Below are 142,884 nucleotides of genomic sequence, written 5' to 3'. Positions count from 1 at the left end.
TGAATAGAGAGAGTTTAATACATGTTCGTGCATATAAAGATCTTAAGTAGATAACTATTAGGGATCTCCAGAGAAACGGAACTAAAATCTCTTAATGTATAAACAAAGTTTCATTCATTGTATTTATTTATTTTATTGAAGTATAGTTGATTTACAATGTAAATAAATTTACAATGCAAATGAGAAGCCCAGGCCCCACAACTAGAGAGCAGCCCCCCACGACTAGAGAAAGCCCATGCAGCAGCAAAGACCCAGCACAGCCAAAATAAAATAAAGTCAACAATAAAGATAAAGTCAACTGATTACAGATGTTCACCAAATCTACAATATATCCTCAACAACAGTGCCTAGATTCGTGTTTCATTAAATAACTGGCACTATAGCCAAGTTGACATATAAAACTAACCATCAAAGTAACTAAAAGGGTTCAAAGGGAACTGTAAAATCATCGAAGTTGCAACTGTTAAGATATAAGGATGCAAAGGGAAAAGGTTGGAATTATTAAAACTTAGTAGAGAGGTCCTGAGGAACTGAAACTCAGACCTCTTAGTAGGAAGCATTGCTCAGCCAGTGTTAAATGTCTGAGTTCAGAAAAGGGACACAGGGGACTGGGACCCAGATCTCTGTGGATGGGGCACGCACTAGCTATTGCTGGTATACCCAGGGAAGAGCAAAGAAGGCTGATTCTGCAGATGTTAGAAAAACCACCAACTGGATTCAGCTACTGCCACAAGAAGAAAATGCTTATGTTACGGTGAAGAAGTTTGCTGGGGTAATATTCATAAGAAATACAATCAGACAGGAAATCCTCAAGAATCACACAGCCAGGAAAAATCCATTTGTTCCTTCTCCAGCTTTGCAGTCTCCATCGAGTGTCCTTATCAGGTGATCCAACTGGAAAAGCAAATTGTGATGTTCAGAGTCTTAGTTCCAGGATCCTAGATGCTCAAGGTTACCAAGGCCAAGGCACCAAGAAGCAATGTTAGACACTCTGAGACTGGACACTTGCCCACTCTCCTGAACAAAATAAAGGTGTTTTCCCATTCAGAAAAAAAAGTTTGGGGTTGAGATACAATGGCCTAATAACTGATACAGGCCATATCTTCGACTATTCAGCATCCACAGCACTACAAATATTTGAACCTTGATATAACCACAAAAAACCTTTCTGTTTACTCCTCAAAATGTAACTTTTCTTCATATAAACCAAGACGGTGTTGTCTTCTCCCCAAATTTAGATTTTTTAAGTCCCGACTGTCATTACACCCGTCTCTGAGCAACATTCATTATTTCTCAAATTCAATCACAATCTCATCTGAATACATGCTTCTTAAAAGCCAAATTGTAAGCTTCCAACAAAACAAGTGAAAATAAAAAAATAAGAAAGACAGAGAAGAGTAAAATGGCTAGTGTACACAATTATATATACACGCATTCAAATAATAAGCAGGTCCATAACTGGTCATCAGGCCATATTGATATTTATAACTTCCTTCTTTCATATTGCATTTCATATTTCCTTTGTCTTCATCCAGTAGCTAAGATGGTTGAGGCTTTTCTTAATATGATGGAGTAATCAATCCTGCCTAAAAGGTCTGAATCATCACTGGTTATGGCTTTCACAGTGGAGCAGGAAAATGCTCATCTTCTATCAACTTTTACTATTGGAAGTGAAAGTTCAAAAAGGCACCCTGCATTTCAGATACAGTCTTCCCTGATCCCGCTGAGTGGCAGTAACCCAGTTTTCCTTTGGTAGTCAACGCCAATCACTCCATCCAGCAGGGTAACTCTTTCCTTTGCCTGTTGGTTAGGTAGCATAAGGAACCCAGAATGACCAGGTGGCCATCTCATCTTCCAAATCAGTGCAATAATGGGGCACGCCCTGGTAGAAGCATTTGTTTCTTGGGAATCAAGACTCCAAACCAGAAGAGCTCAAAGTCACAGGGACTGGAAGTAAAAAAAAAAAAAAAAAATCTGTGGGCAGACTATGAGATTTAAAATTGTGAGGAGCCATTATGCTTCCACCTCTAACTCCCAGTCCCATGTAGTCCGGCTGTGGGAAACACAGGACTATTTATCTGTCTCTGATTCAAAATGTCATCTCCATTGTTTGAGGAAGAACCTCTGTCCTTTCAGAGTGTAATTTCTCAACTGGTACCGTGACTGCAGTAGGTTATTGATCTTCTATCGGGCCAGCTGCTTCTGGGGGATGAGGTATGTATGTATGTGGTATAATCCCCAGAGCATGAACCCATTGCTGCAATTCTTTTGAAATGACTGTCTTGATCAGAAGTAACGTTGTGTATAGTACACCATATTTTGTAATCACAGATGGTGCTGGCAGAAGATTTTTGGGCAGAAAAGCAAATATGTACTCAGAATACATGTCTCCTCCAGGGAGGAAATTTTTTTCTCCTTTCCATGACAGAAGGGGTGCAATGTAGTCAACTTGCCCCTAGGGGCTGCCCCTTGGAAAATGGAGCCACTTCAGGGGCTTAGTTTAATTGGCAAGTTAGGCACTCCGCAGCATTGACAGAAGCCCTGATTAGGGTGAGTCTATGTTGTTGAGCCCACATAGAAGTCCCCATCCCTGCTACTGTGCTCACTTGCTACTCAGATCCATTAAGCCAGCACTAGAGTAGCTGGGTGGGGGGTAGGGTGGGGGGAGTCCTAACTGAAAGACACAGGGGGGGGGTCATTTTGTGCCCCTTCAATCAAGGGACTCTGAGTCTGGAACTGCCTGAGGTCTGTAAACTGAACGAGAGGCCATTCAAGTCAGGTTTTTGGTCACTAGGCCTTTGGGGGGCTTCCCTGGGGGCTCAGAGAGTAAAGAATCTGCCTGCAATGTGGGAGACCTGGGTTCTCTCCCTGGGTGAGGAAGATCCCTTGGAGGTGGGCATGGCAACCCACGCCAGTATTCTTGCCTGGAGAATCCCATGGACAGAGGAGGCTGGTGGGATGCAGTCCATGGGATCACAGAGAGTCAGACACGACTGAGCGACTAAGCACGCACACACACAGGCTTTTTGTATAGATCAAACAACATTTTAGTAGGCTGTCACCTTTTTCATTCCCAGATGTGTCATCAACTAGTCCCACTAAAAATCCCTCGGTTTCAAATACATGATTGCCACTATGCCCCTGCTGCTTGTCAGAATAAGTATGCTCTTGTCTCTGGTGGTTGAATTCTGTTATTTGGACTCTGCTATAAGGAAGCTCCATCCCTCCCAGTCAGAATGGAGCCTGAGTCAGTGGAGGCATCTTTCATCTCTACATCTGGCTTAGAAAAAGCAGCCACTGTGCAGTTTTTCAGAGATGCAAGTGTTACCATCAGCAATGTATTTTTCAGTGTCTTAATGAACTGTCCTCTGGGCCCTCAGGTTGATAGAGGTGGGGGGTAGATGTGTGGATAGCGTATGATAAAGTCACTTCATCATTCCTGTCTCTCTAAGCCTGGAATGTTTTTCTCTGCATCTTATCAGGGAAATCCTAGCATTCCAGCCTTATTAAGGATATGCCACTATTGAGTCTAAAAGGTTCAGTCAGCCAACCAAGAAAATTTTAGTGGTATTTCCAGTTGCAAGGGCTAATACATTAAATCCAGAATATTTAACAAATGTACCCAATAAATTTGATCTGGTAAAGTGCTGTATTCTATCATCCTTAGTCTAGCATCCTTAGGATATACTCCTACATATATTTTCCAGGTTTCTTCCAATATACATTACAAAATCTTGCCACTTCCTGTAGTATACCAACCATTTCTTCCTGAGTCAGGTTTTGTACTCATCTCCTCTAGGCAAAGCTGTGATCTGACTCTAATTCTGAGTCCAGGGGCCGTAAAGTGTGGTTGAGATGGGTCTTGAGAGGAATGGGCATCCCCTTGAAGGATATTGCTCTCAGATAAAATTGCAGTAAGGTTTCCAAAAGCACAGATGAGATGGTTGAGTCCATATATGGCGATTGCAGAGCTACAATTCACCGTTCACTGATTAATCTGAGGAAATTCCCGTCAATCTCATTAGATTTGAAGAAACGCATCTTATAAGTCACTTTAGTGGAAAGGCATCCTTCTCACCACCGCCAGCCCACTGCCACGGCTACTGGCTGTCTCTGGTCTGTGTGGGTCTCACGTCCTGTGCAGGGCCTGCTATGCTGCCATCTGGTGGCAAATGTTTTTACAACCCCATCTTCCCAGACTGCTGTAACTGGTGAAGAGGTCCCAGGTTCGCCTTTTCTGGTGAGTCTCCTAAAACTAGACAGATGCCCAGAAGTTGGCATGGGGGCGCTGCAGACTTTCTCAGAGGCAGGGTGACAAATGAAATCATCTTTAGAATTCCCTGCCAGAGCTGAAGACTGGACAGAGAAATGCCCTGCGTAGCTTAGCTTAGCACAGTCTTCCTTGGAGGCTGGACTGAACCGAGGACCGGGCAGGAAAAAAAGCCGCGGAGCCCAGGCCCACAGACGGCATCTCCAGAGACTGATGCCCACCTGCTATCCCCCCACCCAGGACCGAGCGTAACTGACATCACAGCTGACAAAGCCTACTACGGTGGGGATCACACAGGAGACTGTGGGGAACGTTATCTCGCCTTCCTTGCCAGGAGAGCCGTCCTAAGATGTGAACTAGCTGAAGTGACGGAGATAGGAAAGGGCCGAGGCAGGTGGGCCAGCCCCGAGGGTGCTCCAGGCCCTCTCTCCACTGTTCCTTCAGGTGCCCGGGGCTGCAGACGGCAGCACCCACGGGCTCGCCTCGAGGGACACACGCCGACACACAGAAAGGCTGCTGTCTGGGACGAGAGAGCAGCTTTGCTCGCTCGCTCTAGAAGACTGACTTCTGGGTTCGTGAGGACCTGTGCGAGTTTGCTTCCAGAGCCTTCTGCCTCCCCTCCTGTCTTCCGGGCTCCTCACGGCTCCTCATCTGCAACGCCCCCGCCCTCAGCCTTCCCTTGGGCAGCAGCCCCTCCCGCGTCTGCAGCCTCCCAGCCGCCTCGGCCCAGCCCTCGTTCCGGTCCTACAAGGCGTCCTCGTGTCCAGGGGCCAGAGGCCCCGGCTGCTGCAGGCGCTAGGCCGGACCACCGAGCCCCACCAGGGAAGCCGCTTTTGCCCTCGTCGCTGCAGCTTTTTATTTCCTGAGTTTTAACCCGCGCTGAGCGCTCTGGCGATGGAAGCCTCGCTGGACTCCTTGCCCGCTCCCCCGACGCTTGCTCATCTCAAGTGCAAAGCTCTGCTTGCTTAGTCTTTCACTAAGCACACACATGCACACAGTCACACACACTCACACATTCACAAGGAAGGGCCTTCTCACCTCTCCCTGACTTACTGAATCCTATCCTTCCCTCAAGGTCGCAAATACTGTGTGCGCAGCACCACATTAGTCTGTAACCACTTTTCTGGCCTGAAATCAGGAACAGAGGGCATTATATACTGAATTTGTTCATTTAATTCAGAACTTTAAAATCTGCCCCCAGCTCCATTTTTTTTTACATCATCTCCTTAAGAGGAAAAATGTTTGCAAATTACAATTAAATTGCCTACTTCAACATCTTTTTAGTATATAATTATTTCTATGTAGCTGCCTCATTTCGATGGTTCTTCTCTCCTGCCTCCTAAAATACATATATATTTTGCACCATTCCCATATCCCACAAAGTACTAAAACCTGTGAATTCTGTGGCACACAAAATAGGTCTCTGCCTTCATGGATTCAGGCTCCCAGAAAAGATAGATATAACTCAAGTAAACTCAAGTCAATGTATGATTGCAGACTGTGTTTAGTGGTTTGAGATAAGGATGCCGAGAAAAATAGAAGGAAGCCTATTTTTAGATTATGAGATCAGAAAACATCTGAGGAAGTGGTGTAAGTAAGTTAAAACACCATGAAAGAAGAGCCACCCAAGGAGAATGGAGAGAAGGAAAGGTCCAAGTAGAAGAAACAGCATGTGTGAAGGCCCTGCAGAGGAAGGAGTCTGGCACACTAGCAGAGAGGACAGCCAGGTGGTTATGTGTCTGCAGTGGGTTGGGGATAATACGTGGAGGCTGAGTCTGCACAGGCTAGTTCTCAAAAGCCATGGTGAGGAGCCTGAATGTATTCTACACACCACACAAAGCCATAAATTATTCTAAGCAAGGACATGTGATCTAATTTACTAGCAGACCATTGGGTAATATATAGGGAATGGCTTGGAAAGGTTGAGAGTGAAAGACAAAGGCAAGTTCACAGACTGGCGATGGTCCTGATGAGAAATGATAGTGACAGGTGATGGTGGAAAGGGAACCCATGTCAGAGGCGGAACTACAGGACTTGGTGATGATATGTACTTACTCTTAATTTATCCTTATTGTTCTGGAACACATTTTTACCAGTTTGTTCAAGGAGTGTCCTGCCACTAAGTTGCTTCAGTATTGTCCGACTCTGTGCGACCGCATAGATGGCAGCCCACCAGGCTCCCCCGTCCCTGGGATTCTCCAGGCAAGAACACTGGAGTGGGTTGCCGTTTCCTTCTCCAATGCAAGAACGTGAAAAGTGAAAGTGAAGTCACTCAGTCGCAACCCCATAGACTGCAGCCTTCCAAGCTCCTCCATCCATGGGATTTTCCAGGCAAGAGTACTGGAGTGGGGTGCCATTGCCTTCTCCAAGGCGTGTCCTGGGAACTTTAAGAGTACATATACTATGGGCATCAGTTTGCCCAAGAATTCTTGAGTCACACAACCTTTCCTCCACGATTCAAGGAAGGAAATCCCCCGTGTCATAGCATTTAGGGGCTTCCCAGGGTGGGGGGCTAGTGGTAGAGAACCCACCTGCCAACGCAGGAGACGTAAGAGACTTGAGTTCGATCCCTGGGTCAGGAAGATCCCCTGGAGGAGGGCATGGCAGCCCACTCCAGTATTCTTGCCTGGAGAATCCCATGGACAGGGGAGCCTGGCAGGCTACAGTCCATGGGGTCGCAGAGAGTCAGACACAACTGAAGCGACTTGGCACATGCAGCACATAGATCGGGTTTAGAGTTAGGAGTTAGAAGGAGAAATCTGAGGCATACTTATTTATAGGATTTTGGTAATCTTTTAGATTTAGATCAAAAGCAGTTCGTTTATTAATCTACCCCCCACCCCGATGATGTTATTTAGCTTGCCCAGCATGTGTTCCCCTCTCTTCTGGAATCCACAAGCACATTATCCTGTGGGAACCTGTCTCTCCCTCACTTGCAGTCCTTGCGGGCACTAGACAGATCGGAACATCCCCTCATTCTAGGGAGGAGAGTGTGCTGCCAATGAAACGAACGCAACAGCCCTTCTCAGACACCTGCATCGATTCAAGAGTGAGTACAAGACTCAAGCCAGACCAGAATCAGGGAGGATTAACCCAAGGTTAATGTCACAAGCATTAGAAACACACACCTTTTTCTTCCCGTTGGGCTTGGAAACCTAAAAGAACATACGAGCCAAAGGGAGCCACCCCATGGGAACAAAGTACCCAAGGATGAAGCTAACCTAGAGGAAAACCAGAGCTGGGGAGACACACTCCTGGTGAACCTGAGGGCTTCATTATATGAGCCAATAAAATCCCTTCTTTCATTTAAGCCAGTTTGAGCTGGGACCCTAACACAAAGCAAAGATTCTTAATTAATACCATAAGCAGGCTCAGTTTCAAAAACAAAATGTTACTGAAGGTTAATAATGTTCTACATATGGCTTCTGCTACAAGTTATTCTGTAAATTATTTTAGTAACTCCTGTTACTTGTGGGTTGGCTCTTTGATATCTGTCTTTCGCAATTATTCTATTCTTTCATTTTCATTTCTTTATCTTTTTCTTCTGTGTTCTAGGAAATTTATCTTGAGTTGATCTTTTACTCACTAACTTAGTTTCCTGCAGTGTCCATTTGTAACTCGTGGCTTCCATTTTACAGTTTAATTCAATAACCATGGTTTTCAGCCTAATAGTATTTTTTCCGCTTGGATTGTTTCCTTTTTGTAATGGTTTAATCTAGTCACAGAGACGTAAATTTTTTTAAAGCATCTAGCATATGATACTTTTGATAAGTAAACAAAAAATAGTGAAATTATCATTCATTTTCCTGATCAATTATTTCTTATCATATTATTTAACTTCCCTTAGACTCTTTGTCTTTATAGCACCTATCATCTGAAAAAATATATCTGTATATATATGTATGTATATATATATCTGAAAAATATATATGTATATTGCCCAGGACCTTGAACAATGGCTACCATAAACTGACACTCAACAATTCAACAGGTTATTTCAATGGAAATAAATTATGTACATGCATTAACTTGTTCACAGTATCCTTGAGAAAGTAAATGAGCATGAAAAGATACATAAAAATCCAAAATAGCTAATTGAGAACTATTAGAAAAGCACAAATGATTAAGAATTGTAAGAAGACAAGTGTACTCTAGAATCAGAACCAGGTGTGGGCAGGGACATCAGTTGGGGCTTGAATGATCGGAACAATGTTCACAGACAAGCTCAGGATTGAGTGCAGCTCTGAGGAAGGGGTGTGATGTGGAAAGGAAAGAGGCCAGTGGAGTCTTCTTCCCAAGAGCCTCCCCTGGGACTCAGATCACCCCACCCACAGCAGTCAGTGCCCATTCAGTACTTCAAGGGCACGGTTACTTTTCCTATGATATAACGGAATTTCAGGGCCCAAACAGAGAATTCTAGGTGGAAAAAATCCCAGCACATCTTCTCCTCCACCCCCCAGTGAAGATTCAGAAAGCAAACAAGGAGCCTGGTTGAGGGGGTTTCTTTGGCAGTTTGCTCTCTTATTTGATTCCTGAGTCATTGCATCAAGCATCTCTAATCAGGAACACCATTAAAAAAAAAAAACAGAGTATAATTGCTTTACAGTGTTGTGTTAGTTTCTGTTGAACGACAGCTATATGGATACATACATCCCCTCCCTCCTGGACCTCCCTCCCACTCAACCCCTAATCCCACCCCTTAGGTCGTCCCAGAGCCCCGAGCTGAGCTCTCTGTGCTATACAGCAGCTTCCCACTTGATACTGATTTTATACATGGTGGTGTATGTGTCCGTCCTAATTCATCCTACCCTCCCCTTCCCTCCTCCCTGTGACGACACGTCCGTTCTCTATGTCTGCATCTTTCTTCCTACCCTGAAAGTAGGTTTAGCTGTACCATTTTTCTAGATTCCAGATCTAGAAAAATATATGCACATGCATGCATTAATATGTATTTGTTTTCCTCTTTGTCTTACTTCACTCTGTATGACAGACTCTAAGGTCCATCCACGTCTCTACAGCCCGATTCCGTTCCTTCTCGTGGCTAAGCTATATTCCAGTGTGTATCGGCACTACATCTTTATCCATTCCTCTGTCAGTGGGCATTTAGGTCACCTGCGTAAATAGTATCACAACGAACACAGGTGCGTGTGCCTCTCTATGTTGTGACTTTCTCAAGGTACACCAAAGCTCTTCCTGGCTGAGTTGTCCCTGGAAAGATGATGACATCGGTAAGAGCTGGTTATTGAGATGAAAGATGCAGCATGTGATTCAAGTGATGCACCCTCGGGAGACTTCATACGCTCCAATTCCTTCCATCGCTAGTCACTCTCGGTTTCTCACTACCCTTTTGATTACGATGAACCCAACCTGGGGCTTATATCTGGGTAAAGAATCTATGGAGGTGTAGAAAACACGAAAGTCAAGAAAAGAACACTTGAAATGGTTGACACTGAAGCTGTGGGATGCCTGTGTTAGGAAGGACTTCAGGGTTCATTTGTCCAGCTCTTCCAGCACAGGTTCTCCAAACCATGGCTCAAACAGAAGTCGACCAACGTGGTTCTGTGACTTCCAGGGCCTGGGAGCCCACATCCTACAAAGTCATCCACGAAGTCAGCAGACCAGTGTTATTAGCAAGCAAGCCATGTTTAAACGTAATGAAAATTAATATATGTACAATATCCAAATGCATCAACCCCTTCTGGATTGTACACAGCTAGATAAATCCCTGTGTTGCCTTATAGGAGAAATGAGAGATGAGGCTTTTCTGAGCTTCCTGCCATGTAATGGTGGGGATGGAAAGGAAAAGACAAAGATGGGGCAAGGAAAGCACAGATGACTTGATATTGCAATATTCAAGCTGGACTGATTTTCTCTTTCACCTTTCTGGAGTGTATTCCAGTCCCTGGAGCAGTGACAGTCCAGCAGCTGCTCCAGAATCCAGGGAGCTTCACTCAGATTCCTAAGTACCAGCCCTGAAACCCTGAATTTAGTAGATCTGGGGTGAGGTCTGGACGGCTCCATGTTTTAAAGCTTCAGGTTGTTTGGAAGTGCATCCAGGTTGAAACTGACTTCCTTGGAGAGCTCTGACCTCTATTATCTCTGACAATAAAAAGTAAAACCCAAAATACTACAGTCCCTAAAATTCATGTAAGCAGATAGCTTTTATCTCCTCTGGCAGTGTTTTTTGAAGTCATACTTTTTAATCACCTAGAGCCAGGCGACTAATACTTTCCTGTTCCCCCCAGCCGCAGCCAAGCCCCGAAGCATCACCTGAAGCCTGTGTCTGGGCCCCTGCATCTCAGCTTGCCCTCCACTGCAGGCCAAGATGCTGACAGGAACAAAAATGACTTGTTTTTGAGAATAAAGCTGTGACTGAGATGACGCACATGGGCTCATGGAGGGAGACTCTCACATCCGACGCACCTTCCTCCATCCACAGAGTCACGTTGCTACTGTAACCACATCACTAATTCCGAAAGACTTGGACTCCTACACAAGCCTACAGGTCAATGCCTGTGACTGGGGAAGGAACCTGGAAGCCATCCAGCCCCAAGTTCCTGGCACCTCAAATTTTCTCCACACTAATGGCTAAAGCCCATGGGTGTAACCATGTCACTGAAGGCTGTGTTCTCTATTTATAAAATCTTTGGAGTGCTAGTTTAGAAAGACAGACTCTTGGGCTTCATCAAAAATAAAAAAATCTGAATATCTGGGATAGGGGCAGAAAACCTGCCTTCTGAACAACCAGGAGCAGGTAATTCTGACTGAAGCTGATTTTGAACTTCACCCATTCAGGACTAAATGCCTAAAAAGGAAATGTATATGAAAACAGTGACAATTTCCCCCGCCCTCCCAAAGCCATTTCTCCATCTCTTCTTGAGATCTGGGCCAGGTCCCCTATTTTTTCTTTACATTTTTCTCACCTTCCTGCCCATTCTCGTTCTCAAGAATAGTTCTAATCTGCCAGAAAATTGGTCTTTTTTTTAAAGCAAGCAGTTCACTTTGCCTGGAGTCCAGCTCTATCCATCTGGGCAGAGGGCACAGGGCAAGAAAATAGGCTTAGTGAGCAGAAACACACAGGAAGGAAAGGATGGTGTTGGAAGAAAAGCCTAGGTTTGGAACTTGCTTATGTAAAATTTAAAAAAAAAATCCATACCCCATTATATCATTCAGAATTGAAGTATTAAGTGATGATTCACTCGCTAAATTCTTTCGCAGTGAAGTGGGTTGTGGAATCGAAAGGTCCGAGTTTAGTCACTGGTCCAGCACGTATTGGCTGTCTGACCTTGGGCAAATTACTGAACCTCTCTGAGATCTAGTTCCCTTACCTGTAAGGTGGGCTTGATCACGTAATAGCACCGCTATTGTTTTCCTGCAATAACATGTTTAAAGTGCCTGACATAGGCTGTGGCACACGATAGGCAGCCCAACAACACGAGATACCGTTAGGAATGTAGCCCTGTAAGATGGTCCTTCCACGCTTCCCTCCTCTTGCCCCTCCTCACTGACTCCAGGCTGTAGCCAACCTGAGTGGCTTACTCTTCCCAAAGGCTCTGATCAGTCATGGGCTTCAGAGCCGAGCAGGTGTGATCCAATCCCATCTCCGTCCCCAGCCCGTGAGCTGACTGACCTTTCGATGGTTCAGTCTCCTCCCCTGGGAATCGCAGCCCCCTCGGACAAGACAACAATGCCCTGGTTCAGCAAGGCGTATGGAGCTTGGCCCTTGCCATTCTCCTCTCCTCTCCTTCCCTCCAGGCTCCCGTGTTTGCCTGTTTCCCTCCTTGGTGAGTTTGCTCATACTGCTTCTTCCACCTGTAATGCCCTTTCCTCATGTTCTGCTGTTGGAATTCTTCCCAAAGTCATCGTTATACTACCCAACCCTGATAGATGAGATGCTGAGATAAACCACCCCTCACGAACAAACACAGTAAGCCGCAAAGAGAAAGACAAATACCGTATATTAACGCGTCTGTATGGAACTTGGAAAGATGGTACCGAAGATCCTACCAGCAGGGCAGGAAAGGAGACACAGACGGAAGGAACAGACCTTTGCGCTCAGCGGGAGAAGGCGGGGGTGGGAAGACTTGAACGAATAGGACTGAAACATACGTAAGCGAGATGACCAGGGCAAGTTCGAGGCTTGAAGCAAGGCACCCAAAGCCGGGGCTCTGGGACAACCCAGGGGAATAGAGTGGGGAGGGATGTGGGAGGAGGTTCCGGAGGTGGGGACACATGTTTACCCATGGCCGATTCCTGTTGATGCTTTGCAAAAACCATCACAATATTGTAAAGTAATTATCCTCCAATTAAAATTAATTACTTTTTTTAAAAAAAACTATTTATTGAGAGCCTATTGGTTGTCAGGTACAGTTACTAGGGCCTAGGGATACAGCGATGACTGAGATTTCGTCAACAAATTCAGCTGATTTAACTTAAGAACAAAAGGCTGTAATATACGTAGTAAGAGGTAAGTCTAAACTGCTGAGAGAATACAGAAGGGGGAGCTCTTGGGTCAAATGGGCTGGGGAAGTCTCCACACTGACAAGGACCTTTGGGCTTGACCTGGAACAGGAGTATTTGACAGGAACAGGATATTTGACAGACAGAGACGAGGGGGAAAGTTGTCTACAAGTGTCCTGGAGACCCGAACATCGGAATTAGCTAGAGAGCCAACACGGCTGGAGGTTAACTTGGAGTTGGGAGGGGATGGAGGCAGAGCTGGAAAGGTGGAAGGGGCCCAGGGTGTGACTTTGACCATGGAACGGTCTCGAGAAGTTGGCCACGATCCGCCTCTGCCCGGTATCTTGGGATAAGGGAGAACACCCCTGAGGTCCCATGAGGAACAGCATCCCAGGACAGGAGCAGTTTCTACAGAACTTTTCGCCTTTTCGGATATTTTGGCTACCTGATGCGAAGAGGTAACTCATTGGAAAAGACCCTGATGCTGGGAAAGATTGAAGGCAGGAGGAGAAGGGGACGACAGAGGATGAGATGGTTGGATAGCATCACCGACTCAATGACATGAATTTAAGTAAGCTGTGGGAGCTGGTGATGGACAGGGAGGCCTGGCGTGCTGCAGTCCATGGGGTTGCAAAGAGTCAGACAGGACTTGGTGACTGGACTGAGCTGAGGGGTCATGGACTATAGGGTTATAAGACATGTGAGTATGGCAGCCCCCTGCTGGCTTTAAAAAAAAAAACTACAAATGAACAGCTTTTCTTTTGATCTCTTGAAATTCAATTGCAAGATTTAGAAAATCTCACTACATTCGTCAGGGAATAAATGTGGGAAAATTTAGTGCTTTCTGAGGAAGGTTGCAATTTGGGAGTGAAAACTTCTTCTCATCATCCAGCCTTCTTTCTCTGAGCCAGAGGTCAGCAACCCCAAGGCCAGTGTAATGCTTCATCCTGGGGCCTTCTAGAATATGTTCCTGGCCTGGAGTTATTGCTGGTCTCCAGGCTCTGCCAGGTCCCATGCCAGAATCAGCCAACATCCTTGCCCTCCAGTTGCCAGGGCAGCTGGCCGTTGATACATACCTGTCACCTCCTTGGTTCGGCATACAAGGCTAGGCAAGGTCTCTGGCTAACTGCCTCGTTCTCTTCCCCATGTTCCTTGTGCTCCATAAACACTGAACGTCTCACCATATTCCAGAAGCAGCAGCTCCTTCTTTTGTTTTTCAATTGAAGTATAGTTTATTTACAATGTTGTGTTCGTTTCAGGTGTACAGCAAAGTGATCCAGATACATATTCTTTTTCAGATTCTTTGCCCTTACAGGTTATTACATAATATTGAGTATAGTTCCCGGTGCTATACAGTAGGTCCTTGTTGGTTATCTATTTTATATATAGTAGTGTGTAGATGAGGGCTTCCCTGGTAAAGAATCTGCCTGCAATGCATGAGACCCCAGTTCGATTCCTGTGTTGGGAAGATCCCCTGGAGAAGGGATAGGCTGCCCACTCCAGTATTCATGGGCTTCCCTGGTGGCTTAGATAGTAAAGAATCTGCCTTCAAAGCAGGAGATGCTGGAGACATGGGTTCGACTCCTGGGTCTGGAAGATCCCCTGGAGAAAGGCTTGGCTGCCCCCTCCAGTACTCTTGCCTGGAGAACCCCATGGACAGAGGAGCCTGGCGGGCTGCAGCCCGTGGGGTCACAAGAGTCAGACAAGACTGAGAGACTGAGCGCTAAGCACCAGTGTGTATATGTTAATCCCAAATCCTAATTTATCCCTCTCCCCCCATTCCCCTTTTGTAATCGTAAGTTTGTTTTCTATGTCTGTGGGTCTATTTTTGTTTAGTAAAGAAGCTTATTTCTGCCATTTTTTTGGACTCCGCATATAAATGATAGCACATGATGTTTGTTTCCGCCTGGCTTCCTTCACTTAGTGGGATAGTCTCTGGGTCCATGCATGTTGCTGCAAATACATTATTTCACCCTGTCTGGGCTGAGCAATGCCCATTATACGCATACACACACGCCATGTCTTCTTTGCCCCTCACCTGTCCGTGGGCATCGCAGCCGCCCCCATGTCTTCGCTGTCGTGACCAGCGCTGCAGAGAGCACAGGACGCATGCGCCTTTTCAAACTGTAGCTGTCTCCGGAACAGCATCCCCATCCATTCCATAATGCTGAAAATCTGTTTTGCATCAGCCTATCTGGAAGGGTTTTATCACTGTCACTCTCCCTTCTTTTTCCCTGCCCCCAATCCCCTCAACACACACACACACACACACACACACACACACACCCCTCTCCCTGGCATACTCCTACTCACTCTGCATGTTCAGTCACGTGGCCCGCTTCTCAGTGAAACCTCCCTCAGTTCCCTCCTTCTATCCCGGGTGGTAAATCACTCTCTCTGTGAAGTCTGACAGCACTTCTCCTTCATCCTTTGACAGCCCTGTCCTGTCACCCAGGAACGTATCCGACGATCCGTCTGAGACCCCCGAGGAACGTGGGCTCCTCAAGGCAGTGCCAGAGAGTGGCACATCTCTGCCTGGGCACTGTGCATGGTCTAGTTTGCTGATGATCTCCACTCACTTGGAAGCTCAGTGGGGTGAGAACTCTCTCTGTCTTTTTCGCTCAATAAAATTTGGTTGTATGAGTTAATTGATTGAATGAATTGCATTGAATCAACTCAACACAGTGCAGCGAAATAAATGACTTGGCCAAGTTACTTCAGCCTCTTAAAAACTTTCTTTATTTCCGTACCTGCCCAGGTTTTCTGCACAAGCTGTGAGGTATATAAAGATAAGAGAGAAGCTTAGCGATACATGGGATGGGGGGATAAGACGTTTGTAAAAGCAATACTCACACAAGGTAGGAAACAAACGTGCCATAGAAGGGGGCAAGTAAAGTGTTATGGGAACTCAGGAGAGAGGAGCTTCTTCCGTCAGCTGGGCAGGGGTCTTCATGGAGGCCGAGCTGTTTGACTTGGGGAACCATTTGTAACGTCTTCCCAGTGTGTTGTGACCCTGGAAGCCACATGACCTGGGTCCCCTGGATGTAGCTGATCGGAGGGTGGCCACTTGCAGTATCTCCCAAAGCCAGGATGGAGCCTTCAGAGCACTGACCAGATACTAAAGGGCTGAGAACAAGTCGTCTGCAGAGCTGTGTCGCTGTAGCCTTTGCTCAGAGGCGCAGAGACAGCTGGTCTGGGGAGAGAGCAACATGCCTGGGCAGCAAGGAAAGCAGAAAGGCGTGGCCGGGTGACCTCGCCGAGCGAACGGCAGAGGCCTGCTTTCTGGCGGCTTCAGCTCCTGGTTTCCGCCCTTGGGGGCCAGCGGCCACTCCTGCCCTTGGGTATTCTGAGACACCCCAGGCACCCTACAGTAAACACCCCTCTTTTTTGTTTCAGCCAACCAGACTGTGCCACCGTGGCCAACACTTTTTGGAGATGTCTTTGTAGGTGTGCAGAAATGGGCCTCTGCCAGGGTGGGGCTACTGGAGAAGGGGTGTGAGTGGAGAGCTTACTGACCTTCACTTCACTCCACATTCCCTCACTTCCCTCAGCATGTCCCGTCCAGGGGTCCCCCCGGTTCTAAACCTAGCCAGCAGCCCAGCAGCCAGAGACTGGCGTGGCCCAGGCAAAGCCCTTCCTGGCGACGTACAGGTATCTGGACGCCCAGTCTTTCAAATCTCTAGAATAAACTTGGTATCCCATGTCCCTGACATTGACTCTACATCCAAGATCCCTATAACAGAAGTGACGCACCCCATGGAACAGAGTGCAGAAGTTTTTGCACACATGCAAGCTTACACACATCCACAGGTGTCCATGGTGAGGACATATAGACTCGTACATAAATGCTCCCTCTGTGTCTTCTTGGAATCCTATGAGAACACTCAAACATCTATCTATGGAGAAAAATCATAGAGAGTCATCATCACAAAGAAAGTAGACTCAGCTCCCAGCCTCTGGTGGCTTTGAGGTCTGCAAAAGTGTTCACACAGCAACCTCTTTACAAAAACTTAACCCAGCTACTCAGAGGCGAATCACACCTTCAATCAAGGTTCATGCTGTGTGGGAGGGCTCCACGAGGAAAAGAGGGGTCTGCGGTGTTTCTCAGGGAGGTTGTGGGACTCTGACATTTGGCTGAGCGGGTGACAGAGGGGCACAGTCAGGTTTGATAGGGCCCTGAGGCATATACAATTGGAGGGAGTGCTCTCTTTAAGGAAAAAAAAGAAAAAATATATATATATATATAATTACTAATATAAACTAGGTCCAGGGCTTTGAAAAGGGCTAGTGCAAGTGGGAGACCCTGAAGCCTTCAGAAAAGGCAGAAGCTCAAACTTCTTTCCTTTCTTCCGTCCTTGTCACCTCCATACCAACTGAAGTCCCCAGAGGACTGTGGTTCCACGAAGGTAGCACTTACATCATGAAAGTGATGCCTGGGACAAGACCCCTGCAGGCCAGAGAGGTGAGCCCGGGCGAGACACCGGGCCAGGTGAAGAGCATCAGCAAGGCCGCTGGAGAGGGAGGGAAAGGAGCTATCCCCGCCCTCCTTGGCTCTCCTCTACCCAGCCATTGCCAAACCGCTTCAGCTTGATCCCTTTGCTTCTGCCTCGCATAAATCACTCCCCTTCCTCAACTCCTAGGACACACAACCCCTTTATGTGGTGGTTCCAGGGGGCAAGCGGAACTCCCCCTCCATCCTGCAGGACACCTCGAGCCGTGGTCTAGGGACGCAGCATAGCGAGAGTGAGAGCTGAGGGTCAGGCTGCCTGCGCTTGAATCACAGCCACTTCTTAGCTGAGTGAGCCAGGGCCAAGTTATTTCAGCTTTCTCTCTAATTTCCAGTTTCCTCTCTGTAAAAGTGAGATAAAAATAGACCCCACCTCTTAGAGTTATTGTGCAAATAAATTGAAAAAAATGTCTAACCCAGTAAATGCTTGTCAGGCTGACGCCCATGCGCTATGGGAGTCGGCACAGCAGACACAGCTGCTGGGTTTGAATGCTCTGGCCCCCGACTTTCCTGAGGATCATGCCTCTTTGTCAGAGAAGCCCCTCCCCTCACTCCTGTCTCTGTGGGCCTTAAAGCATTTGTCAGGGGTCCTGCGTCGGAGCAATAGACAGCAACTTCAGAGAGGTCTCACCATTTCACAGCCGATCAAGGTAAGGCCCAGTCCTGCTAAAGGCAGGGTCGAAGATTCAGAAACAGCAAAAGCACGTCTACAGGTGGCACCAAAACCGCATGGCCCCTCAGTACGATTCTCTGGATCGGGAAGCAGCTAGGACTGTCCCCACGGAAGCTTGGACTCTGCCAAGGACCCAGATGGAGAGGCAGGGGTAGGCAGTAGGTGGTCCAGGGGAAGTCGCCTGTCCCCAGAGCCCACGGCAGCTGTGTTCCGCTTCCTCCTTCAGCTCCAACTCAACACAACCACGCATGGCAGGTTCTGGGTTCTCTGAGTAGCCAAGTGTGGGGCCTCGGCCGATCCCTAGCCCTGCCACTGGCTTGCTCTGAGATGAGTGCCCTTATCACTAAAGTCAGAGGTTGGGCTTAAGGACATTCAAGTTTCTTAAACTTCTCCAGAAATTGCTTCATCTCCAAGTCACTTGGAGAAAGAGTGAGACGCAGTACCCCAGAATATTGCACTTCCTACAAACCATTACATCCTCTCGAGGGCTCCCATCATGTCTCAGGGAGCCCAATCCGTGAGGGCATGTGGCCTGACATGGTCATCTGCCGTCATCTGTGGCAGGGTTTGTGAGTGAGTACAGTGAGTCTGGAAGGGGCAGGCTTGTTGGGCCTTGAGCAAGGAAAATAAAATCAGGTGCTTCAAGTTGGAAGGCAACTTTTCAATGAATACTTTTAGGTACATGAACAGACACCAGCCCATTCCCATATTTGGCAGGAAAAATACAATAAGGAACTCAAGATCAAATTATACTAGCAGAAATGTCATTTGCAAGAACAGCTGAGCTTTCTGAAGCATGCAATGCTGAGATGGGTGACCACAGGTAAAGTGGAATCGCTTGGTGCACCCGACTTCCATGTGTTCTGCTTAGGACAAGATCCCCATCCCTCTCAGACCCCACCATAGATTCCCTTTTGGCCTGAGAATTTTAGAATTCTACATGGGTTGGGCAGGAAAGTACAAAGAAGGACTGACTTGGCAAAAGGAACAGGTTTGGCAATAATGTGTCACAGTGTGACCCCAGACAAGTTACTTAACTTCGACCATTAAGTAAAAATCGAGGATGTTCACATCCTGCCCAGCAACAAAGCCTGCAGGGGGTGGACCCTGCCGCTTCGAGCCTGACCCCAGTGTAGGAGTCAGAGATTTGTTTTCCTAGAAGTCTTACCCCAGCCTCACCCTCAGCACAGAAAGTCTTTGTGATCCGGGTCATCAGGCAATGCCAGCCAGCTCCTGGACTCTGAGCATCCCGGGTTTGTAGCCCTGCTCTGGGCAAAGGGTAGCGATCCTCAGGAAGAAAATGGTGCCTTTCAAGGGCCCCTAGAATGGTGGGGGAAGCAAGCCAATGGACTCTACCCTCTAAGAGTTGCCAGACTAAAGAAGATAATAAAGAACACACTGAAATAACCCTATAGGAGCTCCTGGAGGAAAAAACAACACTAAGTGAAAATTAATATAAGGCAAGCCACCCACCTAATAAAGGATGGAGAATGAACTGAATTAACCAGAGAAGGCTTTTTGGAGAAGGTGAGTTTTAAGACTGGTAGTAAAAGGAATAAGGAGTAAGAGGCATTGTTTCAAGCACAACCGATAAAATGAGAATGAACTGTGGGACATAACCCGAGGGTGGGCTCTCATCCCAGGGGAGGCAAACTCACAGCTATCCATGTGTGGGTGCCATATGGGTTCCCAGCAAGTGATGCTCAAGTCCTGGGTCTGTCTCCCTACCCACAGAATGAGGAAGAAGATAAACTAGCTTGTCTCTACAGTCCCTTCAAGCTCCAGCATTCTACATGTTATAATCCTAACGTTTAAGGAAGAGTCCGTGCATGGGCTGGGTTGAGTAGAATAGAAAACAGATGGAAAATAGGTGGGGCTAGGCCAGGTTCTTGGGGCGTCTAATCTGAGCATAATCTGAGCATATCAGCTACAGCTGAACACACTCAAAACCCAACCCGATGGAGCATCTTCCAGGACCTTCCAGCATCTTCTCTGTCAAGCAGCCCCAGAGCAGAGGGCAATGTGCATAAGTGACAAAATAAACACATCTGGATGCAAAGAAGCAAATGTATCAGGGACATGGGGCTGGGTCAAAAAATGCACAACGGCTTTAAGATGACTCATTCATCCCCTCTAACAACAGACCCCTCCCCACAGACCTCTGCCCAGTGAACAGCCCTGGAGGCCAGATGTTACTCTAATTTTCAAATTCTTCAATGGGCCCCAAGGCCTGGATCTAGACTGGCCCCTGTGTCTGAGCTGTTTGCACAGAGAGAAGAGACCCTCCCAAGAGACCAGCATGGTCCAGAACAGGACAGCCAGCCTAGCTTCAGTAGGCACAGAGATGGGGTAGAGCTTGGGAGGCACTGAGTGAAACCAGCACTCAATGTGCTCAAAACCAGCAGAGCACAAGGTTTTGCCCCACCACCCCCACCCACCACCCCCCGGGAATCCTGCCTGGAAAGATGCACTCACTGGCCTTTGCCCTGATATCCCAACATTCTCCATTCCGCTACATCTTTGTCAGTTCAAACAGGCACCACGGGCAAAATCGGTGTAGAGAGTAGGGAGTGTGATAGGATTACAGCTCAATAAAGCCCAAGGGGCTAGGGACAGGTCATGAAGTGTGGTCCAGGGAAATCCCCAAACAGAAGTGCCCCAGCTGGTTTCCCCATCATTTTAGGTAACTTTCCATTGCCACACACCCATCCCTACCCCCTTAGGTCTCTTCTAAAATACCTACTGCTTTCTTAGTGACCTGTTGGGTACATGCATCAAAAGAGGCAATGAGCCCAGTTCCTAATTTAAGAAGTTACAGCCTACATGGGGGGGTCACGCCCCAAGTAGGAAGGACCCAAGAAGTTATTATTTAATAATCGAGGGCCAAACTGAAATGTAAGCGGCTCAGAGATGGGCACGTCACCGAGAACTGAGGCAGTGGCCCAGCAGCTGGTGATCAGTGAACGTCTGGAGGCAGGAAGGCAGGAAGAGGGGCTGGGGGCGCAAGGGACAGGACAGAGAGAAACTGAGATGAAAGAAACCACCATTTGCTGAGTGCCCACTCTGTACCACTCAAGGTGCCAAGCGCTTTCTACTTGTTATTTCATCTTCTCCCAACAAGAGTGGTGGGTAACTTAATTTCCATGTTGCAGGGAGGGAAAATGAGGTGTTTATATGAATTTGGATATGACCTGGTGATAACTGAGGCATCTCTGTCAGTGGCCAAACTGGGGAGGAGCTTGAGGGTAACAGTGATAGGAAAAGTTTGGCTATGCCATGGCGCCCAAGGTGCACGAAAACACTGTCCATCTGCATCCTAACATCAGGAGGAGACACCGCCCGGAAGCCCCCCAGAGGTCTTCGGGACCTTGAGTGACGATCTCTGACCTTGGGACTCACCCGCATGCCTCAGGAGCACTAGAACGAGCCTTCTCTCAGGGACCTTTGCCACGCTAGGTTTCAAGCTGGTCCCACTCTCCTTTGCCTGGGGCTCAGCGTCTGCATCTAGTCACCAGATGCCCTTCTCCCTTGCCCAGAGATTGGATGAGGTTAATTAATCATCACCAACTAACTAACTGTTAAGGAGGTCAACGAGGTGCTATCATCTCAGCCACCCAAACTGCGGCTATGACTAATCGAGCAGTGTCAGAGATTCAGAAAGCACTGATAATTATTATAATATTTTTCCAGCCCTTGTGCTTTTTCCCATTTTTGAGGTTCCCGGTGTGAACTGGAGAGTCAACGGGACACCCAATCGTTCTTTCCCAGAATTGAGAGGATGAGCCATTTTGCTCAGCCTCCGACTCAGTCTCGCGGTGGATGAGGGGGTGCCTGCTGGGGCCCTGTTTGAGTCTCCGAGCAGCACCTTTTGGAGGTCTGAGCGCCACTGAACAATCTGGGGGCTGGAATGAGTCAGGCCAGATGGGGGAATTGGAGGTGTTCTACCAGAGTGTGGCCGCTGCGTCGTGTCGTTGGGGAATCCCTCAAAGGAACCGTGGACCCGTGCTGACCAAAGGCAGCCTGCAGGAAAACCCTGTCTTGCTACATGACTCCTGATTCATGGCTTTCCCCTCCTGGGACTCAGCTCACGTGCTGCCTCACATTCTTTTTAATACAGTCACCATCCCATGAACACCTCAGACGACAAACTCCACCTGAGATGGAGAGACTGAACTGTCGGGAACCGGAAAAGTCACGAGCAGAAGGCCCAGTCAGGTGCCAACTCCGGGACCTCCCAAGTGATTTTCAGTAGCCAGCTTGAGTGTCCCACAAACCCACTCTCAGCACAAAGCCTTCTCGTCTGCTCTGTAATCGGTCCTGAGAGCCCTTCACCCCGCTGTCGTTAGGATGCACACCGTTCCTGACCGAGCGATGGCAAACGGGACAGGAGAAGTAACATTAATGTGCTGCTTTGCAGGGGCGGTCAGGACAACCGTGTTTATCGCTGAACATTTCCTAGGCCAGCCGGGTCTGAGAACAGCCATCACTGTTAACTAGTTCAGTTCAGTTCAGTCGCTCAGTCGTGTCCAACTCTTTGCGACCCCATGAATCGCAGCATGCCAGGCCTCCCTGTCCATCACCAACTCCCGGAGTTCATTCAAACTCACGTCCATCGAGTCGGTGATGCCATCCAGCCATCTCATCCCCTGTCGTCCCCTTCTTCTCCTGCCCTCAATCCCTCCCAGCATCAGTGTCTTCTCCAATGAGTCAACTCTTCTCATGAGGTGGCCAAAGTACTGGAGTTTCAGCTTCAGCATTATTCCCTCCAAAGAACGCCCAGGGCTGATCTCCTTCAGAATGGACTGGTTGGATCTCCTTGCATTCCAAGGGACTCTCAAGAGTCTTCTCCAGCACCACAGTTCAAAAGCATCAATTCTTCAGCACTCAGCTTTCTTCACAATCCAACTCTCACATCCATACACGACCACAGGAAAAACCATAGCCTTGATTAGACGGACCTTAGTCGGCAAAGTAGACATAGCCTTCAAAGTGATGGGGAAGGGGCTAAGGCCACACCCAGGGTGGGACTGGTCAAGAAGAGAAGCCAAGGAATTCAGCCCTGCCTCTGGCTCAGGAGTACTCAGCCACGTTCACTCAGGAAGTGGGTGGATGGGTGGTTTGCTTGTATATTGTTTCCAGGGTGGACTTTTTTCTCTTTCCCAGGCTTCCTCAAAAGCATGGAACAAACTTGGCCATTAAAAGCCACAGATGTCACCAGGACAGGGCAATTCCAGGGAAGTGGGTAACTGCCTATGACTGGCACTACTCATCTTGCATACTGGGGAGGGTGACTGAGATGATAAATCCAACCAGCCTGGGAAGGCCCTGGGCCTCCCCCAACCCTGCCCTCAAATACTCACACACACACGCACACACACACACACACACACACACACACACACACACACATAGAGCCAAGAATGTTCCTGTTTACTTAGATACCCTACCAGTGAAAACTACGTGAGTTTTCGTGGGAGGGTGAGAAATTGCAGTTACAACCTATTTTTTAGTGTTCAGTTGATTAATAACCTTAAAGAAAATGGGGGTTTTGTAGGAGGAGGAAAGGGCACACCTGGTACTTGTGAAGGTGTTGGTGAAGGAAAAACACCAAGGAGAGGGCCCTGGAGGGCTGGGCACAGGACCCAGGAAGAGCTGGTGCCCAGCACAGCATGAAGAGAACTAAAGCCAAGGCCTGAGGTCCCCCTGGATACAGCCCACAGCCAGCCTTGCCCTAATCGTGAACAAAAGTTCACTGATCTCTCTATCCTGTGCCATCACCACCCCTGGAAACAGTCTTCTTCCCAAGGAGCAAGTGGAAGAGGTCACCCCGGCCCTCCAGTTGGAACCTGACTATTGCTGGGCATGACGATAGTTCATCTGGTGGCCATAACAGACAATGATTTACAGTACCTGGTAAATCTGACCAGCCCTGGAAAAGCCCTCTGGTCCATAAATGTCTCACACACAAGCACCACATGAGACAGAAGAACTTAGCAAGAAGGAGTGAGTAAAGATCAAATGTCATCAATCAAATCCCCTCAACTTTCTGTACTGTATTCTAAGAGAAACTCCTGTGGAATCCAGCCTCTGTTCTTCCATCCCGCCCCGGTCTGCCTTCAGGCTGCAGGCATATTCTAAGGGGTTCTAGAGATGGCCAAACCCTCACGCCCTTCCAGCACCTCGAGCTGCTTCTGCCCCAGCAGGTCTGTGTCAGGGAGCGAGAGGAGGCGGGGCGAGGGTGAGGTGTCAGAGGCCAGAGATGGCCATGTAAACCCCAGACACCTGCCAGGGCCCTGAACCTGCGTCAGAGCCTGACTCCATCGAAAGGAAAGAAAGCAAGTGCACCACAACCAAATCACAGTGGCCAAAGTGGAAAATATCACTCTGCCACAGGTCGTTGGCTCTGGGGAAAATTCTGCCGATGAACCGCGTTGAGATTCAATGCTGTTTATCTTCTATGGTTGCCGAGCCTGGGGTTTTTTCTTACTCTTTTTCTACTTGAAAGGTGGCACGTACTTTCCTCTCACTGCAGTGGAGGGGGCTGCTGTTCCATGCCTTTGGAAGCCACAACCAGAGAAAGGGGCTGACCAGCGCCTGTGATGATCAGGGGTCCTGCTTTTCCTCCGGGGTACTGAAAGGATGATGGGAGGGGGAGACCAAACCCCTTTCACATTTTTACTTTTTTCTTTTCTTAATTTTATTGGAGTATAGCAAAGTGATTTAATTATACATTTACATATATTCATTCTTTTTCAGATTCTTTTCCCAGCATTTTTTCAAATTGAGCTATAATTGACATATAACTTCATATTAACTTCAGGTGCAATGGTGTTTTTAAAATTTTTTTTAAATTATTAAAGCTACTTTGTTTATCTCAGTATGGTGATGGGGTAAAGAAATGAACTGACTAGAACAAACTTCTAATTCTCACTCTGCCACTCAGGCAGATTCTTTAAAGTTTCTGAGTTTCAGTTTCCTCATCTGTAAAAGGAAAGGATTAATACGGAAGTCAACTGGAAAATAAACTCCAAAATCCCTGCCAGTTCTAATAGTGCTAAGCACTTAGAGTCAAGTCTCAACTCTACACATCCTGGCTATCTGACTTCAAGCAAGTTATCTAACCTCTCTAAGCCATAGTTTCTTCATGCAGCAAGAACCCTAACCTGGCCTCCCTCCTAGGGTGGCTGGGAGGACCAAGTGATACCATACCTGTAAGGGCACTTCGGACACGACTGAGCAGCTAAGCACTGCACACACACTCTAGATGCACGCAGACTGTAAAATTCCCACTTACCAAGGCAAACAGCAATGGAAGAAGGTGTTGGTTATCTGCGCCGCCTGGTGCTCCATGAAGCTAGCAACAGGATGATAGAAAGCAGAAGAGTAGGTTTGTTGGACTGAAGAAAATTTTCTGACCAACAAGATCACGGACACTATGAAATCTTTTCTGAAAGACTTTAGGAAAAAACTGGACAAAGACTAGAGCTAAGGGGTTTGGTGTTTGGTCATGTCTTGAAGGCAAGGATCCAGACTGGATGACTCCTACTTCTTCTTCAGTGTAAGAATGTTTAAAGGTTAGGCTGGGAAAATCATCTACATGGACAATAGCCCCTTGGATTTGAACTGGACCAATTCTTATCTCTGCCGCTTACTGGTAGAGGTAAGAGGTAAGCCTCTTTGGGAGAGGCTTCCTGGAAGATGCTTAGAGAGGCTGTTGACTGCATGGGCGATGCTTTCTGAAGCACTGGGTTGGGAGGGTGGGTGGAGTGGGAGTGATGCAGTTTAGAAGGAATGTAGAGGGATAGTTTAATAGTTTCCCAAGAGGGAAGCTCAGGAAGCAGGTATGGCTACTTTGAGAAAATTCTTGCTCTTGTAAGACTCTACATGGTACAGTTTTTATTAAGGTCTAAGTTTCAGGGTCAAGTTTGGGTTCACAATTCTGCCTCCATCACTGTGAACTCTCTGACCCAGGGTGAGGCTCATTTTATTCTTCTTTAAAATCGGGTTGACAGGACTCGCCTGGTGATCCAGGGGCTAAGACTCTGCTCTCCCAACACAGGGGGCCCGGGTTCAATCGGTGGCCAGCTGCAGGGCCACGTGCCACAACTAAAGATTCCCAATGCCACGACAAAGATGGGAGATCCACGGTGCCGCAGTTAAGACCCAGCGTAGCCAAACAAACAAATAATTTTTAATAAATAAATAAATAAAATGGGATTGAGAATTTGATTAAACTTTTGAGGTGGTTGTAAAATTTTAAATGAAATAATTTTGATGAAATTCCTGGCACAAAATAAGAAATCAAGGAATAATAAAAGGAAACCAATGAGGGCAGGCCATAGCCAACTGTGGGCATCAGCAGGGCTCCAAGAGCTCTTTCCCTCGGGTCAGGCTATGTCAAGGCCATGGCACACGGTAGGCACACACGATATGGCAGCACACAGCTGGCATCAGTTAGTCATAGAAGAGCTGCAGAGTCACAAGCCCGTGCATGCTCACAAGCACACACTCACACTCACACTAGATTGGATTGCTCAAACTTGCCATCTCAGATCAAGAAGATGAATAAGAAGTCTGCAGACCAGTGTGTTTCCCCAGCCTTGTCACAAGAAGGAAGGTCCTTGGCATCCCTGGGAACCCTGGGTAGAGGGGGATTTTAGAAGGAAGCTCTCTGAAAAACTCAAATCCCCATGGCTGTAATGTGGCCTAGAAAGGAAAGGGAGGTCTGACAGACTGCCACACAGGGCACTGGGAAGGCTAAAACCCAGGAAAGAGCTGTGGGACTTGGAGGTTTGGGACCTAGTGAGGGAGGAGACACATCCAGGTCCAACTCCTGCTGTTGGTTCTGGGAAAAGCCAGCAGGGCCTCCCTCCTTGGGTCAAGGAGAAGACCACAAAGGGGCTAACTCTTCCATATTCTTGGCTATGTTGTGGCCTTAAAGTATTTCAACCTATGGGCAGGCATCTTTGATCTTCTGCAAGGGAGGAGTCTCCCCATTTCACAGAGACAGAAATGGAGGCTCAATGAAGTTTGAAGACATCTCCATAGCCACACAGAAGAAAGGCTAAAACTCAAACGGGTCGCCTTCTCCTGGGCCCAAATCTTTGCCATTTGAGAATCTTAAATTCGTCTGCTAGCCAAAATGAGCAAAGTATTTTGCTAGATTGTTCAAGCTGGATTTTCTCCTCCCTATCCTTGGCATGTGTCAACATGGGTCCCAGCCCCAAGGACAAAACACAAACATACATACACACGGAAAGGTGGTGTATGTATTCACAACTCGAGGTGGTGGTACCAAGAGTGGCCATCTATGGTCATAAGCAGTGGCTTCCCTGGTGGCTCAGGGGTTAAGAATCCACGTGCCAGAGCAGGAGAAGCGGGTTCAATCCCTGAGTCGGGAAGACCCCCTGGAGAAGGAAATGGCAACAACCCACCCCGATACCCACTCCAGTATTCTTGCCTGGAGAATCCCATGGACAGAGGAGACTGGCGGGCTCCAGTCCATGGGGTCTCAAAGAGTTGGACACAACTTAGCAACTAAACAACAACAGCAAAAGCAGTAGAGGATTTAAAAGAAAGAGAGAGAGAGGAAGGGAGTTCAGTGGGATTGGATTGGTAAAGAAAGGCTCACGGAAGAGATGGCTCTGGAAGATTCAGTTGGATGAAAGTGGGGAGGGGTGCGGTCTTTGCAGACCAGTAAAGCCACGAGTGGAAGCCAGATGCTGAGAGCAAACAGGGCAACTTCTGACAACAGGCTTCTTTGTTTTGCCCAGAGACCATGTGCAGAAAATCTGTGGGAAAGAAGGCTGCAAAGGCATTTGGAAGTGTGAATGCCAAGCTTGGGTGGCTAGGGTCTGTTCTGAAGGACCTGGGCAGCCACTGATGGTTCCTGCAAATGGGAGTTTGGTGATGATACTGATACATTAAGGAGATGAGCCTGTAAAAATTTTTCTGGAAAAATCAAAAATGACATCAAGAACTCCATCTGTTCTCTTGGCAGCCTGGGGTTGATCGGGAACAATCAACATAAAGGGTTAAGTTGCTTGTCCTTAGCATGGTGATAGCAGTAACTACCACCTGTAGCTGAACCCACATGTGGCCTGTAGCTCAGCGCACTGCCATGAGGTCCGTGTGACGGGCAGCAGCCTCACCATTTCTGCAGCCCTAGATCTCAGCTGCAGTGGCCCCAGCAGCCTCAACCCCAGCTTTCCCACCACGGCAGCCAGTGCAGGAGCAAACCCGGGTTCCCTGTGGCCTCTCACATGCCACCAGCTCCTCCTCCTCACCTCCAGTTTACTCTAAACCCTCTGCTTTTATCTGAAATGAAACAGAAGCCCCAGCTGTGGTCATAGTGACCAGAAGCTCTCACACGCTACTCCCCAGTGTGTCTCCCTCCACCAAAGGCCCTCCCTAGTCCTGGCACTCCCCACCCCTCCCCCCGCCTGCCCTGCTCCACTAGCACCACTGTCTGGACGTTCAGAGTCATTTCAAGAGGCCCAGAAGGGAAAGCGAAATTGTGGGAGTATCACCAGTCACAGCTGTCCTGGTAGTCGTGGGGTGGGAGGTATAGCAGGGCTATACAGAAGCCTTGGACTGCCCGCCAGGTAATGGCCCTTGAGCATGCACCACGGGCCAGGCATTGAGACAAGCTTTCATGCCACTTTCTTCTCATCAACAAGAGATGTGTATTACTATTTCTTCCATCTCACAGATATGATACGGCTTCCTTGGGAGACGTGTAGGCGGGGCTCTGGATTCCAGTGGCAGAGATGCCAGGCCAGGTTGCCTATGACTTCCCACTGAGGATATCCAATTGTCCCCTGCCCTCCATAAGCCCAGCCCCAAGTCCCCATCGCCATCCCTCCCCATTACAGCACGCCTGGCAGCCCCTTTGACCAGGTACATGTTTGTGCTTTTCAGTGTAGGTCAGCTTTTGGCCTAGACATAGTTGTATGTAAGTCACTTTTTTGGAACAATGTCATCATAGAAACTCATTTTTCAAATGCTGATTTGTTCTTAGACTAGTACGTAGCTGTATTATACTATAAATCACACCAACCTCAGCTCAGGTTCTTGGGAGCTAGGGTCTACAAGACTGACAAGAAAGAGTCTTTCTCCTATTGGATATATGATCAGCCTCGGGCAATATTTGGGGGCTTTCCCCACAGTTCCCCAGGTGAAGAATCCACCTGGAATGCAGAAGACACAGGAGACAAATCTGATCCCTAGGTGAAGAAGATCCCCTGGAGGAGGGGTATGGCCACCCACTCCTATATTCTTGCCTGAAAAATCCCATGGACAGAGAAGCCTGGTGGGCTACAGTCCGAAGGGTCACAGAGAGTGACTGAGCGACTGAGCAACTGAGCATGCATGCACAGGCAACATTTGAAACAGCCTCGGCTGTCTTGGGTCTCACCTCTGACACTCTGGAGGAGGGTATGGCCACCCACTCCTATATTCTTGCCTGAAAAATCCCATGGACAGAGAAGCCTGGTGGGCTACAGTCCGAAGGGTCACAGAGAGTGACTGAGCGACTGAGCGACTGAGCATGCACGCACAGGCAACATTTGAAACAGCCTCGGCTGTCTTGGGTCTCACCTCTGACACTCTGCTCCCTCGCCCTGAGACCCCGTTCTGGGAGGTTCCTGTTACCCTCCCCTCTGAGGCCACCCTCACTTGAAACTGCTTGGGCGAAACCCCTGCCTTCTGCCCTGCTTGACCCAGAGCTCCCAGGTGACCTTCGGTCTTGGTCAACCCATCATAGCTCACAACCCAGACGCACACAGAGCCCAGCCCTGGGGTCAGCACCCTTAACCGCTCGGCGCCTTGCCCATGGCCACTTCCCGGCCCTGAATCTGCCCCAGAGGCCCTCAGAGGAACTGGTCACTTCATTAAAGAGGTCTCAGAAGCAGAATCCTGCAGTACGGCGCTCCTGACTTCAGAAGGGCAAGAACGAATGTGTGGACGCCATCTGAGTTTGTAGACATGGGCATTCCTAAGCTGGGGGTGGCCTGCCGTCCCTTGGCCCTATCCGTGTGCTTCTGACCAATGGACCTTTGCTTCTCTGCTCCGTGGAGCTGCCTTCATTGGCTCCGTGAGTCGCCGCGATGGAGCCTGCATGAGGTGAGTATTCCTCCGCAGAGGTTTCCACGGTGGTCGGATAGTCTGCTTCCAGCTCTGGTCCTTCCGCCTCGCCTCCTTTCCTTTTCCCCGTGAGCTGTGACCACGGGTCTGAGAGACCTCCTCTCGGCTTCAAAGCCTGCAGCCCTGGGAAACCGCAGCCTGAGGCAGCACCCAGCCCGGCTGCCATGGGCATCCACCACAGCCTGCTGTGGGACCCCTGCCACCAAGAAAACCCGTTCTCCGAGACTCCGGTCCTGAGCCAGCCACATCAAGGACACCGCTTCCTTGGCCACGGCCTGTTCCTGGCCAGCCTCAGAAGGACAGACATTTTACCTCGCGGGGCAGATAAGCTGAAAACGTAAAGGCCCTTCGGAGAGAGCCGAAGCGATCTCTAGGGCTTTCCAGTAATATTCTTTCCTCCCAGGCACAGTCATTGTGGGAAATCCACTTCCGGAAGGTGTTCACTTCCCTCCCACGCCCCCACCAGCCGCCCCAGGCCTCGCTCTTGAGGAAAAGGCAGCATCATGTCCTCCCCGACCAGCGGAGGCCTCTCTCATTTCCACTGCTCTCAGCATCTCTGACTCACAATGAAACTGCAACTTCAAGAAAGCTGGGGGCCAGGATTGCGAGAAGGAAACACAGGTGAACACACGCAAAAGCTGCCCAAGGGAAAGGTTTTTGTTTCTCTTACAGAATGGCACTTCCAGAGCTGGGCAGCATCTCCGGAAAGGGCCGGAGGGGCCCCTTCTCGAGCGGACCTAGCGGATCCGGTGAGTGGGTGGGGAAGCGTGCATCATTGTCACCCATGCCAGCTAACTCCTGCCAGGGAGGGTAGCTGAGGCAGGGGAGGGGCATAGGAGCATCACAACATGCCTGAAAAGTACCCTAGGGAAACCACTCTGTCAAACCTCCCACACACCAATGTGGAAAGCAAAGTCGACAGATGGAAAGGCTAGGTCCAGGATTCACAGTGGAAACCAAGGCTGGAAGCCATCCTCTGGACACGAGCCAGAGCTCTTTCGACCATGAGGTTGACATCTCTGCCCCCTGTAACAGCCTCAGAATGTTGGGGTGAAGAACCTGAGACTTTCGGTCCATGAAGAGATACCTCCGGCTCTCGCAGGGGCACAGGCCCGCAGAAAAGCATCAACCAGCTGGAGACCCCGTAGTCCAGGGAAGGGCGGTGACTTGCCCAGGGTCACACCAGTGCTAAAGGGCAGAGCTGGGTTGCAAATTCAGTCAGACTAGAGGGCCTACACATTTAACCACCACTGCCTCCTGCAAAGACCAGCCCAAAGGCAGGACACATCAAGTGGTTTCCAGTAACTGAACACTTGGACCCAGCGAGGGGGTGTGGTGGCAAGTGGGCAAGCTGGGTGCTTTGCTGTCAAAGAGCCGGCCTTGCTGTCAGAGGCATACGAGCTGTGCCACACCAGGAAGCTTGACTGCAAGATTCTTAGCCACGCTTCCATGAAACCAGTCCGTCAACTACTTTACATCCAACCTTCTGCTTGAAGCACATGACAAGGAACAGTCCGGAATTACCCAAAATCCAGGCACAAAGAGACGCTGTTCGATGTTTTGAAAGATTGATGTTCTTAAGCATTGATGTGTGTAACCATAAAAGTATCAGAACCTTGTTGGACTTCCTCAAATATCTTTTATGGTTTAGTGAATATGTTACTATGAAATACACTTGAAGGTTAAAGCATCTTAGGACTTTTTAGTCCACTTCTGTTAAAAATTAAAAAAAAAAAAAAAAAAAGAACCTCTTTCCACTCAGCCTATAGAGTGTCCCATAGTCAGACAGCAAGCAGGGACCAAGTTTTAATTTGAGCACACCACGTCTGACCCAGTTCCTCAAAGGGTGCCTGCCTTTCAAAGCGATTTCTGAATTAACCAGATCAATCAAAGCCCTCTGCCTTTGTCTGCCACTCAACTGTGCAGTTGGTCTGAAGAGAATGGAAAGCAAATTGTATTGATTTGATCAAATGAATCCTGGCCTGTTAGAATGGGAAATATTGGCTTTTATTTTCCAAGCTTTTCTGAAAACTGAGAAAGCCCAAGTCTAGCCAAAGAGAAGGAAATGGCAACCCACTCCAGTGTTCTTGCCTAGAGAATCCCAGGGATGGGGGAGCCTGGTGGGCTGCTGTCTATGGAGTCGCACAGAGTCGGACACGACTGAAGCGACTTAGCAGCAGCAGCAGCAGCAGCAGCCAAAGAGAAAGCAGGGTTTTTAACTGGCCCTCAGAACTGAAGGAGAGAGAGCAAGAGAGAGAAAGAAGAATTAAAAGTGCAAATGGAAAGTAGAGTCAAAAATAAGTCTGCAGTAGAGTCCCTCCCACTGCCCAGCGCCCCTGACTGCCCCCAGCCCTCGCAGCCTGATCCCGGGGCCCCAGCCTCTTGGTGAAGGGGATTCACAGTAACAAGTAGGGCACGGCGAAGCAGCCCCCAGACTCCTAGGGGTTCTGACTTGAAACCACAGGTGCGCGTGTGAGACACTGCCACTTCCAGGACACACGTGATGCTCAGAGGCGATGTCACTCTGAAGAACCGCACAGACTACTGGGAAACTCTTCATGAAGGAGACAGCAGTGAAGCAATGGGTGTCTCCCTTCTTGTTGCAGGTCAGGGGCCTCCACGTAAGTCCTATACTCCTTCCTTGGAGGCCAGACTTTGATCACCCTCCTCCCGTTCATCCTCACAGACATTTTTGTTAAATGTCTTAATTAAGGTTCAGCTCCTTAAGCCAGCATCTCTCAAAGGCTGGTCCAAGGACACGTTGTAGGAGGACTTTCGTCTGCTAACTGTATAGTTTTGTGAGGCTGGATTTTCTCCATATGCCTCCACCTCAAAAGCCTATCACAGTGGGTTGGCTGTGGGAGCAGATGTCAGAGTGTAAGTTCTATTAAACCAGGCATGCAAAGACATTTGCGACACTGTGTCAGAACAGTACACTCCTCTCACTAAATGTGTTCCAACTTAGAAAATAGTTATATTTCATTAAAAATATGCTATTTATTTTAACACGTAGTGGGTTTTTTATTGTTTTTCTTTAGAACGCCATACATGGATTTCTTTAAAAATGTCTTAGTTTTATTTTCTAACATGATCAATATAGATAGACATAATCTAACAAAGTAAAAGCTCTTTGAGGTCTTCAATACTTTTGAAGAAGGTAAAGCAGTCCTGAATCCAAATAGTTTGAGAAGAGTTGACTAAGGGAATCCAGGATCACACTGAACACAGTGACCCACTCCCACTCGCTGCCCTGGAGAATGGACGACCTCGGGCTGGCATGTAAATGACACACAGTAGAAGTGATGCAGGTCCAGGACTGAGGGAGCAGGCGGCTTGTCCCATGTTAGTGCGGCTGTGCACCTAAGCACATGTGCAGTGGGGCTGAGGATTTAGAGTCGGGGTCCATCTTACAGATGGAGGTCAGAGCAGGCCAGCTGAAGGCAGGCCCTCAGCTCTCTTAAATAAGGTCCATGAAGGAGACTGTGCTTCAAGGGTGCCAGGCATGAGGGTGAACCAAACTATGCCGTTATGTCACTGCAGTCACATCTTAGAGACAACCTACAGAAGAAACTCCCTTCTGTTTGCAAATACTCGAGGGCCTGATATATTTCCCTAAAAGAAAAATATCTAAGTAACTCTCACCCCCATCTCCAGCTCCTAAGCATAAGGGCTATGCACCCTGCAAGTGCATAATAGAGTTATCACTGTTTTATGGAGGAAAAGCTCATTTTCACAGACTTTCCACTTCTGCTCATCACTGCTGCTCACATCTTAGACAACTCCCCCTGGCCATTGGTGCTGAGCATGAGAACTCAGTGATTTAACACTCATGTCAGTCAAGGAATTAAGTACTGATTCGAGAAGAAGAATGCAAAAGGAATCGAGTTCTGATTTCACCTTTGTTATTAACTATCTCTGGTGCCTGCTTCCCAGGTGGCACTAGCAGTGAAGAACCCGCCTGCCAGTGCAGAAGACATAAGAGATCCAAGTTTGATCCCTGCGTTGGGAAGATCCCCTGGAGGAGGGCATGGCAACCCACTCCAGTATTCTTGCCTGGAGAATCCCATGGACAGAGGAGCCTGGTGGGCTACAGTCCATGGGGTCATGAAGAGTCGGACACAACTAAAGTGACTTAGCATAAAGTCACTTTCTTTTCGAGGCCTCAGTTTGCCCGCCTGTAAAATGAAGGAGGCGGATTTTGTTTCTGTTGTTGTTTAGTCACTAAGCCCTGTCCGACTCTTTCGTGACCCTGTGGACCGCAGCCTGTTAGGCTACTTTCACCCTCTACTTTATGTGAGATAGTAGACAAATGTAGCCACTTACAGCCACAGAGAGTTCAGGAGGCACACGCTCCGTCATGCTCCGTCATCGACAATATTTAGTGAGATCCTTGGATGTGCCCGAAATTGTGCTGAGTACCAGGCAAACAGCGATAATCGAAAATAGACATGCACCCTGCCCCTGCAGAGGGCGGTCTAATGGAGGAGACAGAAATCAAGCAGGTGACCACATAGCCATGTGAGTAATTACAAGCTGACATCAGTACTACAGAGAAAAGGAGCAGGGTGTCCTGAGGAGATACACCCAGGTGGCTCAACCTTGACAGGGGAATAAGGAAAAACTCTTTGACAAAGTAAGCTGTAAGCTGAGAACTGAAGGATAAAGAGAGCGGAATCCCCTCTCTCTAATCTCTTTCCATCCAGAAAGGGGAGACTACGTGTGCAAAGGCCCTGTAGTAGGATAAAGAGCACAGATCATTTGAGAAAAAATAAAAGAGGAAAGCCAGTAAGGCTGGGATGCACAGAGAAGTGGACAGCGCTGGAAGGTGAGGCAGAAGGAACGCTCAGGGTCAGAGGATACAGGGGGCTGTAAACAGCATTAAGAACACGGGTCCTTATTTTACACAGGAAAGGAAAGTGGCACGTCATTGAAGGGGAGAGTCATAATCAGAGTGGTGTTTTGAAAATAATCCCTTGGGCTACAAAGAGGAGAACAGTTTGCAAAACGGATATTAGAATATCAACCAGGCACTTGTTTGGAGCCCAGGAGAGAGATGTTAGCTTGAACCAGACAGTTGCTGCTGCTGCTGATGCAAATAGAAGTTAGAAGATTAGAAAGATGTTTGTGGGGACTTTTCTGGGGGTCCAGTGGTTAAGAATCCAATGCAGGGGGTGTGGGTTTGATCCCTGGTTGGGAAACTGAGGTCCCACATGCCACAGGGCAACTAAGCCTGCACACTGCAAGGAAGAACCAGGGCAGCTTAAGCTTAAGAGAAAAAAAAAGGATGTTTGTGAAGAAAATTCTGCAAGACCTTGTAATAGACTGGACATAGGTTATTAAGAGAGAGAGAGGAACCAACAAGTTATTCCTAGGCGTCTGGCATGTATGTTAGATTAGATGGTGGTCCCCTTCCTGAGTGAGGGCACCATGTCACTGGATGAAGCTGAGAGGAAGCTATGTATTTAGTCTCTGATAAAAATGGGCCCCATCATCCTGGGTCCCTGTGTAAAAGGAAAATGTTCTACGGTTGTTAAGAATTTCAAGACAGTGACAGCAGAGCAAAGCATGTGCCCCTGAGTGACCACACAAGTCACGTGACTTGCTCAGACACGATACATTTGAGGTGTCAGCCATTCAGGGGAATTTGAGTAAACTGAATCCCACCAGAGGGACAGCCTTGGAGCTGAAGGGATCCATCTGTGCCCCAGGCTCAGGAACCCACTCGTTCTTCCAGGTGGTCATGCAGACTGAGCAGAGACAGCTGCATTCTCTGGGTGGCAGGGTCTCCGACACCTTGTGTCCTGGCCCCTGTAGCCAAATTTCTCACGTGAGAAATTACAGAACACAGTGTCCGTCCCCTAAGGAAAATCCAAGTTGCTTGATCTGGCGCCACCGTTGCACAAAGGGGAATTCCACGTTGGCTGTCCAAAGATCAGCCCTTCCGCTGTGGTTTGCAGTGTCTGCCGGCCTAGGTCCTCGGACGGGCGCCCACTCCGGTTTGCATAACCCTTGCTAGATTCAGCCGAGGGGCCAGCCCCAACTGGGGCTCCTTTTAAAGCTCTGACCCACCAGGTCTTTATTCTGAAGCACCTCAACCACAAGGTCAAAGTCACAGGCAGAACCCTGTCCCCTTGGGGCACCCCTCCCTGCCCCCCCTCCCACCGCTGCACGTGGAGGGTGTGAAGCCATAGTCTGTGCTCTGGACTGGGCCTATTGCCGCACAGCCCCTGAGGAACCAACGGTTCAGGGAGCCGAGGGGGGTTATTCAAGGGAATACTAGAAATTTCACGCTGGGGAAACTGTGGTACGTTCTAGATGTCCTGAAGAAGAAGAAATGAAACTCCGTTATCAGCCTTGAAGTAATAGCTGCAAATGAGCAAGCAGGGGCCAAGCCCTGAGGGGTTCTTTGTGGAGGTCGTCAGCCCCCTGGTTCCAGGTGGGCACCCTCCTACTCTCCCTGCTTTCATCACTGACCTGCCTGCTACTGTCGTGGTGACCCTGTTGACAGGCACATTGGCTGAACCCTGAGTCCAGCAAGCCGAGATTCCACAAGGCAGGCCCACGCGGCTCCCCATCTCTTTTCCACTCTTGGGACAGAACTGTGGCAAAGGCACAGGGCAATTCTACCAAGAAGGTGGTCCTTTTGCTGAGCATGAGGGTGGCCACGAGGTGATTCCTTCTAAGCCCTTGTGCACTCTAGACTGCACCCTCCAAAATCTATCCACACTTTGTCTGCCTAGAGTCCTCTGTAGCTAAAGTGGTGAAATGCATGAATGGAACATCCCAGAAAAATTATTAGGGCCTGTGGTCTCTACCCATGTCCCTCGTCCCTGGCATCTTAAAATAACATGTAGGAAAGCAAGATGGCAGAAAAGGCTGGTTCTGGTGACATTTGGGTGCTGTGCTAGCTTTGGACAACCTGCCTCTGAACTTCTTGTCAATGGAGACCAAAAAATAATATCCCTTTCCTTTTAAAGCCCTGGTGAGTCAGGCTGTCTTTCCATTGTAGCTGAATACTGACTTTAGAGAATATTTGGGAGCAGGTGGGGAAGAAAGAGGCATTTCCCCTCCCACACGTTCCTCTGATTTCCCACTTAGTCTGCACGGGAAAAGATTCGCTTAAATTCTATCTAATGAGCACACGTCAGACATCTGCCGTGAGTGTAGACTTGAGGGGTAACTGGGCTCATTTGCTCTCAAGGAGCCCGCAGTCTAACAAGCGGCGCCTGTGTTGTCTTGTGAGTCACAGGCTGAATGTGTCCAGACAGAGGCACCGTCCATCCACAGGGATCTGCTCACTCGTTTCCTCCCCTGCTCGGGCTCTTCTCTGGGCTGGAAAGGCCAGCCCAAATCAAACGTGCAGACCGCTGACATTTATTTATGTCTCATCTATGTGACCCTGTGAATTAGGGACTTTTCCCAGCGGATTGTAATGCCTTTTCAGATGAATGATACCTTCACGGTCTTGAGACACGGGTGTCATCTTTGTTGTTCTTACTGTTTGGTCAATATATAGGCAGAGGATCTTAACTTTTTCCAAAATGTGCATACCTCTTCTCATATATCATCTTGACACGTCGGTTCTATGAGATATATGGATAGGGAAGATATTGTTGTCTCCATTTGTTAATTAAGTAATTGCATCAAGGAGATTGCCTAAATGGTCTCTGACCATTCAGATTGTGAAAATTTTGAGAGGAGAGAGGACAACGGTTTCAAATCAGTGGAGGAAGATCAACAATTCAACAAGTGACTTGAAGTAATTGACTGCTGCTGCTGCTAAGTCGCTTCAGTTGTATCCAACTCTGTGCGACCCCATAGACGGCAGCCCACCAGGCTCCCCCATCCCTGGGATTCTCTAGGCAAGAACACTGGAGTGGATTGCCATTTTCTTCTCCAATGCATGAAAGGGAAAAGTGAAAGTGAAGTCGTTCAGTCATGTTCGACCCTCAGCGATCCCATGGACTGCGGCCCACCAGGCCCCTCCGTCCATGGGATTTTCCAGGCAGGAGTACTAGAGTGGGGTGCCATTGCCTTCTCCAGAAGTAACTGGCAACACATTCCAAAACAAAGAAGGCAGAAGCTTACCCTCACCCTACCTAATGGATTATAGAAGAAAGGAAGATAGAAATGGCTCTTTCCTCCTCCTTTCAACTGCCGTTGCATGCACGTGTGCATGTCCATGTCTGTGTGAGTGTGTCTTTAATATTTGAAATTATAAGAAGAAAGTGGAAGACACTCAGCCTGCCTTTCTGAGTTGCTGTTCCTGTTTCTCTGAGTGCTTGCCTGTGTCTAGACCTGCCCAGGTCCAGGCTCCTCCAGCCCCGTTCTGGGCTCACAGGATACTCTCCTGTGACACAGGAAAAAGGAAGCTATGTGCCTAGCACATTCCACAGGCCAGAGCCTGTACTCGGCACCAGGAATATGGGATAATGAAACAGCGCCGGGTCTCAGGGAGCTCACACTGACTAGCAGAGGCAGTGAGGTACACGGATGATAGCAGCAGTTATTGCCAATTGAGTAGCATAGAGGGGCACAGGGCATGGTGGCAAGCTGTCTAAGAGGGGGTCTGCGCCACCTGGGTCCAGAAGTAGGGCCTCTGGCCTGAGGGATCTGCCAGGCTGAGTCTGCACCCAGAACACCCGTCTCCGAGTAAGCTTAGCCCTGCGGGCTAAAGCAGATACAACCCAGATAACCCAGGAGCCAAGAGGTGAGGGGCAGGGCAGAAGGGGTGCAAAACCCAGCCCCTGACCCCTTCACTCTTTTTCCTAGTGGCCAAAGTCAGAACTCTTAGCTAAGCCCAGTGTAAATATGGCAGGAGCAGCAATTCCTGAGTCAGTTTTACACCTATATAATTTTTTTAATTTTATTAAAGCATTAGTCAATGTATAATGTGTTAATATATGCTATACTACAAATCAGTTATACATACATATGTATATATATATATATATATATTCTTATTCATTTTCTTTTCCATTATGGTTTATCACTGGACATGGAATATAGTTTCATGCCTATTTCTAAAACTTCTCTCTCCCTTCATGAGTCTTAGATTTCTGTCTTGACATTCCCCAAAGGGTGGGAAGCGAGGCTACAGCCCGCTGCTCCTGCCCTACGAGGAACAGCGAGGGCCTGGACCCTCTCCCTCCTTCCTGCCCCAGCCCACTCACAACAGCCCCGGTACATTCGCCCTCCTTGCCTGGTGCAGTGAGCTTCTTTAATGCGGAAGGCTCAGAACCCAGGGCCACCAATGCTGATGCAGGAAGGCAAGGAAATAACAGAAACGCTGGAGACACGCTACGTCTGGATCCACGAGTTACCTCCCTGATCCCCTGCGCATGTGAAGCCCAAAGGCCCCCAGCAGGCAGGAGGCAGGTACTGCTGCGCCCTCGGGATGGACAGAAAACAGGCAGAGGAGGGTCAAGTGACTTGCCCGGGTTTAACGCGTGGCGGAGCCCAGGCCTCCTGGCCCCTGGATCCGAGTTCTTCGCGGGAGAGGCGGCGAGAAGCCCCTGCGGAAGGAGTCAAGGCACCGTCCCCACCCTTTCCTTCTAGGGGTAGAGCAACATTCCTCCCTACATCTGCTTACTCCACCCCTGCATGCACGCGCGCGCACACACACACACTGCAAATCCAAAGAAAGACAACTAAGGCTTCTTTGAAAGGAGAAGGGATAGCGAAGAGCGGAGAAAGAGACCTCATATCCAGCCTCCATAGAACCTCAACTTATTTTCCTTGTTACTTCTGCTTCTTTCTCCCCATTTTCCAAGTGTGAGTCTCCAGCCAAAGCAGTTCACAACCCAGAAGAAACCTAATGCCTCTTTAATCCAAAGTTTCCATTCTGCACGCTGGGGCCAGTGTAGATTAGGGAATAGTTGGCCTGAATGTCAGGCAGACCTAAGTGCAGATTCTGGCTCCCTCCCTCGCCGCCCATGCGCAGGGTACCTGACACCTCTGTGTCTCGGCTAGTTCACTGAGCAGTGGCTGCGAGGGTCACGGTGACTGAAGGCACAGCTTCCAGTGAGCATGGACTACTTCTCCTAACTCTCCCTGAGGATGGGGCAGTGCAGGGGGTTAGAAGCATAGATCTGAGAGTCTAAATGAACCCAGGGCCAGGGAAGGAATCTGGAACACACCCCATGCCCCTGACTGTCCTCTGGGAAGCTGGCCACTTTGAGGAGTAGTCCTGGAACATAAAAGAACCAGAAGGCAGCTTTGAGGACATTTAGCTCACATCTTTGTTTTCATTTGGGGAAACTGAGGCCTGGAGAGTTGAGGTAACTTCCCAACCCAGCAAGAAGAAGCCCTGAATATCAACCCAGGTTGAAGAGTTGATATTATTTCTTAACCACATTGTATTCTGGAATGGCCAATTTGCCCTCGTCACTGTGATCTAGAGACACGTGAATGGAACCCACAACTGTGGGTCCCTGCGTACAGAACAGCTGTTCACCCCAGGAAATCAACTTTTTTTTTTTAATTAAGAGAAGTTGAACATTATTTTAAAAGGGAGAAAGAAGTAGCTTCTCCTAAAAATAGCCATATACAGAAGTTCATTTTTCACCCATCTCTTTTGCTTACGATGCAATATTTAAAAACTTTTGAGTAAGAGGTTCACCAGATGCAAAGCTGGAGAGGTCTAGGGAAGGGAGGGGCAAAGAAACCTTTGCCAGGAAATCTGTGACACTGTGGCTTTTTGTGAATGGGAGGCCTCACACAATATAAAAGGGGGCACATTAGGTGAAGGTCTACACAACAGGGGCTTGCTCTTGCAAAACCAAACCACAAGTCCGACTCAACGAAGAAGACAGAGCTCCGCCATGCCCAGCAGCTCAGCCCTGCTCTGTTGCCTGGTCTTCCTGGCTGGGGTGGCAGCCAGCCGAGATGCGAGCACCCTGTCTGACAGCAGCTGTACCCACTTCCCAGCCAGCCTCCCCCACATGCTGCGGGAGCTCCGAGCTGCCTTCGGCAAAGTGAAGACTTTCTTTGTGAGTACAAAGCCCTCCTAGCCTTCCTTTCTCCCTTAGGACCGCAGGAAGAGCCATTCTGCAGGCACTCACGAGAGCCTCCTTTTCACTCACCTCCACCTCTCGAAGCTGAAATTCTTAAGAGTCCCGGGTCAAACTGTGGGTTCAGTGAGTTAATCTGAGCTCTGGTGATGCAGCAGGTTGTGCAAGAAAAGTTCTCTTTAAAAATGTAAACGAACTATCTAGCCGGTGCTAGGAAATCTGTAAAGGATTCCTCTGGAGCTCAATACCTCATTGGCTGGGAGAGATCTGATTGGAGGTGAAGATGTTCCCAAAACCCCGTGGCAGGGATACAATAGTTGCCTCAGCTTGGAGGGCTTCTAGAACCTGAAAGACAGCTGGTTGGGGGTAGCGCATATAGGGGGAGACCTGGAGGAGAAGATGCTTGCCACTCCCAGAGAACAGTCAGCACTGCAGCTGGATGTTGGCAGGGAGCAGACAGCAAAGCTGAGGGTGCTGAGGGGTTGGCAATGAGGGTCCCTGCACACATGATGCAGCTCTACAGAAAGAAGCCTGGGACCCAGGCAGGCTTCTGCCTTGCCTTCAGAATCAACCAGGTTTTTAAAAGAACTTGATTCCCGGAGGACAACCTGGTTTAACTAAGGGCTTCAGTGCTATTGAATGTCCTGTTTCAAAAGCCCTCCTCTCCCTTTTGGAGACAGGGCTGTGTTGATTAAAAATCAAAACGTCTCTCAATAAAAGGATATCAGAAAGACAGTCATTCTCAGCATTGCTCCAAACCTTGGGTTCACTTTCCTTGTGTTCTTCTTGCAGCAAATGAAGGACCAACTGAACAGCATGCTGTTGACCCAGTCTCTGCTGGATGACTTTAAGGTGAGGTCTGGGGTGAGCGCGTTTGGCGGGGGCAGGGAGCGTGCGGTGTGCCTAAGGGAGGCTCAGCTTCTTCGCCTGCAGGGAGCTGGGTCTGCTTCCTTCACTTTGAAAAAAGGAGAAGTGGGAAGATCTTAACTCAGCACATAGCCAGGGGGAGGCAGGGGGTGGGTGTTGCCAAGGGCTTCATTCCAGGGGGAGGTGGCCACTGAACAAGGTCTCTGGGGAACACAGCCATCCTCTCAGGCAGTGTAGCCCTTCCTCCCGGGTCACCACCCGCCTTGGCTTCCGCCCTCAGGGTTACCTGGGTTGCCAAGCCTTGTCGGAAATGATCCAGTTTTACCTGGAGGAGGTGATGCCGCAGGCTGAGAACCATGGGCCTGACATCAAGGAGCACGTGAACTCGCTGGGGGAGAAGCTGAAGACCCTCCGGCTGCGGCTGCGGCGCTGTGTGAGTAGCAGGCTGGCTCTGGCTCCTCTGGGCTCATCCTGAGACCTCCTCTTCGAGCCCTGCTCTCGCCTGGAGACCCCGGGACACCGGCCGGCGGGTGCCCTTCCCCTCCGGAGCCCCAGGCCTAGCTCGGCTCTCTCAGAGCCGCGGGTGGGGGTGGCTGCTGAATGCTTACATGTGAAGATTTGCAATAGCTTTCCTGTTATTTGTGAGTCATTCGTGGGTTATTAGCCAGTCCCCAGTCTCGACGTGAAAGGGGCCCAGAGCTACAACCAGGGCTCCCTTGTCCCTGGGAACCGAGGCCCTGGGCCCCACAGGAGCAGGCAGAGGTGGAGGGCCCGGGAGAGGGAAAGCCCCTTCCTCTTCTTCTCGACCTTTTGAAAGCAGAGCTTCAGGTGGGGCCCGGCTGACTGCCAGGATTGTCCCGGCATTTTAGAAGGGCCAGGGATCTCCTTGGTCCCAGGCTAGTGTCTGCGAATAATCCCCCAGGATTACTGATTCCTCCAACTGCAATGATACCCTCCCCACTGGTTTCCTCTGTTCCCTCGCCGATGTTGAGAAATCAGTTGGGCTCTATTTGCAGGACAGCGCTAGGCAAGGGTGTTGGCTGGCAGGGCTGACCCTGTGTCTCTGCTCCACAGGGCACTTAGAAATGGTCCTCGTGGCTAGGACCAAGGAGGGGGACAGGCCAGAAGCGGGACAGGATGGAAGAAGGGCTGGCTCAGCAGTCTTGTTGGCACTGGGATGCTCCCGGAAGGAAACTCCAAGACGGAGGTGTTGATGCAGCCTTGTTAACAGTGGGGAAGAGCTCTTAGAGACACACATGCCGCCTGGCCCCTGCCTTGCTGTGTTTCTTCTCTGCCTGGCGGGGAAGGCTCAGTCCTCCCTGAGCTGCAGGTTGGGTCTTCAAGATGAGCTGGCCTCCTCCTGCTCCCAGGCTGTCTCCGAAGCACGGTGCATCCGGGACCAGGCGCCAATGTTGCTCATACTCTCTCCTTTTCCACAGCATCGTTTTCTGCCCTGCGAAAACAAGAGCAAGGCGGTGGAGCAGGTGAAGAGAGTCTTCAATATGGTAAGCCTGGGCTGCTGGCAGGAAGGGCCTGAGGACCGTGACCTCCATCCACTCCCAAAGGGGCGGAGGTGGGCAGGTGCTCAGCAGGCCCTGAACTTTGCTCGGAGGGAGTGTGGGAACCCGGCAAGTGGGGTGACCTCTTCATCCAGTGAGGGGATGCCACCTCAGTTATATTTGTTTTCTGTGAAGTGTCTTTGGGGCTTTCTAAATGACTGCTCCCTGCCTTTGCAGGCCTGCCGGTTGGGCCGGCCCGCCAGCTGTGAACACAGTGAGTGGGGTGCTGGGGAGAGTGACTGAGGAAACAGAAAGTAGCTTGTTGGGATCCAGCCTGAAGCCGCACGTGCAGGAAGCTGACACGTGAACGTGCACTTAGAAACACACCCAGGGGCACAGCCCGAGCGCCCCTGAGCCCAGAGCAGGAAGCAGAGCTCTCCTTACCTGACTTGACCCCTCTCTTTCACCCGCCAGTCACATACAAGGTGCCTGAGAATCTCAGCTCTCAAACGAAGTGGCCTTTCTCACTTCCAACTGTCCATGAGCTCTTCTACCCCATTTTCCAGAAGCCATGGGGCCTATGTCCTCCTCGTGGGCAAGGGACAGACCCTGGGCAGGTTCCAGCATCAGGGGCCATGAACACCCCTGCAGTAGGTCAGAGCAGCGGGGCTGGGCCTGCTCCCTCCACGGGTAGGGGAACATAAACAGGAACAAGGCTACCTTTCTCTCTCTCTCTCTCATTGTCTTTCTTTCAAAGTGGTTCCGCTCATGTGTTTTCATCAGATACTGAATAAGCGTCGTGTGAGCACATGACCTTTAAAATTGCTGGAAAAGCACCGTTCGAAAAACTGCGCTTTGCAAAGTGAACGTTCTTCTTGCTGCCCACTGGGCAAGGTCCAGGCCAGCGCATAGCCTTTGCTGACAGTTGGGCATCTCTCCAGATGCCCAGAGTCTGTCCTTCATCTCCCAATGCAAGCAAGCTAGTGCAGCCATCCCCACTCACTTGCTCAGAGGGAGTTTTCACTGAACACGTCTTCTCTCCCCACACAGCTCCAAGAGAGGGGTGTCTACAAAGCCATGAGTGAGTTTGACATCTTCATCAACTACATAGAATCCTACATGACAACAAAGATGTAAAACTGAAGCATTCTAGGGAAGGAGACCTCCAGGATGGTGACTCGACTAGACTCCCCGACATAAACCTCTGAGATCCGATCCAGGGTTCTGGGAGAGCAGAGCCAGCTCCCTGGAGACCTCTACTGCGCCTCTCCCCTAGAGTATTTATTACCTCTGATACCTCAGCTCCCACATCTATTTATTTACTGAGCTTCTCTGTGAGCTATTTGGGAAGAAGCCGAATATTATACTTTTTTTTTCAATATTTATTAATTTCACCTGTGTTTAAGCTGTTTCCATAGGGTGATACCCTATGGTATTTTAGTGTTTAAAAAGAAATTGTAAGTTATATAAAGAAATGTTCCTTGTGGAGCTAGCTGCAGTTTCCATTCCAAGCCTAACCATGCTTGCCAGCTGTTGGGCTGTTTTCCCTGACTGCCCTCTAATTTCTCTTGTCCCTGGACCCACCCGGGTCCTTGGGCTCCCTGAGTATTATCAAGACTCATGCTCTTAGGAAGAGAAACCAGGGAGCCGCTTTGACGATTAATATTCCAGTGGCTCTGAGGGATTTCCCTGACCTCATTCCCCAACCACGTCATTCTTGAAAGCTGTGGTCAGCTTGTTATTTATAACAACCTAAAATTGGTTCTAATAGAACTCAGTTTGAACTAGAAGCAACTCAATTCCTCTGGGAATGTTACATTGTTTATCTGTCTTCATAGCAGATTTTAATTTTGAATAAATAAATGAGTCATTAAAACCACGTTATGGTGTCGGTTGACTTCTGTCTGGCTAAAAATGTTCCCTCAAAGTTTCCAAGATAGAGGAGAGTGGATGAATGTATTCTGCATTCCAGGGAAAGAAAGCTGGATACCACCTCACGGAAAACGAAGCCTCCAAACCTGATCTGGGAAAAGCAGCCACCCCTTCAAATGCCAAGAGCGAAGGCCACCATCATCTTCCCACAGACTCAGTCCTTTAAAGAATCATCTTTCGTGATCATGCTAATTTTCAAGGCTAAGGATGAGGTTCTGTACATACCAAAATTGAAAAGCTGGGCAGAGGAAGTTTTCCAGTGTTTTGGTTTAGGGGTTTTGGTGGGGTTTTGTTTGTCTTGTTTTTTGTTATTCTTTGTCTGCTTCTTCAAGCTCCAAAGTTCCAGGGGTGAATATTAATTTGCCCGGGTTATTGCGAGGATTGAGATAAAGGGTTACACGTCTCTGGACCCTAGGAGATGGTCCTAGTGTGCACAGTTGGCTGTCATTAGTATTCACACCTTAAATCTTCTACCAAATTCTCCTTGAGCTGAGCTCAGAGGCAACAGGCTGGGCCCAGTAGGGTGGAATATAAGCAAGGCAGCCCAAGGATTCAAGCTGCTGCATTTCTGCTCTCTCCTTGAGCTGCCAGACAAACCTGAGATCGGCTTCAGACTGCGGTCTGCTGGGAGGGGCATGGTGGCTGGGGAAGCCCTGCTCAAAGCCCCATGACTCGAGGCAGAGAGGGGAAAGAAGGGCTGAGGAACCCCAACCCCCCTCACTCTCTGCTCAGGCAGCCCTGGTCTGGGGGAGGGTGGGAGCCAAGCGGCTGTGGTCAGTTTTTCAGTAAAACCTGACTCACTCCGGTTAAAGTAACCATAGGAAGGAAGTGGGAAGCATCAAAGCTGAAATTCTGAGATGAAAGGTTAGGGTTGAGAACGGAGGGTAGCATTAAAGAGAATAAAATAATGTCGTTTGCAGCAACATGCATGGACCTAGAGATTGTCACACTGAGAAAAGCAAGTCAGGCAGGGAAAGAGAAATATCTCACGACAATTCTTATATGCTGAATCTAAAAAGAAATGATATAAATGAGCATATTTACAAAACAGAAACAGTCTCACAGACTGAGAGAGTGAGCTTATGGTTACCAGTGGGGAAGAATGGGAGGAAGGGATAGTTAAGGAGTTTGGCATGGATGTGTACACACTGCTAAGCAGCAAGGACCTCCTGTACAGCGCAGGGAACTCTGCTCAATGTTAAGTGCCAGCCTGGATGGGAGGGGAGTTTGGGGGAGAATGGATACATGTGTACGTATGGCTGAGTCACTTCAGTCACCTGAAACTATCAAAACATTGTTACTCAGCTATGCATCCATTCTAAATCACTTCAGTCGTGTCCGACTCTGTGCGACTGTATGGACTGTAGCCCTCCAGGCTCCTCTGTCCATGGGGTTCTCCAGGCAAGAATACTGGAGTGGGCTGCCCTGCCCTCCTTCAGGGGATCTTCCCCACCCCGGGATCAAACCTGCCTCTCTGAGGTCTCCTGTATTGGCAGGCAGGTTCTTTACGACTAGTGCCATCTGGGAAGCCCTAATCAGCTGTACTCCACTATAAAATAAAAAGTTAAAAAACAAAAAAGGATGGAGGCTAGCAGAAGACAATGGGAGAGGGAGGGAGGCACTCTATATTGAAAAGGAGAAGAAGCCTTGAGCCCCTCCGCTGGGAAAGTTCAGGTGGCTGGGCTCACTGACAGGTAATGCACTCTAGCTTCGGTTTGAGGTTGACACCTCACGTGAGGGAAGTGGGCATCTGAAATCAACAGAAAGAAACTCACCTAGAGAAGCCACACTGCTGATGAGATGCTGAGAAAAACTATGACTTCTTGAGCACTTCTTTTGAGCCAGTCTGTTCTAGGCGTGCACAATGTGCACCAGTTACCCTTGATAATATTTTGTTGCTGTTTTCTATAAGAAGAAACTGATGCTCAAAAAATGTTGATCGGGCTGGGCCACAGGAGTGATGTGGAGAACGGACCAATGAGAACACCGACACGAAACACATTTCCCTTTGTACCAATTACCTATCATTGCGCCTCTTGCCCCCGCATGTATACCAGCTCAGAACAACAAAGGTCTATGACTTCACAGTTTCTATAGGTCAGGAATCTTGGCACAGCAAGGGTCTCAAAGGAGGCTGTAGTCAAAATGACAGTTGGGGAAGCAGTCACTGGAAGTCTTGCCTGGGACTGGACAATCATGTGCCCAACAGCACACTCACAGGGCTGCTGGCAAGTGGCCTCAGTGCATCACTCACCACTGGCAGGTGGCCTTGGCTTCCTACCACATGAGCCGCTGCACACAGCTTCCTGAGCATCTTCGAGACACGGCAGCTGTCTCCCTGAGCCAATGATCCAAGGTGGGGACGGCGGGGAGGACAGGGCGGGTCACGGTACCGTTTTGACTTAACCTCAGAAATCGCATACCATCACTTCTGCCACATTCCATTTGTTAGAAGCACATCGTTAAGGATATTCCAGGGGAGAGGAATTAGATTGCACCTTTGGAAGGACAGAGCATCGGAGAATCTGTGGACATGTTTTAAAACTACTACACCCTTCTAAGAATTTAGAAGAAATTGCTTTGAAGCATCCATCAGGCTTCTGGATTGTTAAGGGGAAGGAGGAGATTTGGATCGATGTCAGAGTGCGTGGATAGGTCACCATGAAGGATCCTTCCGTCTTTGGTCCTTCAATCCAATAGAATTGCTTCTCTGAGCCTCAGCATCTCATCTGGAAAATGAGCAAAACTTGTTTTCCAGGTGTTGTGAACTGAATGTGTTGCCTCAAAATGTATGTGTTAAAGCCCTAACCCCCAGTGTGATGGCATTTGGAGATGGGTCCTTTGGAAGGGAATTAGAGGTAGATGAGGTCACGAGGACGGGGACCTTGCGCTGAGATTAGCGTCCTAATAAGGAAAGACGGCAGACAGCTCATGCACGTGTGGTCTCTGAGTCTTCTCCCTCCTCCCAAGCACAAAGAAAGGAAATCGTGTGAGAAGAGGCTTTGGGATGAAACCTTCTTTGCCAGCACCTTAATCTTGGACTTTCAGCCTTCAGAACTGAGAAAAATCATGTCTTTTGTTGAAGACAGTCAGTCTCTAGCCCTTTGTCACAGCAGCTTGAGCTGACTAACGCACCAGGTGTAAAGTCAGAGTCAAACGGAGAATCAGGTATGAAGGTGTCCATGTGTTTTGAATGGACATGAGATGCAGAGATGAGGCTTGGATGGGGACTTTGCTTCCTATCTTTATTCTCTAAGAAGAACAAACCTCCTCACCTCCTCCATGTCCACTGGTCCCCTCACGGCAGAGGTTGGCTGTCAGTGGAGAGTGAGACTCTGCTTGTCTGTGGTTCCAGCTGCCAAGGGGAGGAGGGTGGGCCCCATGAGATCAGCTCCCCAAATCTGTGATGACAGTGTGGTTACCCATCTGAACAAAGGCAGAATCAGAGAGAAAGCAAGCATGTCCTTCCACCCTGGGGGCGAGGCACAATCTGGAAGGAAGGGATGAGGTCACAGACGAACAGAAAGCGGAGGAGCGGCCAGATGGCAGAGCCACCCACTCGATGGCCTGTTTCCCCTCAAAACACTCCGCAAGTGGACTTGACTGTTGAACATGGGAACCAGCTCTAGGCCTGGGGCAAGTCAGGGAAAAGCAGATGTAATACCAGAAGGAAACAGGAGCTGGATCATAAGAACATACACTCCAAATTTTAAATGGCAGAAAGACCTTTGAACTCACATAAACTACAGAACTGGCTGCAGAATGAACCAGTCAACTCTGCATCTCGGAGTGGCCCGTGGGTCCCAGGTGGTATGTGTCCCATTATTTAATACTCCTTTTAAGCACTAACTCACTTGATGACTTTACGTACCTTGTCTGGGCCTCATTTTCCTCAATAATAAAGTAAGGAACTAGGTCTGGACCAATGGTTTCGGACTGGGGCCGTTCATGTGGGTTCTTGAAGGCACTCATGGGCTGGAAGAGGATTGCCTTTGAATAACTTCCAAAATTTGAAAAAGTCTAGTGGGAATTGTACATCTGTCACCCCTACCTCCCGTAAGTCTGTCCAGACTCCAAAAGAGCCGTGGTACATGCTTAACTAAAGTAATAGCCACTTTGTATGGAAAAAACAGGTTACCTCTTGCTGATTGAAAGCTCTTCTTGGTAGTTATGTATCACACCTTTGATAAACCGTCAGAAAATGGAATTATTTCCTTAAAAACACATTTAACCAGTCACAATAGTTTAAAACAGACTCTCTGAGGAAAATTGGTTCCAGCAGTCCAAAAGGTTTAAAACCAGTAAGTTCCCTTCAACCCCTGAGCTCCTAATCCCAGCGTCAGACTTTCAGCCAGCCAGACCCACTTCCACTTAAACTCTCCTCCAGGACATGCTCCTTTGTCTGCAGGGTCTGCACGGGGGGTTTTCCAAACAGCTTCCCAGTGATCCGTGTCAAAAGCTCCCCTCTCCAAGCAGGGCTGAGCACCCGCAGAGCCCTGCGCTTCCAGAGCTCGGCACTCTGGCCAGAGGATATGGAAATAACACAGACTGCTTCTCATTCCACAGCACCTGGATGACATGGGCAGGCTCTGGAACCTGCTCAGTCTTGGCTGCAAGCCACATGACTTACTTCAGTGTTCTCTATAATACAGAGAGAGCAATCATTCCTTCAAGGTGCTGTTGTCGTAAGTGAAAAAGGCGTGGATACATGCAAAGTGGAGAGTAACTAATTAAAGCAGCTCCAGGCTTCCAGGGAGGTAAAGAATTCACCTGCCAACGCAGGAGACGCAGGCTCAATCCCTGGGTCAGGAAGATCCCCTGGAGTAGAAGATGGCACCCCGCACCAGTATTCTTGCCTGGAAAATCCCATGGACAGAGGAGCCCGGGCGGCTGCAGTCCACCCGGTCACAAAGAGTCAGACATGACTGAGCAGCACAGCGTGCTCTTTAGACATCTGGGGAAATGCTCACGTGGGAGATGGTAAGCTCAGCGCTCTGCTAACACCATGGACAAGAGTCGGACATCCCCTGTGTGCCGTTCACGAGACCTATACCTTCTATCACGACGCCTTCTTCCTCCCTACTCACCACTTCCAAGAGGAAAGCAAAATGAACCGCTGAAGAAGAAAAAAGGGAGATGATAGTTTTTTGAGTGCTTGAAGTTGGACTCAGAAATACTCGGCTTGCTAAAGTTAAAAAATATACATATGAATTACAGTCATTAGAATCGCATAGGACCTAGGAACCTGGTAGGCTGCAGTCCGTGGGGTTGCTAAGAGTCAGACACGACTGAGCGACTTCCTTTTCCCTTTTCACTTTCATGCACTGGAGAAGGAAATGGCAACCCACTCCAGTGTTCTTGCCTGGAGAATCTCAGGGACGGGGGAGCCTGGTGGGCTGCCGTCTATGCAGTCTCACAGAGTCGCGACTTAGCAGCAGCAGCAGTGGCAGTGAACTGCTTAACATAAACACCCAATTTCATTCAGAGCAGCAGTAGTTGCACATTACGTTAAATATAGATTAGATTAACTATGTAGAAAGTTTCGCTTGATTACAACACTGAGCTTCGTTCATACATGCTCATTATCCATCATTGTTACTTCCCTGCTAACAACCTGAAAAATGAGTCAGCCTACTGCCCTGCTTTTTCTTTTACCACTATTTAAGAAAAAAAAAATTTTCCCAAGATCAAAAAGCCGTTGTATAACAGAGCCTAGAGTTTGTCCCATATACAGCCTGGACTGGCATGTCTATCTGAAGACATCTTCCTGGATTATGAGGGGGTGGGGAGGATATCATTTCCCCAACCGGATCCTATCAAATCTCTCCACCAGGGTTTAATTAGTGACTGAGCTTAGAATGCAGCATAAATAATTAATCAAGTCACCTTATAGAATAATTTCCACACACAGGCAACACATGTACACCCATGGCAGATTCATGTCAATGTATGGCAAAACCACTACAGTATTGTAAAGTAAGTAGCCTGCAATGAAAATAAATAAATTTTTAAAAAAGAGAATGATTTCCACATACATATGTGACAAGGATGGGGTTCACATAAAAACAGGCAGACTGGGCTCCTCTCTGGGCTTTGCCTCAAATCAGAATTGTGATGAGAGGTATATTTATTCACTCAGAACCTGTTCTGCTGTAAGTACTATGTTGAGGGCTGAAGAAAAATGCAGTGAGACAGACATGGAATCCACCTTCATGGATTTCATAGCTAGGGGTGGAAATAGACATTACAAAGTTAACACCACAATTTTATTATAATTGTGATGTCAACTAAACGAGAAATAGGAACTTTTAAGAAAGCAACTCACCTAGACTCAGGTTACAGGGAGGCTTCCGTTGGGAAGGTGACATTCACCTGGATGGACATGGAGAATGAGTGGGAGCTGGCCAACAAAAAGGGAGGCGATGAGATCATTAGCAGGGAGAACCGTGTATTAAAGACCCCTTGCAGGGTGGGAGGGGGTGGGAGGCAGGAGGGAGGTTCAGGAGGGAGGGGACAGATGTATGCCTGTGGCTGATTCATGCTGAGGTTTGGCAGAAGCCAACTCAATTCTGTAAAGTAATTATCCTGCAATTAAAAAACAAACAAATGTAAATTTTTTTTTTAAGTAAAGGCTAAAGAATTGATGCTTTTGAACTGTGGTGCTGGAGAAGACTCTTGAGAGTCCCTTGGACTGCAAGGCGATCCAACCAGTCCATTCTGAAGGAGATCAGCCCTGGGCATTCTTTGGAAGGAATGATGCTAAAGCTGAAACTCCAGTACTTTGGCCACCTCATGTGAAGAGTTGACTCATTGGAAAAGACTCTGATGCTGGGAGGGATTGGGGGCAGGAGGAGAAGGGGATGACAGAGGATGAGATGGCTGGATGGCATCACCGACTCAATGGACATGAGTCTGAGTGAACTCTGGGAGTTGGTGATGGACAGGGAGGACTGGCGTGCTGTGATTCATGGGGTCGCAAAGAGTTGGACACGACTGAGCGACTGAACTGAACTGAACTGAACTGAACTGAAAGGCCCCTTAGAACTGAGAAGAATGGGAAGCAGGTGTCTCTGAAGCAAGGGTGATTTTACTGATAGCTGAACCCGGACCCTTTCAGGACCCTCTGCCTTCTCCATACCCTCTCATAATCTGAGGCTTGGAAGTAGGACAGAGCTTAAACTGTTTAAGGAAGTAAGAAATGAAGCCCGATACATGAGGGACATCATGCTTGAGGGAGAGAGATTTAAGATGAGCCTCAAGCAATGGGCAGTGGTAAAATTTTCAGACTTTAACCTAAGAGCAAAGGGAAGCTATCGAAGGCTATTAGGTAGAGAGAAAAATTCGAATCTTCTGAACGAGACCACGTAGGGGCCATTTGCTAGCAATCCAGACAAGAGGAAATTGCAGTCTGCACTAAGGTGGTAAGAAACAGGAATTGAGAGAAGTGCGAGTGATCAGATATTCAGCAACTACTCAGATGAGAGTGGGAACGGCAGGTGATGACCCAAACAAACCTCAGATTTCTGTCATGAGCAACTGGGTAGAGAAGAAGCCGGTTTGCAGAGGAGGGTGATACGCTTGTCAACTTCAAATTGGCACTTGCCAAGGGTGCTTGCCATTTACCCCTCCAAGGATTAAATCATGTGCTGCGGTAACTGCTGAACGTCAATACAGCAGTGTGTGTTGTGTTGGGAGGTCAGGGCGGAAATCGGGAATGAGGCACTCTGTGCTCTGGAAAAACTGGCAGAACAGGTCTTCAGATAGTTGGATATTTTTAGGAGCTGATTTTATGAGCCCAATTTTTGCATCTCCTCAAATCTAGAAAAGCACTAAATTCCTTCATGATGACATCTGCTCCCAGTGACTAGCAGAAAACTTTTGGTAAGATAAGTGCTTGATTGCATGTATGCCGCTTTCACCAAAATGACACATATACTGACCTTCCCCCCTCCAGCCTGCCCCACCTCTTTGGAGCAGTTTCTCAGAGCTATCTAAAGTGTTGTCTCCCGGCTATGGTCCTGATTTTGCCCCAAATAAAACTCAACTTGCAGCTTTCACATTGTGCTTTTTTTTTTTTTTTTTTTTTTGAGTTGACACCCTCTACATTGACCCGTCGAGTCGGAGTTACCTCTGAGGTTTTGAGTGAGTATGTCCAGAGTGGTCGGCTGGACAGAGACGTGGAGTCTGGAGATAAATTGCAGCAGGCCGGCTGTCACTGCCGTAGAGACAGAACGTGAAATGATGGCCTGGAGTGAATCACCAAGGGGAAGTGTGCAGAGTGACGAGAGAGTCCAGAACCAAAGCCCAGAGAAGCCAGACATTTATAATTCAGAGCAGGAGAGGCTGAAAAGCAACTTGAAAGAGTGACCTGAGCGGTAAAAAGAAATACGAGAAGAGCGGCATCCCTGAGGACAAGGGGAAAACTGTGCCAAGGGGCAAGGAGGAAAATGCTACTGGGAAGCCAAGTAAGACCAAGACAAAACAGCCTCTGCTGGATGCAGCAAGTGGGGGCCCTGGTGACGTCATCTCCAAGACTGCAGGGGAGTCGTGAGAGGCCAGATAGATGGGGTTGTACAGATGGTGGGGGGTGGCGGGAGTGAGCTCAAGTGTGGACAGCTCTGCTAAGACGCTGGGCCAATCGGGGAGGAAAAGCAGTTGAAGAGAGAGGAGTGAGATGGGAGAGCCCCTGAACACAGTCTTCAGAAAGCAGGAGCGGGTGGGATGAAGGGAAAAGCAAGGCGGGGGGTGTGGGGGTGCCTTTGAAATGAGGAGGAGCCCGTCCACCGAAGAACAGGAAGGAAGTAGGGACAGTGGGTACAGAAGCCTCTGGGCTGAAGATTCGTTGGCAGGAAGTTGAGGTTGTTTCCATCAGATGGTTTCTATTCTCTCTGAAGAGTCAATAAGGACCAGAGAACAGAAGAAGGTTTGAGGGGAGAAATAAAGATTTGAGATGATGTTGCCAAAAATGTGGGAAGCAAACAACTCGCAAGAAACATGGCAGAGTTCCGGACAGTGCAGAGCCCGGTTGAGGTTTAAAAAAAGCAAAAACTGAAGTGTTCTCCCAGGTTGTATCACCTTTCTCAGCATTGTCTTGGCAGCCTAGGGTAAGCTTGGAGAAGGTGGAATCGTTTTGCTCCATGAGTGTCCCAGAAGGACAAGGAACAGAGAACACCGAGCGTACACCTAAGAGCCGGATTGGCCAGTTGGATCCAGGATGCAGAGTTGACGAATAAAGGGAAGACAGGAGAGAATTGCTGAAAAGCGATCACGCAGATGAGCCAGGCGAGGATCCAGAGGGTGCGGAGATCAGGGAACAGTTGCGGTGGTAGCATCTGAAACGCCAAGAAGAGGCAGTGGACAGAGCGGAGAGACTAGGCGAGGAGATTTGGGAGGTTGGGTAGCTTTCATGGCAAAGCCCAGGCTACAGATCTTACAGCGGAGGACTGAGTAACGGCAGAGGAAAAGGTCATTGGAAGTACGCAGGTCGTGGAGCTGGAAAGCCACGTTTCGGGTAAGCCATCTGCAAGGGCACCGAAGTGACCCAGGCTCGAGGCAGCAGAAGGGAGGCCAGCAGAATGCAGCCCAAGGAGGAGTACAGAGAGGCTTCCACGTCATCTGTGGGTGAGAGCAGGAGGCGGAAGGCTGGAGGGCCCCGGCAGCTGGTGGATCCTTATTTCCACATATGTGCCGCTACCGGTTGCATACACTGCACATATGGCCACTTTAGATTTTCTAAATCTTAGAGGACACTGAAGTGGTTTGCCATTCCCTTCTCCAGTGGACCACACTGTGTCAGACCTCTCCACCATGCCCGCCCGTCTTGGGTGGCCCCACGGGCATGGCTTAGTTTCATTGAGTTAGACAAGGCTGTGGTCCTAGTGTGATTAGATTGACTAGTTTTCTGTGATTATGGTTTCAGTGTGTCTGCCCTCTTGCAACACCTACCATCTTACTTGGGTTTCTTTTACCTTGGACGTGGGGTATCTCTTCACAGCTGCTCCAGCAAAGCACAGCCAATGCTCCTTACCTTGGGAGGAATTGGGGGCAGGAGGAGAAGGGGACGACAGAGGATGAGATGGCTGAATGGCATCACTGACTCAATGGATGCGAGTCTGAGTGAACTTCGGGAGTTAGTGATGGACAGGGAGGCCTGGCATGCTGCGATTCATGGGGTCGCAAAGAGTCGGACACGACTGAGCGACTGAACTGAACTGAACTGAGAGGACACTAGACCTAGATTTCTTAGAAGGTTCCCTAAATATAGATTTCTTGGACTTTCCTAATAAATAAAAGGACTAACATATTTACAAACATATCTCACCAGAATGAAGTCATTTTTACGTCAGAAAAATAACAGTGTTCAAACATCAACCCTGGAGTCATTCAAATCAAGAAGTGTATTTTTTTTTTTTTTTTTGGCCAAGATGAATCATCATCTAGTGACACGTCCAACTGGGAACCTCCAGACACAGATCTTTTCCTCTAGTGTGCACGCTCTTTGTCACTCCCCCAATACAAGTCTGTTTCAGCTCACATATGATCATTTTTGTATCAATGTTTCCTACATAATGAGAGGACAGAAAGTCACCAGTGCTCTGTGGTGACCTAAATGGGAAGGAAATCCTAAAGGGGGGGATATATGTATGCATATAACTGATTCACTTGACTACAGTAGAAACTAACATAACATTGTAAAGCAAAGGTGCTCCAAAAACAATTTACTTTAAAAAAAAGTGTTTTCCCAAGTATAATTTGTCTATTGACGAAAAGGCCCCAAGAAGACAACAGTGCAAAACCTAACCTCTTCCCCTGATGTCTGGCCCAACATAACAGCAATTCTCCCATCCTCATCTCAACTGAGGCATTAGCACCAAACATCCTGAGTTGCAGTCTAGGGAAAGAGGATGGAGGCATAAAACTGCCTAAATCAGTGCTGCTCACTGTGGCTGAAGACCAGTGCTGGTCTGCAGCGACCAGACTCTGGCAAGGGAGGACAAGGAACGAAGAGAAAGTGCTTAAAAAACTGCATAGCAACTTGACAGGGTATTTTGTTTGTTTGAAGAAGGAAATGGCAGCCCACTCCAGTATTCTTGCCTGGAGAATCCCATGGATGGAGGAGCTTGGTGGGCTATAGTCCATGGGTCGCAAAATTGGACACGACTGAGCAACTTCACTTTCACTTTTTTTATTAGGTTGAATCAGTGGAATGGGGTTTGCATTTTATATACTTTCATCATTTCTATTTCATTTTCCTAGTAATTTTTGTTATTGTGTTTATTAAAATATTGATCCATAATGGATTGAATTTTTTCTTCAGTCTGGCTCTTAGCCAGAAAGTGCTCAATCATGTCTGACTCTTCGCGGCCCCGTGGACTGTAGCTCACCAGGCTCCTCTGTCCATGGAATTCTCCAGGCAAGAGTACTGGAGTGGGTAGCCATTCCCTTCTTCAGGGGCCCTTCCTGACCCAGGGGTAGAACCAGGGGCTCCTGCCTTACAGGCAGATTCTTTGCCATCTGAGCCACCAGGGAAGCTCTTCTTAGTCAAAGCAAGGTTCGAAATCACACACCAAAGCTTATTCCCAGACCCATGCAAAGCCTAAATTAGAAGAAAGAGACAGTGAGATACAAGTGGTAGAAATACAAGATACATGCACTCCAACGTTAATAGCTGCGTTATTTACAATTGCCAAAGCATAGAAACAACCTAGATGTCCATCAACGGATTAGTGAATAAAGAAGATGCTATGTATATATAAACATACAGTGAAATACTACTTAATCATAAAAAAAAATGAAATAATGCCACTTATAGCAACGTGGATGGACATAAAGATTAGCACACTAAGTGAAATCAGAGAAAGACAAATATCACATGATCTCACCTCTATGTGGAATCTAAAATATAAACACAAAGAGTTTATTTACAAAACAGAAACAGACTCACAAACATAGAAAATACACTTAGGATTGAAAGGGGAGGGAGAGGGCTAAATTAGGAATTTGGGATTAACAGATACATACTATATACAAAACAGATAATTAACAAAGGCTTACTGGGAATTCCCTGGTGGCTCAGTGGTGAGCACTTCAATCTTTCACTGCTGGGGGCCTATCCAATCCCTGGTCAGAGAACAAAGACCCCGCAAGACACATGGCACAGCCAAAAATAATAAAATTTTATTTATATGTATGTATTTTGGGGGGGGGGGGGCTCCAAAATCATTGCAGATGGTGATTGCAGCCATGAAATTAAAAGATGCTGGCTCCTTGGAAGAAAAGTTATGACCAACCTAGACAGCATATTAAGAAGCAGAGACATTACTGCTGCTGCTGCTACTGCTAAGTCGCTTCAGTCGTGTCTGACTCTGTGCAACCCCATAGACGGCAGCCCATGAGGCTCCCCTGTCCCTGGAATTCTCCAGGTAAGAACACTGGAGTGGGTTGCCATTTCCTTCTCCAATGCATGAAAGTGAAACGTGAAAGTGAAGTCGTTCATTCGTGTCCGACTGTTCGCGACCCCATGGACTGAGGCCCACCAGGCTCCTCCGTTCATGGAATTTTCCCGGCAAGAGGGCTGGAGTGGGGTGCCATTGCCTTCTCCGAGCAGAGACATTACTTTGCCAAAAGAGGTCCATCTAGTCAAAGCTATGGTTTTTCCAGTAGTCGTGAGAGTTGGACTGTGAAGAAAGCTGAGTGCCGAAGAATTGATGCTTTTGAACTGTGGTGTTGGAGAAGACTCTTGAGAGTCCCTTGGACTGCAAAGAGATCCAACCAGTCCATTCTAACAGAGATCAGTCCTGGGTGTTCATTGGAAGGACTGATGCTGAAGCTGAAAGTCCAATACTTTGGCCACCTGATTCGAAGAACAGACTCATTGGAAAAGACCCTGATGCTGGGAAAGATTGAAGACGGGAGGAGAAGGGGATGACAGAGGATGAGATGGTTGGATGGCATCACAGATTCAGTGGACTTGAGTAAACTCTGGGAGTTGGTGGTGGACAGAGTGGCCTGGCATGCTGCATGAGGCCATGGGGTCACAGAATCAGACACAACTGAGCAACTGAATTGCTCAATATATATATATATAATTGAATCTCTTTGCTGCACACATGAAAATAATACAAAACTGTAAACCAACTACACTTCACTTTAAAAAAAAAGAAATACATATATTAGATTTCAAATCCCTACTCTGCACCTACTGTTGACTTGTATAAATTGGCTAATCTCAATTCCTTATCTGAAAGTAGAGGAAATAGCCCCTTTTTTGGATATGGACATAGGTACTCCATGAAATACGGTGCTACTGGCCTAGCACAATACCAGGCCCACAGTAAGGACTGTGAGTTGCCTTAAAAACCATGGGGGTTGAACCCACAACTCATTGCTCCAGTGAGAATCACAGGACCACAGCAATATGTCAACCACAGGTCCTGACGAGGACCGCAGCTCAGGCAAGCCAGGTCATCTCTCCACTAAACCTAAAGAACTGAGCATCGTAACTAGAAAGAAAATGAGGCAGCTGCCAGGGGCTGCCATTTTCCTCGTCTCCCATGAGAAACAAGCCTGATTTTATTCCCCCTGTCCAATGACTGATTTAGACAAAGGTTTGTGATAGAACCACGTCAAAGAAGTATGATGAGAGGTTGGCTGAAGGACTACTGAATAATGAGTTTCTTACTCTCCAGAGCAAAAAAACGAGGCCTTTTTATCCCTCTGGTTGTTGTCCGCATTTCTAAAAGCAGAAAATAGCACACAGAATAATGGAAAGAATTAGGACCTTGGTGACTTTGTAAAACCCATGGATTAACCAATTAATCAATTAACCAATCAAATTCTGAGAACCACTTGAGAATTTTCAATCTGTGAGATAACAATTTTCCTTTTGACTAAGTCACTGTTATTTGAGTTTGCGGTTACAGCCAAAATCTGCATGAAAAATATGCGTGACCTCTCGGGCTATAAGCAGTCCAGCCTTCTCCATCTCGAGGCTCCCCGTATCCCTTCCTCTTTCTGAGTGGCTGAGTCACCTCTGACTCATCCACTGAACCCCCATCATTTGAGGGAGTTCAGGACAGGGAAGGAGTTCATTCCCTTTCACCGCAAGACAGGAATCCTCACTTTCAGTCAAGTCTCAGGCCAGCCCACGTCCCACTTTCTGATCGCCTTCATCTAAAGAAACCAGAGCTCTGCAGAGCCAAATCCACACCCTGGTGCCAGCAATGAAGCGTGTGAGGAGCCCCAGCTGCACGATCTTGCCCACATCTGCACGATCTTGCCCGAATCTGCATTTCTCACAGAGCTCTACCATCTTACCCCATTTCTTCTGAGGTGGAACCACTTTACAGCTCTTTCCCTTCTTCTCAGGGCCTTTTCAGATGATTCTTCTTTTCCCACAATGGAAGACAGTGTTCTTATCTCCTCTAATTGACCATACGTCTGTGTCACACGTTTAGATAATCGATGATAATCTGAAAGGCCTTGTCTTCTAATTATTTCCTAAGCTTGACATTGTTTCTCAAACCTGACTGTGAAACTGTCTCAATGGGTTTTTTTTAGTTTTTTAATTTAAGCATAACTTCTTTACAATGATGTGTCAGTTTCTGCTGTACAACAACACGAATCAGCTCTATGCATACGTATATTCCCTCCCTCCTGAGCCTCCCTCCCGAGCACCCCCACCCACCCTTCCAGGTCATCACAGAGCAATGAGCTGAGCACCAGCTTCATAGCACCTCCCCATCAGCTATCTTCCCACAGAAACGTGTTTATGTCAAGGCTGCTCTCAGCTCATCCCGCCCTCTCCTTCCCCACTGTGTCCGACGGTGAGCCTTTGAGTGCAGGATCTTGGCAGTCCTATATTCCCAACAGTGTCAAGCTCGGAGAAAGCATTAAATAAATGCTTGATTGAGCTTAATGAAAAAGAAAGCTTTCTCTATAGTCATTAAATCACGAACATTTTGAGTTCAAATCCCTAATCTGCACCTACTGTTGATTTGTATAAATTGCCTAATCTCAATTCCTTTTCCGAAGGTAGAGGAAATAGCCCCTGATTTGCATATTGACCTATGCACTCCACCTTCAGAGGCTCTCTTGTTCAGCTGCCCAGCTGCCAGCCACAATGATCCTAGCAGACGGACCTCAGGCTCACACGGCAATGTTTGCGATAAGGCAGAGCTTACCACTCTGTGTGCCACCTGTCCCGTTTCTGAAGGGCCTTCGCTATTGGAAAGCTATTTGAATTTATTATCAGGACCAAATTTGCTTCCCTGTAACTTGCCTTCAATTGTTTCATGTCTATTTTCTGGGATAAAATAGAATAACCGTATTTCATCTCCACATGGATTAGCCCTTCAAATATGGAAGGCAGCTGTTCTATCTATTCTAATCAACCTGTTCAGGCTAACTACCCATAGGTTCTTAAAATTTTCTGTAAAAGGTATGGTTTCCAGGATCTTTTCCATTCCCACACTTTTTAAATTTTTCTTGTATGCTCTCATTAAGAGAGTCATTCCTCTCACGCCTCATTTACTCGTTTCACGAGTGTTGACTGAGCTCCTCCCACGTGCCAGGACTACAGCAGAGGATCGGAGGTGGGAGGAACCACGTCTGCGCGCCTGACCACTGCATTGCACAATGTCCGGGCAGCATTCACACACAACACAACACACATTTCACCCTTGGGAGTTGTGCAATGCGGTAGACCAGTCATTGATGGGCCCAAGCCGTGGCTCAGGAAAGGCCTCCGTACAAGAAGGACATTTAAACTGAGACCTGAAATGTGAGTATCAGTTAATTAGGCAAAGAGAGAAAGGAAGAACATTCGATGCTTACGGAAAGCAGGTACAAAGATGTGGAGGGCGAGGCAAAGGAGGGGGAGAGAGAGGCGGCGACAGAGAAGAGAGCCTGGAGACGCAAGCAGCGATCAGGCCACGCTGTTTCCATGAGACCATGTTAGGGAGGTTGACTCATATTCTAAAGAAGTTGGGAATCTATTGAAGGGTTTTAAGCAGGGAAATAACATGATTGTGTTTGCATTCTGGCTGCTGTGTGCAAAGCAAATTAGCTGAGAATAAGATCAGAGTCTGGGAGACCAATTCAAAACCTGTTACAGTTACCCAAGACAAAAAAAAAAAAAAAATCGGTGACTTGAACCAAGGTAATAGCAGTGAAATAAAAAGGAAATTTCAGAGACATACTTGCGCAATAGTTCAGATGCAGCATCAGTTAGACTTGCTGTCTGGCTGGATGTGGGCAAAGAAGAACCGGGGGAGATCAAGGGTCTCACTGGAGACCGTCGGCGATGCCACAGACTGAGACTGGAAACCCCAGAGGAGGCCCAGGTTTTGAAAAAGAAGAAGCTACAAAGCCCAGGTTAGGATATATTCAGTTGAGGTACTTTACGATGTCTAGATGGAGACATCTAATCTGATTTCAGGAGACACTGGCACAGATTTTGGAGTCACTGGATATCAACATGGAAGCTGCGGGAGGTCGGCTCACTCATAAAAAGTACATAGTGTGAGAATCTAAGATTCGGTTAATGGGTGGGCTGAGGAAGAAGCGTCAGAAGTGGAGACCAAGGAGGAACAGAAGCATGCACATTACCACACGTAAAATTAGAGAGCCAGTGGGGATTTGCCGTGTGACCCCGGGAGCTCAAAGCCGATGCTCTGTGACAACCTAGAGAGGTGGGATGGGGTGGGAGGCGGGAAGGAGGCTCAAGAGGGAGGGAACATATGTGTCCCCATGGCTGATTCACATTGATACGTGGTAGAAACCAACACAGTCAGTTCAGTTCAGTTCAGTTCAGTCACTCAGTCGTGTCCGACTCTGCGACCCCATGAACTGCAGCACACCAGGCCTCCCCGTGCATCACCAACTCCCGGAGTCCACCCAAACCCATGTCCATCGAGTCGGTGATGCCATTCAACCATCTCATCCTCTGTCATCCCTTCTCCTCTGCACTCAATCTTTCCCAGCATCAGGGTCTTTTCAAATGAGTCTGTTCTTCGAATCAGGTGGCCAAAGTATTGGAGTTTCAGCGTCAACATCAGTCCTTCCAATGAACACTCAGGACTGATCTCCTTTAAGATGGACTGGTTGGATCTCCTTGCAGTCCAAGGGACTCTCAAGAGTCTTCTCCAACACCACAGTTCAAAAGCATCAATTCTTTGGCACTCAGCTTTCTTTATAATCCAGCTCTCACATCCATACATGACTACTGGAAAAACTATAGCCTTGACTGGACAGATCTTTGTTGGCAAAGTAATGTCTCTTTTTTTTAATATGCTGCCTAGGTTGGTTATAACTTTCCTTCCAAGAATTAAGCATCTTTTAATTTCATGGCTGCAGTCACCATCTGCAGTGATTTTGGAGCCCCCCAAAATTAAAGTCAGCCACTGTTTCCACTGTTTCCCCATCTATTTGCCATGAAGTGATGGGACAGGATGCCATGATCTTAGTTTTCTGAATGTTGAGCTTTAAGCCAGCTTTTTCCACTCTCCTCTTTCACTTTCATCAAGAGGCTCTTTAGTTCCTCTTCACTTTCTGCCATAGGGTGGTGTCATCTGCATATCTGAGGTTATTGATATTTCTCCTGGCAATCTTGATTCCAGCTTGTGCTTCATCCAGCCCAGCATTTTTCATGATGTACTCTGCATATAAGTTAAATAAGCAGGGTGACAATATACAACCTTGATGTACTCCTTTCCTGATTTGGAACCAGTCTTTTGTTCCATGTCCAGCTCTAACTGTTGCTTCCTGACCTGCATACAGGTTTCTTAAGAGGCAGGTCAGGTGGTCTGGTATTCCCATCTCTTTCAGAATTTTCCACACAACACAATACAGTAAAGCAATTATCCTCCAATTAAAAATAAACAATTGAGAGAGAGAGAGAAATGGAGAGTGTGGCATGGAAGTCAAGGGGATCAGAAGGAGCCAAATCCCGCCAAGAAGCCTCAGGATGCACCCATCAGCAGGTTAGGAGCACCACCCTCCTTCCCCAGGATCATCTATCACGATGTGGCCTCATCACCATCGTGAGATCGTTCAGCGGCAGCTGCACCACACTGTCGGCCATACAAGGTGTTATGGGTTGAACAATGTCTCCCCTCAGAATTTGTTCAAGTTATTTCCGTTTTAAAAAGAAAGATCTGTTCAAGTCCTAAACTCCCAGTACCTGGACTGTGATCTTGTTTGAAAATAGGGTCTTCGTAGATGTCGTTATGATGAAGTTATATGGAAGCTGTGCCGGCCCTAATCCAGTGACTGGTCCTTACAACAAAAGGGAAATAATCGGGATCCAGAGACATAAACACAGGAAAGAGGGTCCTGTGAAGACAGAGGCAGAGTTGGAGATATGTTGCCACAAACCAACGAACACTAGGATTGCTGGCGATCACCAGGAGCCAGACGAGGCAAGGAAGAGTCTTTCCTGGAGCCTTCGCGATGAGTATAGTCCTGATGACTCCTTAATTTTGGACTTCTAGGCCCAGAATTGTGAGAGGATACATTTCCGTTGTTTTAAGACACCCAGATTGTGGCCACTTTTTACAGAAGCCCTAGGAATTAATACCCTAGAGTCAGTTAAAAGCCCATCTTTTAAATTTGAACTATGACCAAGTCACTTCAACTTCATTCTGTGCTGTCCACAGAAGATTTTTACATTAAATCCGTGGTATGTGCTCATCCGTGTCTCCTTAACTCTTAAATATTTTGGACAATTGACCTAGCTTTTGATAAATGTGGCTGCTCTATCTTTGCCCCAAAGTAGGCATGGCATATCAAGGCCACAGCATGTCAGACATCAGTCAAGGTCCTTCTGCCAGCTAGAAATAAGAGACAGCTAGAGCTCATCCAGAAACTGTTCATGTCAGACTTTCTCAGAGGCCTTGATGAGATCCACGAGGTCGAGCCTGCACCCTGGAAGTCCACATCTACTGGTCCAGTGGCCATGTGAAACAAGCAGCTTGTTTAGAGCAGAGAGACCTCGGATCTGCCCTGTCCACACTAGACGGCCGCCGTGCAAAAGCGTCTGCTCGTTTTGGTGAGTGAGCCTGAATTTCTCTGACCCACAGGCTTGCCCCAGCCTGCATGTCGGAGATACTTTGTCTCCCAGGCATGGCTTTTTGGCTCCTCGGAAATCTGACTCTGCACTCACATCTGCAGACTCTTCTGCAACTGAGACTCTTCTGGTCTCAGTTGTCTCCCAGAGCCCCATCAGGACACAAAGCCATCACAACCTTTCAGGTGAAACTTCGGTGAAATTGACTGAACCCCGGTGATGGCTGCTTTCTCCTCTGCTTGCTCGCACACCACTGTTTCATAATCCGGGGCTCCTCTCCCCTCTGAGGGTGGAGGCAGGCAGTGGGAACAGTGCTTCCACATAGAAACTGGGTGTGGGAGACAGAGAGGAAAGAGAAACACATGCCAAGAGAAACACACGTCACGGGAGCTGAAATGTGTCCAGGAGGAGAGGGGACGAACGTAAGTCCATCTTTTCTTCGAGAAATCACCATTTTGGGTGAAATCTTGAGTTGGCGGAGGGAGGGGAGGGAAGTTCCTGACCTGCAGCTTTCTTGGGCTGTGGAGGCTGCCTGAGGGGACTGCTTCTTAGATGGCTGATTTTGCTGCTCTGGGTTCATTCTTTCCTTCCCTTCTCCTATTGCTTTATAACACATGATAACCTTCTCCCTCCCCTCTTATTTCCATGGGAAAATACTATGAATGAGTGCGGCTGCTATTTTCCAGGCAAGAGTACTGGAGTGGGGTGTCATTGCCTTCTCCATGAATGAGTAAAGTCATATTAATATGAGTAAATAATTCATCATTCCCAAATCACAGCATCTTTATTCCTACGTCATGCATCAAATGGCTTTACTATCCACAGCCTCTTTGCTAGGTAAGGAGTCAGCACCTTCTCTCAAGCCAGAAAGGGAGACATCCAGTGATTCCCCACCCCCCCACCCCCCGCCAGCTTCCGAGAAGCTTCTTACGATGTGAGGATTAATTGGACAGACGTGACTAGAACTAGAGTCTCCTTTGTCATTGCCTATGGTAGTTACGGTAACACTAGCTTGCTGTGACAGGTAAACCCTGCAATCTCAGTAACCTAACGCGATAGAAATGTATTTGTCACTCCCGGAAAGGATGTGTGTGGAGGGGTCAGAGCAAGAGATACAGACAAGAATCCTGTTTCACACGTCATCCGTGGTGATGGAGGTTCTGTGTCAGAGTCACCCCGCAGAGACGGGGTGGACCCCAAATACTCCCAAATGTGGTTCACACTGATAATCACACACACACAGCTCAAGAGGATATGGAAAGGTTTATTGCTCACATAATGAGGCTCTCTGTGGAGAATAGGGCAGCTTCTCAGACTTCTTCATTCCTGGGGAACAGGTCCAGGAGTGGTTTGGGAGACAGCAGGGAGCTGGGGTCTCATGATATTTAGGCGAGGGGACTTGCTAACAGCTCTGAGGCTCGGGCTGACCCGCACGGTTTGCACCTCCCGCTAGTGCCAAAGGCCAGGGCAAGTTTCCTGGAGATGGAAGAGGCGAGGGGAGGGGTAGGCTCGAAGGATGTCCCAATCAAACATCAGAAACGAAGTCAGACTCTTCATTCACTTTGCTTCAGCAACACACAGCTTTCATTGCTGCTTTGAGTGTCGACACAGAGGCCAGAAGCGAAGGTAGAAAGGAAAATGGAAGACCGAAGGGAGGTTTTCACAGGTAAAGCAGGGAATTCGGGCATTTCCTTTCTGCCCCCATTGCACCAATTAGAACTCAGTCGCTGAGGAAAACGCAGACGCGAGCTGGGCAGCTGTGGAAGGGGTAGGAACCCATGGCTCGGGGCCAGCCTTCCCTGCCACGGTGGATTGCAAGCAGCAAGCAATCTAGGCTTTGTAGGGCCCAAAGCCTGAGTAATGTAGAGGCGGTCTTTAAGAAAAAATAAAGGGAACAGGCCCCAAACTAGAAAAGGGCCTGTGCACGTCAGGGCTCTGAACTGAAGCTCCATCAGCTTCACTGTAAAGGTCTCATAGGACAATTGTAAATCAGCCAGCTCTTGCCCCTTTTCAGGGTCACCGGGGACGAACCGAGAGGAAGGGGGCGTGGGTTCTGACACGGCTACAGAAACTCCTTTCTGGGCTCTGGGGGTAAACTGGCATGCTGGTGACCAGCTATAGAGTTCACGGAACTCCAGCCCAGATCCTATGAAAACAAAGGCAGATGTGTTATAAGAACTGGCAGAAATATTGCTACTGGTTGGTGAAACAGATAAAATGTTACCTCTTTGAGACCATATCCCTAAAGGAATGGCTTCCCTTTGCTTTCGCTCTGTGTGTAGCCATTCAGCGACTTAGGGCAGGGACACTTTTTAAGTAACAGCTTTATAGCATGAAGTGTGAACAATATTATTAGATGTTACATGATTTTAGAAAGCTTGGGAAGCAGCAATATCCCTCTGCAGGCCTCCAGCCCTGAGATTCTCTGATTTGAGGACATTCTTAATGTCCATCACCCAACCTGGTCTCTGATGTACCAGAGAGGGAAGCAGCTGGCTTTTTTTTTTTTTTTTTTTTGCTTTTGCTTTCCAGGTTAAAGAAGTGAGTTCGATCCCTGGATGTGGATGAGTCCCTGGAGAAGGAAATGGCAACCCACTCCAGTATTCTTGCCTGGAGAATCCATGGGCCCATGGACAGAGGAGCCTGGCAGGCTATAGTCCTTGGGGTCGCAAAGAGTCAGACACAACTGAGCCCTAACCTAGAAGAATAAGGATGTACTCAATTCTTTTCCTTTTAATTCCCAAAGCAAACTTCAAGTCTTCCATGTGTGGACACTGAGCTGGATGACCCATGAATACCAGCAGGAACAGGCTTAATCTCTTGGGACCTCTCCCAGAAGGAGAATGGGAAAAAGCCACATCTTATCTTTTTACTAACCTCTAGTCAAAATGTAACCTCTTGTTTTTATTAAGAGGATAGGAAACAAATACAGACCACAGGAGCATTAACAGTGCCTATGACCTTGTTGCTGATAGAAATCACAGGTACTCTGTATCCCATTATGGCTGTTTTAGATATCTCAACACTCATCACTATTTAGAAATGTCAGCAATTTGTTGGCCCACCACTAGACCTTGTTAATTAATGCGTTCGTAAAGAAGCACATTTATTATGTAACACCATTGTCATTTTCACATTTTGATAGCTGTATATTAATAAAAGTGGGCTTCCCAGGTGGCACTAGTGGTAAAGAACCTGCCTGCCAATGCAGGAGATGTAAGAGACTCAGGTTTGATCCCCAGGTTGGGAAAATCCCTTGGGGGAAGGCATGGCAACCCACTCTAGTATTCTTGCGTGGAGAATCCCAGGGACAGAGGGGCCTGGCGGGTTACAGTCCATGGGGTCGCAGAAGAGTCAGACACAACTTAGTGACTAAACAAGAACAATGGGACCCCATAAGAATTGTGACGCTCCACCCTCTTATAGACAATAGCAAGGCTTTAAATGTCTGGGCTTCAGCGTGAGCCAGTCCCGCTGCGGCCCAGAGCTTCTGGGGATGTACTTTTCTTTTTTCCTTGATTTTTATTTATTTTTATTCAGCTCTATTATACCATAGTGAACCTTCTATTTGGAAAAAAGTGACATAAAAATAGAATACTAAATTGTTGTTGTTCAGCTGTTCAGTCGTGTCTGACTATTTGTGACCCCATGGACTGCAGCACGCCAGGCCTCCCTGTCCATCACCAACTCCCAGAGTTTACTCAGACTCATGTCCATTGAGTCGGTGATGCCATCCAACCATCTCATCCTTCATTGTCCCCTTCTCCTGCCTTCAATCTTTCCCAGCATCAGGGTTTTTTCCAATGAGTCAGCTCTTCGCATCAGGTGGCCAAAGTATTGGAGCTTCAGCTTCAACATCAGTCCTTCCAATGAACACTCAGGACTGATCTCCTTTAGGATGGACTGGTTGGATCTCCTTGCCGTCCAAGGGACTCTCAAGAGTTTTCTCCAACAACTCATTTCAAAAGCATCAATTTTTCAGTGTTCAGCCTTTGTTATGGTCCGACTCTCAATCCATACATAACTACTGAGAAAACCATAGCTTTGGCTATACAGATCTTTATTGGCAAAGTAATGTCTTTGCTTTTTAATATGCTGTCCAGGTTGGTCATAGGAAAAGGCGATGGCACCCCACTCCAGCACTCTTGCCTGGAAAATCCCATGGATGGAGGAGCCTGGTAGGCTGCAGTCCATGGGGTTGCAAAGAGTGGGACACGACTGAGCGACTTCACTTTCCCTTTTCACTTTCATGCATTGGAGAAGGAAATGGCAACCCACTCCAGTGTTCTTGCCTGGAGAATCCCAGGGACGGGGAGCCTGGTGGGCTGCCGTCTCTGGGGTCACACAGAGTCGGACACGACTGAAGCGACTCAGCAGCAGCAGGTTGGTCATGGATTTTCTTCCAAGGAACAACTGTCTTTTAGCTTCATGGCTTCAGTCACCATCTGCAGTGATTCTGGAGCCCAAGAAAATTAAGTCTGTCACTATTTCCATTGTTTCCCCATCTATTTGCCATGAAGTGATGGGACCGGATGTCATGATCTTAGTTTTCTGAATGTTGAGTTTCAAGCCAGCTTTTTCACTCTCCTCTTTCACTTTCATCAAGAGGCTCTTTAGTTCCTCTTCACTTTCTGCCATAAGGGTGGTGTCATCTGCTTATCTGAGGTTGTTGATATTTCTCCCAGCAATCTTGATTTCAGTTTCTGCTTCATCCAGCCTGGCATTTCACATGATGTACTCTGCACAGAAGTTAAATAAGCAGGGTGACAATATACAGCCTTGATGTACTCCTTTCCCAACTTGAAACCAGTCTGTTGTTCCATGTCCGGTTCTAACTATTGCTTCTTGACCTGCATACAGGTTTCTCAAAAGGCAGGTCAGGTGGTCTGGTACTCCCATCTCTTGTAGAATTTTCCACAGTTTGTTGTGATCCACACAGTCAAAGGCTTTACTGTAGTCAATAAAGTAGAAATAGATGTTTTTCTGGAACTCTCCGCTTATTCTATGATCCAATGGATGTTGGCAATTTGATCTCTGATTCAACATACTAAATACAAATAAATAATAGAATGAAATGACCAAAAACTTCTCTAAATAATGTAGCTGCTGAAATCTAGACAGATGCTAGGTTATTAAAAAGAATTTTCAGGGCTCCCCTGGTGGTTCAGATGGTAAAGAATCTGCCTGCAATTCAGGAGACCCGGGTTCGATCCCTGGGTCAGGAGGAGCCCTTGGAGAAGGGAATGACAACCCACTCCAGTGTTCTTGCCTGGAGAATCCCATAGACAGAAGGGCCTGGCAGGCTCAGTCCATGGGGTCTCAAAGAGTCAGATGCAATGAGTGACTAACACTTTCACTTCCAAAAACGGGCAATTTCAAGACATAGATCAAGTATTAAAAGAGAGCCTTAAAAAAAATGGAATTCTCAGGACATCTTTTAAGCCTCAGCAGCATCCATCGGCTCACCCAGTATTTACATCAGCTTCCTGACAGGAACCAGGGATGGTGCCTCCAGGACTTCACTCCACTCCAGGGGCACATTTTTTCCACGTGCCCCTCGTAGGCTGCACAGGTTTGTGGCTGCTTTGTGGCAGCCCCTGGTAGGCCTGCGGGGAGGTCAGGCTGAGGAGTGCGCTTGGGGGGCATGGTTAGTGCGGTTGCTGCCGCAGGACCCACTGAGGGCAAAACAGGAGGAAACTGGTGAAGCATCAGCGTTGGGGACGGGGGTCTGGTGGGGAGTAGGCTGCCCTCCAGGGGCCGGAGGCGCTGGCTCGGCGGACAGGAGGGTGGGCAGGGTCAGGTGCCCACCGCCCCCTCCGCTGGGAGGCCTGCTCCCTGGCCCCTGGGGACCGCTCCCACTCCCGCACGTGCCGCAGTCTCTGCCACACCCTTTGGCACTGAGTCATACGCCGCCTCCTCGAAACTGTCAGGGAGGCAAGGCCTCTCCGCCTTGTGCTCGATACTAGGACTTCCCAGGTTCCCGCCAACAATCACTGAACAGGGCCAGGAGTGGGGGAGTGAATAAAGCCAACCCAAACGCCTGCCCTCTAGGAGCTCACGTCCCAGCCATTATAAACAAGTGATGCAGCTTGTAAGAAGGTGATCAGATCTATGGGGAAGGGGGGTGTCTAAGAAGGGTGATTGTTTTGCATGGACATCATACGTCAATAATAACGATTTTTAAAAATAAAGTCACGGAAAGGAACCTAGCGCCCAGAGAGGGGGTGGGGGGCGGGGAGGAAGCGGCAGTTTGAAGAAGAGCGATCAGGGTAGACGTCATTGAAAAAGTGACACAGGAACAGAACGTAAAGGAAACACGCGGCAGACATCTGAAGGAGGAGCGTTCCACCCTGGGGGCCTGTGGGAGGAGGGGGAGCCTGGGGGGGTGCAGGGAGAGGAGGTGCGGCACCTTCCAGTCCTCGGGTCCATGAGTGCTGCGGCTTGTCCAGGATGAGCAACATGAGCCTCTCTGAGCCGCAGCTGATGTCACTGCCTGCTCTTGGCCTTTCAGAGACATTCCAATAAAGTAGTAAACCCCTGCCGATCACGCCAGGGTCCTGAACAACAAAGCATTATTTTCTAGGTACTCAATCAAGTTGAGCCTCCACTTACAAATCCATGAAATGGGGATGATAATACCACTATCTCACAGGGCTGCTGGAGGTCAAAATCTACACGAGCAGAGAGAAATCACAAACGGGGATGGGATCTCTGAGCCTGGCTGGGTGTGTTCTTTCATTCACAGTGTGCCAGGAACTGGGCCAAGCGTTTACAGCAGTGAGCTAATTAATTCTCACAAAACAGCATGACAAAGATGCCTTTTCCATCACTGTTTCACTGATGGGAAAGGGAGGCTCTCACAGAGGTTGAAAGCTTTGAGCTGGTAAGCGGGAGAGCCGGAACGTGACCCAGGGCTGTGGGAGTCCCGGTTGTGGTCCACAGCACACCACAACCCCTCTGCTGCTCAATCCCTCAAGCCACACTGTATTTGCTGGTGTGAGCACAAAGAACCAGGTTCTGAAACCCAACCTAGACTCGGCTTCTCTCACATTTCCTTTCCATCAGCCCCAGTCTCGGTGGCCTCCTCTGCTGGGATATAACCCAGGGGTTCTCACCCCCAAAGTCAGGGGCCTGATTAATTTTGTCAGCTGTGGGAGGGGAGGGAAGGAGATGCGTTCTTAGAACTGGGGCTGAGGCTGGGGCTGGCGGGCTCCACTTTCAGCTCATGCTAGATACCACGGGCATGGGGTTTTGAGAGAAACCTCGTGACTCACCCTCACCTCTCATGGGCCCCGTTTCACTCAAAGGTACACCATCTTCCCATCAGTCTCCCTTGGCCCCCAGCTCTGTCTGGCTGCCAACACCCTCCCCCCGAAACCCCCCACCCAGCCAGCTACTCAGGCTGCCCCCCTGCAAGTCACATCCCCGTGTGGGCAGGGGTCCTCTCTGCCGGGCTGGAGAGTCGCAGAGTCTGTGGGTCTGAACATCCCTGCTGCAGACCCTGTAGCAGCCTTGCTTGACCAAAGCCACACAGCGTTCATCATCTTTTCCCAGGCAGAGGGCAACAGGGGCCAGGCCAGGACACCTCAGAGACAGCTGCCACCACTATGAAAGGGAAGGGGGGTCAGCAGGGAGAGAAAGCGGGAGGAAACAAAGCAGGGAAGGGGAGGGAAGGCACGTTTCCAGATCCCTAACCCCAAACTCCGCTTTTTAGTTAAGTCAACCTTCTCGCACTGATACAATAATAAGATGACCTCCTATGATGCATGGTAACAAGTGCTGTGTGCCAGGCATTATGCTTGAGATTTTACATGATTTTTATAGTTTTCATTTCTCACAACAACCAAATGAGGTCAGTGGTATTATTGTGTTAGTCTGAGTCCTCTGAGAGGCAGATGACAAAAAGGGCCTAAACATGCAAGCGGTTTACTGAGTGGAAATGCCTTTGCAAGAGAAAATAGGGTGGGACACAATCCAGGCAGAGAGAGCCTTCAGACCCCTCCTGACACCATCGAGGGGCAAGGGAGAAGAGGTTGGGCACAGGTGTGCTAGAGATTCAACAGAGTTGCCAGGAAGCCTCCAGTCAAAGCCACTGAAGTTCTGGCTCCCCCAGAAACCCAGGTGCCTTGGCATCCCTGCTGGGCCCAGTCATTGGCTGGGGAAGGATGGCCTCCAGGCAGAGGCCATAGGGGCTTCAAAGCAAGCAGCTGGGGCCCTTGGATGATCACGCTGGAACCAGAGGCCTGTGAGGCACATTCTCACAATTAATAATTATTATAAATATAGATACCTAATTAATAGTTGTGAGGCACCACAATTATTATCCCCATTGTACTGGCTGGTAAACTGAGGTCCAGAGAGGTCAAGTCACCTGTCCATAGTTGGAAATCAAATTGAGCACAACTACAGAGACTTCTGTGCAGTGTGCCTCTGAGCTATTGACCACCGGGTCACAAGCCAGATCTCAGACTCAGTAATCAGCCAAGGGCTGAGCATATGAACTGTGTCCCAAAAAGGGTTTTCAGGGGATATGAGGCTGAGCTCCTGAATAGTAAGGAAAAAATCCTTTCCTATCTCCTGGGTCCTCCATAATACCAGGGATCCTGAGTTAGAGTCATCTCCCCTGTCAGGAGCCTTTCTTCCCCCAATTTCCCTAATCGGAGGGACCCTCCCTCCTCAGTAACCCCACACGGTACCCAACCCCCGCTGGGGCTCTTGCAGCACCGCTAGTCTTTCTTATATCCAAGTCACTTGCACACTATCATATACTTGGTGTTCCTATCAGGGACACTTGCTTAGTCTCAGGAGTGGGTCAGGTAACCTGTCCGACTACCAGTAGAAGGTTGAACTAAGGCTGAACCTCAGAATTGTCTTTGAGCTATTCTGCCTACACATCCAAAACCTATGCAAATAACTGTAATTGAGTGAGCAGAGCTGCTGATGTGGGACAAGGTTTTAGGAATCCCCTTGCGCCTTCCAGATTTGATTTTTCCAGTCGCCCACAATGCAAGGTAGTATGCATCTGTTTTTTGGAGAAGTGCTTCAAACGCCCTCTTATCAGCTGACCTACTCTATCCCCAGATTGCTCCACTGCTGACAGCTAATTCTTTCATGGACTTCTTATTCAGAAACCAATATGCTAAGTGCATTCATTCATAAATTGATACTGTTTTTTTGGCAGTGCCACCAAAACCTAAAATGTGAATACCTGCTGATGTAACTATTCTGTTTCTAGGAATCTAGCCTATAGAACTCCTTACCACATGCATAAAGATATTGTACAAGATGCTTGCATCATTAATAAAGTTTTTTTTTAAATAAGACATCCATCAATAGCAGATAGATAAATTATGGTCCATCCACACTACAGAATAATCTCAGCTGTTAAAAATGAATATGATTGTTCTGAGTTCTGTCACAGGCACCCACTAAGAGATGCTAAATTTAAACAGCAAGTTGCATGATTAACGGGTATGAAAAAGTTCTGGAGATGGTTGCACAACAATGTGAATATACTTAACACTATTGAACTCTACAACTAAAGATGGCGGGGGCAGTACATTTTATGTTATGTGTAGTGTATTGCACCACAATTTTTTTTTTTTTTTTTGCTGCACTATGTGGCTTGTGGGATCTTAGTTCCCTGACCAAGGATCAAACTCGGGCCCCACAGTGAAAGTGCTGAATCCTCACCACTGGACCACCAGGGAATTCCCTCATTGCAATTTTTTTTTTAAGGCAAATTGCTGAACAATATGCCTAGTGATCCCATTTTCAATTGCTATAGGCTTCATAGAAGTTTCTCACCTGTGTTTCTAAGCATATATGTAGACAAATAGACAAATCAAAATAAAATCAAGCCATTGAAAGCACTTACTTCAGGACTTCCCTGGTAGTCCTATAGTTAAGACTCCGCACTTCTATTGTGGTTCTATCCCTGGTCAGGGAAACTTTACAAGTCATGTGGTGCAGCCAAAAAAAAAAAAAAAAAAAGTAGAAAAAGTAGTTATTTCTGAAGAGGGAGTTGGCATAGCTGGGTGAGACTATACAGAGAAAACTTTCACATTTCACTCTGTATGTGTATGTAATTACGTGTATGTATAATTTCTTTGGGCTTCCCGGGACTGGTGATAAAGAACCCTCCTGCCAATGCAGGAGCTGCAAGAGATGCCGGTTCGATCTTGCTGGGTCAGGAAGCTCCCCTGGAGGAGGAAATGACAACCCACTCCAGTATTCTTGCCTGGAGAATCCCATGGACAGAGGAGCCTGGCAGGTTACAGTCCATACGGTTGCAAAGAGTTGGACACGACTAAAGCGACTTAGCACACATAATTTATTTGAATGACTGGACTTGCTTAGGTTAAATTGTTCTTCAGATGCACTCATCCAGCCAGCAAGGACCACACACTTTCTCTGGGTGAGCTGCCATCCTCAGAATCTGGAATAGGAGAAAGAAACTGGATTTCTCGTCTTCCTTGCAGAGTCAGAAAATGGCCTGCCCTCGTCCGGTCGGCTGTGGCTGGGTGGGTGGAGTGAGAGGTCGTGTTAGAATCTCACTATGAGGACCGTTTCCGTAAAAGAGGTTTCTGATCAGAAAAAGAGACAGCTGAGTGCCAGAAAACCCTCGGCCGCTCTGGGTCTCACTACAGAAACCAGACCTCCTGCAGTACAGGCTCCAGTCACAACTAACCAAGGTCTGGTCTCAGAATCAGATGAGATTGTGATTTCTTTGAAAAGTTAACCTCTGCCTGGCGAATTCAGAACCACAGGCCTCCAAATCAGAGGCTAAGGGCTGGGAGAACTCAGCTCTTTCTGAACCGTAAGGCCTCGGGAGGCTCTATTTGAGGAACAAGAGACTAGCAGCTGCCGAAACTGAGGAAGGACCAGGATCACATTTCACATGGTCCCAGACACCAGTGGCCTGAGCCAGCAACTTGGCCTGGGCTTGGGCCAGAGCCATCCCGTCTGAAGGCTCATTTGCATGAGCTTTCCAGTACTTTGCATCACAGGGCCCAGGAACACTCCTCCCCTAGGATCAGAGAGGTCAAGACCAGTATTTGGTCACACAGGACCTGGGGGACAGAAACTAAACTCGGGGCAGAGGGTGGGCGGGGCGGGGGGAAGAAAGGACTCATGAAGGGAGGGGGGAAAGCCAGTCCCAGTATTTCACTTGCAAATCCTGGCAGGGGTGCCGGATAGGGTAGGAAACTTTACTGCCCCTTAGAGCAAGAAAGTTACGCAAATGAAAGCATTTGCATGGCAGCCTACTCCCTAAAAATGACTTATCACATGAAGGTTCCCTGCTCTCAGGGGCAGTCACTCCCCCCAGAGTCCCACCTGAGATCCTGCAAGCTGGACAGACAAGACTTTCTGATTACCAGCTCTGACTTCCCTTCAGCGCAATCATTATTCCCTCCAAGGGGTGGATGAACATAACGCAGACCCAGGCCTGAGATGCTGGTGTGTGCAAAATAAGAAGTATGGAAGCTTAGGTACATTAACCTGTGCATTTGTTACAAGGAAGCTCCTAAGGGCTCCAAGTTTAACATGTCTGAAGCCCATGGTGTAGGGAGCATGGTAAACAGGGATGAGAAAGACCTGCAAAGAACTCTAGATTTTCAGGGATGCTCAGAGGGGATTCCCAGGTGGCACTAGCGGGTAAAGGCCCAAATGCCAGTGCAGGGGAAGACATGAGAGGTGTGGGTTCGATCCCAGGGTCAGGAAGATTCCCTGGAGAAAGAAATGGGTACCTACTCCAGTATTCCTGCCTGGAGAATCCCATGGACAGAGCAGCCTGGTGGGCTACAGCCCACAGGGTTGAGGCGCAGTTCAGCCAAACAATAAACGATGGGGGTGAAGAGAGGGAAGGGAGTGGGGGCAAGATGACACAAACTAAGAGACGCAAACGCTAAGTATAAGACACGTCAGCGACACGTTGTATAGCGCAGGGAACAGAGCCGACAGTACGTGACTCAGACGGAGCACAGCATTTAACAAGAACCGTACCTCGCTGCGCTGTACACCTGAAGCATACGATACTGTAAATCAAATGCATCGCAGTTTCTAAAAAACTATGTGGGGAAATCCCTGTCAGGCTATGTTCCCAAATTTGGGTTTGGGGGAAACAAAAGCAGGGGAATCCAGGTTGAAGGGACTGAGAAAACAGACAGAAAACACGGAGGACGCCCCACTGCCGGGGCTAAGTCAGGTTTCCGATGGCCCGCGGTCCAGCTGCAGTGCTGAGCAGCTCAAAGGCCAGAGGGGTGATCGCAGAATCAGGAGAGGAAGAGCGGGCGCGGACCCGGACTCAGGAGAGGAAGAGTGGGCTCGGAACCGGACTCGGGAGAGGAAGAGCGGGCGCGGACCCGGACTCGGGAGAGGAAGAGCGGACCCGGACCCGGACTCGGGAGAGGAAGAGCGGACTCGGACCCGGACTCGGGAGAGGAAGAGCGGACCCGGACTCGGGAGAGGAAGAGCGGGCTCGGAACCGGACTCGGGAGAGGAAGAGCGGGCTCGGAACCGGACTCAGGAGAGGAAGAGAGGGCTCGGAACCGGACTCGGGAGAGGAAGAGCAGACCCGGACTCAGGAGAGGAAGAGCGGGCTCGGAACCGGACTCGGGAGAGGAAGAGCGGGCTCGGAACCGGACTCAGGAGAGGAAGAGCGGGCTCGGAACCGGACTCGGGAGAGGAAGAGCAGACCCGGACTCAGGAGAGGAAGAGCGGGCTCGGAACCGGACTCGGGAGAGGAAGAGCGGGCTCGGAACCGGAATGGGTGAAAGGAAGAGCGGGCTCGGACCCGGACTCAGGAGAGGAAGAGCGGGCTCGGAACCGGACTCAGGAGAGGAAGAGCAGACCCGGACTCAGGAGAGGAAGAGCGGGCTCGGAACCGGACTCAGGAGAGGAAGAGCAGACCCGGACTCAGGAGAGGAAGAGCGGGCTCAGAACCGGACTCGGGAGAGGAAGAGCGGGCTCGGAACCGGACTCAGGAGAGGAAGAGCGGGCTCGGACCCGGACTCGGGAGAGGAAGAGCGGGCTCGGAACCGGACTCGGGAGAGGAAGAGCGGGCTCGGACCCGGACTCGGGAGAGGAAGAGCGGGCTCGGACCCGGACTCGGGAGAGGAAGAGCGGGCTCGGAACCGGACTCAGGAGAGGAAGAGCGGGCTCGGAACCGGACTCAGGAGAGGAAGAGCGGGCTCGGAACCGGACTCAGGAGAGGAAGAGCGGGCTCGGACTCGGGAGAGGAAGAGCGGGCTCGGAACCGGACTCGGGAGAGGAAGAGCGGGCTTGGACTCAGGAGAGGAAGAGCGCACTCGGACCCGGACTCGGGAGAGGAAGAGCGGGCTCGGAACCGGACTCAGGAGAGGAAGAGCGGGCTCGGAACCGGACTCAGGAGAGGAAGAGCGGGCTCGGAACCGGACTCGGGAGAGGAAGAGCGGGCTCGGAACCGGACTCAGGAGAGGAAGAGCGGGCTTGGACTCAGGAGAGGAAGAGCGGACTCGGACCCGGACTCGGGAGAGGAAGAGCGGGCTCGGAACCGGACTCAGGAGAGGAAGAGCGGGCTCGGAACCGGACTCAGGAGAGGAAGAGCGGGCTCGGACCCGGACTCGGGAGAGGAAGAGCGGGCCCGGACTCAGGAGAGGAAGAGTGGGCTCGGAACCGGACTCAGGAGAGGAAGAGCGGGCTCGGAACCGGAATGGGTGAAAGGAAGAGCGGACTCGGACCCGGACTCAGGAGAGGAAGAGCGGACCCGGACCCGGACTCAGGAGAGGAAGAGCGGGCTCGGACCCGGACTCAGGAGAGGAAGAGCGGGCTCGGACCGGACTCGGGAGAGGAAGAGCGGACCCGGACCCGGACTCAGGAGAGGAAGAGCGGGCTCGGACTCGGGAGGGGAAGAGCGGGCTCGGACCCGGACTCAGACTCAGGAGAGGAAGAGCAGGCTCGGACCCGGACTCGGGAGAGGAAGAGCGGACCCGGACTCAGGAGAGGAAGAGCGGGCTCGGAACCGGAATGGGGGAAAGGAAGAGCGGGCTCGGACCCGGACTCAGGAGAGGAAGAGCCGGCTCGGACGCTGCAGAAACCAGAGCAGACCTGTAGGGAACACCTCCACCGGGTCGGCTGTCAGCTAGGAGTCTGCAGGCGCGGCGCTCCCCTCCTCACCACGGCCAGGGCCACTGACCCGAGAGCGACGACCCTCCCTGCCCGGCGCGGTTTCACGGCCTTCTCCTCCAGGCAGAGCCCCGGGAGGGCTGGAGCTGCATCAGAGCGTGGCCTTGCTGCTCCTGGAAGGAGTCTCCTCAGAAAGGCTCTGACCCTCTGAAGGGCGGCCCGTCCGGGGAGGGGCCACCCCTGCACCTGGTCAGTGCTCCCCACTCCTGAAGCCCAGGCTTGGCCACATTGCACGCTCACGCGTCTGGGTCAGGGAGGACCAACACTGTCCGCCCCCAAAGAGGCACCCACGGAGGGCTTCACCCAACAGAGGATGACGGTCCAGGATCTTCTGACCTCACTCATCCCGCCAGTCTCAAAACCTCTGGGGCCCACAGAGACCACCTGGGCTGGGACTGCACCCCCTCACTGGGGCAGTCTTGACCGAATCAATTCAGACCACAACGTTTATGTATCCGGGGCTCCAGATGCAAAGAAGGGAAAGACAAGGTCTCTGAGGGTCGCACGCAGATTTTGTATCTCAAGGACTAGCAATCGGGCAGACACTGGGTCTTACACTTGGTTTTTGCACTAAAGCATAGTACAGGTAGAAATGCCTGGGCATTCATTTGGTGACTTAGTATGCTGGGTCTGACTGAGTGCAGGGAAAGGAAGACAAATTCACTGAAAAGTCCCCACCAGAGCCTGGGGTCCCTTCCAAAGAATGACTACTCCCCAACTCGGCCAGTCTCCCTCTTGCGGGGTGGGCGCTGCATGTGGGCTTCAAGAGACAGAGCCTGGGAGGGGCTGTATCCACAGGGCTGAGGGCACGTGCACGCTCAGTCATGTCAGACTCTTTGCGACCCTAGGGGCTGTAGTCTGCCAGGCTCCTCGGTCTATGGGATTTTCCAGGCAAGAATACAGGTGTGGGTTTCCATTTCTTCCTCCAAGGTATCTTCTTGATCTAGGGATCGAACCTGTGTCTCCAGCATTACAGGCGGATTCTTGACCACTGAGCCACTAAGGGAAGTCTGAGGGTTACAGAGGCCGCCCCCCTAAACCACCTCCCACCACCTGGAGAAGGCCCGGCAGGTTTGCGAACATTCAGCTGGCTGGGGAGATGGCTACTTTCCCCGGCCTCACCAGCTCCACCCTCGTCCCTTGAATAGCTGTTTCCTTCACACCTTGAGCAGCCCAGGACCTGCTCTGCCCACCAGCTCTACCCACCCGTCACTCACAGACCTCCGCGTTTCCTGTCTCCAACCCCCTCAGAGGAAAACCCCACATTTTCTGTTATTGTTTACCAACCCAGTGGCCTCAAGTGGAGCAGGAACGTGGTTTCAGCCTAGACGACACTCCCAGCTTCAAACCCGGGAGGGCAGCCCACCAGAGGGCGGGACACAGACGTGAGGAAAGTCACTCAGCCCGATGAGACGTCCAAGTCCACCATCTCACGGCACTCAACACCCCCAAGGCCGAGAAGAGACACCGCCATTCCACAGAAATGGGAACGTGCCCGGTGGAGAGGAAGCCTGCTGTCTCCCTGTCTGACCCCTTTTCCATTCCTTATCTTTGGTGGGTTTTTTTTTTAAGAAGCTCTAAACTTGGAAGCAGGAGATCCAAGTCAGATCGATCTCTGCTTAGTCATGAGGCCTTGGGAGAGTCATTTCACTTCTTTGAGGCTGAGTTTTCTTCTCCATTTTACTTCTCTGAGGTCAGCGGGAGGCTAGGCCGACTCTCCCGGAAGCCTTTTTTATGACGGTGAAGACACCCGGGGGACCGTCCAGTGCAGCACCAGGCCTTCCCGGTGGCCACGAGCGTCCGCAGGCCTTCCCTACCTCTCACACCACTCGAGGGTGTTCGAGGATCACATCCTATGTTGCTTCCTCCTCCAACCCTGCCAGCCAGCATGTGCCTTTAGGTACAAAAGTTTCCCCGCCACCCCACCTGGGAGTTTAGCAGAAGGAGGTAAAGTGCTTCCCAGAGGCAGAGAATTACGGGCTGACGCCAGCGTGGACCATCAGGAGCTTGCAGAGGGTAGACAGCCGTGGTAAGACCATTCTCATCAAGCCAGGCCCCTCCTGCCCTTCACCCTAGCCACCCTTCCCGAATGCCAGGTCCAGGCTGTGAAACGGGCCAGCCCGGGTGGAGGAAGCAGAACGCAGAGCTAACGTGTGGGGCAGGTGGCATAACATGGGCCTCGGGGACGGGGCAGCGGCCCCATGATGCTCACAGCCAACCCCGGGGCCTGGGAACACACCGCTTCACGGCAAAGGGACTCTGCCGGTAGGACTGAGGTGAAGGGCCACTGCAGTGTCTGTGTAGGCCCTCTCTGACCAGACAGGTCCTTCAAAGCGGAGGCTCCTTCCTGGTGAGATCAGAGCGATGTGACATTGTCAGCCTTGAAGACGGAGGAAGAGGACCGCAAGCCAAGAAACGGAGGCATCGCTGGAAGCTGCAAAGGCTTCAGGGAGAAGCGCAACCCGACCAGCCCTGTGTCGATCTTAGACTGGGGGACCATCGGACTCCTGACTTCAGAAGTCTAACAATTAAACATGTGCTATTTTAAGCCACAGAACGTATTAGAGCAGCAACAGGAAACTAACGCGGCCTCCAAAGAGAGCAGAGCACTGGGAAACGGCCCCCTGCACCCCAATTCCCACCCCTGCACCCCTTATTCCCTCTTTCTCCGGGTTCTTATCACCTCTGATACCCATGTTAAGCGCAGACATGACTGGACTCTGACAGGAAAACTTCCCGCTGGCTCATTTGAGCAGTGGTTTCTAGAGACATGGGTTGAGCTTCAAGGCAGGAGCCAACCACACTCAGGATTTGTGAGGGGTAGGTTGTGGGGGCCTTGTCTCTGCCACGAGGCTGGGCAGGGGAGACAGGACCCCACTGATGACAGGGTGAGCAGGCCTCTCTCCTCCAAGCAGGAGGTCTTGGGACAAGAACACCCTAGGCCTTGCACCCTGAGTTCTAGTCCAAACCCACTAGCAGAAGGACCCCCAGTGCACCCCTTCACTCTCCTCACTTTTCTCACTCATAAAATGGGGATAATGATCTTGGCCTGCCTATCTCCCTGACAGCTCTGAGGATCATGTGAGAAAACGCAGGTAAACTCATCAACAGCTGAGTGGCCGGGAGAGCAGTGAGGTCAATAAACCAATTTCTTCCTTAGGCGCTGCCACAAGTCAGTTCACCGTGCGATCTCAAATATCCCGGGCCTCGGCCTTCACATCTGCAGACTGAATGCTCGCAGGAGCGCCAAGGCCGCTTCCAGCTGATGGTTTGGTTTCTGCCTTCTGTCTGGCCTCTGGCACCCCCTACTGGAGCTCTCAGGAACACCTGCTCCTCGACACTCCCCCCGGAGTCTCCATGCCAGCCCCAACCCTAACCCTAACCCTAACCCTGACCCTGACCCCAACCCCCGGCTGAGAACGTCAGCATCTGGCCATGGCTAAACAAGTCTAAGACCGGGCTGGGAAGCAGCTGGGCTCCTGATTCAGTAAAGCAAAGCACGCGGGCTCCCCCGCTGCAGGGCCCGTGCCCAGGCCAGAGACATCCCCCAGGCCCCCAACAGGGCGGGCGCTGGCTCCCTTGGGCCGGGGGCTCGCCTCTCTCCCCCAGAATACCCCGACTCTGCCCTCCCCTCACCACGCGTGGGAAGACGAGAGGTGGAGGGCGTCAAGGGGCTGAACCTCAGGAAGGAAGGAGAGAAAGCCTTTCAACTATTAAATCTGTTTAGTAAAGACAATTTTGCTCATACAAAACGACAAGAGTTCACAACAGTCTGAGAGCTGGGCGCCGTCAGAAGCGGGGAGGCGCTGCGGGCAATCGGAGCCCTGCCCTCGCACCCCGAGAAGGCCCCGGGCACCCCCAGCCCTGCCCGAGGGAGATGAGAGCTGAAGCATCACCGCCCCTTGCCCCAGGGACCGCGGTGCGGGGGCCCTCCCCACAGTGCTCAGGTGAACACGGGGCCTCCCCACCCCACACTGGCCTGGACACGTCGCTGAGTTGTTTGGGGCGGGAGGCGAGGGAGCGGCTGGTGGGAGAGGGGCAGAGTCGGGACATCTTTGGTGCAAAGCCTTCCCCACCCGCCCGCTGGGCCGCGCCATGGACACTTGCAGAGGCCACGGGGGGGTGCCATGCTCGCCCCCAAGGGGCTGCGGACCGACAACCCGGAGCCCAGGAGGCACTCGAAAGCCAGGCTCACCCACGTGGGCTGAGGGCGGGCCTGCTGCAAAACGGCTGCAGACAGGAGAGAACACCAGCAGGTTAAGAACGGCAGGAAGGGGGCGCAGAGGCCTGACTCGACAGCTCGGCGCCTCGGCGGAGGGTTCCAAGCGGGGCTCCGGTCTTCCTGGCGCTGCGCCAGTGCTCCACGCGCCCTTGACTGCGCGGGGAGCGGCCCATACAGGCGGGGCGGGCGGCCTGGCGCAGGGCCAGACAGGCTCCCAGGCACTTGGGGCAGGCCCAGCACAGGCAGGGTGGGCCCGGGCAGGGGAGACGGTTCTGAGCGCGGCAGGGGCCCCTCACACGCACACGCACACGCACACGCACACACACTCCTATCCGTCTGGCACACCGGGGACATCCAAGGGCTCAGCAGAGCCTCCGGGCCCCAGGCCCCACGGTCTGCAGCTCCTGGCAGGCCTCAGCCAGTGGGGACCTGGGGCTGTAGCAGGGAGGTCAGGGGGCCAGCGACGCAACGCAGGACGCCCCTCAAGAGGGTTCCACAGACACCCTACGACACACCCCAAACCCTTGCAGTCTCCAGACAGGACGGGGCTTGGGGGACACGGGCGGGAGTGAGGGCAAGAACAATAAAAGAAGGTTCGTAAAAATTCTAAGTCAAATTACTGATAAAATTGCCAAATGAGCACAGGGTCGAGGGCACGGTGCTCCCTCTCCCCGGGGCCCCAGCCTCCGGGGCGCCCCCTCTCAGGCAGGTGGCCGGAACCGAAGGCAGAACGCAGCCTCTGAAGAGGTCCTGGCCCCTCGCGGCCGAGGAGGAGGGGAAGCGGGAGGAGGCGGCTCTGGGTCTCTCTGTTTAAAAAATCCAGCCGGGTCGTTAGTTATTGCTCGTCCTCCAGCGGAGCGGCAGGCCCAGCTCAGTGAGCGAGGGCTGCGGCTTCCAGGGCCCGCGCTTTCTTCCGCCTCTTCAGAAGGAGAGGGTTGGACGCGTCTTCAATCTTCTTTATCTTGATCTGCTCGTAGTCGACCCGCATCGTGGCCAAGGCACTGGTCATCTCCTCCTGGGGGTGGCGACCGGGAGAGACATCAGAGACCACAGACGGAGCAAGGCGAGGGTGGGGTGACGTGCGGGAGCGGAGATAGAGGGCAAGCCGGCCGGAGAGCCCAGGGCCGGCTCAGCAGAGCCCCCCTAGGGCCCAGAGCCCCCCAGCGAGCCTGGGGGAGCAAAGAGGACCGACTAGGAGCCAGGAGACCTGGTCTCACTTCTGCTCCAGCCAGTCATTAGCTGGGCGACTGTAAACAGGGCACACCCCCCACTCCCACGCCCCGCCCAGGCCTCAGTTTCCTCCTCTGCAAAGTGAGGAGACTGCAGAGGACCTTTCAGAGGCAGAGTGTAACGGCTGGCAGGAAACGGCCACAGCCAACTTTAGACTGGCACAGAAGCCTCTGCCCACAGCCAGGCTGGGGAAGCGGCTCAGAGTCGCTGTGGTACCAGATGACACGGGGTGAGAGGATGCAGAACCAGCCGCCTCCCTGAGCACCACTGAGCCCCCCGGCCAGGCGCCCCCTCACCTTGACGTCCTCCCACCTCTCCTTGTCCTCCTTCAGGACCCGGCTGGTGTGCAGTGGGGTTTGAGGGACCTTCGTTGATTGCTGGGGGCAGAGAAAAGGGTCCAGGTGAAGACCAGGAGCGGGGCGGGGCCCGCAGGGACTGGCCCCGTGGACCCAGGCGCCTCCAGCCCGCCGGGCTCACCATGATCCAGGGGTGGTTCATGAACTCGGTGATGGCCATCCGCTGAGTGGGCTCGGTCTTCAGCAGGTTCCGGATGAGCATCTTCACTGCGGGGGAAGAGCAGGGTGCTCACAGGGCCCAGAGACAGCTCAGGGGCTACCCGGCCCTCCTGCTCCCTCCCGGTTTTCAGGGGGAAGCCAGACTTACAGGGGGCATGGACACAGACCACTCAAGGTGCTTGGCCCTGAGGACCATTACAGACAGCTCCCACCACTGGATGGCCCCGCACGTCCCAAGCCCTGGCCCTACTGGGCCTTTCACACAGAGCAGGTGACCCACATCACTGATAGGAGATCATCCCTACACACACACACACACCACAGACACAGACACACAGGCAGGACATACCCAGCAGGTGCGGGCTCGGTGAAGACCCACAGCCACGTCACTGATGGGAGATCACACAGACAGACACACACACACAGACAGACACACACACCGACAGATACACACACGCGCGCGCGCTCTTTACCTTCCTCTGATACTTCTGACCATTCTGGGTTGGGGAATTCATACTGGCCCATTCGGATGCGACTCTTCATGCCCGGAGAGATGGCAAGGCCATGGTTGGAATAGAAGGGGGGGTACCCACACAGCCTGAGCCGAGAGGAAGCAGGAAGAGAGGAACAGAGCTGATGTTATTTAGGTCCCACACCAGGACTTCTTGCAAAGTTCACAGAGAAACTGAGACTCACTGATTCAGGTACAAAGTCAGGGACAGGGCCCAGGAATCCAACATACTGAATATCTAAACCACACATCTTCCTGCCCATTAGCCAATTCATAGCAATGAGCTGTCAGGGTCCACTCAACACTGAGAAGGGACACACAGGACCCCCAGGGTACCCCCATCCAGAAGGGGACACTAACCATGGCCTGTTCCTCTCACCCCAGAGGTAGAGGCTTCGGTCTGCGCCTGCCCAGCCCGCGCCCCCAAGCCCCGCCCCACACTCACAGGATGTACATGATGACGCCCAAGGACCACATGTCGCAGGATTTGTCATACTTCTCTGGGCCCAGCACCTCTGGAGCTGCAAACAAAGACGAAGGCAGTGGGCCTGGGCCTCGGAACACCAGGATCCACCCAGGCCCTCTGTGGGTGGTGTGCCCACCCGACCTTTCAGCCCATCACGACGGGACTGCAGCTAGGCCCGGAAGGGGGCAGTCATAGCCTGGGCCCAGGGCTGGGTAAAGGAGACCCGAAGACCCTCCTCAGGGGGGAGCCCGAGGGCCAGAATCTCAAGATAAAGCCAGTCTTGAACTGCAAGAGCCTTTCAGACTGCCTTTTAGTTTGACAAACCCATTTTGAGTTTCCTCTGTGCAGTTGGCTGGGGGTCCTGGACCAGAGGCACATCCCTGACCCCCCTAGGGGTCTGACGGGAACAAGAGCTCTTCTCAGTGAAAGCACACACGTGCACAAACTTCCACCCATAACCCCACACACATAACTTCCCATACCACTTCAGGCCCAGAGAGACCTGCTAAGCCTACTTCAGGTCAGGTCACATCAGAACCGGGCTACAAAGGGCCGGCAGTGAAAGCGCACACGTGCACAAACTTCCACCCGTAACCCCACACACGTAACTTCCCATACCACTTCAGGCCCAGCGAGACCTGCTAAACCTACTTCAGGTCAGGTCACATCAGAACCGGTCTACAAAGGGCCGGCAGACACAATTCTCCTGGGCCCTGGGGCCCTGAGACCAGCAAGAGGAGGCTCTGGGAGAAGCTCCGGGCAAAGACGGGCTCCCAGGGTTTCTCCAGACTTACCCACGTAGTATGGTGTGTAACAAGGAGTGGTCAGAGAGTTGTGACTGGTGGTTTCCTTGGCAAAGCCAAAATCAGTGAGTTTGAGAATGGCATTGGGCCTTTTGGAGGTGTATAAGAGGTTCTCAGGCTAGAGAGAGAGAGAGACAAGGAGCATCTCTGCTGAACCTGTGAGCGGCCATCAGAAACCTGCAGGGGAATGATTCCTCCCTTCCTTCCCACCCTCATTCAGCAACCGTCCGGCCGGCCCCTATGATCCGCACACCATCGGGACCCTCAGCCCCTGCCTCCCCAGATATCACAGCAGGCGTGGGAGCAAGACACTGACGCAGAGACAGAGTGAGCAGGGACACAGACCAAAGGTGGGGCTGTGGGGGGTAACTGAGGAGCACGGCCTCAGAAGGCTTCCCGGCCGGGAGGGGGATTTGCCCAGAGGACAGGGCCTGCGGGGCAGAGAGGCACTCTGCCCACTCTGCTGCAGGAGCCAGGCTGCAGGGACTCAGGACAACCCTGGGGACCCTTCCGAGGGTGACCGTGGCCCTGACCCCTATGGCCTCCGGGCCCCCTGGGTTGGGGGCTGGGTGGGCAGTACAAACAGCTGGTACCTTGACATCCCGATGGGCGATGTTGATTGAGTGCAAATACTGGATGGCCTCGCCGATGCTCTTCATGATCTCTGAAGCCTCTGCAGAGGAGACGGGAGCAGGGAGACAGAAGCCAAGTCACAAGATGCGTCCTTAGGTTTGAAAAGCTGAGGCAAGAGCCCTCCCGGGAAGCCTAAAGCCCCTGACGCCCCCACCCACCCCAGAAGGCGAGGTGCAGGAGCGGGCAGAGCCCCAGCAGCAGGTGGGCGGCGGGCCTGAGCACCTCCCCAGGAGCAGGCCCCTGGAGCCCCACTGCCCCACTGCCCGGCTGGGCCCGCGACAGACCCTTTCTACCTCTTTCCGTGAAGGCTTGGTCTCCTCGGTCCTGGATTCGACTGAACAGTTCTCCGCCATCCAAACTGAAATAAAGCTACAGTTAGACCGAGGCCGTGACATCGCACTAGCGCGCAAGCCACTGCGCTCCAAGAGGAACGAGGAACTTGCATGTTGAGTTTCAGCGCCCCCAGCCGGCAGTCCTGGGAAGGAAAGGGGACCGGGCAGGGAGCAGGGTCGGGCTGCTCACCACTCCATGACGATCAGCAGGCACTTCCGCCCCGCGTATAGGTTCTCGTAGACGTCCACGATGCGCACGATGTGCGGGCACTGCGAGGCGCGCCAGTGCAGCTCCACCTCGCGGCGGGCCTTGGGGCAGTCCTGCAGCATCTGCAAGCCAGACCTCCTGAGGGAGCGCGGGGGCTGCCCCGCCTGCACCTCCCCTGACCTGGCCCGTGTGCCCGCCAGCCCCCACCGGCACCCCACCGAACCCTGCCCCCCGCCATCTGCACCCCGTCCGCCCCGGCCCATCAAGTCCCCTGCCCCAGCGCATCGACGCCCCACCCTGGTCCATCCACCCCCCAACCCCGGTCCACCCAACCCCCGCCCCGGCCCATCTGTCCCATCCACAGCCCCACTCCCACCCCCGCCCCAGCCCATCAAGTCCTCTGCCCCGGCCCATCCACCCCCCACCCGGCCCAGCACCAGCCCTCTTGTCACAGCCCCGCACCCCCTCCCAAGCCTGACTTGGGGCTCTGCAGCTCTCTTATCTGCTCTAAAAGAAACTTCAGGATGACCCCTTGTGAGGTCTCCACAGCTGACCAGAGACCACCCTTGACCACGTAGGGAAAGACGGTTGGTCCTCTCCCCAGCTAAAGGCATGAAGTCTACTCCAAAAGGCAGGCAGGGCTGAGCACTGGGAGGCAGAGAGTACAGGATGCCTGGGTGGGAAGAAAGACTGACGAAAATCCAGGTAACCGCAGAAAGGGGCCTAGAGAGGGGAGCCTCCAGATCTGTTGGGAAAGGAAGCTCTAAGATCCCTAAACCCAGCACACCAAATCCACAGCCATATCCTTTCAACAGCAAACAGCCTCAGGAGCCAGCCAGTGTGATCTAACTCCTGGTTCTTAACAGATCCCCAACCTGGAGCAAGTCACTTAACATGAGCCTTGTTCCCAACCCCTCTTCTTTCAGGGACCAGATGGCCAAGGTATTAAAGGAGCCTGGCTCCCTTACCTGCGTCCAAGGCCGAGATTTGACTAGTCTAAGCCGGTTTCATTAATCCCAAGCTGTTTACTAAGACCCAACACTGGTCAGGCAGCACTCTGCAGGAAGTCTGCAGAGGCCTCTGGAAAGGGGCAGAGAAAACGGCATGGCTCCTGCGCATGGCACCTGGTGCCAGGACAGTCACCCTGGTACCAGGGGCTACCCTGAGGTGGGGGTGGCACAGCGGAGCACTAAGACACCTGCTGGGAAGCGCACGAGTCTTGGTGAAGAAGATCAGATGGCCAGAGAGGAGCCCGATTACACAGGAAGGGGAAAGGCAAACAGGTACTCCCAACAATAAAGCTAACATTCAGTTATGCTGTGGTCTATGACATGCTGGGCTTTGCCTAACTGTACAACAGCTGCCCGTTTTACAGGCTGAGGAAATTGAGGCTCACAGAAGCAACGTGTCCCAGGCTCATTTCCTGGGGGAAGCCAGGGCTGGAATCCAGGCCATGTGGATTCCGAAGCCTAAACCTTTTCCACAATACCATGCAACTTTTAGAGGAGGGGTGGAAGCCAAGACTTGTTAGTCTCAGATCACCAAATGCAAACTGGTTTCAGAGACACAACCCCCAACAGGTGCCCAGATAATTCAGTCTCCTAGGGAGCAGTCACCATGAGGTCACACTGCCACCTGGTGGCAGTCTAGGGACACTGCACAGATCCTGAGTTTTGCTCCCTTCAACTTCATTCATTCAAAAAGGTTATTTTCCCTTCCCACACCCTATGAAAAGCAGGAAGAGACTGGCCAATCTCATTTGAAAGTATTTCAATTCAACAAGCATTTACAGAGCTCCTACTATGGACCACACGTTGTGCTAGATGTGAAAACCAAAGAGTCCCAGTCTGAAAGAGACGGTTGGATGGCATCATTGGACATAAGTTTGAGCAACTTCCGGGAGACGGTGAAGGACAGGGAAGCCTGATGGGCTGCAGTCCATGAGGTCGCAAAGAGTCAGACAAGACGGAGCAACTGAACAACCTGAAAGAACTCAAACTGGGGGAAGGGGCGTGAGCGAAGGTTGCCACACAGAAAATGCTTATAACCCAGTGAGAAGCTGCTGTGAGACTGCTAAATTCAGAGTTCAAGAGAAAGAGTTCTCCGGGCAGGCCCAAAAGAAAGACCTCTAACGCCCCCTACAGGCACACAGTGCTGAAGCCCAAGCTGTCACAGTCACTCAGAGGCAACAGGAGGTCAAGGATCTGCAGTTAGGAGACACTTGGGCCTGGGTCTGAAATCTGTCCATTTCTGGTTGCACAGCCTTGGAGAGATCGCCACCTTTTGAGCCTGCTCCACATCTGCAAGTCAGGGGTTAGAGTATCTGCCTCCCTCCCTCACAGAGCCACTGCAAGCTTCTAATGAAAGAACCTCTGAGCACACTTTGTTATCAGAAAGGCGCTCACCTCTGCAAGCCATCAGTGTAGCTGCCACAGCACAGGGGCCCTCCCAGTCACCTCTGAGTGAGGCTGGAACACCCTGATATAACCGACAAACCCTGATGTTACCAGTCACCAGCAAGACCGTAGGCTGGGTTTGTGTCTGCAGCCCCATGACCACCGCCTAGAAACCAGCTCTGCTCAAACTTTCCACAGCTGTGCTAAGTGAGCACGCTGCTACTGCTGCTGCTGCTAAGTCGCTTCAGTCATGTCCGACTCTGTGCGACCCCAGAGACAGCAGCCCACCAGGCTCCTCCATCCACAGGACTCTCTAGGCAAGAACACTGGAGTGGGTTGCCATTTTCTTCTCTAAGTGAGCACACACCAAGGCCCAAACCCACGTGCACGCCCCTCAGCCCCTCCTAAACTCGGAGTACACATTGCAGGTTCTGCCTGCTCTCTTTACCTCAGACACAGCAACGTGTGGGGCATCAGGCAAAAGAGAACATGCAGCCAGCAAGCCTGGGTTCACATTCCGCCTTCAGATTTGCACACAGTTCACTCCGTAGCTGGCAGAGGAGGTGGAGTGACACAGTACAACAAACCTGGCTTTGCGAATCACACACAATCTGCACCCCAGTTCCGCACTTCTCAGCTTGTCGAAACAAGAAAACAGGACAGAGGAGCACCTTCAAATTCTAAGAGAAGCAGAGTGAGAGCCCCCATGAACACCAGTAACTGGCAGCCAGGGTTGTGTCCGACATCCTCGAATGGATATAAAAATCGGCCCACAGTGAAAGCAAGACCTTCGACCCGGTGAGGCTTCCAGGCTAGCTGATGTCATGGGGCAGAGCCGTGAAGAGCCAAAGAGGCTGTGTGGACGGCTGTGGGGCACCGACGCGCCGAGAGGCTGGCAGGAACGTGCCAATCTGGAGGACTGGGCTGAGCAGAGACCGACAGGGGAGGTGCTGAGCTCTGGCCCGAGGAGCGGCAGGGAGAGAAAGCAGGATTCTGGTGCGCCGCCAGGGGCCACAAGCAGAGGAACGCAATAGGCTTGACCAGGAGCCAAGAGAGTCACATGGAAAGGCTTCCACCTCTTCGGCCTGGACAAGGACAGGAGAGGCCAAAAGGCCCAAGACCGCAGTCCTGAGGGCCCACAGCTGAGGGCCCATTTTCTTCTCTAAGTGAGCACACACCAAGGCCCAAACCCACGTGGGAAGGAAGGGTCTTCTCACCAAAAAGCCAGAGGCCCAGAGACAAGGAATGCCTGAGGGGATTATAAAACATTTTAAGCCCATGCTAAGCCTGCAATGGATACTGTGACTTGCCAGGCCCCCCCAGGGTTTGCCTCTGAAATTCCCTTCCCCAGTGGAGAAGGTTAACTGTCACATGTGCTCAACTGCAATGCAACACGTAAGGTCACCTGCCTACAGGTGTGCCAGGAGGCAGGACCAGACTAGTGGCCGCTGCCTGGGGAGGAACCTCTAGGGTAAAACTCCAATTCAAAGAGATACGTGCATCCCAATAGCAGCACTATTTACAACAGCCAAGACAGGGAAGATGTGGTGCATAAATACACTGGTAATGCCATCTGTAGCAACACGGATGGACAGAGAGATTATCACACTAAGCGAAGCAAGGAGAAATATCATATAGCATCATTTATATGTAGAATCTTAAAAAAAATGATACAAATGAACTTATTTACAAAAGAGAAAAAGACTCACAGACAGAAACAAATTTATGGTTACCAATGGGGAAAGGGGAAGGGGACGATGACTTAGGGATTTGGGATTAACAGATATACACTACTATATATAAAGCAGACAGTCAACAAGGACCTCCTGCATAGCACGGGGAGTTCTGCTCGGTATTCTGTGATAATCTATGTGAGAAAAGAATCCAGAAAGGAGTGAATATATATACACATAGCTGAATCCCTGCGCTGCACACCTGAAACTCACACAACACTGTAAATCAACTATACTCCAATTCCAAAAATTTTAAAATCCAAAACAAAACACTGTTCCATGCCTCTGTCTTCGCTGGAATCTGGAGGCAAAAAAGGACAGTCTGCCTCATATCGATCACCAAATGAATCTTCCATCATGGGACCACATGACAACCCGGGGTGGGGAGGGGGGTGCTCAGCATTCTACGCCTAGGTGAGCCAGAGAAGTGGAAAGAAACAGAGGCCGGGGTCTGGGCGCTGCTCACCAGCGAGGCCGATCTGCGGAAGACAGGAAGAACAAGCCCCCGGTCCCCGGGGACCATCCCTCACAGGCCCCAGCACTCGCCAAGCGTGCAAAGTTGGGGAATCCCTTTGTGCCTCAGGTTCCTGATCTACTAGCTCAGTCGCTCAGTCGTGTCCGACTCTTTGCGACCCCGTGAACCGCAGCACGCCAGGCCTCCCTGTCCATCACCAACTCCCGGAGTTCACCCAAACTCACGTCCACTGAGTCGATGATGCCATCCAGCCATCTCATCCTTTGTCGTCCCCTTTTCCTCCTGCCCTCCATCTTTCCCAGCATCAGGGTCTTTTCCAATAAGTCAGCTCTTCACGTCAGGTGGCCAGAGTATTGGAGTTTCAGCTTTAACATCAGTCCTTCCAAGGAACACCCAGGACTGATTCCCTTTAGGAGGGACTGGTTGGATTTCCTTGCAGTCCAAGGGACTCTCAAGAGTCTTCTCCAACACCACAATTCAAAAACATCAATTCTTCAGTGCTCAGCTTTCTTTATAGTCCAACTCTCACATCCATACACGACCAATGGAAAAACCACAGCCCTGACCAGACGGACCTTTGTGGCCAATTAGCGATCTAATTCGCTGCCTCGGCTTACCTCCTGAACAGGATGGCGACAGCGCCCACCTGCGCCAAGTGAACCAGCGCGTGCACATCGGTGCTGCTGTTACTGCTCTGCTCCAAACCCCCGCACGAGCCCCGCTGGGTCGGGCAGCAGGCACCTCGCTCACACGCGTCTCATTCACGGAGCTGTTGGCAGCTCCAGGCGCTGGGACAGGGGCACCCAGGACACCGGGGAGAAGTGGGCTTTGGCATGTTGGCCCCGGGTCTCCCTCCCCCTTCACACCACCCAGACAGCTGGGGGCAGGGTGCACGTGTCCAGAGAGAAGGAAGCTGTCCATCCTCCCCACAACTGACTGAGTGCCCAGAGAGAGGGATACGAAAGCCTGGCTCAGGCACAGAATGCAGTGCCCACATGTGGGGCACCCTGGTGAGTAGGACCTCTGCCCTCCCAACAGAAGGGCGGCACCTCTGCCATGGGCAGGCTCACCCACACGGAAGGAGGTGACCTGGGCGCTGAGCAGGCCAGAAGAAAGCAGGAGGACTTGGGGAGGAGGGCTGCTGCTGTGGGCGAAGTCCCAGCAAGCAGCAGCCTCGGAGGGCCCAGAGGAGCAGGGCAAGGGGAGCCGTCCGCACCAGCAGGAGCCCGCACACCCAGCCCACGAGGACGCATGCTGCCCTCTGAGAGGGAGAACACAGGACCAGAGCCACTGAGCTCCAGCTCGAGGCCCCTGAGCTGGCTGCTCCCAGCAGCGCTGGGGTCTGAACCCCATTCCCACTGCGCCAGAGCCCCTTTCCCACCACCCCGAGGAAGGGCAAAGGGCAGAACATCTGCCCGAGGGTATCCATGATTCCAACGGCCACCATCAGGGGCTGAAAACGTACACAATCCTGAAAGTGCAAAGCAGCTCTTTGACCCTGAAATCCCAGAATTTTACCCTTTGGCACTAATCATAGGAGCTTTAGCACTATATATATTCTAAGCCTGGCTTACTTTAACTAGAAATGAGTAACAAACTGAACGCCCAGCAACAGGCAACAGAGTTGCTTTTTCAGGAGTTTATCTATATGATCTTCAATCATTAAAATAATGTTTCAGAAGAAAACTTAAAAGGGAAATGGATTTCTAAGGGTTTCAGTCACCTCGACACTATCAACAGTAGCACTTTTTTCTTTCGCAGCACAAATCTTCATCTGAAGTTTCCTTAAGTCTGTCTGATTGTAAGTGAAAAAGCTATATAGAGTGAAGTTAAGTCAGAAAGAGAAAAACACACACTGTATATTAATGCATATATATGAAATCTAGAAAAACGGTACCGATGAACCTAACTGAAGGACAGGAATGGAGTCACAGACAGAGCGGGCCTGTGGCTGCAGCGGGGAGAGAGGAGACTTGTGGGCACTCATGCAGGCTCACGGCCACGGGTGAGGCAGCGCTGGTGGGGCGCTGCCAGGCAGCACAGGGCCTCAGCCTGGGGCTTCCTGGTGTGCTGGGGGGTGTGGAGCTCAGAGGGAGGGGGCCATCTGTGTGCTCACAGCTGATTCACCGTGCTATACACAGAAATCAACACCACACTGTGGAGCAATGCTCCTCCAACTAAAAGCCTTAAAATGATCTTCTAAAAAAAACTTTTAAGTGTAGTCCTATATGTATATTTAAGTAAGCACAGTCCTATATGTATATTTGCATATGTATACATGTATTTGTGTATGTATACATGTGTATATTTATATTTGTATGTTTACGTACACAGATGTCCAAATCTGCCTGTATATGTGTGTATATACACACATATATATGGAACGGCAGTCACACTCGGTAAAACGTTAACGATATATCTGAAAGATATGATGATAGGCGCCTTAATTTTCTTTACTGCATCTTTATTCTCTAAGTGACTCATAATTAGCATGTATACTTTTTGAAGAGCCAGAGAAGCTCAGCTCTCTGCATCTGACTCGGGGGCTATCCCTCAAAGCCCTGGGCCCGGTGGCCGGGGAACAACAGCTGTGGGCGCCCAGGCGGCTCTGCCAGGGGCTGCGCTCTGGAGTCCTGAGCGGGGCAGTGGCCCGTGCCCAGCAGGCGCCTGCTGCCACACAGGCCCCCACGGAGAAGGGACAAACAGACCTGTAGTGCGAGCCACACAACCACGCTCTGCCTGCTCCAGCTCACCCAGCCCCAACCCTCGCCTCCCCAGTGCCCCAGCTGGCAGCGGGGCATCCGTGTCTGGCAGAAAGATCACGGGACCTCTTCTCTCATTCAGCCTGAAACCTGGGAAACGGGGCCCCTGCAGCCCTGGACGGCCAACAAGGAGATGTGCGGAGTCAGGAGGTCACACACTGCCCTGGTACCATGAGCGACCTCCCTGAAGAGCAGGGTCCCCCCAAGCCCCCCTCCCTGGGTCTAGGGCCATCAAGGGGGCAGGAGACACGCGGCCCTCGCAGCCCCTGACCTCATCTGCCCCGACGGTCATCGCCAGGCATGCGTCACGTGCTGGCGTGGAAGCTGCTGGAACACAACGGAGAACACGGCAATGCAAGCCTGCCCCACAGAGCTTACACTTTGGTGCAGGAAGCACGCGACGAACACATTTTATGTTTATTTTTAAACTACACATCATGATTTGTGCTATAAAGGACATAAGTTATGTGCTGTCACAGAAGCAGCAGTGCTGCTGAGCAAGAATCTCTTTTTCCCCCCAGATTTCAGAGAGATGAAAGGCTGCAGGGGTGTCTCTTGTCTCTCTTCATCCAGCTCAGCTCAGGACATGAGACAGGAGACACGGGCAAGTCTTGGGTGAAACGACGGTTTTCCTCTACATCTTCAGGGGCAGAAAGAGTAGGATCCCCTTCTAGAACCTCTGCCCAGCTCAGAGAGGAGCAACTGATGGACCTCGCCTAGGAAGTGATCGAAACAGAAATGTAACAGCACGTTTTTTTTCAGTCTTTGAAGGTGAGAAAGTCTCTGAAATAAAAAGCACACAGAAGTACATCATCAGGGTCCCACATGTTGGCACACACATTCCCAAACATTTGGTTGGGAGGTAAAAGCGATTTTCCATATTGTTTACTTATTTTCATTAATGTGACAGGAGAAAATCCCAACCCAAAGCAAAGCTAAAACTTACAGCGGGGAACCCAGTACTCAAAGCCTTTACAGCCCTGAGCCACTCTGCCCAGGAGGGTGTGACCTTCCCTGCGGTTCCCGCCTCAGCCTCGCTCTCACTCTCCTGGACAGACAGGAAGGACCAGCCTCCAACCAAAAGGCAAGGGGCTTACAAGTTATGCTTATAAATGACACATTTTTTTAAATATTTGCCACACATGCTAGCCAAAGGTTAACTTAACTCTGGCAAATCAACTGTAAAAGATTAACAATCCAACATAAAACTGGCCAAAGAAAAGAACAGACAGCTCAAAGAAAGAAAATCAAACGAAAGAAGGTTGCTGCCACTCATTCAAAGAGAAATGTTTATAAAACATAACAATAATTTCACCAGAATGGCTAATTTTCTTTTTTTAATGTTTGACCAAAAAAAAAAAAGAAAAAAAAACCAAAAGAAGGAATTCTCTGGCAATCCAGTGGTTAGGACTCTGAGCTCCCACTGCAGAGAACGTAGGATCCATTGCTGGTCAGGGAACTAAGACCCTGCAAGCCATCCAACCAAAGAAACAAACTCCTAAGCTTATGCAAAGAGACTTGAGGAAGAGGCACCCTCTCATACACACAACAGGGATATAAACCAGTATATTTTTGGCTATGTCTATCAAAACCCTAATGTTCAAACCTTAGGCCCAGTAACTACTCAGCTAGGAAATCATTCTATAAGTATGTTCCTAAAGTATCTTAATGGCAAAAAAAATTGGTCATAACCTAAACGTCTACCACTAAGGAACTGATCAGATAGGTGCCACACAGGACAGGGGAGGGCACAGCCTGCTGCGAGGGAGAGGCAGGGCTGCATTCACCACTGAGAGGGGACTGGGTGTTAATAAACGGGGACGCAGAAAAGAACAGGAGCATCCTTTGGCTTTTTTGTTTATGTTCTAATTTTTTTTTTAATGGAGCTGAATTCACATTACTTAGGTAACTTTTAAAGTATGTTCACAAAAACAAGAAGCAAACACACCAAAAGGTTCATTAGTGGAGGGCACAGGATCCATCCCTGGTCAGGGAACTAAGATCCTGCAAGCCACTAAACATAAATGGTAGTACTATAGGTAACATTTTCTTTTCTGCCTTTTTAAAATTTCCAAAAATAAAAAAAGTACTAAATAGAATGTAAAATGCACCACTTGGGTGGTTGTTTTGTCTTGATTAAGGCAGAGCGAGACGACATACAGACTCGTGGATGTTTAGCATCTTTCTGGAGGCTAAATTACTTCCCCCAAAAAACATCTATATTTTCTCATCTTTCCCCTTTTTCATTTTACATTTTTGCATCTGCATGTATTTCTTCTTAAAAATTAAGTCTAGTAATTCTCAGCAGGTGCAGTATGCTTTGGTCCTCCATTTGACCACCAGCCTGAGTCCCTCCAGAAGCAAGCCCACCTTCTTGTTAGAGCAGGAGGAGCGGAGATGGGGACCCCTCGTGGACCACAGGGGACGGGGCAGGGGGGGTGGCTGCTGGTACTCAGAGTACGAGGGGAGCCCAAATGATGAGAAGACCTGCCATCTTCCTGGAGAGTATATGACCCGAGTATGGCTCCCCTGGGGGCTCAGCGGTAAAGAATTTGCTTGCCAATGCAGGAGACGTGGGTTCAACCCCTGGATTTGGAAAATCCCCTGGAAGAGGAAATGGCAAACCACTCCAGTATTCTTGCCTGGGCAAACCCATGGACAGAGGAGCTTGGCGGGCTACAGTCCACGGGGTCGCAGAAGAGTCGAACATGACTTAGTGCCTAGACAACAACGATAACCCGAATATGACAAAGAGGAGGCTGCGGCCCCAAACCACCACTGCGGAGCACTTCTGACTTATCTGGGGAAACAGCCCTGCATTCAGTGTGGATGTCACCACGAAGGAGTCTTAGGAAGGAACCCAAAAGCCACAGGACACAGAGATTTCTGTTTCTTCCAGCAGACAGAAAGAGAAAGAAGAATCTTCATGTGTGCCGCACCAACCAGGCATCAGGTGTACTTTATATATAGAAAATACGCTATATTTAAGCCTCCTACGGGCCTCTGGAAAGCCTCCATTGCTGATTCCATCTGCAGGTGTGGCGACGGGCTGGTGAGGCAACTTGCCCCAGGTCACACAGCCAGGATCCAACCCCATTCAGACCCCAACCTCCAGGTCCCTATTTTCACAACACTTGAGGCTTTGACAAACAAACCCCGGGCTGTGGACACGAGCGCCTGTCCCCTAACGCCTCCCTTCCCGGCCCGTCTGGGGTCAGCCCCGGCCATCTCTGTGTCCACCAGGCCCCACTCAGAGCTTGACGCCAAGGAGCTGCAACACTCACTGACCAAACGGGGGTTGCAGATCCGGATGGAGCCACAGGCTGTGGCTCACTGCCCGAGACACGGCATATTTCCCCGGACACAGGTGGACGTAGGCAGGGAGGAAACACACGGGACTAGCCGAGTGTGCTGGAAGCTAAAGTCCGAGTGGCGGGGATAGAAACGCCCTGTTCTTTGTAGTATGTAGGTATGATTTTACGAAACCCAGAGATGGGCAAACCATCGAGAGAAAATAAGACAAGAGGAGGTCATGAACAACACTTCTGGCCCACACGTGGCCCCCATCCATCTAATCCTACGCAGCTAACAAAGCAAATATAAACCTTCAGTTGGAAGCGATAAATGCCGCTCATCTTCATTGTGCTAGTTCAGCGGAATGAGATTCAAGGAATGTGTGCCCTAACCAACGGATCTGGGGGGACGTGGAGGGAATTGAGAGAGAAAGTAGAAGAGGAGGGTCTTGTAAGACAGCTGGGTAAACGCAGAACGAAAAAGAACAAGAAGTGGGTACTGTGGGAACACGTTGGGGGCTATGCGGTAAGAGATGGGAACTGCTCTCTCCTACACAATTGACGGAAATGGACCAGATGCAAGACAGAGCTCCAACCACCCGCCATGAGCACCTGGACATCGGAGAGAGAGATGAAGTCCTTTTCTGCTAAGAGCAGGGTCCCTGACACAGCCCTATCTAGCCTCATTAAGGAGTTCACCTCTCAAACAGCTGAAAATGCAAGAAGGAAAGTGTTACCTAGAACTTGATTCTAACCAGAAAGCAAAGGCTAGCAAATTACATTAAAAAAAGAAAGAAAGAAAGAACCTCGATTAGCAAAAACAATAACAACAACAAGAATACCACCTTGGGGGATAACCTAGTCAACCTGGAGTTCCAAGGAGGGAAGAAAAAGCCTGGAGACAAAAACAATTGTTTCGCCTAGACTTCCTGAAAAATCTGAGACAAAGGAACAGTATAAACAGAGATCCCAAAAGGGAATGCAGTTGGAAAGACGAGGCCTGGTCTCCAACAAGTGGGTTCTGAGCATCTAAAGCACGATAATCCCCAGCTGCCAAAGGCAAAGTCACAGCACAGGGGGCTGAGGAGGTGTCCAAAGACACGAGCAACTGCCCGAACCCTGGACATTCCCAATGAGAGTGGGATGAGCTCAAAGAACAGATAAGCAGAGCTGATGGAAATGCAAGAACTACTTGAAATAAGTCTTAAACCTACACGTGAAGCTGGAAGAAGACCCAGGGAGGAAGTGCGCCCCTCGTGGGGAGGGACAGAGGCTCTCATTTACCGAAGTGATAGCGACTGTGCTATCATTTCTGTCAAGGCGAAAGCTCTTCAAACTGGACCATACTTAAGGCAGACCTCAAATCCAAGCTCGCCCAAGAACCGACTGCTGCTGCTAAGTCGCTTCAGTCATGTCTGACTCTGTGCAACCCCATAGACGGCAACCCACCAGGTTCCCCCATCCCTGGGATTCTCCAGGCAAGAACACTGGAGTGGGTTGCCATTTCCTTCTCCAATGCATGAAAGTGAAAAGTGAAAGTGAAGTCGCTCAGTCGTGTCTGACTCCTAGCAACCCCATGGACTGCAGCCCACCAGGCTCCTCCGTCCATGGGATTTTCCAGGCAAGAGTACTGGAGTGGGGTGCCACTGCCTTCTCTGAAGAACCAACTGATAAGCACCCAAACATGACTGAGCTGAAAGACACACCCCAGTCTCAGAAGAATCACACCCCATGACCAGAAGCCTGGTCGGCGGAGCGTGGGGCCGCCGTCTGTCGGGTTGCACACCTGCAGCAGGTGTGACGCCCAAACCACCACTGGTCAGCACTGAGGAGCCATGGGGACAGTGGGAAGTGCCCGGCTTTCTGGCAGCGAGCACTCCCCCGGTGCCCGCCCTGCCCCAGGCACCGGGGCGGGGGTGCGGGGCGGAGCGGGGGGCGGCGCGGGTGTCAAGGAATTCAGCCTAGTGAAGGAAACAGCCAAGGAAAAAGAAACAATGCGTACACAGAACTGCTAAGAAGAAGGACCACGCGACCTCACATCTGTCTCTCGCACACCTCTGGAGCAGGTCGTGGACTAGACCGGCACAGCCTGGGCTAGCTCCCTGAGAAGCCAGGGTGCGCGAGTCGTGCCACCTTTTCCAGCAGGCTTACTAAGTTACAGGCAAAACAAACAGCAGATACTAACGCACGGGTCCTTGACTGCTACAAAGGACGTGGACAAAGTCCCCTGCCAGCCTCTGGGATGGTAAAGAGAGAGGCGGTGAGGTGACGAAGCACTTTGTTTGTAATCGCCATCAACGGCCGACACTAAAGTGGTATCTCACGGATCCAGGACAGGCTGAGTGTTGCTGTTTAGTCGCTGAGTCGTGTCCGACTTGGTGACCCCACGGACTGTCGCCCGCCAGGCTCCACTGTCCATGGGATTTCCCAGGCAAGAATACTGGAGTGGGTAACCATTTCCTTCTCCAGGGGATCTTGCCAACCAGGGATCGAACCCGTCCTTCCTGCATTAGCAGGCAGATTCTCTACTGCTGAGCCACTGGGGACAGGCTGAACATGCACCAAACTGAACTCGGCACTCACTCTGACTTATTGCCCGGTCTCAGTAAATGACAGTGACATCACATGCAGCTGGACTCCCGGATATAAATCTCGAAGCAGTCATCTGCAGCCTCTCTCCACCCGTCCCCAGCAGAGCCACCCCACCTCTGTGTATGCAGAGATCTCCCCAATCAGTCTTCTCTTTCCCAGGCTGGCTGCCACTGGCTTGGCCCCCTTGGGCCTTCCGTGCTTTCTAACCAGCTTCTAGACTTGGTCTGCCCTCCAGCACATCCCACATCAACCTCGAAAAGGCAATTCTGAGAAGACACATTTTCTTCCTTAAACATCACCACTGGCTAAGAGGATGGAATCCCAATTCCTTAGCTTGGTCGTTCCTAGCTCCTGCCCGTAATACCTCTGCCCTCATCCTATTTAAACTACACTGAACCCCTCTGGTCCTCCAACACGCCACGCCTTGTCAGGACGCCAGTCTTCGCATCCTTCCAGCACCAGGGCAATGCCACCTCCTCTGTGAAGCCTCCCTAGTGACTTGCAGGCAGTCAGTCCCTCTTTCCTCTCTGCTCACACAAGACTCTTGCTAACTTCCTACTTCCACACACACATACTGGTGCTATTTACAAGACTGGTCCTCCTTCTGCTATACAGGCCACGTGCCTTTTGGAGACTAGGACCGTGTCGTATTCACTTTTTGATTCCTAATCCTGGGCCTGATACATGGATTCATGGACGTACTCAGTAAATATTTGCTTGCTGACTAAACCCAGAGAACACCTCCAGTGACAAGCCACGGAATGCCGCCGCTGGCTCTGCCGACAATTTCACCAATAAATACGCTGGCTAAAGATGTGGTAGACAGGAGTGCATCAGACTTGCAGGTGACTCACACAGTGGGCGCGTGTAGTGAACAGGTTTTTTAAAGATCACAGTAAGTGAAAATACGGGCCAAAGTAACTCCCTAAAAATATCATCTGTTGGGGCTCAAAAAACATCTACTAAAATAATAGCATGTGATGAGAGAGACCTTTCTGAAGTCAGATCCACACAACTCAGTGAGTGAGAATGAAGGCTCTGAAGACAGGCTGCCTGTACGAGTCTCAGTTCTTCCACTAGCTAGCCACGAGATTCTGGAAGTTTCCTAACTTACACCTCCAGTTTCTTTCACTGCATTGCAGGGATAGTAACAGTACCTACTTCATAGGGCAATTCAATAAACTCTACTATCGTTTCTTGATGCTGCTGCTGTTACTGTTGTTAAAAGTTACTTCTAAGAGAAACTATAAAGCAGCAAGGGCCTTACAATTAGACTGCCCTAAATTCAAGCCAGCTCTAAGCTTAGTATTAATAGCTGCCTGACCTTAGGCAGTTATCTCACTTCCTTTTTTTTTTTTTTTTAAATGAGCTCCCTGACCAAGGATAGAACCTAGGTCCCCAGTAGTGGAAGTGCAGAGTCCTAATCGCTGGACGGCCAGGGAATTCCCTTACTTTCTAATCTCCAACGTTTCCATCCATTAAATGGGGCTAATGGTAGTATCTGTCAGAGATATTCACTTTAGCATTACAGTTAATCCTCGAACAACAAGGGTTTAAACTGCACATTTACATGCGGGGTTTTTATTAATAAATACAGACTACAGGACAACGGCATCCCCAGTGGGCTGATTCCAAGGATACGGAGCTGCAGGTGCAGAGAGCCGACTGCAAACTTATAAGCGGGTGTTTGACTGCATGTGGGTCGGTGCCCCTAACCCTCACGCTGTTCAAGAGTCAGGTGCATTAGTGTATTTCAAGTGGGTTAAAAAAATGATGTAAACTAAATGCCCACTACTAGAAACTGGTCAAATAAATCACGGTATACCCATAATGGCTCATTAAATACCGTGCAATTATAAGACAGGAGGTAGATCTAGATAAACTGAGATCACAATTTCTCCTAAGAAGATATTCTTCCATGAAAAAGGCAAGCTGCAGACTGATACATACAGTCTGGTCCCAGTTTTGCAAAATGTTTTTAAAAAGAAAAGGCAGATATGTGTACATACGTGTGTGTTTACCCACTTTCTTGTAAATACAGCCTTGCTTAGTAGTGTGTGTGTGTGTGTGTGTGTGTGTGTGTGTGTGTGTACACTCAGTCATGTCCGACTCTGCAACCCCACAGACTGTAGCCTCCCAGGCTCCTCTGTCTATGGGATTCTCCAGGCAAGAATACGAGAGTGGGTTGACGTGCCCTCCTCCAGGGGATCTTACGGACGCAGGGATTGCACCTGCATCTCTTGGGTCTCCTGAACTGGCAGGCAGATTCTTTACCACTGGGGCCGCCTGGGAAGCAACATGGAACCATGCAAATGACCATACAAAGTAATCTTAATCATCAACGGGGAAAACGGATTGTTCCATGGTCTTTAGAAATTTTTATCAAAACATTAAAAACTCTTTTACTGTCAGTTATAAATGAATAAAGAAGAAACTAGTATAAAACTAATATTGATTTAGCACACTAACTAAAAATTAGAGACACTGAGAATGAGTGTTTTGTTTCTTTGTAAAAACTCATGCAGAGCAGGCTGAACAGGGCTTGCCTTCTCAAGGTTTCACACACAAGACAGAGCAAACATCTTTTCCACGCCTTTATAAATTGCCACACTCTTTATAAATCTGAATCAGTTTCCAACATTTTATCCTTTGGGTTTTTAATGTTGCAAAATACCTTCGAGAGTCCCTTCCATGTGAAACTGTTCCCCAGTGTCACTTCCTCTGGCACTTCTTTGTCCTCTGCGTCACAACTGCCGGGTCAGGGGATTTGCCTTCACTTAATTCTACGCAGAGTCTCAAACAGCGGCAGTGTCGACATTTCTGCAGTCAGCTGTAATTCCACTTAGGTTCAGTTATGGAATTTCACTTTCAGCATTACCATTTTTCATTTCTTTGCTGAAATTTCATCAATGTTGGGCAATTTCCTCTTTTGATTATCCATTTTTGTAAAACATCACATGAGTTTATTGCTAGGAGACAAGGAAGCAACACAACAGCTGCACACTTGCCCGTGTGAACTCAACGGCAGACGGGAGTGACCTCCACCAACAGACACGCAGGAGGGCCGTGACTGGCCACTGAGCCTAACACACATCTGTTAGGCACATAGGGATGTGTGAACTGAAGAGCTAGCTGCAAAGTTTGTACTCTGTACAGTTACTCATAGTTCACATAGCATAACAACTCGAGCTGGAACTATGCCGTTTTGGGACTGGTGCTATTTAACTAAGCTGTAGTAAATGAAATTCATGTATGCTGTAACTGTGAAAAGCAAGGACTGCCTGCACAATGAATGAACATAAGAGGGAAGTATACATGTAAATAGTAACAGTGGTTACCTTTCAGGAAGAGCTCCATTATTTAAACTTTTTTCAATTACTAAGTTCTACACCGTGGGAATGGTTCTCAGCCTGACATGATTTTCCCCATGAGACATCTGAAAATGTCTGAAGACATTTCTGATTGTTGCACTTGGAGTGGCACGGAGAGGGCTGCATCTGGGATCTGGTAGGTAGAGGACCAGGATGCTAATTCCTAAGAAGCACTGGACAATTTCCACAACAGACTTATCTGATCCAAAATGTCAATAGTACTCAAGCTGACAAACACTGTTTTAAACCAAACAGTTTTTATTAAGTTCGTTTTAATAGTACCTTTCTCATAAAGTGGTGGCAAAGATAAACTGAGAAGATGGCAAGCGGAAGGTACACAAGATGCTGTTAATTATCAGAGGTTCTAACCGACTTCGGGCTGCAGGAGTACCTTAGTATCACCTTAGATTTGTGGTATTTTGTTTTACAAATATCTGATCCAATGCCATGATACGGTCACGATGCAGCTGCCAAGAAGTGAGCATCACCTTCAGCTCCCTGGCAGATCAAGATCCTAGATCAAGACCAGCGTCCAGACCCAGCCACACTCGGCACTTCTCACATCACACGAATCCACTGTCACGTCTAAGCAAAAGGAAACTATTAAACTTCCAAAAAATAATGACCAGGGCATAAAAGGTCTGAGAAGAAACTCACAGGACAAATGGATCAGTAAACTGGGACAATTATTCTGAGCAGTTGAGAGACTGGATGTGATAACACTCCCAAAATTCCGTAGGGTTGTCACAGAGAAGAGGGCTATGTGACTCCCCCCAGCAGAAATTACAAGGAGCTGTCCTCCAACAGTAGGGGCTTGGAAGGTACTAACCTCCCCGCCCCTGGAAACACTCAGGCAGAGGCTCTTGGAGGAATCCTGCACTGAGTGAAAGAATCATCCAGATGAGCAATAAGGTGCTTCTAATACTCACATCAACAGAACACAGCACGTTATTTCGGGAACAAGAAGTAGCTGCCTCCTTTGACCCAGCAATCCCACTCCTGTGTACTGACCCAAGAAAAATGAAAACATTATGTCCACAAAAAGACTTGTGCAAGAATATTCACAGGAGCTTTACCCACCATTGCCAAAAGCTGGAAATGCTCCAAAGGAGAACGGATAAGCAAACCGTATCCCATCCATACAATGGAAAACTGTGCCGTATAAAAAGGAATGAGCTACCAATACAGGTAACCAGGTGCATGAACTTTACATAAGAGAGATCATGGTGATTGATTTCCTTTTACATGACATTCTGGAACAGGCAAAACAAACCCCTAGTGCAAAAAACACACCAGAATTGTGATGGCCTGGGAAGGACCATGAGGGAAATTTTAGGTAATAAAAATTTTTGTTCTCTATCTTGACAGAGGTTTGGATTGCACGGATGAAAGTCACCAAATGATACACTTAAAACCTGAGCATTTCACTCCTATATAAATTTTACCACAAAATAATTAATTAAATGCACGAACAAATACTGAACTCCAGTGCTTACATATGCTAAAATGTTTAAGGGCAAAGGGTACTAATGTCTGCCACTTCCTATAAAATGCATTCTCAAAATAAGACAGGCTGATAAATGAGTAGAGAGATGGAGAGACAAAGGAGACACAAGAAAGCGAGTGGAGTCGGATGTTAGGGGTAGAATCCAGGCCGTTGGGTCTATGGGTGCTCACCGTACCGTTCTCTCAAGCTCGCTGCCTATTAGTGTTTCCTAATGGAGAGAGGAGAACGTAGGAAGTAACAGCCAGTAAGGGGCACAGGGGACAGAAGAGTGGCCAGGAGGTCATGGCAGGACAGCAGCAAGGGGAAGGACAGGGGCTGCTTCAGTCAACACAGAGGCCTCTCAAGGGCAGAGCTGCAGAAGGCCCGGCCAACCTGGGGGCAGGAAATCTTAGCCAAGATGGAGCAAACGGAAGCGTGCTGGCGTAAGTTCTTGTTCCCATGGGACCGGCTCCATCACTCTCTGGCCCTAGCCCCGCCCCTCTCTGGCTGTGGTCCTTTCCCCTGGACAGTGAAGGAAGCAGTTCTGACAGCCAACTATTCACCACATCTGTGCAAACCGTGTTTCCAGACAGGAGCCGAGGAATGCAGAGACGCAACTGCAGCTGCAGTGAGCTCCAGCCAGTTTCCTACAGCAAGGAGGTGGCTATCAAATCAGCATGTCCGCAAAAGAAGGACTGGTGCAACTAACTAGCTCTGTCTGCATGTGAGTTATCCACTTGGTAGAGGACCCACAGCCAACACTGATCCCTGACCCACAGCACACAGCAGGTTTCTGGGACACAGAATATTATGGAAATTCAAGAGAATTAAGACGATAGATTTGCTGGACCCCCCCCCCAAAAAATCACTGATACTTTGAGAAGTCGAATTTCAATAGTCTGAAAATATTTACTTGACTATCCCTATTTCCCTGCCTGCAACAGCACAGGCCGTGTAAACCTTTTTCTGTGGTACGTTTTACCTACTGTTGGCTCTCCACCCCGAGGACACACGTCCTGGAGCTGGCCTAGAAAAAGGAGACTGGAAAGCTGAGCGGCCTGGTCCTCGGCCCAGCTCTGCGGTCACCTCGCTAAGAACCTGAACTCAAGGAACCTGCGCTCAGCCTCCTCCTCTCTAGGATAGGCCTAGACTACCTGAGGTCAAAGTTTCTTCTGATGCTAAATTCTTTAACATGACTCTCTCTTCTAGGTTAGGAAATACAGCCCGAAAGCGTGTTTGCTGCTGCTGCTGCTAAGTCGCTTCAGTCGTGTCCAACTCTGCGACCCCATAGACGAGAACCCACCAGGCTCCACCATTCCTGGGATTCGCCCGGCAAGAACACCGGAGTGGGTTGCCATTTCCTTCTCCAATGCATGAAAGTGAAAAGTGAAAGTGAAGTCACTCTGTCTTGTCTGACTCTTTGCGGACCCCATGGACTGCAGCCCACCAGGCTCCTCCATCCATGGGATTTTCCAGGCAAGAGTACTGGAGTGGGGTGCCATTGCCTTCTCCAGAAAGCGTGTTTAATTTCTATATATTCCATAGCCCTTTAAAGTCATAAACCATGTACAGCCGACACGATCTTCATTTCAAATGCGTGGAAACTCGGGTGCAGAGAACTGAGCACAGCCAGCTGCTGACCGAGTGAGGGCTGCGCCCAGGCCCCTAGGAGACCACTCACGTTCCCAGAGAAGTACAGGAGAGCCCAGGAACCTCTCAGGACTTTCAGTCCCCATAACCAGTCCCTTCTTTCCCTGCCTGATCCATCTGGTTTCCCTGGAAACCAGAGAAGCTAGAGCTTCATGGCCTCAGATCTTCAAGGGGAGGGGTATACATTCCATGCTTCTCAAACCAAGGTTACCTCACAAACCAAAAGACAACTTCAGGCAGGACTTCCCTCCCGCCATTCTCCTGGGGGAGGGCGTGAGGGCAGGCCGCTTAGGGGTCAAGACTCTCCTGGAGGCGGACTACCTGCGGGTGGGGAAATCCCACCACCCTCTTGGGCCGGTACCTAGGGGAAACCTGGAATCCGCATCAGGCCGGCCCACAGGACACCCTGTCGAGGTCCCGATGTGCCCCAGCTGCAAAGAGGGCCGTGCAGGAGAGGAAGACCCAACAAGGCCTGTGGGAAAGATGACACAGGGGCGCGGGGCCACTCGTCCCCAACCCCTGCCTACTCTGCTGGGCCAGAATCAGGGCAAGACTGGACAGGGGACGGCGGGGCAGCGGACGGCGGGGCAGGGGACGGCGGGAGAGGGGACGGCGGGGCAGGGGACGGCGGGGCAGGGGACGGCGGGAGAGGGGACGACGGGGCAGGGGACGGTGGGCGAGGGGACGGTGGGGCAGGGGACGATGGGACAGGCGACGGTGGGGGCAGGGGACGGCAGGAGAGAGGACAGTGGGGCAGGGGACGGTGGGCGAGGGGACGGTGGGGCAGGGGACGGCGGGAGAGGGGACGGCGGGAGAGGGGACGGCGGGGCAGGGGACGGCGGGAGAGGGGACGGCGGGGCAGGGGACGGCGGGAGAGGGGATGGCGGGAGAGGGGATGGCGGGAGAGGGGACGACGGGGCAGGGGACGGTGGGCGAGGGGACGGTGGGGCAGGGGACGGCGGGAGAGGGGACGGCGGGAGAGGGGACGGCGGGGCAGGGGACGGCGGGAGAGGGGATGGCGGGGCAGGGGACGGTGGGCGAGGGGACGGCGGGGGCAGGGGACGGTGGGCGAGGGGACGGCGGGGCAGGGGACGGTGGGCGAGGGGACGGCGGGGGCAGGGGACGGTGGGCGAGGGGACGGCGGGAGAGGGGACGGCGGGGGCAGGGGACGGCAGGGCAGGGGACGGCAGGGCAGGGGACGGCGGGAGAGGGGACGGCGGGGGCAGGGGACGGTGGGCGAGGGGACGGCGGGAGAGGGGACGGCGGGGGCAGGGGACGGTGGGCGAGGGGACGGCGGGGCAGGGGACAGTGGGAGAGGGGACGGCGGGGGCAGGGGACGGCGGGGCAGGGGACAGCGGGAGAGGGGATGGCGGGAGAGAGGACGACGGGGCAGGGGACGGTGGGCGAGGGGACGGTGGGGCAGGGGACGATGGGACAGGCGACGGCAGGGGCAGGGGACAGCAGGAGAGAGGACAGTGGGGCAGGGGACGGTGGGCGAGGGGACGGCGGGGCAGGGGACAGTGGGCGAGGGGACGGCGGGGGCAGGGGATAGCGGGACAGGGGACGGCAGGGCAGGGGACAATGGGACAGGCGATGGCGGGGGCAGGCAACCATAGGGCAGGGGAAGGGGAACCAGAGAGAGAGACCACAGGGTGGGGCTCAGACCATGCCCTGCCTTCTAGCCTTGAGGGGTCAACAGGGCAACAGCTCTGTCCCTCAGTGTCAGGACCTGGAAAGAACACAGATGAAGGTTCTTCTAAATAAGGAAAGCTCCACCCCGGGGTCAGAAAGAATTTCCATAATGACCGATTTGCCTACAAGTGGCCTCAGAGCATTCCCAGCAGTGGCGGTGATGCATTCCAGCTGACGAGGGGCGGAGGGAGGAGCCGCCCCTTCTCCCCGCCGCCGCCCAGCCCAGCTCTCTGCTGCCGTTACAGAGGCCCACCTCGAGTAAGCTCAGAGCTCTCTGGCAAGGGTTCCCTCCCTGGAGGCCACCAGTCCTGGGGGCCCAGAGTTACTGGTCCCTCTGGGACACTGGAGCCTGGGAGTCTGCAAACACAGCCCCGGCTGGCGGCAGAGCGAATACTCAGGCTTCCCGGGGCTGGCGGGGCAGCTGCCCTTCCCCTCCTCAGCTCACACAGCCCGGGCCGGGCGGCCCCTCCCCACCTGAGCGATGCCGGAGGCTGCCGGGGGTGGAAAGGCAGGGAGATGCCAGGGAAGACGCCAGGGAAACAGGCGCCCTCGTTCCTGAGGACACACTTTGTCCCTTTCCTCTGGAGGTCAAAAGAGGAGACGCGACACAAAACTACAAATACACACACACACAGGGAGGAAGTCCGGGGCCTGCCTTCATGGCACAGAGCTCTACCTACATTGGCAGTGCACAATCTCCAGAAGCATTAGCGACTCCCACCAACACTCCCCGGTCCCTCAGCTGCTAACTTCCTTGTAACCAACCATGACCCCCTAGCAAGCTGCCCGGGAGGGTGCAGAGGCGCACAGCGGGTTCGGGTGTGAAGTGAGGCTCTTCTGCGAGTGAAGAGCCCAGCAGAGCCACCGAACCCTTCCTCAGGAGCCGCCGTCAAGGGGACCAACCTTCATATCCACCTCCGGTCACCGATGATCTGAAAACAACTCTAGGCTGAATTTTAAAATTCCACAGACTTGACTAAGTCCACTTCCCAATTCTGAATCCTTACTTAAAATTGAAGCCAAAAAGCCTTCGTCTCGGTTCCCCAGTGCCTTTCCGCCCTGGCCAGTGGGGAGGGGAGAAAAGACACAGTCTATCTGCCTGTCCCATGGCCACCTCAAGGTGCAGAGATGGGGATCAGACCAGGAGGCCACGCGGAGGCAAGGGAGCTAACTCTTGCGCCCCTGCACTTCCAGACCTGGCAAGCAGCCGCCCCTGAATCACCAGGCCCTTTCTCCAAGGGCGAGGAGCTCTCAGTAGCCTGGGGCTCAAGCGGGGGTGACCGCCCACTGCTTGCTCCCCCCACCACCACCCCCAACGCTGCACACTGCCGCTTCCCAGGCATGACAGATGTAACTGCTATTCAGTGTGTTCAAGACAGGACAAAAGCCTTCTCCAGAAGCACAAAGCCAGCAGGAATGCAGACAGGCCAACGTCAATGGAAGCCACCTGCCAGGGGGCCCTTTTCTGCCACACCCCCAGCGTGCACACACACAATTTTTTAAGCCTCTCAAACCTGTTTTAACATACAGTCAGGTGAATTTTTCTCTGAATCACTGGACAGTTCTCCCAGAGCAGGGAGACTTCACCACCATTTCTCAAATAGTATACTGCAGGATGTCAATAAGTGACAGGTATCAAGAAAAAGGGGCCCGACCTATGTCAGAAGCACCAGCTTATACAAAGCCGGACAGATTTTTCTACTAAAGGACTTATCGGCACCTTTAGAATGTTAATGTGTGCTGAAGAATGTTTCCCAGATTCGTTTGATCCCAGGGTGTCTCAGGACTGATGTTCCACCAACACAATCCAAGACTGTCTGGTGTTTGGAGAAATGGGCGACTCTGTTCCGTGCTCATCCCCTCATGTAGCTCTTCTACTATTTGAAATGCGTGAGAAACATTTTGCTTACGCGCTTCCTTCTCAATAAGCTTCCAGTGAACAGATGAACAGATTCACGAGCATGCTGTGGTATCTCCATAGTTCGGTTCAACCAGTGATGACGTTTCCACAAAGACCACTAGAACTTCATCCAAAACACTGAACCCCTGCATACGCTCAAGCCAACCCTGGCTCTGAATCACCTGTGCTTATGCCACCAAGGACCAGGGTTCAAATGCGGATGAACCGGCTGGTTTTATTCCCTGACCAAACCTCTCCCTAGACTTCCTCAGCTGTTCTGCATTTGCCCCTAAAAGTAACTGGGTGACTGCCCTGAACGTGCACGCCTGTGGCCAGTGAGATGCCACCACTGTAAGTACCGCACGTGGTCGGGGCAACCTCAGCCACTGACACCACCAAGTCCAACAGAGAAGCCTGAAAGGACAGCGGGCTAACCAAGCTGGACCAGAAAGGGTTCTCACTCAACCTTCCTCCCATCATGGGCGTGACAGACACTCAGAAATGACATGAACCGTCAACATCTCCCAGAAAGTCCAGTATTTTTATATTCAAACTATGTATTTCCGATTGTCTCTTGGATCTGGAAGTAGTGCCCCTACTAAAAAAAAACTTGTTTGTCAGACAGACCCTTCCTTCGGCTTGGAAACAATAGAGGCTGTGTGTGTTGGGGTAACTTTGTAGAAAAGCCCCTTCAGGAGCCCCTCTGGTACCCTGGTGCGGGCTTCCTGCTTCATTCACAGTAAAGCGCATCCTGGAGGGGCGCCTCCCACTGACCTCCGCAGCTGAGCCCCAGGCGGTGCCCTCAGCTCTGAACCCCACCCCATCCCCCCGCCCCCGCCCCGCACCCAGGAAACCTCTGCCTCTTACAGCCTCTGCCCTTGTTCTGAAGCCACAGACTATTCCCGGCGTGCACATTTCTGAGAACACCTTTGGTGGAGATGGAGATTGTGGTTCTTCTCTGGGTACCACCAAGAGGTCGGGGAATTCCAAGGACTCTGGTTCTGACCTAAGAAGTGGGGAGGGCCCTATGTCAGCTCTCCCCTCCCAACCCTGGAAACATCAGAAGAAAATAAGGTGAGATTCCACAAGGTAATGCTGAACAGTCTCCATTCATAACCAAATACAAAAGTGCATGTTTTATCACCTTAGAAAAAAGTTCATAGCTTATTTCTACCCTATTTCCCCAAATTTCTCTTCTTGCCCACCCAGCAAAACCAGTTCAACCTCTAGACAGCGGGAGGGAAGGGAACACCGACAGCCCTCTCCAGAGAAGCACCCCCACCCAGTCTTCCCAGGCAACCCCAGACCCCAGACCCCTGTTCCTCAAGACAGAGACGGAAAGCGCCTTCCCCAGCTCCTGCCAGCCCCTCAACCTCCCCACAGGGCTTCCTGTCCCTGGACTCCTCAAGGCTACAGAGAATTCCTTGGTTCCATTATGCCACTTCTCTTTTCTAACTGGGCGGGCTTGTGTTTGGATGTAGCTCTTCTGAAGCTGACACTTTAATTCTTGACTTTAGCAACTTTATTGTTTAAATACCAGTTTTGCCTCTAAGGCAGCCAAGGCTCCACTCAGCCTGTTAATTATCAGCTGCTGAGCAGTCGTTTCTTCACCGAAGCTGACGTGGTCAGAGGACACCAGGGGTAAAGAGCTGGTATTAGGAAAGGCGCCCAACTCCCTCATGGCCGTCTCGTTAGAATCCAAATGAAGAGAAACAGGCAAGAGGCTCAGCCATTCCCTGGGTCTGATGCAGCTCAGCTAAGTGCCTAGCACTGTGCTTACCCTGGGGCTGCTGCTGCTGCTAAGCCGCTTCAGTTGTGTCCGACTCTGTGTGACCCCATAGACAGCAGCCCACTAGGCTCCCCCATCCCTGGGATTCTCCAGGCAAGAATACTGGAGTGGGTTGCCATTTCCTTCTGGCATGAGAGTGAAAAGTGAAAGTGAAGTTGCTCAGTCGTGTACGACTCCTAGCAACCCCATGGACTGCAGCCTACCAGGCTCCTCCGTCCATGGGATTTTCCAGGCAAGAGTACTGGAGTGAGGTGCCCATTGCCTTCTCGTATCTTGTCCCTAAGGCACTCAGAGGCTAGGACATGGGAGGGCTATCATTTAAATTCAGAGCAGTAGCTAGTGTGAACTACCACTAATATAGGGCAGAAAGTTATTCTTCCTGGAACTGGGGAAGAGGGGCGGGGGAGGGGGGCAGTGAAATCTAAGCTTCCAAGTAGAAACAAACTTCTACCAGGAGTAAAAGGATGAACCTGAGAAAGACACAGAAGACCAAGAAGCAGAAGAAGCACACTACAGGGTGGGTGGAGTCCTCCCCAGGAAGGGAAAGAGTGCGCGCGTGTGTGCTTGCCTGAGTGTGCGCGCGTGTTCACAAAGGTGTGTTGGGGGTAGGAGTAGGGGAAGAAAGAAAGGGCAAAGCCAGCTTGCCTGAACACCATATCTAGGAGTTTAAGTGTCACACTGCAGGCAAGGAGAGGCCACGGGAGGTCTCTAAACAGACGTAACTGTGGTCGTATCTGGCTACATGGCTGTCCCCGAATGGCTCTGAAGAAAGCCAGATCAGTGGCCTCAAAGAGCAGGTGTGAACCGTGCAGGGAAACATGGAGCAGGACGGACACTGGGGGACGGCCGGCTCGATGGCCCTTGGGACCCTCCGCCGTCAGGGTCCCCCGAGACGCGCCCCTCTCCACGACCTCTCAGCGAGGCCTGACGATCGGCAGGATCCCGGGAATGATGTCGCGGCCTGCGTCTCTCGGGGGCCCTCGCAAGTTGGGTACTCTGAAACCCCGCCGTGGCAAGGGGGTGGCAGACACAGCCGCGCACAGGTGTCTGCAGAAGGCCGGGTGGGGATGGGCTGATGTGTTCCGTGAGGCTCTGGAAAATGCCACTAGCACCAAGGAATGATGCACCTTCAGGGAACCAAACTTTGACTTGATTAACATAAAACTTTAAAAAAACATAAAACCAGAAAAAGTTTTTAAGAGTAAGGTTTTCTTCAAAAGAGGTAAGCTCCCCATCACTGGAGGAATTTAAGAAGAGGTTCCATAGGATGCCAAACAGAGATATTGATCATAGACAAAAACACACATTCCTGAACACCACCCCACAATCTTGGACTCAGTAAAATATAGAGTGGGGCCCAGGAATCTGTATTTTCAAATGTTACCCACACAGGTGATTTTGACAATTGACTTGGTTGGGAGCCACTGAGCTGGACGACCATTTGTGGGGAGGCAGTCCTAAACAAGACAAACAAAAGTTGCCTTTCTAAAGATCACCTTCTCTGGACTCTCGCCCCAGGACCGCAAAACCTCTCCTCGTGTTCTTCCACAAATTCCCTCCCAGCTCTGCTAAATCCGCCAGGGTGCAGAACAATGGCCTCAGAGTCTGGCGCTGTGTGCGAGCATTCTGAAACGATGGAATGTTCTCTATCTGCACTGCCCAACACGGCAGCCACTAGTTCTATGTGACTCTTGAGCAGTTGCCATGTGGCTGCTGCTACGGTATGGAGAAACTGATTTTTAACTTTATTCAAGCACTTAAATTTAAACAGTCACATGTGGCTGGTGGCTACTGGACCAGCAGTGCAACTAGCTGTGGAAAAGGGCTTCTGCATTCACTCTGAGATCCACACAGATCAGCACATTCTGACTGCTCCTTCCACCACCGCCTCTCGGAGGTCAGCTCCAGCCTGAAGAGACCGGCCTGTGACGGGGAGATATATTCAGAGAAAATGGCAGGAAAGGAGGAGCTCTGTGTCAGCTGCACCGCAGACAACAGGGACAAAGAACAAAAAGCCTTAGCAGCAATCCTCACCCTGCAGGGCTGTGCCCTTCTCTGCCCAAGAGAGCAGTTAACACTAGCAGCCATCACCCCACCCAAGACATGGGAGCCTGTCGCCCGGTGCAAGGCCCCAGCTCCCCCAGAGCAAGAGGACCTCAGTCTCAAGGATGACCTGGAACAGCCCTCAGCTGTCCGAAGCTGGAGTCTCAAAGCTGATTTGTACTGGAACTTTTGGGCTGTTCTGGAGTATAGATATCCTGTGGTATATCTGGAGTACGCTACAGGGAAACAGGATAGTATATCTGGAGTATAGATATTGGGTATACCCAATCTATACCCAATACATGCTCAGTCACGTCCAACTCTTTGCGAACCCATGGACTGTGGAATTTTCCAGGTCAGAATGTAGCCTTTCCCTTCTCCAGGGGATCTTCCCAACCCAGGGATCGAACCCAGGTCTCCCACCTTGCAGGCGGATTCTTTACCAGCTGAGCCACAAGGAAAGCCCCAGAATACTGCAGTGGGAAGGCTATCGGTTCTCCAGCAGATCTTCCTGACCCAGGAACTGAACCGGGGTCTCCTGCATTGCAGGCAGATTCTTTCCTATCCGAAGGATCAAGGAAGCCCCACAGATATCCAAGGGAGAAGAAATAAACCTCACCAAAAACAAGTTGCACTACTTTTCCAAACCTCAATAGTCTTCATCAGGAAAATGTATCATCTGCACACTAAAAAAGATAACTGGATTCCTGCCCAAGTACAGCTGCTGCTGCTGCTGTTTAATCACTAAATTGAGTCCAACTCCTTGTGACCCCATGGTTTGTAGTCTGCCAGGCTCCTCTGTCCATAGGATTTCCCTGGTAAGAACACTGGAATGGGTTGCCATTACCTTCTCCAGGGGATCTTCCCGACCCAGAGGTAGAACCTGCAACTTCGGCATTGGCGGGAGGATTCTTTACAACTGAGCCACCTGGAAAGCCCCATCCAGGTGCAGCACAAAGGCCAGATTCAACCTGACCAAGGACTCCAGCTTCACATGTGTAGTCTTTCAACTTGATTCTCGCGCCCACGTTTGGGCCTCTTTCCCCACCATCTAACTGGACATACACTCTATCAAAGGGGGTGGTTATCTGAGCCAAGAAACAGGTACCACCTCAACCTTCTGGGGCACCAAGTGAACACAGACCAAAGCTGCAGTGAAAGAGGCCAGGTGGGTATCTGCAGTCACCCGTCGTATTTAAATAATTCTCAGTATGTGGGGAGGACAATGGACAGGACGCTCCCTCAAGGCTCCCGCAGACCACCTTACTGTCTCCTCTTGGGAGAGGTTCTTATCCTGCTTCAGGGACACAGGCCCTCAGAGAAGAGGGGCGCGGCAGGGATGGCCGGAGGAAGCAGGATGGGAGAAAGACCACCTACTAAAAAAGCGCTGTGGGGGAGGGGAGAACCATCCAGCAAAGGCTAGATCTTTTTCTGAAGTTTACTGGAAGACTGGGGTTTTTTCCCCCTTCTTGCTCTATAAAAAGGACGAAAGAAAGGGGGTAAAATGTTGCAACTTCCTTTGTCACAGCACATGCTCAGGAAGAAGCGACCGAAGCCATTGCTTCACTTTCCCATCCGCACTAACGGCCGGTTCCATCCTGGGCCCGGACTTCCGCTCACCGAGCGCCCGAGAGGCAGGAGGCAAGGCGGCCAGACCGAGGGCTCAGAGAGCCTCCCGGCGCCCCAGTCCACCTGGAGGCCCCCACAGGAAGGACGCGACTCTGCAGGGAAGGGAGGAGCCCCGTGAAGGCCCAGAGGAGGACCCACGGCCTCGGCTGCAGCCCATTCTCATCACCCCATCCTCCCAGCTCCATAGATGGCCGGTCAGCGCAATCCCGAGCGCTTCCGGTTATAGAAACAGCCTTGGGAGACCTGCGCCGACGGAAGATGGGAGCCCCGGGGAGCCCCGCAGCCTCGCTCTCGCCCTCCTGCTGCCCAGCCCCCCTGCTACCCAGCCGTCTGTGTGCGGCGGTCCCTGGGAGGGTCACAGGTGCGAGTCCGCACCAGGCAAAAGGGACCACACCCCCGACCCGTCTGTCCTGGAGAAGCCCACCCGCGTCTCTGTATCCTCTGAGGCTCTGATTCTACCACTTTCCCCCAAGTCGGCCACCTGAACCTCTTCACGGGTAAAACCTGGATCAAGCCACCCGGAGGCACTGCTTCTGTTGGAGAGCATCAAGACGGAACACCTGTGGACCGGCACAGCACCGACGGCGGGTCAGGCTACTTGCACTCCTTTTTACACAAAGCTGTCCGCTCCTCCTCTAAACTCTTAAGTTCCCAAAGGCAGGGCTCCCATCTGACCACTGTAGCAATTTGCACACAATAAGCATTCCATAAATATTTGCTGAGAAAACAAAGAGCGGAATCAACTAAGTACTGAATCACAGTGGAGTCCGGGAGGAACTCTAGGAGGCAGTACTGGAAGCTCCGTGGAGCCAGGCAGGAAAGCCAGATGCACCCAGCATCAGTAGCCTCAGGGCTCTACACTTGCATTCCTTCTGCCTGCCTCTCCCCCAAATACTTCTAGGGCTCACTCAAATGTCACTTTTGCAGGGAAGCCTTCTCTGAGCCCCTATTTGAAACTTCAACACCACACACACGTTCCCAGCATTCCAGGGTCTCCTCCTTTGTACCTACAGCCGTCTGACAAGCTATATCATTTATCTGATTGTATTTTGTCTGTCTCCCCATGCTAGAATGCAGGCTCCACACAAGCAGGATTTTCTTTCTCTTTTTTCCTTTCTTTTTTTTTTTTTTGATCTTCTTGGTACACTGAGGTATCCCTAGAGCCTGAAATAACACTTAGCACTTAGTAAGTGCTCAATAAATAACTGCTAGTGACTAAATGATTCTGAACATTTTCCTCTTCCATAAAACAGGGGCTTTTACTTTGCAATATTAAGGATTAACAAGAATGTAAGTGAAACACTTAGTACAATGCTTGATACACAGTATCCACTCAGTAAAGACTTGCTATTAACCTGGAAACCCTTCACAGTGTTGCTAAGCTTTGGACCGTGATCTGAACGAGGCAGAGGATAGAATATTGTTGTATGTATCACTCATTCTGCTGTTCTGATCTTCCTTAGGGAGATGGCAAAAGTCATCCTTGGCAGTGCTAATTTTCTTGAGTAGTAAGTTGCTTTGGATCTCAGAGAGCTAGAAGGTACCCTGGGGCAAATTCCACTTAGAAAGGAAGAGGTCCAGTCTAAGTTGCTAGAAAAGAATCAACGCTCCTTGTTCTAAACCCCTCTCTTCTCACATAGCAGAGGTATTAAAGGAGTCTTAAACCCAAGAGGAAGACCCAGAGTGGTCGCCCCTCCAGGCTAATCCTGCCATCTGGGCCTCCTGATGGCCACTCAGCAGGGTAGACAGGAGGCAGGCACAGAGAGGATTCACATTTACAAACATTAGTTGAAAGGCTGAATGAATAAAAATACTACAGCCCAGGGAGGGATGAAAGAACACTGGCCTGCAGAAAGTGAGGGCAGAGAGGGTGGCTCCCAATCCCTGGAGCCCTGGAGCCCAGGCTGACCACCTCTTTCCCAGCAGAGGGGCATCAGCAGCAGTGATGAAGAGCGCCCTTCAGCACAGGAGAGCCCTGGATTTACGATGAAAAAGCTGAGTGAGGCCCCAACAGGTTCAAGAACTTGCTGAGACCCACACAGCCAGGTGGGTGCTTCAGAGGCCAGGCGGGTTCTCTCCCCCCTGCCTGGAACTCAAGGGTTCCCCGAGGTTCAAACCTCTAACCCCAGTCCCGGCATCATGCTGCTCAATGCTGGCCCTTTTGCAACACATAGGACGAGGCCAGGAGACAGGAAGACCATCTCGGACTGCATCCAGGTGTCTCTGCGTGTCTGGGGCTGACTCGAAGACGCCAAGAACTTTGGGAGAGATGGCAAGCTCCACACCTGTCCCTCCCTCAGTTAAAGTTCTCCAAAGGGCAGGAGGGTCATCTCCACAGCACAACACAAGACAGAGGAGCTCTGAAACAGGGAGGAGAGGCATCAATGGGAAATTGTGGTCAGGGCCCTTATAAGAAAGAGAACTCTGTTAGCAGAAATGCCAGGTGCCAGCTTGAGTCAGCAGACCCCAGTGGGTGAGGGGAAGACCTCCCAGAAGACTGTCCTGAATGGCCTTTTAGCAGACAGGAGGGAGAGCAGGGAGAGACCCTTAGGGAGACCCTCACTACAGCCCCAACTCATTCTCCAGGCCAACCCTGTCCCTCACCCAGTCACTCCCTGAAACCTTGAGGATCACCACTAGCACATTACACTTGTATAGACAGCATCCACTATTGCTCAGTAATCACATCTTCATGAGGCAGCTGGGTGTAATGCACAAGGCCAAAATACTCTGGAATTTTTTTAATGATGGATATAGTCACTACACAGAAATAAGAGGACACGAAAATAACGGCGATGTAGGTCTTCACGGAATTTGCCATCCGACGTCTGCACTTCGCGCACTGGAGAATTACACTCAAAACCAGGAAGAGAAGGTAAGAGCGTCTTGGCGAGTGTGACGGGGAGGGATGGGAAGACCCACTTCTGGCCTGAAAGGGTTCACGAAGGAAGGAGCAGCGCAGGCACAGGGCGAAAGAGGCAGGCCCAGACAAGGGCTGGGGCGAGGCGGGGGCCAGGACAACCCAGGACCAACGGGAGACAGACGCTGGGTGGAGGAGCGAGGGTTAGAAAGCAGGGTCCCACGAGCAAACAGTAGACATACGTCACTGAGGCTGAAGCGCAGCATACGTTCAGAAAAAAACAGACTGAGGTCAGATCTGAGAAGGACGTGGAAGCCTCCTGAGCTCTGCAGTCAAAACGAACCCACCATTCAAGCTGGGAAGCGACGTGACCAGAGCTGTGCTTCAGGCAAACTAGTCCCCATGCTCGCTGAAGAACCCGGGGGCAAGACTTCATTCCACCACCAGCCCTCTAACTACACCTCAAACTCAGTTTTATTTTCCTTTTAAATATCTAAAGCAAGGAAACCAAAAGTGCCCTTGAGAGCAGCAGAGCTGAGCACAGGTGAAGGGGCGCTTGCGGCCCCTGCTCCCCCGAGAGCACCGGTGACCAAGGGCCACGGCTGGGGGGAACACAGAGGCGGGAAGTCCTGAGGGTCCCACTGGGGTCCAGAGGGAGGGATACCGAGCTGGGGAGCGGCAGCCAAGGGGAGGAACAAAACAATGCTTCTGTAAGCGTGAGAGGTGACGCTCCTCAGTCCACTGTGGCCTCCAGCCTTCCTTAGACCTGGGTGCCTGTATGAAGCCAAGCACAGAGAAGGTACAAGATGACCTTGCAGCCGGACTGCAGCAAGCTCCAGGGCACGCGAGCTCTTCCCCTGTCCACCTGCATTCCTCGGATGCTCCGAGTTCCACACACGTGGCTTTAAGCACCCTGGGCTCCGGGTCTTCCTCCCCCCAGCCCCCGCCCCCCCCCCGCCCCCCGACGCTTTGAACTCTGCAGAAATCAGACCGGACAAGCAATCTACAGATTCTTCATTCAGAAAGACTGCCCTCACCTAAGGCTCCTGGAACCCTGCCTTTAAAATTCTTCCACATCTTCCTCTAAGAATTACAGAAGCCAGGCCCAGAGGCCCAGGATGTGGGGGGGGCGGTCCGCAGCGCGGCGGGAGGAGAGGGAAGGCACGGCTCCCCCAAGGACAGGGACTCCTGTCAGAGTTAAAAATAAACCATTAGCAATCTACACCCATCTCCTCCCCTCCAGAGGCCCATGGGCCTTGGCAGAGAAATCCCTCCCTGTGGAGCAAACCAGGCCCCAGAGGAAAGCCGGGAGCAGGCGGTCACGGAGCCGGGCTCGGGATGGGACTCCAGCTGCAGGCGGAGGCTCCCCCAAGGCACCCCTTCTCCCAAATAAGCCCCTACACCAGAAAACAGACACAGAAGCCCCCTGTCTGACGGGGTCAGCACCGACACCCTCCGAGGATTAGGAACAAGAGAATGTCGAAATCATAAAGGGAGCACTCTGCCCAGTGTCCATCCGGCAGCCAGGAATGCCAGCTACCTAAGCCCATGTCCTCATGTGGTTCTATGGTACCAGGGGTACCAGGACCACCTGGGATACAAGGACCCACAGGCAGCAGGAGAAGAGGCCACCTCAGTGGGCCTCAAGGGACACAGATCACCAAGATCCTGCCCCCCCAGTCAGGAGGGAGAGGAGACCCAGCTCCCAGTGACATCCTGCAGGTGGCCCAGGGGGAGGCTGGGGGGCCGTGCCTGACTCATGACAGAGGATATTCTTGGAAGCCAAGGGGATGAGGTCACACTGTGGATGCGGTAACCCGAAGCCCCAGGCTGCCGAGCCCTGCACAGGGGCAGGTAGCCACTCAGTCCCCGGGCAGCTGGGGTGAGGGCCTGGCAGCTGCCCTGGGCTCCCCACTCAGCCCCACGCCCCCCACCCACCCAGGGAAGCCCCCCAGCAGGCAGAGCCTGGAGGAAGGCGGAGCTGGAGGCCAGCACAGAGTGCCTCACGCCCCTCCCTGGCTGACCAACCCTTCCAGGAGCCCACGGAGCCTCCGGACATGCATCTCAACACCTGGAGGCCAGCACCCGCAGCTCACTCTCAGCACAGCCGGCTGGGCCACCCACCAAGCTGGGGCTGAAAGAAGGGGCGAATGGGGAGGGGGCGCCAGTGAGTGTGAGGACCAGCGCAGCGGTGCGGCAGGAAGGCCTGGGCCGCTGTCGGGCCGACCCGAGATGGAGGCGGCAGCAGGGCAGGTTTATTTTTAGCAGCTGAGACAAGAGGGGCTGAGTGACAGTTCTGGGCCCTGGACAGGACGCCAGGTGACACACGTCCAGTGAGGGCTGGGAGCCTCATGACAACATGAAGAATCCAAATGAAAATGACAGCGAGGCGGTCAACTCGCTGACCTGCCTCGGTGGGGCGGGGGGCGGGGGGAGGGGGATGTTGGGGGAAGCGGGGAGGAGCCCCTCAGGAACATGAGGGTGTAGGAGCTGGTGGGGGCACATCAAGAGGTCCCCTCCCAGGTCCCCGTACCTGGGACTAGAGAGATTTTGCTTTTGTTTCATGTTCGAAAGAACCATCCCAGAGTAAGCCACACAGAGATGCTGCCGTCCTCTTCTCTGAGACAGGAAAGGCTTCGTTCTGCCATTGGTCACCACCCCTCACCTCCCAGGAGAGTGCTGGAAGGCCGCTGACCACAGAGGGACCTGCAAACATTCCTCAAGAGGAAGGTGCCCTTTCATATGACCCTTCTGGACAGCTCAGGTTCCAGGCGGCACACACACACAGCTTGGCTGGTCCTAGAAGGGAACATTGCTTCCGATAAAGGGTGACCTTGGGGCCACGTCCCAGCCTCTCCTCCCCGCCAGATGGCACGCAAAAGTGTTTACCAGGTCAGAGAAGAGAGACCCTCGAGCACTCTACACTGCCAGAGGCTGAGCACAACCATAGCCCCCTTTCCGCTGAGTCTTCTCTTCCTTCAACCAAATCTCCTGGCCTGGCACCGAGGACCCAAGTTCAGGACTGAAACCACTGCGGTATCCCTAAACGGGCTGGAGGAAAAGAAAACGCCAGGAATCCCCCTCTCCTGTTGCCTCCTCAGTCCCGTCACATCCCCTAGCACCCAGTCCCATGGGTAAGAAAGGGTACCCAGGCATACCTGGTATGTATTCTAACTTCCCATAAGCTCTGGGAATCAGTTCCCAATTCTCACCTCAGAACAGCCCCAAACCCATACTATCACTTCAGGTGACTCAGAAGGCAGCACCACTTGGATGGACACAGACATACACCAAGGCAAAGCCTGACAACTGCAGGGCACAGCCGACCTCAGCGGCCGCATCTGGCCCCACAGCTTCGAATGCAAAGGAGGGTCAGATGGAGAGTTCCCGGCTCTACCCTGAGCCACACAACACCGGTTCTTCCGATTTCTAAGGGAGGAGAGGATTCACAGCCCACTGAGTTACAAAGCCCATCCTCTCCACTGAGGCTCTTGCTGGAACACAGACCAAGTCTTCACATGAGAGAAGGAACAGCTGGTCCACGATGGTATTAATTAACGGGGCGGAAGCTGCCCTGGAACCCTGCAAGGACCCTGTCAAAAGGGTATCCATGCTGGATGGTACTGCTGATGGTCAGACGTGGAGCAAGGCAGCCAGCTCTCCTGCCTCTTGCCTCCAGCACGGCCCACCTACCCCACACTACTGTGCCCAGGGGCCACCAGTAGCCTGACCCTTCGACATGTACACTGATGCCTGGGAAGCTTAACTAACCTATTCAACATCACACAACTCGTTAGCAGGGCACCAATACTAGATGGATCTTTCTTTCTTTTCTTTCTGATCTAGCACATAGCCCATGGTAATACGGTCATCCCTAGGTATTTACATCCATACATATCTTAAAACATAAAATATCAGTATTTCCTGAAAGACTAGAAAAGGTACAAAATCTGGTTTTGGTTTCATATCTGATACACATCAAGATGCTCAGTGGCACGACCTTAACTCCTTACCAGCGTCCCCATTTCAAAGCCGACTGATGAGGAAAGAGCCCAGTGACTGGTTAGTGGACACTGAGGTTGGCACTGCCAGGCCCACAGTCCCCACACTCCCTCCATTAACCAAAACACCAAAGGAATCCAGACCCAGAGAAGGTTCCAGGGAACTGGGTCCCAAGACATGGCTCTGATGCTGACACAAGGTGAGATCTCGGATGTGTGGCTGAACCTTTCCAGAATGGCCCAGCCTCTTCCTCGGTGAGGTGGAAAAGGTCAAGAAAGAGGAGCAGGGAGTGTGAGGAAAGTGATCGCTAAGCTATGAATTGTGGGTCCCTTCAAGATGGGTCCCTGAGCCTTTTATCACGACCAAGAGTAGCTGAAGCCTCTTCAGACACGAAGAACAGTTCTGCACAGGTCACGGCAGCTATGAGAAAGGTGCAGCACAGGGAAGAGGGGAAAGACAAGACTCCACAGGACCCTGGAGAAGGCCTGAAGCAGAGGAGGGGCAGGCAGTCAAATGTGAATCCTGGGCCACAGACATCAAACCACCAGGAGCGTCCTGCACCAGGGCACAGGAGGGCCACTTGGGAATCGTGGAAGAACAGCAGACGCTGACACCTGACCTTCCTCCAGGCACAGAATCCAAATACCCCCAGGCTCTGTGGGCAGGGAGGGGGACCTCCCTCAGCCCCAGGACATCCAAGAGGTGTAGTGCTCCTCCAGGCCTCTCCCAATAAAATCATCAACTGACGATGGCCCAGCTCAGATTTCAAGCAACCAAAACATCTTAATCAGGAATACCAATACCTTCATCCCCTAAAAAGGAGCCCCTAAGAGCTTCCCTCGTGAGTCAGTGGTAAAGAATCCACCTGCTAATGCAGGAGACACAGGCTCGATCCCTGGTCCGGGAAGATCCTGCTTACTGTGAAGCAACTAAGCCCGTGGGCCACAGCGACTTGAGCCTGTGCTCTAGAGCCGTGCTCCACAGCAAGAGAGGCTGCGATGAGAGTCCATGCAAGTCAACTAGAGAGCAGCCCCCCACCCGCCACAACTGCTCAGCGACAAAGAACCAGCCAAAAATAAATACATAAGACTGTAAAAGTAAATAAACGAAAGCCACAATCAGGACACAAACTGAAAATAAGAATCTGGTTGTATTCTAGTCCACCAGACATTAAATTGATTTTTAAAAAAGGCGGGGGGCGCCCCTCAATTCCCAGATGCCCATCAATATTTGGTCCTAAGGCTGCCCTTCTCCCCATTGCTGTCAGCCGCTGACCCCACATCTTAGCTGGAGATTGTTTTCAAGCTCTGTCGGAGCCCAGAACTCGTAAGTGAAAAGGAATCATGCGCTGGCCCAGCTCTGACCCTGCCTCAGTGGGCGTCAAGAGCCCTGCTGCAACAGGCAGAGCCCAAAGCAAGGCGCAGGGTCTCTGAACCCAGAAGCCAGACCTTCCCCCAAAAAACCACAGGCCCCAACCTCAAAGGTTTGTAACTTTTCTTTATAACATCCTGTTAGTTTACTTCATGCTCCCCAAACACTTTAACATCCGCTTTTAACACAAAGATCGTTAGGCTCCTCGCTCAGCCCCCAGCCCCGCGTGCTCCTCATAGCCGGACCCCTCCCCCGCTCCCCCACGACCACCATCCCCTCCCGCAGGCAGACGTGTGCATCCCCCAGGGACCAAGCCACACTGTCCTCGGCGCCTTCAGTCCTCACAGATGCCCTCTTCCATGTTCCTCTACTTCCAGCCACACAACTTAACCCCTAGACCAGCAAAACCCGGTAGAATTTTCTACCAGCTCGAAAACGCTCCTCTCCACTGTTCAATGCAGTAGCCATTGGCCACATCTAGCTACTGACACTTGACATGTGGCTGGCAGCTGGCTTTTAAATTTAACTTAGCTTAACTTAATTCGTCAATTTTAACTAGTTTTAATGTAAACAGGTCTGCACGGGCATTGGCTACCACAGTGGACAGTACAGCCTTAGACTGCATTTGTTAAGTTCGTAATTCCCCCTTCTCCAAAAGAGTTTCTGGACCTCCAAATTTTTACAGCCACTTGCAATGTCTGTATCCTCCATACAATACAAAGCACATGGTAGGATGCTCAGAGAACTGTTAACTACCTGTAATGATAGTGGAGATAAAAGAGGCTGGCCAGTCAGTGAACCTTTTCTCACCTTGTGATTCCATCCAGCAAACCCCCATCTGCAACACTGCCTCTCACCCAGCCATACTAACCCTGCTTGCTCCCTGACAGGCACACAGCAGAGGGTGCTGCCTGCCCTGCAGGGATGAGGCAGCCCTGCTCTCTAACAGTGTCCAGACCAACCCTGAGAGGTTCTGATCAGCGGCCCTTGGTATCACCAGACACCAAGGAACCCACATGGCCGCGACGCGAGTCACCTGGGGAGGGAGCACAGGAGAAAGAGAAGGACAAGGAACAGGACTTTGCTTCCTCTAATTCACACAATGGAAAGACAAACAGAGGTACATTACAACATTCTATACTCTGTAAAGCAATAACACGTCTCACCGAATCAGAGTCACACAGCAGAGGGGGACAACGGGCGCTGGCTTTAATTAAATTTGTTCAGCTAATACCTAAGAGTCACCATGACACAATGAAGCAGGAAGCAGCAGGGAACAGGACCAATTAAGGCACGAGTGGGTTGAGACTAGGTGTCCCTACTGAAGACACAGTGAATAGAATTCTCATGTTCTTGCACAAAAAAATAATAATAGTAAATAAGATTTCTAGCAAACACTTCTTAAAAAGAGGAGGGGGTGGTTAAAGAAAAAGTTTGTTACTCCAGATCAAAACTCACTTACGGAGCTGCTGAGTTGGTTTACAAGCTGCCCCTCCAACTCTGGGGTCAGTGCTGGGAGGCGACAAATCCCCACCCAGCAACCCGGACCCAGCGGTCAAGGAGGGGCCTGCAGTGAGAGCAGTTCCTGGGGCGTGAGGGGCTCTGGAGCAGCAGCCAGTCCTGGGACCAAGCCCGCTGATGTCACAGCAGTTATCAAGTGGGAAGAGGTCAGACATCCCGGGTTCTGATCCTGATTCTGCCAAGGCCATGGCTGTCTCACCTCAAGAAAGCCTTTGCTCTGGGCCTTGGTTTTCTCATCTGCAAAATGAAAGAGTCAGATGGGATGACCTCTACTCACAGTCCTTCCAACTCTGAGTGAAGTATGAGTATGACTCAGACCTTAGCAAAAGTAGCCAGGAGAGACCATGAGGCAAGGTCATCGCACCAACCAAAAAGCATTTAAATGCCGCATCTCTCAGGTGGATGGAGAGAAATAGCAGGGTGGGTTGAGGCTATTTTTAAAAGCACTGATTACATTTAATAGGACTAAGAGGTCACCAGACCACAGACAGAGGAGCAGGCCATCACGGCAGCTGCCACCTCTCATCAAGTCTCAGGGCTGTGAGATAGCAGAGAACCCCGTCAGAGACCCTGCAGCTCTCTGCCCTAAACCCCAGGAATGGCCTCACGCTCTACACAGAGCAGAAGGCCTCCTCCCCTTCTCTTCAGGCACCTTTCCGATGAGGCAATCCCCACCACATCTTCCTCCCTTGCTTCATAATCAAAACACTCCTGGTTTTGAAAATCATTTCACTACTCAGCACCTACGGTTAAGTTAGTCGAGATTCAAGATCTGGAAATCTCTTTGGTGTGTCTCTGGAACAGAACTGTTTGAAGCAGGCTTCCCCCACAGCTGTAATTATGTCTTTCCAGCATTTGGACATGGAAGCACTGTTGATACTGCTGTCAGTCTCTGAATGCCTCATCCCTTCTTTCTTCCTCTATTATTAAGCTTTTATACAAAGATGTGTGGGAAATCTACAGTTTAACAGTTGAGTCAACTTGTGAGATCTGGGAGCAGGCTGCCTGTCAAAACACACTCTGACTTCAATCGTCACCTGCTTCTAACCTGAGAAAGGCAAACTAGGAGTGTTATTTAAAATACTGCCGGCTCTTCCCTTTCAAAATTATTTAAAGGGGAAAAAAATCAAAATCTCTCTCCTATTAATTACAATAGAAATCTGAATGCCACCCAAAAGGGGGTAGTTTTGTGTGTCTATCAAATAGAGTAAGGAGCAGAAGTTGAGAGCTTTTGTTCTGAGTCTTTATACCATATTCCAGCTATCCAAGAAAATGAGCAGCCAGTGTCCCCAAACTGCTGGTGGATGAAGGCAGATGGCATCTCAGAGGGGACAGAAAACTCTCCTGGAAAGAACATCTGTCACTTCTTCAACGGTGCAGGTTAACTGTGGTCCAACAGTATCCACTCCCCAAGGTCAGAGCCACGGTCAAACCACCACTCTCCTTCCCTGCCCCAGTTTTGAGTATGGAAAGAACAGTCTAAGGCACAAATACTAAAGGGTTCAGGATACTGATGCACTCCTTCTTCAGAAGTCCAAAGCAATAGCTTGCAGTAAAACCAAAGAAATCTGACAGTACTGAGGCTAGCTGAAGTTCTCCCCGGAAAGGAAGAATTGAAAGCAGCAAGAAAACAATCTTAGAAGCCTTAAAATCTGTAAATCAAACATGTCTGCCTTCTACAACCCCAAGTACCAGGGTTTTATTATATCTAATTATATATTCCAACAGTCCCACCCATGACACATATCTGAGTTGTGTATGAATAGCTGAAATACAGCTAGCCACAGGGGTTGAGGGGGAAGAGAAAATATAACACAGGAAGTATTTTTCTCCTCCTCCAATCATTAAAGACACCTCAAGGGAAAAAGGCATTGTGTGTCACCTTTAGAGATGTGGTTTGATCTGAAACCCCTCTTAGGGGAAAACCTTTTTAGTGACCCTAGACACTTGCTCACACTGCACTGGGGACTCATCAGACCTCCAAGTTCATTATTTTTAACTTCGAAGTAGATATTCCCACTGAAATCCCCTTTCTCCTCACACCAGGCTCCTTAAAAAAAATAATAAAAAGAGGTTGGCTTTTCCCAGCTCCGGGAAAACGCTCCCTCCTACTGGCCACCAATCGCCCAAGTCCAAGACTCAAGCGGCCATCTCCGATTTGTGGAATCAGCCCGGGTCCAAGCCGTGGTTTTCCAGACCCAGTTTACAATGATCAACGGAACTAAGGAAACAGCAGACACCGCGCTGGAGCCTGCTGGCCTCCCATCTGGAGCCTCGCGGGCACCGAAGGTAGGAGGCGGCCAGCTCCCGGATCAAAACAATCCCTGCCGCCGCGCCCGGAATCTCCAGCCTTGCACCTCCCCGGCCGGCGCGCGCCCCGAGGCGGCACAGCCGCACTCACGAGGCCCAGGGAAGTGAAATCACACATTCCGGCTCCCAAATAAGGAGCGAGGCTAAATAAACCTCTTGAGATCCGACTTCTCCAAACCAACCCACCAACCAGCTCAATGAGTAATGGGCCTTTTGTGCCCGCGCAAAGGAGAGGCGGGAGGAGAGGACCGGGAACCACAAGCCCCCCGAAAACCGCTTCCTGAGACAGGGAGACGAGCCCAAGTGGTCCCCGAAGCCAACCGCCGCGACTCGGCCGGAAGGCGCTCAGACCCCAAACGCCCGAGTCCTCAAGAGTCCCCGGGAGTCCCCACAGGTGACCGGAAACCCGGCCCGCGCGGCCACGACCCTCCCGCAGCGCCCGCAGCCCCTGCCGCGGGGCGGGGAGGGCGGCCCGGCAGCGGCCACTGCTCGGCCGCCCGGACGCGGGTCCTGGGAGCGCGCCGGCACCGCCACGACCAGCCGCCCGGGAGTGTGGGGGCGCCGGCCCTGGGAGCCCCCCACCCGCCCCGCGCCACCTACTTTCAGGGCGAATTTCTCCTGCGTCCTCTTGCTGAAGATCTGCAGAACTTTGCCGTTGATGCCCAGCCCCAGGACCTGCGTGGTGACCTTGTAGTCGTCGATGATGGCGTTCTTCTTGATCTGCAGGCTCGACCTGACGTGGAACTGGGGGAACTGCGGCGGCGGCGGCGGCTGCGCGGGGGCGGGGGGCGGCGGCGGGCCGGGACACAGCGCGGGCGGCGGGCCGGGGCACGGCGCGGGCGGCGGGCAGCACGGCGCGGCGGCCGCGGCGGCGGCGGGCGGGGGCGCGGCGCCCGCGCCGGACAGCATGGTGCCCGCGGGCGCGGGCGCGGCGGCCGGCCCCGCCTCCGGCTCCGGACGCGGGCCCCGCCGCCCCCCGCCCGGCCGCGAAGTTTGCTCCGGGGGGGAGCCGGCTTCCCCGCCCCGGCCGGGCTCCAGGCTCGGCGGGTCGCGCGGCTCCGTGAGTCCCCGATGCGCGCCGCTGGCGCCCGCCGGCCCTGCTGCCTGCCTGCCTGTCTGCCGCCCTCCCCCCGGGGGCCGGGCGCTCGGCGGGACGCGGGGAACGGCGCGCGGGGCCCGGCCGGGGGGGAAGTGGCCGTGCGACAGAGTACCCAGCCCGGGGGCCGGCGGCCGCGTCACAGCCGCGTCTGCGTCCGGGGCCGGGCCTTAAAGGGGAGGGCCGAGGGGGCGGGGCCGGGAGGCGGTGGGGATGGCGGGGGCGGGGCCGGGCGGTGTGGGCGTGTGGGCGGGGCTGGCCTTAAAGGGGAGGGCGCGCGGCGTCCGGAGAGCCGAGGGCCGCCGGAGCTGGGGACTGGCGTGAGGCCCGCCGCACCGAGAAGTCTTAGTTGTCCATTACTGAGGACCGCCGCACCGAGAAACCCTCAGTTCAGTTCAGTTCAGTTCAGTCGCGCAGTCGTGTCCGACTCTTTGCGACTCCGTGGAACGCAGCACGCCAGGCCTCCCTGTCCATCACCAACTCCCGGAGTTCACTCAAACTCATGTCCATTGAGTCGGGGATGCCATCCAACCATCTCATCCAAAATCCTAGTTGTCCGTTAGTGAGGGCTGCGCAAAGGGAAAGGGGAGGTGCATGAAAGTGTCTGCATAATCAGATAGAAAATCCACTTTCTCCAACTGTCTACCTCAAGACAGCGGCCGCTGGGGGTGTCTTTTCAAGGCGAAGAGGACGGCATTCAGACCGCCTGAATTCAGGCGGCCTTTTCCTCTGACTGGCTAGTCGGTGCACCGCTCCCAGTGGCAAGAACAGGGTGTGGAGAGAATCCCCTGAGACAGTGTACCAAAAAGAGACAAGTGTACCTCATCTCCAACATGGAAAAGTTAGCCCCTGAACCTAGAGCCGTAAGAAATGGGTGTTTTTGAAGAATCCAATTCTGGTCCAGTTCAGCCTCGTGTCTCTGAGGAAGACACCAAGGAAAGTGAAAGTCACTCAGTCGTGTCCAACTCTTTGGGACCCGGTGGACTATACAGTCCATGGAATTCTCCAGGCCAGAATACTGGAGTGGATAGCCTTTCCCTTCTCCAGGGGATCTTCCAAACCCAGGGATTCAACTCAGGTCTCCTGCATTGCAGGCGGGTTCTTTACCAGCTGAGCCACCAGGGAAGCCCACCAAAGATCTAGCTGGACCTAAATGTAGCCCATATCAGGGGAAGAGGTTGAAGACATCCTAAATATATGCTGCCAGAGGGTCTCTGTACATATTCGGATGGAGGTGTGGGGATGATCATAAAATATATCCCTGCTGACTTCCTCCCCACTCTGACTGGTAAAACAGTTCAGAAATAAGATAAAGGAATCACACAGGTGAAAACAAAACCTCAGCTTAATAACTGAGAAGGCTGAATTAGAGAGTATGACTTGACCTCTGGCCGCACGTGGCTCCTCACGTGTTCCCCCAACATTCTGGAGTCCCCTTGTCCAGGGAGACCCTGCTCAGGAAGAAGCAGAGGAGGAAACGTTCTAAGGACAGGTGCCCTGGGGCCTGAGTCCAAGCAGGGAAGGAGTGAAGGGTAGTGGAGAAAGGAGCGCAGTCCCTTCCAGGACTCACTCCAGGGCCAAGGAGAAATACGGTTCCCCTAACACCAGTATTCGCTCTTTCTCAGCAGTTAATTTAGTGAACACCTTGACTCTGGGCAAGATGCCATGCTCACACCTGCAGTGGCGGATGGTGTTAATCTGTGGGAAGGAAGACAGAGACAAGCAGACAGCATCAAGAGAGCGGCACTGCCACAAGTCCGGGAGGGGAAGACAAGTCCGGGAGGGATCCTCCTGTCTCTGAGACTGGGAACTTCCTCTTGTGCTGAAGGGCAGACAGGTTAGACAGTTCCCCGTTCCTCTAACCCCTCAAAGGCAGCCACAGAGATTGGAAGACACCCCCCCTGTTCTGCAGTACTGCTGTTACCTCCCTGGGACACACAAGGAAGATGCCCACGGACGGAGAGAAGGATGCAAGGGTGCGGAGGCAGAAACACCAGCTCTTTAGTCTCATCTCAACTGGGCTGCGGCTGTGCAGGGCTGAGAGTTGGTCTTTCTCCCTCTGCAGAGTCACGGGCCTTCCTACTACCTGGCACTGAGTTTTTACCTGCTTTTCTCCACAAGGTTAGAAAGAGCATAAGCTCTTTTTGCTCTTTCGGAGACAGAGGCGCAGTGGAAAGAGAACAGAATTTAGAGGCAAATGACCAGAATTCAAATCTCTCCTCTTTGTATCTGAAAAAAAAAAAGAGAGAGAGAGAGAAATAATACATTCAAATATCAAGGTTGAGTGAGAATTAAATGAGATAGTGTTCATGAAAACTCCCCATAAACTAGAAATGATCGTGAAATAGTGAATCTTATCACGGCTGAAGCTCTGATGGCTTGCTCTTCTGCGCTGTGCCCACTACCTGGGGATCTGTCCCTGATACCAGAGCTGCTTTCCTGTCTAGCTGGGACTCTGGGGAGATGCTGCAGCCCAGTGACCTAGGAATAACTAGACACCTGAAACCCAGCTGGGGCTTCCTCCTGGAATTACAAGGACCAGTCAGGCCTAAGGGGCACACAAGGACTCCGTGCATAGAGATTACATAAAGTGCACACACAGCACCCAGAAAACACACACATGTATGAACGCAAACACGTGAGTGCAATGTGCCTGGCATCTAGTGGAAACAGAATAAATGTCTAATGGCTGGATAGTAACTGGAGAGAGAGATGGGCTAAGAGAAGAACCTTAGATGGGCAAGAGATGCAGTGCCTTAAGTCCCAGTCCAGCCCTAACCAGCTGTGTAATCTCATGCGGGTCCAGTGACTCTCAGTCCCGTCTTTCTCATCTGTCAAACAGTGATGATAAGATCTGTCCTGCCTCCCTTTAGAACTACTGGAAGAATAAAATATTTTTTCCTAGGACATAGAAACCCAGAGTTCAACCATCTGTAATGAACTACTTAAACAATTTTTATGGCTATGTAGAAGCACTTCAAAAATTAAGTCTATGCAAATAGAAAGTACTACTTTTGTTGACATGCAAACACATATGGCATGCAATACTGTATACACAAAGACCATTTAAAGACCTCAGGTACAAAGAATCGGGTCAGTCAATTATAGTACTTGATTCATGGCACATCCTCATCATTGAATCATTGCTCCTTGAATCTCTGCTTCTATTTAATTAGTTTTTTGTCTTTTGGGTTTTGGGGGGTTTTGGGGGCCTCGTTTTGTGGCTTACAGGTCCTTAGTTTCTTGACCAGAAATCGAATCCAGGCCATGGTGGTGAAAGTGTCAAATCCTAACCACTAGATCACCAGGGAATTCCCTAGTTATTTTTAATAATGCAATCGGCCCCTGTGAATCCACTACCCGAAGTGAAAACTAGGACTTTGACAAAAAGCATGCATCTAACTAGGTGGTTGCTCTATTCACCCCCCAACCCAACTCTGTTTTCTCTGGCCAAGATAACCATTATCTTGAATCCAATGTTCATCATTCTTTGGCTTTCCATTTATGTAGTTTTGTTTCATCCATTCAGCTCAGTCGTGTCCAACTCTTTGCTACCCCATGGACTACAGCACTCAGGCCTCCCTGTCCATCACCAATTCCCGGAGCTTGTTCAAACCCATGTCCATTGAGTAGGTGATGCCATCCAACCATCTCATCCTCTGCCATCCCCTTCTCCTCTCTCCTTCAATCTTTGCCAGCATCAAGGTCTTTTCCAATGAGTCAGCTCTTTGCATCAGGTGGCCAGAGTATTGGAGCTTCAGTTTCAGCATCAGTCCTTTCAATGAATATTCAGGACTGATTTTCTTTCTGTCATAAGGACACACAGAGGTGTCTCACCTTCAAAAAAGGTGAAGCTCATTGTGTCTTAAAAGGGAGATGGATATGGTGACTTTATCAGAAAGATGAGGTTAAAATAGGGAAACATCTTGTCATAGTTCCAGAGTATTCCCCACCTCCTCATGATGAGATGGTGATGGTGATGGTGATTAATGAGTGCTTACTCTATATCCAAGACTGCGTTCAACCCTCCATTTAAATCTCATGAGGATCTGTGGGAGAGACTGCTGGTTGTTTCTGCCAGTATCCATTTCCCCCTCTTTGATAGTAAAGAATCTTGAATAATTAGCTAAGTACATGACTGACTGGAATAAAAACTACACTTCCTAGCCTCCATTACAGCTGGTTGTGTTCATGATTTGTAAATGAAAGCTGTTAAGGGAAGCAGCAGCCTCCTTTCCTCCTTCTCCTCCTCTTTTCTTCTCCTACTCTTTCCTCCTCTACCTCTTTTCTCGTTCCTGGTGGCTGGAATAAAAATGTAACGGCCGGCGCTACCTCGGTGGCCCAGTGGTTAAGCATTCACCTGCCAGTGCAGGGGACACGGGTTCAATCCCCAGTCCAGGAAGATCCAATATGACTTGGAGCAACTAAGCCCATGCACTGTAACTACTGGGCCTGGGTGCCTAGAGCCCAGTGCTCTGCAAGAAGAGAAGCCACCGAAATCCCACGCACCGCAACTAGACAGAGTCTGCTTGCAGTGATGAAGACCGAGCACGGCCAAAAATAAAATAAATAAATAATAAATAATTTTCTAAAGCAATTTCTGGAGTTTGAGCAGCCGTCTTGCATCATGAAGTGGAGGCTACAGTTGAGGATGACAGAGCAAAAGGATAGAAGGAGCCTGGCTAGAAGACGGAGTCTGGATCCATTGTATCAACCCTAAACAAACCACCCAGCCTTCATAGGAGATAGAAATAAATGTCCTTCTTATTACAGTAACTGGCGTCCCAAGTCTTCTTTCATTAACATTCTAATCCCATTCTAACTGTTACGCGGCTCTATGAGGTATGTGCAGTTGTCCCCGTGTATCTGTTTCAAATTGAGGAAATTGAGTCCTTGAGAAACTGAATAATTTTCCAAGGGTTTTTCTAACCCAAAGTCCATTTTCACAACCCCCACTGTAAATCCTGAGAAGACATACACCCACACATCCTTCTCGGTCTCAGAAGCATGATATCTGCCATTTCCAGGCACAAATGGCCTAAAGAGGTATGACCTATACTTTCCATTTTAGATTACAGAGATCAAATTGTCAACATCCGCTGGATCGTGGAAAAAGCAAGAGAGTTCCAGAAAAACATCTATTTCTGCTTTATTGACTATGCCAAAGCCTTTGACTGTGTGGATCACAATCAACTGTGGAAAATTCTGAAAGAGATGGGAATACCAGACCACCTAACCTGCCTCTTGAGAAATCTGTATGCAGGTCAGGAAGCAACAGTTAGAACTGGACATGGAACAACAGACTGGTTCCAAATAGGAAAAGGAGTCGATCAAGTCTGTATATTGTCACCCTGCTTATTTAACTTATATGCAGAGTACATCATGAGAAACGCTGGACTGGAAGAAACACAAGCTGGAATCAAGATTGTCGGGAGAAGTATCAATCACCTCAGATATGCAGATGACACCACCCTTATGGCAGAAAGTGAAGAGGAACTAAAAAGCCTCTTGATGAAAGTGAAAGAGGAGAGTAAAAAAGTTGGCTTAAAACTCAACATTCAGAAAACGAAGATCATGGCATCCGGTCCCATCACTTCATGGAAAATAGACGGGAAACAGGGGAAACAGTGTCAGACTTTATTTTGGGGGGGCTCCAAAATCACTGCAGATGGTGATTGCAGCCATGAAATTAAAAGACGCTTACTCCTTGGAAGAAAAGTTATGACCAACCTAGATAGCATATTCAAAAGCAGAGACATTACTGTGCCGACTAAGGTCCGTCTAGTCAAGGCTATGGTTTTTCCTGTGGTCATGTATGGATGTGAGAGTTGGACTGTGAAGAAGGCTGAGCGCTGAAGAATTGATGCGTTTGAACTGTGGTGTTGGAGAAGACTCTTGAGAGTCCCTTGGACTGCAAGGAGATCCAACCAGTCCATTCTGAAGGAGATCAACCCTGGGATTTCTTTGGAAGAATGATGCTAAAGCTGAAACTCCAGTATTTTGGCCGCCTCATAAGAGTTGACTCATTGGAAAAGACTCTGATGCTGGGAGAGATTGGGGGCAGGAGGAGAAGGGGACGACAGAGGATGAGATGGCTGGATGGCATCACAGACTCGATGGACATGAGTCCGGGTGAACTCCGGGAGATACTGATGAACAGGGAGGCCTGGCGTGCTGGATTCATGGGGTCACAAAGAGTCGGACACGACTGAGCGACTGAACTGAACTGAACTAAACTGAACTGAACACCTCAATTTCCATCAATCTTGGCCTAATCTGTTACAGAGTATAGGTCTGTGTTAATTTGCATGGCTGGGTTATTATCATAGGATTAATCATGATTCTGTGACAGTCTGTCTTCTCCAGCTTCCCCTACCGTGCCTTCACACCATCAGAAAGTAAAAATTTCCTATTTTACTGTGAGCTGGCATTATGAATGGATGACAGGGGTGAAAATCTATGGACGTGAACTTCCTACAGATTTTCAGAGGACATGCTTTTGATGAGATAGGATTATTCACAAGCTGTTGGACAGATATATGCACACAGATACAGATCTTTGTGTCTAGTGCTGGGACACACAAAATACTGCAGAAGGGAGCATGATTCACAGGAAAAGGTCTCTTCACTGAAAACTCACTCTTGGAAAGGAAAATGACTTGAGGCCAGAGAGAGATAAGCAGTCTTCATGTTGTAGTCTAGTCTTTCTTTGAGAAACTGAGAAATTCTCCAAAGCAAAAAAAAAAAAAAAAACAGATATATAAGTCACAAAATTTTCTGAACTCTCTGAAAGTGCTAGGGACTGATCCACAGAAAGAAATTTTACCCAAAGCAAATGTTGTGGGCATTACCCTGTGTGAGGACATCTCAGAGGGGAAGAAATGCTCTGCCCACACCACCCCCCCCCCCGACCCCAGTGCCCTTGTCTGTATCCCACCCTTTGAGTGTTTCATACCACAGCAGGGAGCAGCAGGAGCTGAGGGGAAGAATGGGAATGGCAAGAGAAAGAAGGAAGTACCCAAGGGGGAACAGAAACTTGGCTTCTGCATATCAGCAGGCAAACTCTGGTCCAAGGGGACTGCAGATGGGACTATTGAAGACTGCTGCCGCCGCTGCTGCTAAGTCGCTTCAGTCGTGTCCGACTCTGTGCAACCCCAGAGATGACAGCCCACCAGGCTCCCCCATCCCTGGGATGCTCCAGGCAAGAACACAGGAGTGGGTTACCGTTTCCTTCTCCAATGCATGAAACTGAAAAGTGAAAGTGAAGTCGCTCAGTCATATCCGACTTCGCGACCCCATGGACTGCAGCCTACCAGGCTCCTCCATCCATGGGATTTTCCAGGCAAGAGTGCTGGAGTGGGTTGCCATTGCCTTCTCCATACTTAAGGCTACAGGATGCCTAATTGTAAATTCTGTGCCTTAGTATAGGAAATGAAGAGGAAGGAGATAATTATTCCACCATAGTCAAGACAGCCCAAGACTGCTGTCCCATATTAAAAGCTGTGCCCCTCCAGTCTAGCCTATGTCTGGCACGTCAGTTGCAATTCAGGTGAGCATTCAGCCTGGAGAGTGAAATGCGGAAGGGAGAGGGTAAAGGAGGTTTGCCATCCAGGAACACAACCAGGGTGTGTCAGCCCAAAGGGTCACTGGTCTTCATCTGGTGACCTGCTGACCCCTGGGCTTTTTCTCCATCCCTCACTTAAGATGAGTAAATGCAGGTGGGCAAGGAGGAAAGGCAGGAAGAGACGTGAGTGGGGGGGGGGGGGCGCGCTGCACTGGGTAGTGATCTTCAAAAGGTATGAAAACAAGCAGCTTCCCACGAGACCATAATTTTGAGGTGGCAGAGCATGGTGGAATGAAGTCTGGGTTCAAATCCTACCTCCACCACTTACCACTATTAGCAACTGTGGCTCTGCGTTCTTTTTGTATAATGACATGGGTGAGACTATTCCCTAGATTAAATACCCAGGCAACATTTTGAGCTGTTACTGACACTTACTAATTGGCATCTATAAATGGGACCTGTTATTATGCGGCAGGTACCTTCAATACCCATCATCTCCTTCAGTCCTCTCAACAAGGCTGTACTTAGGATTATTTCCACAATTTCAATCACTGAGAACATTGTTGCTCAGAAAGGTGAAATACCAGACTGAAGTCATCACACTAGATAGAAAAACTGGAGTTCAGGCCCTTGCTGTTTCCACACGTCAGGGGCCGTGTTACTAAATGCTCCTGTGGGTGGTCCAGCCACCTGACACCTGCAAGACCACCCTGGGGAAACCATCCCAGGCTGTGCTCATGGCTCACAAGATGGAAACTGTCTGCAATCATCAGATTCCAAAGACTCTCTCCCTCCAAGACCAAGAGTTAAAGGCAACGAATAAAGTCATTTAAACAGCAACGGATTTGGGGTCTTGGGATGTACAAGCTTTTGAGAAAGGACCTAAATATATGATGTATGTGGTATATCCCACATTTCGTTTTGTTTTTTGCTTCTTAAGTGACAGAGGAAGGAGCTAACCTTTCCCCCTACATTTCTCTTTTGGTTGCAAAAACTATAATATCGTAGAGATGAACAGGAGCTGATCTGTCAGCTTTCAGATTGTCTGCGCCTGTGTGTAGACAAGTAGGTGTCTGACCTGAGAAACTTTAGGCGCAGAACTTCCGGTGCCTCTCTGTACCACAAGAGGAAGTTCTTTCTTTTACATGACCTATATAGTACACCTAGTGGGCAAGTCCCTCTCATTCCTGGAAGCTCACTCATTGATGCTGGTGAGGGGTCTCCCTACACCTCTGGATGGATGTCCAGAGCCCCCACCCCTTCTTTGGATCGGTAAGTGCAAGAGAAAATTGGATATGCTGGAAGAGAGAAGTTGGCATGGGGGCCGTCCTGACACTTGCACCTGCCCCCACCATCAGTTTTGCAGCCCCTGTCATAGCCACAAACACTGACAGAGCGTCACTTAGGACCAAATATTGTCCTAGGCTTCGGAATGCCCAGGGGACGCTGACAGAACTTGAGAGCCTTGAAAAGTTACATGTATATACACACGTGTATATACACATGATGGTTATACAGACATAACATAAAATCTGTCATTTTAACTCTTAACTAGTTCAGAGGCATTAAGTACATTCATGTTGTTGTGCAGCCATCAGCGTCATCCACCTCTAGAAATGTTCATCTTCCCAAGTTGTTTTTCTGTTCCCATTAAATAATAACGCCCCACTCCCATCCTCCTCCCGGCCCCTGGCAACCACCACCCTACTTGCTGTCTCTATGGATTTGACTATTCTAGGAAACTCACATTTGTGAAATCATATAGCATTTGTCTTCTTGACTGGCTTGTTTTAGTTACCACAAGGGATTTAAATTCATGTTGTAGCATGTGTCAGAATGTCTTTTTTTTTTTTTTTGCAGGGCTGTGCCATCATATATATTGGGCTTCCCTGGTGGCTCAGATGGTAAAGAATCTGCCTGCAATGTGGGAGACCCAGGTTTGATTCCTAGGTCGGGAAGATCCCCTGGAGAATGAACTATCAACCCACTCCAGTATTCTTGCCTGCAGAATCCCATGGACAGAGGAACTTTGTGGATCCTGGGGTCACAAAGAGTCAGACACAACTGAGCGACTAAATGACTTGACTGTATATATATGCCAGCATTTATTTATTCGTTCATCCCTCTTGATAGACATTTGGTTTGCTTTCACCGTTTGGCTAGTGTGAATAATGATGCTATGAACATCATCTTCACCGCTCAGTTGCTCAGTCGTGTCCGACTATTTGGAATCCCATGGACCGCAGCACTGCCTGGCCTCCCAGTCCATCACCGTCTCCTGGAGCCTGCTCAAACTCATGTCCATTGAGTCCAGGATGCCATCCAACCATCTCATCCTCTGTCATTCCCTTCTCCTCCTGCCTTCAATCTTGCCCAGCATCAGTGTCTTTTCCAGTAAGTTGGCTCTTCACCCCAGGTGGCCAAAGTATTGGAGCTTCAGCTTCAGCATTAGTCCTTCCAATGAATATTCAGGATTGATTTCCTTTAGGATAGGCTGATTGGATCTCCTTGCAGTCCAAGGGACTCTCAAAAGTCTTCTCCAACACCACAATTTGAAAGCATCAATTCCTTGGTGCTCAGGCTTCTTTATAGTCCAACTCACATCCATACATGACTACTGGGAAAACTATAGCTCTGACTGTATGGACCTTTGTCAGTAAACTAATGTCACTGGCTTTTTAATACACTGTCTAGATTTGTCATAGTTTTTCTTCCAAGGAGCAAGCATCTTTTAATTTCTTGACTGCAGTCACTGTCCACAGTGATTTTGGAGCCTAAGAAAATAAAGTCTGTCACTATTTCCACTGTTTCCCCATCTATTTCCCATAAAGTGATGAGACTGGATGCCATGATCTTCATTTTCTGAATGTTGAGCTTTAAGCCAACTTTTTCACTCTCCTCTTTCACTTTCATCAAGAGGCTCTTTAGTTCCTCTTTGCTTTCTGCCATAAGAGTGGTGTCATCTGCATATCTGAGGTTATTGATATTTCTCTGGGCAACCTTGATTCCAGCTTGTGCTTCATTCAGCCTGGCATTTCTCATGATGTACTCTGCATAGAAGTTAAATAAGCAGGGTGACAATATACAGCCTTGACGTACTCCTTTCCCAATTTGGAACCTGTCCGTTCCTTCATGTCTGGTTCTGACTATTGCTTCTTGACCTACGTACAGGTTTCTCAGGAGGCAGGTAAGGTGGTCTGGTATTCCCATCTCTTTAAGAATTTTCCATAGCTTGTTGTAATCCACACAGTTGAAGGCTTTAGTGTAGTCAATGAAGCAGAAGTACATGTTTTTTCTGAAATTCTCTTGCTTTTTCTATGATCCAATGGATAAGGAAATGGAAACCCATTCCAGTATTCTTGCCTGGAAAATTCCATGGACAGAGGAGCCTGGCAGGCTACAGTCTATGGGGTTGCAAGAGCCGGACACAACTGAGCAACTAAGCACACACACACACAACGGATGTTGACAATTTGATCTCTGGTTCCTCTGCCTTTTCTAAATCCAATTTGTACATCTGGAAGTTTTCAGTTCACATACTGTTGAAGCCTAGCTTGAAGGATTTTGAGCATTACCTTGCTAGCTATGAACATGGGTGTACAACTATCTGTTTGAGTCCCTGCTTACAGTTCTTTTAGGTATATATACCCAGAAGTTGAATTGCCAGGTCATGTGGTAATTCTACATGAAATTCTTTAAGAACTGTCATGCTATTTTCCATAGCAGTTCCATCATTTTACATTCCCATCAACAATGCATACGAGTTCCAATTTCTCTACTTAGCTAACACTTGTTATTTTCTTGGTGTTTTGTGTTTGCATTTTAGTAATAGCCATCCTAATGGGTGTGGCGTTGAGACGGTTTAAGCATGAGTCTTCTCGATTCGCTAACAAGAGAGAATTATCTGAAAGTTCTCGCCAAAGAAATGGCATTTGACCTAGGAATATAAAGATAGGCAAGAATTCTCCAGGCAGAGGAGGAGAAAGGGGTGACATCAAACAATGGAGCAAAGGGAGAGAAGAAATTACACGGCCCCTTCTGAAGCAGCAGGTGGTCAGCATGTGGGGGGGGGTGCCAAGGTGTGAGGTGACAGGCAGGCTTGAGGGCTAACACTCCGCTAAGGCTTTGGACTTGGACGACAGGCGCCATAAATGCTATTATGTGAAAGTGCTGTACAAGCTTCAACAAGGATAAAAATACAAGAGCCTGGGATGAAAAAAAGAGAAATGTTTTTAAAGAAACAAATGTACTAAGCGAAGTTGCTCAGTTGTGTCCAGCTCTTTGGGACCTCATGGACTGTAGCCCACCAGGCTCCTCTGTCCATGGGGTTTTCTAGGCAAGAGTACTGGAGTGGGTTGCCATTTCCTCCTCCAGGGGATCTTCCCAACCCAGGGGTCGAACCCCTGGGTCTCCTGCATTGCAGGCTGATGCTTTACCATCTGAGCCACACGGGAAGCCCCGCCTGGAAACTGGAGGCAGCTTCTGGCATCTACCAGGATGCGTCCCCGGGGTGCTAGCTCTGGCCAGCCCCTCCACGTTGGCTGAGTGCAAAGGCACTTGAATGGCTCCCCTCTGTCATCCTCTCCTCTCCTCTCAACCATCCACTAGTCCATAGGATAGGAGAGTGGCCTTCCAGGCTGGGATGGACCACTGTGCTTAGCAATATGTCGCCTCATAGTTCAAGATTCCAAGTGGTTCAGACGCTCAGAAAATCTCCCCGAGCAGCCACCCACCTCTGACAGCCCCTTCTGAGCCTGAAGTTGGGCCCAGATGTGGCTTCCCCAACGCGGCTGCATCAGTATCCCTTCTGCCCTGAAGAGAGGACCAAAGGGCTCTTCTCTATATTCAACATGTAGAAGATTTACGAAAGTACAGAATATTCTCTCTCTCTCTTCTGGAAACTTTAATACATCCTCGTGGTACCCAGTGCAGGGACCCTGAAGGCTGTGTAATAAACAGCTCCGTCCCGCTCGAAGCCCTCAGCCACCCAGGTCTCCACCCCGTTCGCCAGTGCAGCCTTCCAGCGGTATTTGAGCCAGGCCAACCTTTCACTTAGGAGCTGGCACGGATTGGCTTTGGCCTGAATCCCAGGACATCAGATCCTCAACTCCGAAGTCATGCTGTCAAGCAGGAAGCCCTGGACCCACCGTGTCACCCGTGTCCGAAGGCCTGGACAGTGCGGGGCCTTCACTCTGAGCTTCCTGGGACCAGGTCATCCTTTTCCCTCTGAGGTTCTCCTAGCTTCCACAGGGAAGGAAAGGAAGCTGGTGGGGACGGCCTGGGGCGGGAGTGGATATACAGCAGGGAGGAGGCTGAGGCCAGGCCGGGAAGTGGAGAGATGGGCTGAGCTCTGGTCCAAGAGGGGAGGCCTCTGAGGCTGGCCCCCTGGCTGCTCCCCTGTTGTCTGCAGAGCCATCTGGGGCCAAGGCCCCAGTCACTGAGACGGAGCCCGATCGCGCAGGCAGCCATCCCCTGGGCCTGCCCCAGATAGCCCGGGCTGAGCAGAGGTATTTCTTCTAGTCCTGGTGTCATCACAGCTGCTCTGCCGGCGTCACTCCCCAGGGAATCCAGTTCTCGTTCACACCGAGAAGTGTTACGATGGAGCTGCAGGGCCCTCCTCCAGCTCCCCCAGGGAGTGTGGGGGGACCCTGGGGCCTGGAAGGAGAGGTGCTGCGTGGGGAGACCAGTGGGCATCCCTACTGGGACGCATCAGGTTTGGGCCCGGCAGGATTCCAGGGCGGCCTGCGACGGGACACTGGGGACCGTCTTCCGCAGAGCTGGGTAAAGAGAGTGGGCAAGAAGCGAACGAAGGCACACAGGCGGGGACCCGGGG

The 142,884-nt window shown here is 50.6% G+C and overlaps 3 protein-coding genes across 3 annotated transcripts; 2 read left to right on the top strand and 1 right to left on the bottom strand.

Moving 5' to 3' along the window:
- The first annotated feature begins 40,877 nt into the window (after nucleotides 1-40,877).
- On the top strand, nucleotides 40,878-44,830 carry IL10 (interleukin 10). Its single transcript, XM_068986403.1, has 5 exons — nucleotides 40,878-41,045; nucleotides 41,859-41,918; nucleotides 42,214-42,366; nucleotides 43,373-43,438; nucleotides 44,483-44,830. Exons 1-5 carry the CDS (start codon nucleotides 40,878-40,880, stop codon nucleotides 44,567-44,569), a joined length of 534 nt encoding a protein of 177 aa, XP_068842504.1. The 3' UTR covers nucleotides 44,570-44,830.
- A 31,815-nt stretch (nucleotides 44,831-76,645) lies between these two features.
- LOC138090695 (serine/arginine-rich splicing factor 4-like) lies at nucleotides 76,646-78,556 on the top strand. The gene is made up of 2 exons (XM_068986395.1): nucleotides 76,646-77,202; nucleotides 77,269-78,556. The coding sequence occupies exons 1-2, from the start codon at nucleotides 76,646-76,648 to the stop codon at nucleotides 78,554-78,556; spliced, it is 1,845 nt and encodes a 614-aa protein (XP_068842496.1).
- A 3,802-nt stretch (nucleotides 78,557-82,358) lies between these two features.
- On the bottom strand, nucleotides 82,359-132,756 carry MAPKAPK2 (MAPK activated protein kinase 2). Its single transcript, XM_068986394.1, has 11 exons — nucleotides 132,717-132,756; nucleotides 128,992-129,656; nucleotides 87,499-87,638; nucleotides 87,270-87,334; nucleotides 86,937-87,016; nucleotides 86,335-86,461; nucleotides 85,520-85,595; nucleotides 85,037-85,161; nucleotides 84,526-84,611; nucleotides 84,345-84,425; nucleotides 82,359-83,833 (listed from the first exon to the last, which is right to left on the bottom strand). Exons 1-11 carry the CDS (start codon nucleotides 132,754-132,756, stop codon nucleotides 83,690-83,692), a joined length of 1,629 nt encoding a protein of 542 aa, XP_068842495.1. The 3' UTR covers nucleotides 82,359-83,689.
- Nucleotides 132,757-142,884: the final 10,128 nt, after the last annotated feature.

This window comes from Capricornis sumatraensis, chromosome 14, assembly GCF_032405125.1.
Source record: "Capricornis sumatraensis isolate serow.1 chromosome 14, serow.2, whole genome shotgun sequence".
In the NCBI taxonomy this organism is placed as follows: domain Eukaryota; kingdom Metazoa; phylum Chordata; class Mammalia; order Artiodactyla; family Bovidae; genus Capricornis; species Capricornis sumatraensis.
Note: the sequence above shows the minus strand (reverse complement) of the source record. Positions and strands in the feature narration are given on the sequence as shown.

Coding starts and splice junctions, on each gene's coding strand:
- IL10 (XM_068986403.1), top strand. CDS start 40,878: ATGCCCAGCAGCTCAGCCCTGCTCTGTTGCCTGGTCTTCCTGGCTGGG. Junction 42,367..43,372: donor GGCTGCGGCTGCGGCGCTGT/GTGAGTAGCAGG, acceptor CCTTTTCCACAG/CATCGTTTTCTGCCCTGCGA. Junction 43,439..44,482: donor TGAAGAGAGTCTTCAATATG/GTAAGCCTGGGC, acceptor CTCCCCACACAG/CTCCAAGAGAGGGGTGTCTA.
- LOC138090695 (XM_068986395.1), top strand. CDS start 76,646: ATGGCCCGCGGTCCAGCTGCAGTGCTGAGCAGCTCAAAGGCCAGAGGG. Junction 77,203..77,268: donor CGGGCTCGGAACCGGAATGG/GTGAAAGGAAGA, acceptor AACCGGACTCAG/GAGAGGAAGAGCAGACCCGG.
- MAPKAPK2 (XM_068986394.1), bottom strand. CDS start 132,756: ATGGCCTGGATTCGATTTCTGGTCAAGAAACTAAGGACCT. Junction 87,335..87,498: donor CTGCTGATCGTCATGGAGTG/GTGAGCAGCCCG, acceptor GCTTTATTTCAG/TTTGGATGGCGGAGAACTGT. Junction 84,426..84,525: donor TGAACCACCCCTGGATCATG/GTGAGCCCGGCG, acceptor CTCTGCCCCCAG/CAATCAACGAAGGTCCCTCA.